This window comes from Hibiscus syriacus, unplaced genomic scaffold (assembly GCF_006381635.1).
Source record: "Hibiscus syriacus cultivar Baekdansim isolate YM2019G1 unplaced genomic scaffold, ASM638163v2 tig00110174_pilon, whole genome shotgun sequence".
Taxonomy (NCBI): domain Eukaryota; kingdom Viridiplantae; phylum Streptophyta; class Magnoliopsida; order Malvales; family Malvaceae; genus Hibiscus; species Hibiscus syriacus.
The window spans coordinates 3,862,566-4,006,744 of NW_024062612.1; the positions used below are offsets into that span (position 1 = coordinate 3,862,566).

General features: G+C 35.1%; 2 protein-coding genes, 1 long non-coding RNA gene and 4 pseudogenes across 3 annotated transcripts; 3 read left to right on the forward strand and 4 right to left on the reverse strand.

Moving 5' to 3' along the window:
- The first annotated feature begins 27,683 nt into the window (after window positions 1-27,683).
- LOC120216958 lies at window positions 27,684-28,910 on the forward strand. Its single transcript, XR_005525112.1, has 2 exons — window positions 27,684-28,516; window positions 28,652-28,910. It is a non-coding gene; the product is annotated as an uncharacterized LOC120216958 (long non-coding RNA).
- A 2,088-nt stretch (window positions 28,911-30,998) lies between these two features.
- Window positions 30,999-48,574, forward strand: LOC120216957 (annotated as a pseudogene).
- Window positions 48,575-68,358: 19,784 nt separating this feature from the next.
- On the forward strand, window positions 68,359-71,340 carry LOC120216959 (annotated as a pseudogene).
- A 1,502-nt stretch (window positions 71,341-72,842) lies between these two features.
- On the reverse strand, window positions 72,843-73,479 carry LOC120216828 (annotated as a pseudogene).
- Window positions 73,480-81,388: 7,909 nt separating this feature from the next.
- On the reverse strand, window positions 81,389-83,070 carry LOC120216849 (trichome differentiation protein GL1-like). The gene is made up of 2 exons (XM_039214140.1): window positions 82,748-83,070; window positions 81,389-82,343 (listed from the first exon to the last, which is right to left on the reverse strand). The coding sequence occupies exons 1-2, from the start codon at window positions 82,902-82,904 to the stop codon at window positions 81,553-81,555; spliced, it is 948 nt and encodes a 315-aa protein (XP_039070071.1). The 5' UTR covers window positions 82,905-83,070; the 3' UTR covers window positions 81,389-81,552.
- Window positions 83,071-125,139: 42,069 nt separating this feature from the next.
- LOC120216816 (thioredoxin-like) lies at window positions 125,140-125,866 on the reverse strand. Its single transcript, XM_039214125.1, has 2 exons — window positions 125,626-125,866; window positions 125,140-125,546 (listed from the first exon to the last, which is right to left on the reverse strand). The coding sequence occupies exons 1-2, from the start codon at window positions 125,849-125,851 to the stop codon at window positions 125,227-125,229; spliced, it is 546 nt and encodes a 181-aa protein (XP_039070056.1). The 5' UTR covers window positions 125,852-125,866; the 3' UTR covers window positions 125,140-125,226.
- Window positions 125,867-126,193: 327 nt separating this feature from the next.
- LOC120216960 lies at window positions 126,194-129,239 on the reverse strand (annotated as a pseudogene).
- Between the last annotated feature and the right edge of the window lie 14,940 nt (window positions 129,240-144,179).

The following is a 144,179-nucleotide window of genomic DNA, read 5'->3' on the forward strand; positions in this document are numbered from 1 at the left end:
CAAGCAAACCAAGATGAAGATGAAGACAACGACGATCAAGGCTGTCGACCACTCCTCGACATCGTCAATAACATATAAAATATAAATAAATTTTATTATGTACATATTAGTTTGTAAACATTTTTTAAATAAAAAAATTAATGTACATATTAGTTTGTAAACATTTTTTAAATAAAATTATTAATTTACTTTTTAATTATTTTTTTTAAATTTAATCCTACGAAACTTGTCATCTCGAGGTGACAGGTTCTATATTGCCCAATCCCATGTGGTCGTTGCTGTTGCCTGTAGACCAATGGCTATAAACGACTACTTTTTTTTAAGTTGAAGAGGTGGCGAGTTCCGTTACTTTTTAAATTTTAAGTTTTAAAATTAAAATTATTTGTACAATTGTTTTTTTAAATATTTTTTAAATGGATTCGTCACCTCTACGTGAGGAGTCACATTAATTACAATAAATTAATAGCCTACGTAGAGTTCACTCATCCAAATCCATTAAAATATTATATCTCATTAAATTCATCACTTTGAGGTGACGAGTTCCAATATCACTGTAATATTTGTCGTATTCTCCAAAATAAAAATCGGATGTACAAATGGGCTAAATAAAAATACCGGTGCCATATTCAGGAAAAAAAAACCAATTAAAGCTGCTTTTATTTGTGGTTCTTGTTTTCATATTTAAAAAATATTACTATTAATTGTAATAATAAATACATATGCCAACAAGATAAATAATAATGTAAATATTTAATGGTTTGGTCACCGGAAACAAAAAGCAGCAACCGTGGAACCATTCAATTAAAAGATTTTGTTTCGAAGGGTTTTTTTTCCACGTCATTTATGTTGAATTGATCTAAGAATCCTTAAGCTTAATCAATTAATATTTTTTATTGCAATCATGATAATCCTTCATCTTATATACATATATATTAAAATATTATTTATCATTATCCTTCTTTAATGTATTTAATTATTTTTTATATATATTATGGTAATAGAAAGATTTGTTATTTTGACTTTTATTTGGTAGGCGGAGGGAAATACTAGAATCAAGTCCCCAACAGTGTGAAATTGAAATATTGGTCCTAATTTTATAAATAAACCTAAAAAATATTTATTTTGAGAGTGAATCAAACAATTTAAATATATAAAACAAATCTTTTTATCTCTAAAAAAAAATTGAACTGTTGAAGTCGATAAATTACCTTTATTTAACGGTATATTAAAACTGCAGCACTTAGACTTTTATGTGTAAATTGGGATCTGAATTTCCTTAAGAGACAATTCAAAGTCAAGCCAACCCCAACTGTGGGACCCTGAGGCCTTTCACATCGGTTGACTTTCTAACCAATTTGAACGATCGTCCAAGTTTCCCAATCTTTCCTTCCACCCAAAGGTACTACAATATTTGCATCTTCCAAATTATAAAATTAAATCGAATATGTTTTGTATATTTGAACAAAATTTATTACATATAGGATTAGTTTGTAATGAGTCTAAAAATTAGGTAAAAAATTATTACCAATTGGATAAAATTTAAAGATAAACGTAAACGATGATTTTAAGTCAATAATAAAATTTAAATTTTTTAATTTTTTTAATTTTCCTAGTTCAAATTTATATTTAAAAGCAATGTTATATTTAAAGATAAATGTACGTTTAGAACGATGATTAAATATATATATTTGAAAGAATATTGAGGATGGATAAAAGAATCTTAAATTCTTTGTTGACGTTTTGTGAACGTCTGGAATGAGATTTAAAGATTCTAGAATGGGAGGAAGAGTTGAACAACTAATGGGGAAGTCAAATGTTTCATACAACCATCACTTGTATCCAAATAAATTCTTAATCTGGAGTTTCTTATATGTAACACAAAATCATAGCATAAAAATTTTATATCAAGAAAATAAATAATTAGAGAAATTTTATAACGTCTGGCGAACACCATTAAACGACGGGCACCATTAAATTCCCTTGTTAGTGTATGAAATAACAAAATAGCAACTTTGATAACATAGCAGTGCCTCTAGCTCAGTGAATATGACGTTTGTTTCATAAGCAGGAAGTGCTGGTCTTGATCCTTAGTCTTATTGGTGGGTGGTATTTTGATTTTAAATTCGAGAATGGCAGATTCTTTTTCGGATTAAACCATTCAATAGATAGGCATTATTTATAATGATGTCCGGTAAAATTTTGATTCTCACGTTCTGGTCCTACATCCTCGACATGAGGAAGATGATCCGATAATGGTTCTTTTATCTCATCTTGATTATTGTATATTTATTCATCATGTACCATATGATTTTATGTCTCGTTCTTTCATTTCATCTTGATTAACTTATATCATGATGTGTAACATGGTTTTATGTTCGAGAAAATTGTTAGATCTTTTAAATAAATATATGTTTATTAAATATGAAGTAGTTGTTTATTAATTTTTTGAAAGTTTAATATTAATTTTTAAAAATTTTGAAGGGACTGAATTGAATTTTTTTAAGAATCTATATTGTAATTTTATAAATTTTGGGGAGATCATGGCCCCCATGGGTCCCTCTTACGTTCTGCCACTGGGCGAGATAATTGACTAATTATTTTATTAGTCTGGGGTGATTACAACTAGTATTTGTTCTAACTTTTACATGTTTCAACGCTCAAAAACTTCTACAGATGACATGTTTAAACCCGAAACTTCTAGAAATAACAACTATTCGTCCTTCAAATTTAGCTGTCTAAGTTTTAGCAAATGTCATGTTGGCTGAAGGCAAAAGGAGTTTTAAAAAGAAAGTGATGTGGAACAACATCTAGTGAATTGAATAATGTGCATCTTGTGGACGGTCCTTATATGGGCCGAATAGTGGGTTTTATATCTTAATGGATATTGAAGGGAAGGATAGCCCAATCGAACGAATCCGAGTGAAATGAAGAACTTATCCATCTCATCAAGGTTAACAAGTGAAATGAACATCTCAAAGAAAAACATAACAAATTGGTAAGTTTTTTTTTTTTTTTTTTTACAAAATATGGATTGTTGATATGAAGTATCTGGGAAATTGATAAAATAAATTGGAATTGTTACAACACTTTTTCACTCATAGAGTCCTTGGTTTTAAAGGTGGAAGAATAAAATATTAAGACTAACATTTGATATACAAAATCTTAAACAAACAAATAAGAAATAAAGTTTCAAAAGTAAATCGATACATAAACACTTCTAGCTGTGTTTGGTATGGGAGAGGTTTTGGTTCCTTCCAAACAAAATTTAGTTGAATTAATTTTAGGTTCATTTTAAACTTAATTTTAGTTGAATAACTGTAGATAGGGGTGACAAGGGGTCAAGTTGGATTTTTACTTCTTCAGACTTTGACTTGACATTATAAAACATAATTCGACTTCGACTTCGATTTGATTTGATTTTAATATTATTTAATCTGATTAAAACCTGTCTCTGAAAATAAAATATAAATCCAACTCGACCTGATAAGGTATAATTTTAAAACTAAAACTAAAAATTTAAAAATACAGGAAAAAACTCTTAAAGATAACCGTAATTGTAGAGCACTAGGGTTCTTAAAGATAACCTGATCCAAACTTGAATTAAAAAAAAAAACTCCTATCAGGTTGGAATCTGTCAGAGTCGTAATGTTAAAAAAAATTTCTTTCATGACTAAAACGATTTCTTTTAAAAAAACTACAAGCGATTATTATATCTAATTATATGAGAACATCCTATTTTGTTATAATTTATCACAAAGAAAAGTTATTGAAAATTGCTAACCGATTATGTTATATTCAACGACAAATGATAATTACTTGTTTTCATTTTTATTCTCGAAGGATTTCATTTCCTTTTTTAAAAATTATTTTTTATAAGCCTAACCTTAATCTCATCAAATCAAGGTCCTAATAAATACTTAGTTAATCCATGTTGACATATTTTTCGTAGTTTTCTTTTTCTTTTTAAAAAAACTATTAATTGAACGTGTATAACGAGGACGACCATTTATGATAATAATTTATAAGTAATTTAGATATTTATTATTATTATTGACTAGGCAGAGAAATATTATATTTTTCAATAATTTATAATTATCATTTATGTTATATGAAATGTTATAACTTAGTTTATATATAGTCAGGACTTGGCGACTTAATTTCCTCCACATGTCACCTTGAAGGAATAAAGTATACCACATCTCTACAATGAAATTTCGATGACAATGCTGCCTTTATGTTTCATTAAACTGAACTTTGACGGTCCTAATTAATAATATAAATTTTAATCAGTGTTGAAATGAAAACTCACGCCTGCCTTGCCCACAACGCCTTCGACACGTACGTTTACTATTTTTCTTAATTTCCAGGTCTTTTTTAGTCTTTCCTGGAAATTCTGGGACACGTATGAATGTCTATTTCTTAATCAGTAAAAAAAAAATTATAAGTTAGTAACCAAAAAAGAATAAATAAGCTGGTAATATTCTGGTAGACTTTGCATGATTTAGGGTAGGGATTGCTTTTCTTTCGTGTTTTCAGCCGCATGTTTCGTTCTAATTTTTCTTCATTAACTCTATTTTTAAGGAAAATTCTAGAACGCCTGACGAGTAATTGATCGTGTGTAAATATGTGTGGTATGATATATAAATATGTGCAAATATATACAATCGATGCAAGTAATATAATAGTGAATGAGTATCGTCTCCACATGGATCAGAGGAATTATTTAAGGATTGCTACAACTATGAATATGTATCACTAATTAATTTTAAACGCCTAAATCTAATGATATAAACAAATGAGGAAAGAGCTATGACATATGGTATGAATAAATGGAAAAAAAAATTAATGAGGTAAGTGTCGTAACCGGTTTTCGTCCGGGCACGAAATATTAAATTTGGCGGGGAAATTGATGTTAATAAATAATTTTGAAAATAATTTGTGAGTCGCCATCGGCCTTTTGGATTAGGTAGGTCGAATACCTAAAAATTATCTTTTAAAAGAGTTTTTAAGAAAACCATATTTAAAAGATGAACTGATCTGCGTTTTATAACCAAAAATTCGTTCTTTTTAATAATAAAAAGGGATTCGTGGTCGGTTACGTTTAGGGAAGGATTAGCACCCCTACAACGCCCAAAATTGGTACTTTTTTAATTATAAATTGTCTCTATTATTAAAATTTAAAAATTCAAAAATATATTTAATTTATAATCCTATTATTTCAAAATTATATAAAAAATATTTATTTATTTAAAAATATCCGAAAAGAACTTCTAGGTGCCTTAAGCCAGCTCTTTTCTTTGATATTGATAAATATTAATTTAAATAATATTGTTTATTTTTTAATTTTAAAATATCAGAATAGGACATCCAGTTGTATTAAGACTGTCCTTTTCTTCGATATTAAAAATAAATATTTAAAAAATTACTATTGATTATATGTATATTTATGAATATATAAAAATATTTAACAATATAAAAAATATCACTAAAACAATATATTTTAAGCAGTAAAATAAAAACATATAAAATAAATAACTAAATTTTAATAAAAATAAAACTAAATCTAATTCCTAATTAATTGAAATTATAGGGATTAAATATTTTATTTTCTAATTTAATAATTTAGTGACCAAAATAAAATTATCTAAAATTCAAATTTTATAATAAAATTAATTAAAAATATGAACTAGGGATGAAAACTTTATTTATTAAAATTAAGGGATTAAATCTGTTATTTATCCTAAATATATTATTTTAATAAAAAGGACTAAAATGAATAAAATTAAAATTCAAAGACTGAATTAAAATTATTATAAATTCAGTTTAGTGACCAAAATGTAAAATTTACAAATACGAAGGACTGCGGACATGGTTTAACTATTTCATAATTACGCGCATAGTCCTTCCCGAAACGACGTCGTTCGGGAAGGACTATAAGAGTCCAAATCGGCTGGCCCGAAGGGCCAGCCATTTCATTTCTTCTTTCCCTTTTTTTTTTCTCTCAAACAGAGAGAAGAACTCTCTGTCTTCTCTCTAAACTGAGAGAAGCTCAGCCGACCGGCAGTCGTTAGCCGGCGTTCATCCGCCGTCAACCACCGCCGCCGGCCACCGTCTTCGGTGGCCGGAAAATTTTTTTTTACATCTAAATGTAGATCGGACCGTCCTAATGACGGTCCCGATCCTTTTTCCCGTTAAACGACTCCCAATCGGAGCAGATCTACAAATATACCTTCGGTTTTTGTTGTATCCGGCGACGGTTGGGGTTTTCCGATGATAGGGTAAGCTTCTTTCCTCTCTTCTTTTTTTCTTGCTGTGTTGATGCCTGACTGAGATCGTTGGTTTAGTTGTTGTTGTTTTTTTTTCTGCTTTTTTCTTTCTCTCCGGTTCTGTTTTGGTTTCTGTCTCTCCGGTTTCTGTCCTTTTTTTTTTCTTCGCAGGTGGGGTGGTGGCTTTTATAGCCACCACCGTTGTAGCTGTCGGACCGGTCCGAAGAAGGGCTCTCGGTGAGTCACCGGACTACCAGTGGTGACTCACTGAGTAGCCATGGCGTGGACGGCTGCCATTTTATCTTCTGGAGTCTTCGGTTGGGACGTGGCAGCGGCGGAGGCGGCGAGATGGCAACGGCGGCCGCGTGTCCCTAGGGTATCAGACCCTAGGGTTTCCCTCTGGCACCATCTGGACCGTTGGATCTTGCCAGATCCAACGGCTGTGAGCTGAGGCGGCTGGTCAAATTAGGGTTAGGAAACCCTAACTGGAAACCTAAATATTTAGGGTTTCTAGTTAGTTTTGGACCGGTTCTGGTTGGTTTGTAACTGGACCGGTCCAGTTGTAATTGGGCCTGTAAATATTATTATGTATTTAATATATTTAATATAAATTAATAATAATAATAATAATGATAATAATAATAATAATAATAATAATAATAATAATAATAATAATATAATAATAATAATATTAATAATAATAATATGGATAAAAAATTAATATCTTCAGCTGCCCCTCTTTGCTCATTATTGTGTTAACAAGAATAGGGCAAAGATGAAAAGATAATAAAATTTTTTATCCATTTGGCTTTACTTGATTATAATGGAGATATTGAATAAATTCTTCTCTTTCTTCAGATGAGTTCTTCTCATTATGAACTTTCTGCTGGGGATGATGATCCATCAAATGATGAATTCAAGCAAAAGATTGAACAAGTTCTTCTCATTATGAACTTCTTCTTCTTTCTTCAGATGACGAGTTCTTCTCATTATGAACTCTACCTGGCAAAGTTGATCCATCAAGTGATGAATTAGAAAAAAGGTTGAACAAATTCTTCTCATTATGAACTTCTTCTTCCTTCTTCAGATGAGTTCTTCTCATTATGAACCTTCTCTGGAAAAAATAATCCATCAAGTGATGAATTCAGAAAAAAAAGGTTGAACAAATTCTTCTCATTATGAACTTCTTCTTCCTTCTTCAGATGAGTTCTTCTCATTATGAACCTTCTCTGGAAAAGCTGATCCATCAAGTGATGGATTTGAGCAGAAGATTGAACAAGTTCTTCTCATTATGAACTTCTTCTTCCTTCTTCAGATGACGAGTTCTTCTCATTATGAACTCTACCTGGCAAAGTTGATCCATCAAATGATGAATTTAAACAAAAAGTTGAACAAGTTCTTCTCATTATGAACTTCTTCTTCCTTCTTCAGATGAGTTCTTCTCATTATGAACCTTCTCTGGAAAAAATAATCCATCAAGTGATGAATTCAGAAAAAAAAGGTTGAACAAATTCTTCTCATTATGAACTTCTTCTTCCTTCTTCAGATGAGTTCTTCTCATTATGAACCTTCTCTGGAAAGCTGATCCATCAAGTGATGGATTTGAGCAGAAGATTGAACAAGTTCTTCTCATTATGAACTTCTTCTTCCTTCTTCAGATGACGAGTTCTTCTCATTATGAACTCTACCTGGCAAAGTTGATCCATCAAGTGATGAATTAGAAAAAAGGTTGAACAAATTCTTCTCATTATGAACTTCTTCTTCCTTCTTCAGATGAGTTCTTCTCATTATGAACCTTCTCTGGAAAAAATAATCCATCAAGTGATGAATTCAGAAAAAAAAGGTTGAACAAATTCTTCTCATTATGAACTTCTTCTTCCTTCTTCAGATGAGTTCTTCTCATTATGAACCTTCTCTGGAAAAGCTGATCCATCAAGTGATGGATTTGAGCAGAAGATTGAACAAGTTCTTCTCATTATGAACTTCTTCTTCCTTCTTCAGATGACGAGTTCTTCTCATTATAAACTCTACCTGGCAAAGTTGATCCATCAAATGATGAATTTAAACAAAAAGTTGAACAAGTTCTTCTCATTATGAACTTCTTCTTTCTTCTTCAGATGAGTTCTTCTCATTATGAACCTTATCTGGCAATGAATGATCCATCAAGTGGATTTGAAATCTTTGCTAAAATCTTTGAAATTTCTGTTAACAATTCAACAAGAATAAAAATGAATGAAAATGCATCTATTTTTGCAAATGCCTAAATATGATGCATGAATATTAAGTTGTTTGATTTCAGACTGGTGAATTGAGTATTTCTTCAATTATAAAAACCCAATATATCTGTCTTCTTCAAATCAAAGAATCTATCATCTTTGACAAATGTAGATGTAGATATAATGTCACAAAGACTCTTGAGAATAAAACTCAAAATTATAAACTTTTGAAAAGCTTGCATTCAGGCAACATGTTGATTCTGATAACAACTCATCTGATTATGAAGTGACCTTTCAAGATGATTTCACCGATATCGATAGTTCTTCTAATACCGAAAAATCTTGAATTCTGATTTTGATGAGTAGAATAAACTGTTATACTTGACAAAAATGTGATTCTCATGGGCTGAAACTTCAATAGCTTTCTTCCGGTAAAAGATGGGAAGCCATTATGTGATGATCCCAGTTACAAGCAAAGGCGAAACTTGTGCTATGATTTTTGGGAAAGGAATAAGCAAAAGAAGCTTGAAAAGAAACTTCTTAATTAAGATGATCATGCAGTTCATCTTTTAATTCTAATGATTGGTTCTGTAATTCTTACCAAACCAGATCAGATAACTCAAAGAACACTTCCAGAAGATGCTATGAGCAAATTCATCTTCCAAATTCAATGATTGGTTTTGCTAAACCAGATCAGATAACTCAAAGAACACTTCCAGAAGATGCTATGAACATATTCTTCTTCCAAATTCAATGATTGTTCTGTCCAACCAGATCAGATAACTCAAAGAACACTTCCAGAAGATGCTATTAACACATTCTTCTTCCAAATTCAATGATTGTTATGTCCAACCAGATCAGATAACTCAAAGAACACTTCCAGAAGATGTTATTAACATATTCTTCTTCCAAATTCAATGATTGTTCTGTCCAACCAGATCAGATAACTCAAAGAACACTTCCAGAAGATGCTATTAACACATTCATTTGTTCTATTTAATGTTTTGACTGGGATATCACAGTACTTATTCGATGTAGAGCCAGAATTTGTAGATTCGAAGCATTTCCATGCTACTACACTGAAAAGGGCTATATTCATAATTCTGCCAATTAAGAACAGATTTTCTCTTATTCTGCTTCCTCCATGTGCTGATGCTTTTCCATTGACAAAGAAATGATGGCCTTCCTTCGAGTGTCCAGAAGTATGTTCTTGATGATTGCAGAAAATGGAATCTAGTATGGGTTGGAAGGAATAAAGTTACTCCACTTGAACCTGATGAGGTGGAAATGCTTCTAGGTTTCCTTAAAAATCATATACAAGGATCTGTATAGAGACATGTTTCCCAGTGATATCAATGTCTTGTTTCTTTTTGCTGGAATCAATGCTACAAAAGGTCGCCTTCTACTGTCTTAGTATATCTTTGAAAACAGATGTGCAAGAACTGAATGGTGATCGGTTGGAGTAATTGATGAGTAGATTTGGCGGATTCGACCTTGTTGTCGGTAGCACCACTTGTAACAATCTTGATGTTCATGACTTTAAGCTAGTGATGATTTGCTTACTTTGTATTCCATGTATTCAAAAATATTAACATAAAGTGATATTCAGAAATCTTTAAATTATTTCAAAATTATGTTAATTCAATAGAAAAGAATAAATTGAATTTCCAATAAATTGAACTTGAAATATATAGAATTGTATTCAAAGTTCTGGCAATCATAAGAATGATAAAAATTCAAATGTCTCAACAAATTATAAGCATAAGTATTTCTAAATTAATCAAGTTGACACAATTTAGAGTAATGATGGAAGCTTTTGTCTGGAAGATCTCAAACGTTGTCAAAATGCTTGTAGATGTGAAGTTTCTTCCAAACTGTCAAAATCTTAAGAGAGTTCAATTGCCAGATGCCTAATATCAACTTGCATTTGAGCCGCCTTTTCAGGTTTTCAACTCAAATCCTTCCTTTGGTTACAAGATGCCCTTTGCGGGTTTTCACCTTGACCCTTTTTTTTTTCTTTTCTTTTCTTTTTTCTTTTCTTTTCAAGCATAATATTTCTTGACAGAATCCGAGTTTATTGGATTTCTCAGAATTTTTCCATCCATTTCTGCCAAGATCAACGCTCCTCCGGAAAAGGCCTTTTTCACAACGTATGACCCTTCCCAATTAGGCATCCATTTCCCACGGAAATCTTTATGTATAGGCAAGATCTTTTTTAGTACTAGATCACCCTCTTGGAATTCTCTTGGATGTACTTTCTTATCATGAGACTTCATCATCCGTTTTTGATACATCTGCCCATGGCAAATAGCTTTCAATCTTTTATCCTCAATAAGGTTCAATTGATCAATTCTAGCTTGGATCCATTCAGATTCATCCAATTTTGTTTCTCTCAATATTCGGAGCGATGGAATCTCCACTTCAATTGGTAAGACTGCTTCCATCCCGTAGACTAAAGAAAAAGGCGTTGCCCCAGTAGATGTTCGAACAGTAGTTCGGTATGCATATAAAGCAAAAGGTAACTTCTCGTGCCAATCTTTGTAAGTTTCAGTAGTCTTTGTAATGATTCTCTTGATGTTCTTATTTGCTGCTTCAACTGCCTCATTCATCTTTGGACGATATGCCACTGAGTTTGCATGTTTGATCTTAAACTGTGCACAAAGTTCAGTCATCATTTTGTTGTTCAGGTTCAAAGCATTGTCTGTAATGATCCTTTCTGGTAAGCCATATCGGCAAACTATCTCTTTCTTTATGAACTTGCAGACTGTGGACCTCTTAATATTAGTGTATGAAGCAGCTTCAACCCATTTGGTAAAATAATCAATTGCCACAAGGATGAAACAATGTCCATTTGATGCTTTTGGTGTGATTGCTCCAATGACATCTATTCCCCACATAGAAAATGGCCAGGGTGCTGTCATTACATGTAAAGGAGATGGGGGTACATGAATTTTGTCTGCATATATCTGGCATTTATGACATTTCCTTGCATAATCAATGCAATCTGTGTGCATGGTAGCCCAATAGTATCCATATCTCATTATTTTTCTGGCCATGGAAAGACCATTTGCATGTGTTCCACATATTCCACTGTGTACTTCTTCCATGACATTTCGAGCTTCGCTGGTATTTAAACATCTCAATAGCATTTGATCACTGCTTCTTCTATACATAATCTCTCCATCAAGAAAATATCCAGCAGCCATTCTTCTCAAGGTTCTTTTATCAATTTCTGATGCATTTGGTGGATAACTTTGATTTTTGATATATTGCAGAATATCATAATACCATGGTTTACCATCTACCTCTTCTTCCACACTATAACAATGTGCAAGAATTTCATAAACTTGCATTTTGATTGGCATCATATCAACTTTCTTAGTTGCCTGAAACATAGCAGCTAATGTAGCCAAAGCATCTGCCATTTGATTTTCTTCTCGAGGGAGATAATTGAAGGTAACTCTCTCAAATTCTTTTACTAATTCGAGGGTAAAATTTCGGTATTCCAACAATTTGGGATCTTTTGTTTCCCATTCTCCTCGCAATTGATACACCACTAACGATGAATCTCCATATATTTTGAGAAATTTGATTTTTCTTTCTATAGCTGCTTTCAATCCCATGACACAAGCTTCATATTCCGCCATATTATTGGTGCAAAAGAACTCCAGTCTACTCGTAAAGGGATAATAAACATTTTCTGGAGAAATTAACACTGCCCCAATTCCTCGTCCCAAAGCATTAGATGCTCCATCAAAGTAAAGCTTCCAAGTTGCAAATTCATCATTTGTTCTGACTTCTTCATTCATGGATATGCATAACAGATCTTCATCGGGAAAATTGAAGTTCAAAGGATGATAATCATTTGATACACGACTGGCCAAAAAATCAGCTATGACACTTCCTTTTATCGCTTTTTGGTTGACATATACAATATCAAACTCAGATAATAACATCTGCCATCTAGCCATTCTGCCTGTCAAAGCTGGTGATTCCATTAAGAATTTCAAAGGATCAAGTTTTGATATCAACCAAGTAGTATGGTATAACATATATTGTCTGAGTCTTCGAGTAGTCCACACCAAAGCGCAACATAATTTTTGTATTGGTGGATATCGAACTTCACAATCGGTAAATTTCTTGCTCAGATAATAAATAGCTTTTTCTTTCCTTCCTGATTCATCATGCTGTCCTAGTACACATCCCATCGAATTTTTGAAGACCGTTAAGTAGAGAATTAATGGTCTATCAGGCATTGGTGATACTAAAATTGGGGCATTGGATAAATATTTCTTAATAATATCCAAAGTTTCTTGACATTCTTCATTCCAGACTTCAGGATTATTCTTTCGAAGTAATTTGAACACTGGATCACATTTGTCAGTTAATTGAGAAATGAACCGAGATATATAATTTAATCTCCCCAAAAAGCCTCGAACTTCTTTTTTTGTATTGGGTGGTGGAAGATCTTGAATTGCTTTGACTTTATCTGGATCAATCTCAATTCCTTTTTTACTGACCACAAATCCCAAGAGTTTTCCAGAAGTTACCCCAAAAGTGCATTTAGCGGGGTTAAGCTTTAATTGATACTTCCTCAATCTCTGGAAAAGTTTCCTCAAATTTTGAATATGTTCTTCTTCAGTTCGGGACTTGGCAATCATGTCATCTACATATACTTCAATCTCTTTGTGCATCATGTCATGAAACAAAGTTACCATGGCTCTTTGATATGTTGCCCCTGCATTTTTCAATCCAAATGGCATTACTTTATAACAGAATGTGCCCCACATGGTTATAAATGTTGTTTTTTCCATGTCTTCAGGATTCATTTTTATCTGATTATATCCTGAAAAGCCATCCATAAATGAAAACCATGCGTGTCCTGCAGTATTGTCCACCAATGTGTCTATGTGGGGTAATGGAAAGCTATCTTTTGGACTAGCTTTGTTGAGATCTCTGTAATCCACACACATTCGAACTTTCCCATTCTTCTTTGGTACGGGAACAATGTTGGCTACCCATTCTGGGTATTTAGATGCCTGTAGGAAACCTGCATTGATCTGTTTCATCACTTCTTCTTTGATTTGCAACAACATTTCTGGCCTCATTCGTCTGAGCTTTTGTTGGACTGGTTTATATTCTGGATTGATTGGAAGCTTGTGTATCACTATATCTGTGCTCAAACCAGGCATATCTTGATAAGACCATGCAAAGATATCTTTGAACTCTTGAAGGAGATTTATCAATTCTTGTTTTATCTGGACTGTCAGAGTGGTACCAATTTTCACCTCTTTTATTTCTTCATCTGTTCCCAAATTCACAGTCTCAACCTCTTCCTTGTGGGGTAGAATTTGTTTGTCCTCTTTTTCTACCAATCTTAATAGTTCAGTAGGAACATCACATTCCAGTTCATCTTCACAACCATTGATTTCTTCCAGACATATAGGCTGCTCTAAATTTATCACTGGATTAAATCTAGGAATAAACATGCTATTAACACTGTGACACCTGCAAATTTAAGTCGGACATATTTACGAAAGAATATAGTAAATTTATGAAAATAAATAAATGTAAAAATGTAAGAAAATGTAAAGAATGATTGCCATCAGAAAATTTTAAAAAAAATTTCTTATATTTAACATAATTTCCTTTACAAGATAACAAAAAGTTTTCATATTTTTGAGCTAAACATAAAGATTAGTTCTGAATATTACTCTGCATTAATATTAAAAACTATAGGAAGATCTTCAGTGGTCCAATTGGTGAGTGTTTCTCCAGGAAGACATGGTCGAATCCTATCCAAGTACTTGCCAGTCTTGTTGTTATTCGTGATCATGTTGATAAATAATCCATTCATAGCTTCTTCAACTATGTCTTGATCTTTCGTCAACTTTTCTTCTTTAAAGGCTTCAACAAGCTGCTGTTCCACATTAATTGTTCCCCCTGATCTGAATGTGGTCTTCAACTGTGGGAAAGACATGTGTTTCCAAAGGATTTCTCCCCCTTTCAATTTTGCCTTTCTGTCTTCACATCTTCTTTTCATCTCTTTGTTCCTTTGCTGAAGATTGGGCTTAAACCCTAGCCCAAAACGGTCTTTTTTCATCCTTATACTGATAGGAACTGAAATCCCTTGAAGATTCTTTCCTAGACCTCTCCCAGCTTTAGCTCCAATGCCCAAAGTTTGTTGTACCGTCATCTTGGTGCAATCAGACAATCTGGGATATGGAATTTTGCTTCCTTCTGCAATAAAAGTTGCATTTACAAATTCAAGAGCTCGAAAAGAGCATTCAAGAGCCTCATCATTGGTGTCGATATATGGAACATCGCTTGTTATAGACGCAATGATTTCTTCTTCAGCACTGACGCATATTAGTTGTCCATCAACAACAAATTTCAATTTCTGATGTAATGAAGAAGGAACGGCTCCTGCTGAATGAATCCATGGCCTCCCTAATAGACAATTATATGTGGGGTGGATGTCCATCACCACAAAGTCAATATTATACACGACTGGGCCAATTAATAACGGTATTTCCATTTTCCCAAGCACTTCTTTCTGAGTACCATCAAATGCTCGTACTACATTCTGATAACTCTTCATGTGTGATTGATCCAGAGGCATTCTTTGAAGTGTAACTAGGGGCATCAAGTTGAGAGCGGATCCGTTGTCAATCAATACTCCTGGTAACACATGACCATGACAATGTGTCGTGATGTTCAAAGCTTTTACTGACCCCATTCCGCCTTCCGGTATTTCATCATCTGTGAACGTTATGTAATTGTCAGCGGCTATATGTCCCACAATTCTGTCAAGTTTATTGAGGGATATATCTTCGGGGATAAATGTTTGATTGAGGATTTTCATCAAAGCATTTCTATGTGTTTCTGAATTCATCAAGAGATCAAGAATAGAAATTCTCGCTTGTTGCTTGTGTAGTTGTTCAACCACACTATACTCACTATGTTTCAGGAATTTCAAAAATTCTTGAGCTTGTTTTTCTGTCACAGGCTCATTGAATGCTGGAAGGGATTCATCCTCAAATACCTTCTGAGGTATTGCCACAACTTTTCCTTTTGCTTTCACTTGTTCTGAAGCATTGGATGTTTCGGGAGAGTAACATCTCCCACTTCTTGTAAAGAAACCGACCTCGCTCACTGCTTCAGACGTCAATGTAGTACTCAAACTCTGTATTTTCTCTTCTGTTTTATCTAGAGAATCAGATCCTCCTACCATTGAAACATTGGTCGTATAATTCCAAGGTACCCTGCGGGTATCTTCGTATGGAAATGGTAGAGGAGTGGTGATAACTACTTTTGGCCTTATTGGTGCAGGAATCGCCGTAGATGATTTCACATTAATGATCACAGGATTATTTATTCTTTGATTTGGTTTAGAATCCTCTGATGAGCAAACATCATCTTCTTTTTTCCCGGGTTCTTCTTCAAAGAATTCTATTTCTCTATTGTTCATCAATTTTTGCACCAAATCTCTAAACTCAGGACATAGTTGAATTTTATGCCCTTTCTCCTGATGATATTCACAATAATTCTTGCCTTCATTCTGCTCTGGCCTGAATTGTTGTGGAATTATACCGGCTAAAGAAAGTTGTTGGAATATCCAAACAAACGGAGATTTAATTTCAGAAATGTCAGTCTTTGCTTTCTTTCTGTTCTCTTCCTGAATTGCATTCACGTTTTTATCTCCATGATTTGGCAATGGATGATTTGATGCAGATGGTGTATTGAATTCCAACTTCCCGGTGTTGATCAAATTTTGAACCACCCTTTTGAATGCTAAACAGTTTTCAATAGAATGTCCTGTAATTCCTTCATGGTAAACACAGTGTGCCTTTGTATCATACCAAGGAGGGAATGGTGGTTGCATGGGAACCAAAGGATAAGGCCGTATAACATCTGCTTTTAACAGCGAATCATAGATCTCTGAATACGGTACTGGTAAAGGTGTAAAAGACAACCTTTCATTTTCTTTTCGAGATCCTCTGGACTCTGCTCGATTAGTGTTTGTTTCCTCTTTCTGAACCCTTGGCTGGGTTATTGTAACACTTTTCGATGAACCTTTGCTGTAAGAATTTGCATTGTTGACTTCATTCTCCTTTTTCCGGTACGTAGGTCTTTTGGAACTAGACCCATCATTCGATTCAATCTTGCCACTTTTCAAGACATTTTCAATTAATTCTCCAGAAATGACCAAATCTGCAAAATTTCTGGTTGCATTCCCCATTAGATGGTTTAAATAAGGAGCCTTCAATGTATGGACAAACATTACTGTGGCCTCTTTTTCTGACAAAGGTGGTTGAACTTGGGCCGCAGTGTCACGCCATCTCTGGGCATACTGTTTGAATGTTTCATTATTCTTTTTCTCCAAGTTTTGAAGAGTCCATCTATCAGGGACCATGTCTGTCACATGGCGGTACTGCTCTAAAAATGCTTTAGCCAAATCTTTCCAAGATCTAATGTTGGCTTTGGTCAATTGAGTATACCATTTTAAAGGCGGTCCTGTCAAACTATCCTGGAAGCAGTGAATTAACAATTTTTCGTCCTTCACATATCCTGCCATTCTTCGACAAAACATAGTAATGTGGGATGAAGGGCATGTAGTACCGTTATATTTATCAAATTCGGGAGCTTTGAACTTGATAGGGAGGATTAGGTCTGGAACCAAACTCAACTCACTAGCATCAAATCCATAGAATGATTCAGTTATTTCCACGGATTTCATTCGCTCTTCTAAGCTCTTGATCTGTCTGGTCAGTTCTTCATTTACTTTTTGTTTCTCATTCAGCTCATTCAAATCTGGGATCAAATGATCAGTATTAAGATCCCCTATTTTCACATCTGATATAAGCGGATTTTTGCTTGAAGATGCAGGATCCACTTGTTGATCTTCATGTGGTTTGGCTTCTTGTAATGCAGATGTACGAGAATTGATTTGTATAGGTGTAGCACCAGAATAATAAATTGGTTCTGGTGGAAAACCTAAAGGATACATAGATGCTTGATCAAAAGATACAGGATTTTCATGCATTTTTCCACTGATAGCTTGCCTTTTAAACATGTCCTCTATCTTCTTCATCATACTGTCTTGTGAATTTGCAATACTGGCTTCAATTTTTTCCAACTTCATTCTCATTTCTTCTTGTTCTTTATGATGCTGTTCCTCAATACGCTGTATTTTATCATCCATAATTCTCTTAGTAGCTTGTCTAGTACCGTAGTGATGTAGTATTTCTCTTTTGGCCAGAGTAACTGCGATTGAAAAATCTTCTAATATTATTTTTTCAAATTTTAATTAATGAATTTTAACTTAATAAATAAAATAATTCATAGCGAAAATTATGAAATGAATGATGAATGTATGCAAAATGCATGTATGTAAAAAAAACATTGATCCCAAAAAAGTTAACTGTCATAGAACAACTTTCATCGGCATACAAAAGTTTCTTTATAATAGTTCATAACTACAGATAAGGCATAGCTTTCCTATTAAGCTCTATAACTTCTTTCATTAACCATGAAACCTTCTTTCCACACTTAGAAACTGGATCAACTTGATGCTCAATTATTTTGGCTTCAACAGCTAGTTCCCCAACATATCTGGCAACTTCGCTCATTTGAACCATGGCCTCGAACACCATATTACTTCTTTCTTCACTTCTTTCGATATAGAACTCAGTTGACTTTTGCCATTGCTCATTTGTTCCTTCAAGAGTTTGCTCTAACTCAGTGATTCTGACTTGACAATTGTGCAGAATTTTTTCAAGATCTCTAATGCTTCTTCGCAGTGAAGCATTTTCCTCATTACTTTCCTTGAGATCATTAGGTCCTAGACGAACCTTTTCTTGAAATAATGACTCTTCTAGTTGCAAAATGTAAGCATTAAACTCTGAGTTTTTGTTTCTAGACTGATCCAGATCTTCTTCAAGTTTTGTTCGTGCTTCTTGTGTTCTTTGATTAAGCTTCTGGATTTGAACATCTTTATTTCTGCATCTTTGCATCCAATTGCTAGCCACCTCCTGCTCTACCTCAAGTCTGGTGTTGAAATTTTTCCTTTCCAGCTCCCATTTTTCCTTTTCAATATTGGATTCTTCCATCTTTTGGCCTCTGACTTCAAGCTCAGCAATCAACTGGTTCATTTCAGATTCAAATCCCTTGAACATGATATTTTTCTCGCCTTCAAATTTAACAAAGATGTCATTCTTCATCTCTTCTAAATTTTTGGCTCGATCCCTTTCTCTTTGTTTTTCATTCATGATCTCACGGTGTTCAGCCTTGTGTTTTATAATTCGCTCTCTTCTGTCGACCTCGAAATCTTCCATTTTTGCTTTCCTTTCTCAAGGCTTTTGAGTAAACGGCTGTTCTTTCCTTTCAGATCTTCAACTCGTCTTTTCTCAATGTTCAATTCTCTGGTTATCTGTACCGTCGATTGGCTGGGTCCTGATGCTTTTCGGGATTTATATAACTCCTGGTAATTTTTCTGTAAGGCTCTGTACTCATCCTCACCTTTTTCTTTATCTTTTCTCAACATTGCACATTGTGATGAATGAAAGTCAATGTCAACCCCCAACATAGCTTTATCTTGTCTCATTTGCTCTAATTCTTTCGACCAGCCATCTCTTTCTGCTTCAAACTCAGCTCTCAAGATTTCAATCTCTGATGGAACCTCCTTAATGCGATCTTCCATAGGAATATCCTCATTTTGATCTGGTAGAGGAATATTTTCGTTTTTTCTGACAGATCTCCATTCTTCATAATCAGGAGTTAGCATTTCCTTTGCTGCTTTAGCTCGAATACAAAAAGTTGTTTTCCAAGCTGTAACGACTTCCATGATGTGTCTTTTATAATTTTTGCAGTGGAATGCGAACTCAGATGACTGTAATCCAGCAGTGACAGGTACAAATTGACGACCTTCATATTGTCTTATAACCAGAAGTGGAGCATATCCAATTCCTCCCCATAATCCGAGCAGCATTATCCAGTTGTAATCACCACATCTGTAAAAGAACTCCCTTTGTATTTGCCACGGGGCTCGCCAAACAATGTCATTGCTTTGCAGATTTCTAAAGGCATTAATCCACATATCCTTCTTAATTTCTTTCGGCCATTCCTGCTCCAGAAATTCCTTTAATGGTGAATAATCCGTATTGAAGCGTCGGTATGAAACCTTTTCCGTCCTCCAGAAATGACTACGGATCCAAACATATAACAACTGGGTACACCCTGAGAATCGTCCACCTCCTAACCTTCTACAAGCATTTAACGAACTGAAGGTCTCTGCTAGGATTGCAGAAACAGGATTAATCTTCTTCGGTAGCTGTTCAAACAAGTCTACTACTGCAGCTTCAACATATCCCAATACTTTTGGGAAGATGACCATACCATATATTCCCAGAGCAAATAGATCGAATCGTACTTTAATATCTGGATGACTCTGAATAAGTTCTTTGATGTTGGTCCAAGCAATGCCTTCGCTTTCGCCTTTTTGTTTTGTACGAGATGCCACCCATTCTTCTCGTACCCCGGAAATCTTTGCTAATTTAACTCGAAAGGGTTGAGTTTTAATTGACTTTGAATATATTCGATTCTCCAGAACACCTTCAAGATGTAATAAAGTTGTATATTCTTCAATAGTAGGGACCAAGTCCTCCTTATTGAAAGTGAAGCAATTGTAACCTGGATTCCAGAATTGAACTAGGGCTCTGAGTAATTCATCATCAACTTCAACATAGAGCAAATATGGGATGTCTCCGTAAGTCTGATAAAACTGCAATTTTTTGTTTGAATCCCAACTTTCCCAAATACCTCGCAAATCTTGCAGATCATTTCTTTTTAGTGAAACTGAAGCATAACTGGCCAAGTCAGATACATAATCATCCTGCAGACTGTCTCCTTCTTGTCTTTGTAAATCCTCAGCCCACTGTCTTACTTCTGAGTTTAGAATTACTTGACTTGAACACTTTTTATCCATAGATGAAGGCTTTCCAATGAGACAATTAACACAAGGATCAATGTCTTTATCCTGTATGATGCAATGCAAACAGAAAATAAAGAACACAAAAAGAAAATAAATTAGTTTACATAATAAAGAAATTTAATAATAACATTTACATAAATATTCTTTATTTAAACATGCTTTTCTGAATTTAAATAATTTAAATAAACATGTAATTTAAACAATAAATAAATTAACAGAAAATACAGAATTCATTTCTCCTGTGTGTACACCTATTTTGGACAAAATTTCGGCATGACTTCGGATTGGAAGAGTTCTAAGGTTTTTATATGCAGGGTTTCAGATCTAAGAATAAAGGTACCCGAATTGTCCTTGTTAGTGCCCCCTTGGGTTGCTAACCCTCAATCCTAGTCCATTACAGACTAAAGTGGATCGAGTTCAATTCGAGGGGATACATTTCTCTATGCCTGACACGGAGAATAAATTCTCACGAAAACATAGAGTATATGAACCCGAAAGTTACTTGCTAGGTCTGACACGGAGAATAAATTCTCACGAAGACGTCGCTTTCACTCCCACTTAAAAGGGACAACTCAATTATAGAGCTTTATGTAATGCAATGCAAGTGTTGTGTGTGAGGAGAAATGTTCAAACCTTTGACAGAAAAATAATGAAATAAAATACTTGCAAATAAAATAAAACATATAAATATTATAATAATAAATAAATAAAAATTTTGAAAAGAAAGAATTAAAATTAAATATGAATTTTTAATTTTAATTAATAGAGACAATTTATAATTGATTTTTAAAAGTTTGACCAGTCCCCAGCGGAGTCGCCAAGCTGTCGTAACCGGTTTTCGTCCGGGCACGAAATATTAAATTTGGCGGGGAAATTGATGTTAATAAATAATTTTGAAAATAATTTGTGAGTCGCCATCGGCCTTTGGATTAGGTAGGTCGAATACCTAAAAATTATCTTTTAAAAGAGTTTTTAAGAAAACCATATTTAAAAGATGAACTGATCTGCGTTTTATAACCAAAAATTCGTTCTTTTTAATAATAAAAAGGGATTCGTGGTCGGTTACGTTTAGGGAAGGATTAGCACCCCTACAACGCCCAAAATTGGTACTTTTTTAATTATAAATTGTCTCTATTATTAAATTTAAAAATTCAAAATATATTTAATTTATAATCCTATTATTTCAAAATTATATAAAAAATATTTATTTATTTAAAAATATCCGAAAAGAACTTCTAGGTGCCTTAAGCCAGCTCTTTTCTTTGATATTGATAAATATTAATTTAAATAATATTGTTTATTTTAATTTTAAAATATCAGAATAGGACATCCAGTTGTATTAAGACTGTCCTTTTCTTCGATATTAAAAATAAATATTTAAAAAATTACTATGATTATATGTATATTTATGAATATAAAAATATTAACAATATAAAAATATCACTAAAACAATATATTTTAAGCAGTAAAATAAAACATATAAAATAAATAACTAAATTTTAATAAAAATAAAACTAAATCTAATTCCTAATTAATTGAAATTATAGGGATTAAATATTTTATTTTCTAATTTAATAATTTAGTGACCAAAATAAAATTATCTAAAATTCAAATTTTATAATAAAATTAAAAATATGAACTAGGGATGAAAACTTTATTTATTAAAATTAAGGGATTAAATCTGTTATTTATCCTAAATATATTATTTTAATAAAAGGACTAAAATGAATAAAATTAAAATTCAAAGACTGAATTAAAATTATTATAAATTCAGTTTAGTGACCAAAATGTAAATTTACAAATACGAAGGACTGCGGACAGGGTTTAACTATTTCATATTACGCGCATAGTCCTTCCCGAAACGACGTCGTTCGGGAAGGACTATAGAGTCCAAATCGGCTGGCCCGAAGGGCCAGCCATTTCATTCTTCTTTCCTTTTTTTTTCTCTCAAACAGAGAGAAGAACTCTCTGTCTTCTCTCTAAACTGAGAGAAGCTCAGCCGGCCGGCAGTCGTTAGCCGGCGTTCATCCGCCGTCAACCACCGCCGCCGGCCACCGTCTTCGGTGGTCGGAAAATTTTTTTTTTACTAAATAGATCGGACCGTCCTAATGACGGTCCGATCCTTTTTCCCGTTTAAACGACTCCAATCGGAGCAGATCTACAAATATACCTTCGGTTTTTGTTGTATCCGGCGACGGTTGGGGTTCTCCGATGATAGGGTAAGCTTCTTTCCTCTCTTCTTTTTTTCTTGCTGTGTGATGCCTGACTGAGATCGTTGGTTTAGTTGTGTTGTTTTTTTTTCTTTGCTTTTTCTTTCTCTCCGGTTCTGTTTTGGTTTCTGTCTCTCCGGTTTCTGTCCTTTTTTTTTCTTCGCAGGGGGGTGGTGGCTTTTATAGCCCACCGTTGTAGCTGTCGGACCGGTCCGAAGAAGGGCTCTCGGTGAGTCACCGGACTACCAGTGGTGACTCACTGAGTAGCCATGGCGTGGACGGTTGCCATTTTATCTTCTGGAGTCTTCGGTTGGGACGTGGCAGCGGCGGAGGCGGCGAGATGGCAACGGCGGCCGCGTGTCCCTAGGGTATCAGACCCTAGGGTTTCCCTCTGGCACCATCTGGACCGTTGGATCTTGCCAGATCCAACGGCTGTGAGCTGAGGCGGCTGGTCAAATTAGGGTTAGGAAACCCTAACTGGAAACCTAAATATTTAGGGTTTCTAGTTAGTTTTGGACCGGTTCTGGTTGGTTTGTAACTGGACCGGTCCAGTTGTAATTGGGCCTGTAAATATTATTATGTATTTAATATATTTAATATAAATTAATAATAATAATAATAATGATAATAATAATAATAATAATAATAATAATAATATTAATAATAATAATATTAATAATAATAATATGGATAAAAAATTAATATCTTCAGTAAGAATTGTGTGAAGTGGACAGATAATTTTTGTCGTGGTAATATTAGAACAATTGCTTTATAAAATCCGAACAACCAGCTATCATTACAGTCTCATATAACTCCTTCAATATTGTCGATAACAATTGATTATGCAATAACACCATCAATATTGAGACAACAACATTTTTGTGTCGATCTTTATTACTAGGTAGAACCTTATGTTAAAAAACCTGAAAAACAAATATGATTGAAAATGGTGAAATATGCCTTTTTTCTACTACAATCGTTTTTATCTGTGCCCAACAATTTCATCAATAAAAAAAGCAGAAAACACAAATTAAGAAAAGCATGCTTAAAGTAGAAGATAGGCTTTATAACTTTACCCCAAAAAAAATTCATAAACATGGTAAAGCTAAAGATTCCATCACTAGGCTAACCAACAAAACTCCACTAATCTAACTTTATAGAACAACTATTGCCCAACGATCTGAAATATATACGGTTAGGATCCAACTATATAACGTAAAACTAAAAAGTTTTATACGTTTTTAAGATCGTTGATGAGAGAAAATCAAAGGGTGAGATTAATAGAAATAAGAAGATATTTCTAAAAAAACGAGTTAGTCTCAGCCTTTATTTATATGTATATGGGCATGATCTGCTTACACTATATAAAACTAACAATTTTACACCAATTTATAGTCTTTAGATTTAAATAAATAAATGACTTAAATTTAATTAAAATTTACAACCCATACATAAATATATTTTAACTCACAGTAAAATAATATATCTTTTTATCTCAATCCCGATTCTTAAACCCAAAATCTTAAACCTCAAATCCTAAATTCTAAAACTCAAATCATAAACCCTAAGCCCTATACCATAAATCCTAAACATTATTTTACTGTAAGTTAAAATATATTTATTTATGAGTTATGAATTTAATTGAATCAGTGTCATTTATTTATTTAAATCTAATAAATTTTACTCCAATTTATAGCCATTAGATTTAAATAAATGAATGAATTAGGTTTACTTTAAATTCATGACCCACAAATAAATTTTTTAACTCATAGTAAAATATTTTTTTTTTAAGGTTAGGGTGTAGGCTTTAGGGTTTAAGATTTAAACTTAGGGTTTAAGTTTAAGAATTATGATTGAGGTTTAGGGTTTAAGATTTAGAGTTTGAGAGTTTATGTTAGAAGTTTATATTTTAGATTTTGTGTTAAAGTGTATGCTTTTGGGTTTAGGATTTTGAATTTAAGGGAAAAGAGATATTTGTTTACTGTGAGTTAAAAATATTTATTATAAGTAATTTTAATTAAAATCAAGTTATTTATTTATTTAAATCTAATAATTACAATTTAAGGTAAAATGTAACCCCTAGACCCGACCTGGATGTTTGACCCAAATCTAGGTGATCACATATCACATTTAGATTTTTTTTCATATTTAAAACAACGTTAAAATCCATAAGAAAGATTCAAATTATAAACATATGTATACATATGTCAAAAAACTGTATAAAATATATACATATCAAAAACAAAGAAAACCGTTATAAAACATTTACGGAACAAAATACCGGTAATACATATATATCAAGCGGTAGCAAAACACATGTCACCAAATATAACAGAAATGTATATAGAATATACAGTGGTACAAAATTAGGAAAAGTCGGTCCTCCGATGCTAAGTCTGCTATTATCTGAAAATGTTAAAATTAACTGAATGAGCTAAAGCTCAGTGTGCTCTTTACGGTATAAAAAACATATAGATAAAATATTTCAATAAAATCGGCTTATCAAACATGTTTTAAAAACATGAACACTACCCCATCCGATCACCAGAATGTGTAGGTTTCTCCAGAACCAACACCCACTTGTACACCGAATAAGGGGTTACCCTGTGCACGAAGCAGAGGAGCCTGGAGTAAGGTCTTTATCCTGTGCACAAAGCATAGGAGCCTACAGTAAGGACTTACCCTTAGAAAAAAACCAAGGAGCCTACAGTAAGGATTTACCCTGAGCACAAAGTCGAGGAGCCTGCAATAAGGACTTACCCTGAGCACAAAGCCGAGGAGCCTTCGGAAGGCGGTAAGGTCTTACAAGTCATAGACTAGGCCTGAGATACTTCCTCCAATAAAAACCCCAATGACAGAAATAACATGTATGTAGTCGAAGTAAATGGTAGTTTAATCCATTCAAACATGAAATATTTCATTTTCAAATCAGATACGAAAATACAGTAATCCAAAGATCATATAAAAATATACAATAAATCAAAATCAGATAAATTGTGTTAATAAAATCAAGTATTGTGTCATAAAAATATTCAATATTATCAGAAATCTCAAACAATTCAGACAAATAGTTGAAAACAGTAATGTAACACCAACAAAAAACACACCTGTATCAATCTAAGTTTTTTTTGAAAAAAAGGAGCCTACTATTGATTCTGTCGATCACGATCAGCGGTAGCGCTAGATCATACGAATCAGAAAATCCATATTGGAATCTTAATATGAATAATATTAACCTTTATTTAAATAATTTATGGAACCTACAGGTAACTCTTGTAGAACACGGATCGAGCGAGTTTGACAGACGGGAAACACCGGACGTAACTGACCTCGGTTAGGTGAAACACGAGTACCTTCATAAAAATATCTTCTTAGATCAATTCCATAACCAAATCTCAAATAAATAAGCAAAAATGTTAAAAATACTAACCATTTTCGGGTTAACGATCTCGATTCGGGGATTTCGAGTCAAAATTTGGTAAAACAAACTTCGAAATCAAACCCATGACGTCGAAAAACATAAAACATGACTTTTCGAAAATTTTGATTTTTCGGTCAAAGTCAACGGTCAACGATCAGTCAACAGTCAACGGTCGGTCAACGATCAATGGTCACTGTTGGATTGGGTCAGACCGAGTCGGGTCGGGTTGAGCAGGCGGATCGGATCAGCGCTCGGGTCGAACACGGGTCGGGTTGGGTCGACCCATTTCCAAGCAGTCCACCAGGCAATGGACTTTCCTCACGCGCAGAGGTGGCGCGTACGGGGCTGTAGGGGTTGGAAAAATCCTAAAAAAATTCTTAAGTGTGTTTTAAGGTGTTTTGAGACACTTACCCAGCTCAGTTCACAACATTGAATGATGAAGAACTCGATTTCAAAACGTCAGAAACTTGATATTCCTCACCCCCTCACACGTCGGCGACAACAGAGATAAGAAGGACATCGGTGGACTCAGGACGACACAAGGAACACGATGGTGTGAGAGATATAAAAAACGAAACAACGATTAACGACGAAACGACGATCAAAGATTTGTTTCTAAAAGAGGAAAATATTAAAGAGAGAGAAAATAAAAAAATTGAAACATTTCCTTATTTAGTGTTATATAAACCCTAAAAAAGAAAATGGCAAAATCATGCAATATATCCTCCATATTTAGTTTCTTTCTGGATTTGGATTTGATTTTATTCAAATTTTCACTTTGGTCCCCGAATTAAATCAAAATTCAATTTACTTCTAAAAAATTTTAAGAGAATTTTAGGCCCTATTTTGGGTGTGACATAAAACTTATTAATTTTACGTAATATAAGAGGATCCTACATCTCATATATATATATATATATATATATGTCTTCATTTATGATAATTTGGAACTCATATCTATACCTTGTGTTCAATCAACAGTTTACATCACAAGATTAAATCAACAATATATATATATATATAATTCCTTTATTGATGAGATGGAGTATACAACCTACATACAGATAATTTATTAGAATCTATCGCACACATTTCAATAATTACAAACATATTATTTAAATATAATATTATATAATTAAAAATGAATGTAAAGGATTTATATCTAGAGATGATTTATTATTAACACTCTTAAATTATTGTCTTTCACTGTTGTTTTGTTATTCGAAACACGTGTAACATTCATTTTAAATTTTTAATCTCATAATTCCAATATCTAACTCTAACCCAATAATCTTAATAATTAATCTCAATCACTATAATTTTCAATTTTCTGTGTTACTCCTTATAAAAAAAATCACTTTTACTACAAGTAATTTCATCATTTTACTCCAAATGTAGCACGCGTTAGTCAAAATATTGCTAAAAAAAAAGAATTAAAACATCAAAACATGAAGGGGACAAGTTGTATTTGTTTTTCTAAATTTCTACATGGAAAGAAAAGGATGGCCCTCTGGAATTGATTGACTTTATGATCCCATGAACCAACAATTTTGTCCGCATTAAAACCAATTTGTTAAAGGAAAATGATAAACGGACTAAACGAGTTGGTGAAGATAAAGGCTCAACACCCACCTTTCCTTGAAAGTAATCTTCAATCACCATTTGCCTTCAAAACAATTTTCATCCCCAGAAAACATGTTTGATCCTGCCAAGCTGCCCCAATCTATGTCGAAACACATGGGGAAGAAGTATGATTCCAGGGTGCAAAAGACGGCTCAAAAACAGGAGTTGGAACACCATGGGAGCTGATGAAACTTGCGTGATGGAAGTTGAGTCTGGAGTTTCTACTCCTTTATGGGACCTAATCCTTCAACGATGGAAAGAACATTAATTACCGATGTTTATCGCCGTCATCGCAAGCTCAAGCCATCGCTAGAGGCCAAAGGGAGCTTATGGAAATGGTTAGCAGAATGCCCGAGTCTTGTTTCGAACTCACCTTGAAAGATCTTGTGGAGCACCGGGATGCGGCTGTTGAAACGAAACAGGAGAGTTGTGCTGTAGGGAGAGGTGCCATCAATGAACATACATACAGCAAAGATAAGGGGAAGAAGAAGAATCAGAATCAGAAACCGCAAATCAATAGAAGTGGGAGCATAGATAATGGAGGGTTTTCTGAAAATGGTGTTTCCATTTTCCTCGGGGTCAAAGTCGAAGAACAAGAGGAATGGTTCAAATGGTGAATTACAATTCTAGAGTTTCACCGAAGCCAATAGTATCAGATGAAGCTAGTAAGAGAATATATAAGAGTCGTGGAAGAATAGATCGGGGTCGAGCGAGAGTGACGGCTTTGGATCCAATGTAACCAGTGGAAGCTCCGAAAGCAGCCGTAGCAGCAGCAGTACGGGCGGCAGGTAACAGAAATAATTTCCCTATTTTTGTGCCTTGTAAACATTACAGATAAGGATTTCAAATAAAAATAGTTGGATTGTATGGGAGATATAGGAATCATAAATTCATTTGAGTTTTTTTATGTTGAATGAATGCAGGCGTAAGGGGAACTGTTGCTGGTCTTTCATCTTCAATAGGAAAATCAAAGCATCGCGGTAAAACACCAGCCTTGGGGCATGTTTGAAAATGGAGTTCAATATGTAAATTTTTCCAGTAATGCGAAATGTTTACGTAAAATGGTACATGCTGCAAAGTCAGTGTATGTTCAGATTCAGAGATTGTAATTACAGAGTTCCCTGTTTCTTTTTTCCCATTAGAGTGAAGAAGAATTATGATTTTGCCTTCCATTAGTTTGAAGAGAGCAGAAAACATCGCTTACCCTACAACATTTGGAGCTGCATGGGATTATTGCATAGTTTCCTTGTAATTGTTACCTTGAGTGTGAATCCAGTTCATCATACGCGATCAAAATACATTGAACTAAATATTTATTTTATCTTAGAAAAAGTAACAAGTAAAACTGTTCAGGTAAATGTGTTCCTGCTGCTCACCAAGTAGCTGATGGGTTACTAAACCTTTGATTAAATCCTCTCATGTCTTGTTTCTCAAAATATTCAAGTGGTTGATCTTGAGATGACAAGACAGAGATGCAGAGAGGATGTTGAAGCATGAAATGCATAAAATGCTGAGCTGTGCAGTGACATGGCCAGTTGTTGGGAATTTTGTTAGAGTTGTTATACCTGGCTTTAATCTGTTACTATTCTTACATGGCAAGGATAATATATATATATGTGTGTGTAAAATAATTTATCGAGTCGGATCTTATGTGTATTGCTAAATAAACATAGAAGAGTCTTTTAAAAGATTGTGGTTATTGATATTAAACTTTTTAAAAGTTGGAATGTAAAGTTAATAATCAAATATAATTGATGAGATAAAAGTTTGTCCCATATTGATGAATGCTTTAGAGAAAGCTTAGTGCTCTAAAAGAAACAGAGAAAGTTGAGTTGGGGGGGGGGGGTGATGTGGAGGGTCACGAGCACAACAGAAAGTGGGATTACGTACACTTATTATCCTAACACAAAAGTAAGAGATCGAATCACCGCGTCATTTCTGAGTAATTAAGGAAGTTTATAAGAATTAAACCACGATTATTAGTACAATAATTGATAGTGGATATTTAAATCCAATCCCAACGCAACACCGCGCTCACTTCATATCTCAGTCTGTCACTTTTGCTTTCATACAAGACAAGAGGCTTCACTTTGCCCCAGACCACAACCAAACACAAATAGTTCGTCCATTTCTTTTTGTTACACATGAAGCCAAACCATGTTTTCATTCACCAAAAACAATAAAGCTTTCCCTTTTGTCTTCTTTTTTTCTTCTGTTTCTTACAAAAGAACGAAGAAGAAGCAAAGGTGTAAAAGTTTTTTTTTCTCTTTCCAAAGGTAAAAATTTACACACAAATATTAGCTTCTACGTCTCTCCCGACACGTGTAATCTGCATGTGTTTTCTTCTGGTTTTTTTCTGCATGGAGTTTTTGTTTGCATTACCATATATGTTCACCTACACATAAAATTGTTCTGTTTTCCAGCTCAGTTATTTTCTTTCAATTTCTACTTTCAAGATTTGTTTTTCCCCCCTTCTCACTTTCCATTTATTCTTTTATGGTTCCTATCTACACTATTCTCTTGAGAATTTGCAGGTTTCATTCAAGATCAGTGTCTCTCTCTTTTCTCATCTCCTTCGGATGAAGAAAGCAACCTCTCTTTGGTATGTTGCGGTATGAATTTTGATTGATTTTTTTTCTTTTTTGGGTTAATATAATGATTACTGAAGATTGACAAATTTTGGCCATTTACTAGTAGACTGTATTTTTTGTTGTTGTATTAGACGGTATGATTTACGTGTCCACTGAAACTCCAGTTGTCTATATATTTTTCAAGGTTTGAAATTGACGTTTTTGATAACATAGTTTGTATAAATACAAGATAAACCATCGAGAAGCCCTTTGTTGTTTACTTCAGAAACGGTAGTTCTCTTATCTTGGACAAAATTAACTATATTGTCTATCACTGTAATTAGAAGCTCCGTTTGATAATCTTTATGTATTTGTTTGTTCACAGTAATCAAAAGTTTGGAAACACTTCATTGCTCCAAAGTTATACTGTGAATGAAATGTCCCATATAACTTTGTTTACATGGCAGGTTAATATGCTTCTTGCCAAAAGCAGCTTGTCCATGCATGATGTTCTGCTTCACCATTGTTAGATGGCTTGCACTAGTAGAATTCTCCTTTGATCTTTTGATTTCAACATCTACAACATAATCTGCAGATAGAATAGTTTTAGTTTCTGGGGTTAATTAGGGCTATTTTATTGTTTCACAGGTTACTGGATGCTAGACAATTCGTACAATATTGTCTATATATTTAAGTTGAGATCAGTTCCGTTGGAGAGGTGAGCATCTGTCTGCCGTGACACAGAACAGAAAGCACATCCAGAGTGCTGTGAAGCTGTGGTTTAAATGGCCAAAACTTGTTGGCCATACTTTGATCCTGAGTTTGAGAACTTAAGTGTCAAAATTAATCCTCCCAGGTTCTGTTTCTTTCTCAAGAGAACTTGCATGCATTTTAGCAGTTCTCACTTTCTATAATTATAACTCTTTGTTTCTCTTACCTTTTCTTGTAGGGTGTCTGTGGACAAAATTAGTTGCAGACACTGTATTGTTGTAAAGGTAGATTTCATTGTAAATAAAAGTTTTTGCCTCATTGGCCTTCGAACTTACATGGGTGCCATCAATTACAAGTACACTACTGTTAATCAATTGCATATAGGTTGACAGCGTGAATAAACCTGGAATATTGCTGGAAGTTGTGTAAATACTATCAGACCTCGACCTCACTATTACCAAAGCTTACATCTCCTCTGATGGTGGATGGTTCATGGATGGTATGTGTCGTAACCGGTTTTCGTCCGGGCACGAAATTTTTACTCGGCGGGAAAAGTAATGTGAATAAATGATTTTAAAATATTTGGGAGTCGCCATCGGCCTTTTGGGTCAGGTAGGTCGAATACCTAAAAATTATCTTTTAAAAGAGTTTTTAAGAAAACATCAGTTAAAAGATAAACTGATCTGCTTTTTAACCAGAGATTCGTTCTTTTTAATAATAAAAAGGGGTTCGTGGTCGATTACGTTTGGGGAAGGATTAGCACCCACACAATGCCCAAAATTGGTACTTATTAATTATAAATTGTCTCTTATTATTGGAAATTTAAAAATTCAAAAAATATATTTAATTTATAATCCAATTATTTCAAAGTTATAATTATATAAAATATATATATATAAAATATAAATAAAATATTTATTTATTTAAAAATATCAGAAAATGACTTCTAGGTGCCTTAAGACAGCTCTTTCTTTGATATAAAAAAAATATATATATATATATATTAAAATAATTAATATGATTTAAAAAATAAAATATTTATTTATTTAAAATATCAGAAGATGGACATCCAGTTGTTTTAAGACTGCCCTTTCTTAATATTGAAAAATAAATAAATATTAAAACATGATTAAAATAGGTTAAAAATAATTAAATAAGTTTTTAATAAATAAAATAAATATTAGATAAATATATATATTATGACTAAATAATAATAATAATAATAGTAAATAATAAAATTAAAACTATATATAAAACTTGTAAAAAATTTAAATAGAAATTGAAATAATGACTAAATTAGAACTTAATAGAATTAAATACCTAATTCGTGATTAATTATTTAAAATTACAGGGATTAAACATGCTATTCTCCTTATTTATTAATTTGGTGACTAAAATAAAATTATATAAAATTCAAATATCAGATTAAAATAAATTAAAAATATGTACTCGGGATTAAAATATTAATTATTAAAATTAAAGGACTAAATATGATTTACCCTAAATATATTATTTAATATAAAGGATTAAAATAAATAAAATTAAAATTAAAGAACCGAATTATAAAGATCTAAAATTGGGTTCAGTGACTAAAATGTAAGGATTACAAATTAAGATGGCTGCGGAAATGGTTTAACCTTTATGAAATTACACAGATACCCCTCCCCAAAACGACGTCGTTTAGGAAGGGGTATAAATACCCTAAACGCCTGGCCCGAAGGGCCAAACTTTCTCATTTCTCTCTTTATCAGTTTCTCTCTAAAACAGAGAGAAGCATTTCTCTGGCTTCTCTCTAGGTTCCCTCGCCGGAGGGAAACCGGCAGCCATAGGCCACCGTACTCCGGTGCCGATCACCGTCGCCAGCCACCGTAAACGGTGGCCGAAATTTACAAAAATACCCCCAAAGCGTAGATCTAAACGTCCTAAGGTCCGATCTAAGGTTATTTTAACCTAAAACCCCATAATATATCGTAAATCTACGATTTTCACCTTCGACGTTTTGATTTTCCGGCGACGTTTAGGGCTCTCCGATGATGGTCAAGGCTCCAAGGGTAAGTTTCTTTTCTTTCTTTGTTTCTGTTTTGGTTCATGCTTGTAGTGGGTTCTCTCTTTGTTTGTTGCCGTCTGTGGCTGTGTGTGGTTACTGGTTTGCTTGCCTCTCTTTTTTCTGTCTCTCCTTTTTTGTTTTGCAGGATCGGTGGCTTTTATAGCCACCACCGAGCCATGCTCGGACCGGTCTAGAGGGGGAAGTTCGGTGAGTCACCGAGCTATGTGGTGACTCACCCCATAGCCGCGACATGTGGGGGGGCAGCTGGCCTTTTGGAAACTTCTGGTGAGGCGGCGGCTTCGTGGCTGTAACGCTGGCAGCTGGAACATCTGGAAACAACGGCGGCGACCGTGTGGTCCATAGGGTTATGATACCCTAGGGTTTCAAGCTGGAGAGCTTTGGACCGTTGGATCTTGCCAGATCCAACGGTGGAGATCATTGGCGGCTGGGGCATGAGATGAGAAACCTTAGTTGGGTTTAGGGTTACTGTTTGGGCTTTGTAAATGGGTTTAGGGTTATGGGCTTCTGATGTATTTGGGCTTGTAATAATTATTTAATAATAATATACTAATAATAATGTTTAATAATAATAATAATAATAAATTTAATAATAATAATAAATTTAAATGAAAAAAATGATGTCTACAGCTGCCCCTCTTTGCTCATCCTTGTGTTAACAAGAATAGAGTAAAGACGAAAAAGACAATAATTTTTTCATTTGGCTTCTTTTGAGTAGGATGGAAATGTTTGAAAACATCATGCACTGAAGGACTTACATATGACCCGAAGGTTTTGAAAACATCATGCACTGAAGGGCTTACAGATGACCCGAAGGCTTTGAAAACATCAAAAAGCTCCCGAAGGCTTTTTGGAAACATCATGCACTGAAGGGCTTACAGATGACCCGAAGGCTTTGAAAACATCAAAAAGCTCCCGAAGGCTTTTTGGAAACATCATGCACTGAAGGGCTTACAGATGACCCGAAGGTTTTGAAAACATCAAAAAGCTCCCGAAGGCTTTTTAGAAACATCATGCACTGAAGGGCTTACAGATGACCCGAAGGTTTTGAAAACATCATGCACTGAAGGGCTTACAGATGACCCGAAGGCTTTGAAAACATCAAAAAGCTCCCGAAGGCTTTTTGGAAACATCATGCACTGAAGGAGTTACAGATGACTCGAAGGCTTTGAAAACATCAAAAAGCTCCCGAAGGCTTTTTGGAAACATCATGCACTGAAGGGCTTACAGATGACCCGAAGGTTTTGAAAACATCAAAAAGCTCCCGAAGGCTTTTTAGAAACATCATGCACTGAAGGGCTTACAGATGACCCGAAGGTTTTGAAAACACCATGCACTGAAGGGCTTACAGATGTGGGAAATAGTTTACTAAGTAAAAAAAAACTAAGGAAATCGTTTTCTTACTTTTCATCAATTTCATTTTTAGAAAAGATTGAATGAGAAACTATGGAAATCGTTTTCTCATTATTTTTTTTCATTCAAAATAACATGTTGATTGGGTAACATGCCCCAATCTCAAGATAATGCTCATTTTTGTGGATTGCGTCCATCTCTTCTTCAGATGTTTGCATGATTCTTGTATTTATGGTTTTGAATACCTTCTTCGTGTAAGGTATTTTTTTACCCTAAATCTTCTTGTTCTTTAGAAGATCTGTAAAACTTCATGTTTGAATGCACTCATATGTATCAATGTAATGCATTGGCTATTGTGTAAATGATATTTTTATGAATGCATGAATGTTGATGCAATCTTCATTTGACTTCAAAGTGGTGAAAGTTCATCATTTATTGCCAGGATTGCATCTGGATGTCAGTGTAGAGCTTGCATTTCTGCAGAATCATCTGATCAACTTGTATCTTTATGTCTTCTTTTCTTCATGAAAGTCTCTGAAGAAATGTTTCATTTGTGGAACTCTTGCCGTAGTCAAATGACCTTGATGTCCCATTTTGTCTTGGATAAAACCAATTTTCTTTGCTTGGACTTGTGTAGAAATCCCATAAAGCTTTCATCTTTGAAAAGAGAATATGTCATCTTTTAAAAAGAGAATCTATCGTCTGACTCAGCAGGGATTAATTAGGAGAGTAGAGTCTATTCCCATTTAACTCTTGAAACATATCATAAGGAAGATTTATTCCAATTCCTTTCATGTCTCCACATATAATCAGATCTCGAATAAGGCAACTTGAACCATATCATGTCGAGATGCTTAACAAAACCTGTCGTTCAACCTTAGTTGGCTCCACTAGTTATTGTTGTCAAAATTTTTCAGCTCTCTTTCTGTGGAAAGAAATCTTCATTATATCTCATTTTGATCTTGAAGTTGAAGAAGACAAACTTCATTGTATCAATAAAGGAAAACCATGATCTACAGTATTGGTTCAGCATCATAATTACTGGTTCGTAAAACATTTGACAACACATTCTTCATCTCATGTGGTTTCTGCTCAGATGTAAAACATTTGAAAACACATTTATCCTTTCCTGTGGCTTCTGCCAAGGTTTCTCAATCATTGAAACTCATTGTCTAGTGTTCAAAGCTTTTGTATGATGTCACTAGACCATTTGAGAACAAAACTCCATGGGGATTCAAGTGTGATGTTGGTATGACCAAAAAATTAGTCAAATCCACAAGATATGATAGTGCTGAATTGAATAAGAGACACCAACTGATCTTGATATCATCTCGGGCAAAGGCAAAGTGTGATACAGATCACGTTTTCTTCCGTCATGAGCATGGTAGAAAATAGAAACACTTTAGTTATAGGATCCATGTACAGAACGATATCCGTAGAATTCTTGATGCTGGGGATGAAACGCACATGATAAACCAAATAGATGAAAACTCGGTTTAGTCTAGCTGGCAATGATAACCCCAGTAACAATCGGGAAAGAGCAATATACATGAGCTTCTCTCTTCAACATCATCAATTAAACAAAACTGATATGAAAAACAGCTTCATAACCTTAACAATATGGTTGAAACTAACTGACAGGAATCTCAAAGAAATGTTTTCAATTATCACCGACACACAAAAGGCCAAATTCAGATTTCGAGGTCTCGAGGAACTGATCCCTGGATCGAGTAGTCTGGGGATCATCTTTATTCATGCAATCATGATGCAGTTTATCAAAGAACATTGTCATGTGACACATGGTTTAAGAAGATTGGGTATTTGAAACCATACTTGCTGAATAAATATTTGTTCAACAATAGGACCCTAATGCAACTGCCTGATGAACGAACGAAGCAATTATGTATAGTCAACTTGACTGTTACTGTTTCACCATTTTCATTCTTCATATCTTTATGTCTCATTAGAAATATTTGTTCAAGTCAATGATCTCGACACATGATGATATGGGCCTTCAGCATGCCCAAACATTTGTTAATACAAATATTCAAAAATGCATCAACAATCCTAATTCTGATTGAAATGGGCTTTCAGCTTGCCCTATCATTTGCTCTTGCTGATCTGAGCCCTTAAAATGGCCCAACATTTGCTGATACGGATGTTAAAAGTGTGTTCACATTATTCTTGTTGAGATGAGCCTCCAAGAATGTCCCATTTTCATATTGCTGTGAGCCTTCAAAATGCCCCAATATTCTATTTCTGGTTGAAATGGGCCCTTAAGATGTCCTCTAGATCTGTCTGAATTGGGTTTTCGAGATGCCTCAATATTCTGCTTCTGATTCACTCTCAATGTATGTTTGACTGGAATATCATGATCTCATGAGATCCAATTTTACAATACACTGTTATGGGTACTTGTGGCTTTATTCGTGCCCCAAATCTATTTATCTTGAATGCTCTCATTATGGTTTCACTAAACAGCAGTGTTGTCAAGTAACTGGAGGAATCCTCTTCACGTTGTCACAGACTTAAGAAATAATCAATCATTTTGACAAAAACGTCTGAGATATGTGCCTCTTTTGAATGAAGTGACCATTTTCTGTATATAGAGGGATTTAATCAGACAGAGTAGTAAAAATAGCTTGGTAATCCGTTCCAGGCTGACACAGTGGTTTATCATCTTTCAGTGAAGCCCATCTCTGAAATATACTTTTCTGTGGGAGAAAAACCAATTTATGTGAATAGTAATCTGCTGCAATGTCAAGATTACATATACAACGGTACATGCTCTTGAAAAATCCACACCCATGCAACATGTTGATTCTGATAATAACTCGTCTGATTATGAAGTGATCTTTCAGGATGATTCCACAGATATTGATAGTTCTTCTGATATCGAGGAAATCATGAATTCTGATTCTGATGAGGAGAGTAAACTGTTATACTTGACAAAAATGAGATTCTCAGAGGCTAAGGCTTCAATAACTATGGAGAGATGTGATCTGGATTCATCAATTGCAGAGTTGACAGATTTCATATATGCTGCTCAAATGGCTAAGGCTACTAACGCTCTTATTTCAGAAGAATATAGGAATTCATTATGCAATGACCCCAATTACAAGAAAAGGCAAAACCCAGGTTATGATTTTTGGAAAAGGAAGCAGCAGAGGAAGCTTGAAAAGAAGCTTCCTAATGAAGACGATCATGCAGTTCATCTTCCTAATCCAATTATTGGTTTTAAGGTTCTTACCAAACCAGATCAGATAACTCAAAGAATACTTCCAGAAGATGCTATTGGGTCTTCTTATTTCTACTACGAGCAAATTTATCTTTCAAATCCAATGATTGGTTTTGAGGTTTATACCAAATCAGATCAGATAACTCAAAGAACACTTCCAGAAGATGCTATTGGGTCTCCTTATTTTTACTACGAGAACGTGGCACTTGCTCCAGTTAATGTTTGGACTGGGATATCACAGTACTTATTCGATGTAGAGCCAAAATTTGTAGATTCGAAGCATTTTCATGCTGTTACATTGAAAATGGGCTATATTCATAATCTGCCAATTGAGAACAGATTTCCTCTTATATTGTTTTCTCCACGCACTACATGATTTTTCCATTGACAAAGAAATGATGGCCTTCCTGAGATCCAAGAACAAAGTTGAACTATTTATAAACATGTACAGGAAGTGCCAAATTGACAGAAAGGATCCGTAAGGCTCTTGAAGCTTATGACGATGAGTCACCTTCGAGTGTCCAGAAGTATGTTCTTGATGAGTGCTGAAAATGGAATCTGGTATGAGTTGGAAGGAATAAAATTGTTCCACTTGAATCTGATGAGGTGTAAATGCTTCTAGGTTTCCTTAAAAACCATACATGAGGATCTGTATAGAGACATGTTCCATGGTGGTATCAATGCCCTGTCTCTTTTCTCTGGAATCAGTGATGCAGAGATTGCCTTCTATTGTCTTGGCATACTTTTAAAAACAGATGTGCAAGAACTGAATGATGATCGGTTGGAGCAATTGATGAGTAGATTTGGCAAATTCGACCTTGTTGTCAGTGGTATCCAGCGTAACAACTTTACTGGAAGAAATAAACATTATCAGGATGAAATAGAAGATTTTTGTTGGTGAATTTTCTTGCAATGACTGCTACGACAACTATCTCTTCTGCTGCTCCAATATATCCCACTCTTTTCAAATTATGGAATGATTTAGTTGACAGTAAAACTGGTCATCTTTAACTTTTGGAATCCTGTAACCAATGTTACCCTATATAAAAGGCCTATAAGGGTAGATTCTGTTCCAATGTCTTGTTCTGTGCCCTAAGTCCTCAAATTCAAATTCAGCAATCTTCTGAAGGACATAATGGATATCATCTTGACAAAGAAAATGATCGTCATAGAAAAAGTAGCAATGTATCAAGACTTGAGCCAACCAGAGTGCAGGTAGTGACTTGTTCATGGCTCTATGATGTAATCTTCTAGAGAACATGAATTGATGGTTGGGGAAAATAATCTGTCTGGTGATGCTTATTGCCCTCAGCATGAGATAAACGATAATCTTTCTTGATGAGCTGCTAATGTCACAGGGGAGTGTCACAAGTTCAATTCTCCAGTCTTTCTGACTTCTCAGACACTTGCTTTCAAAAATGTGAAGTGCTTCATTATTCTGGCCTCGTTCATTCTTTTTCTACAACAGAGGTAGAATAAACAACAATTGCTTCAAGGACCTTCCTCATTTGAGACTGTCCTGTTTGAAAATGTTTTTTCCTCCTTTGTTTATTGAAGAATGAAAGACTTTTACAAAGTATTGCCCTTAGGTTCACAATAGAATCAGATCATAAACAATGAGTTTAATAAATATCAAATAAATCAACTACACTTTTAAATCATTCAAAAATCATAGTCCTATGGCAAGTGTCAAAATTATTGACTGATTTGAGGTGTAGGTTGATTCTGATAAAGTAAGGTCTCTCAGGTTCTCAGGTTAGTCCAGCATATATGTCTCTTTGGGCTTCCATTAATTTGAAGAAATGGTTGTTATGCTCATCTTGTAAAGATGCTTCTCGTTTCCAGACTCATGAACGTCTTTGGGATGTGCGGTGTTTCATTAAGATCGTCTCTTATGTCATTGTTGCACCATTCATTATTCGAGCCGCCTTTTTTAGGTTTTCAACTCGAATCTCCTTTGGTTTCAAAATGTTATTTTAAAAAATTTACATCTTGAGCTCCCCCTTTATCATTTTCATATATGCATTAAAGATTTTAAAAACCAATTTTTGCAAATAAAATCAATCTTGGAAGGCGGAATGAATTCTAAAGATATCATTTTACTTAGAAATCCATGTATGATTAGAATGGACTTTTCAGGTACGTAACGTAGGCCATGGCTTATGGTTACGAAAGAAAGGGATAAAAAGGCCCAAATAAGTGGTTAAGGGTAAAAAAACCAAGGATCAATTCATTCTGATGCCATCAATCTTGCCTTGCTTAACTTGGATCTGCTTTGTTGGGGATTTTTCCATTTGGATCCCTCTAGACTGCCAAATTTTGGATTCATTTCCAATTTCATATCTTCAGCATTTCTTGCTCTTCTTGTTCGTACTTGATCAACCTTGTAACTTGAGGCTCAATAAGTCACCCATCTTGATTCAATTTTCCTTTTCTTCTTCTTTTTTTCGTTCTTATTGGATGAGTATAATACTTCAATTGCTTTGAGCACCTCCTTTTCCTTTGCATTTTGGAGGTTTTCCCTTATTCTTGAATGGATTGATCTTCAAGCACTCTGTATTTGACATACTTTGTAGTTCAAAACTTTCATGACTTCATGGAAACTTGTATTCGTAATAAAACTGTATTGACAATCTTTATTCTTGTGAGCCAATATCCTTTACCTTGCCCCCCAATGTAGAGGGTGATCCTTGGTTAGGGTTGAATTAGAAGAAACATTATTCAGACAAATAGGGACAACAAAGGATTATATATATATATATATAAAGGATAAATGAAACAATGCCGTTCATCATCTCATACACAGAAACCTTTGTAAAAAGAGGTATCCACAGGGATGAATATTCAAGATAACTTTATTTACATGAAAAAAATGTAATTAATGCATGATATTTATTTCAATCAATCTTTCCCCTTCTTTTTGAGTATGCCCTAATCACTCGAAATTATCATCAATGAGTTGGTCCCTGATGCCTCATCTCGTCTCTTTGTAGTAAGATTCACGGATAATTGAAAGTTTGGTTCTTTTGAGGTCTTTTGGTTTTATGATGGTTTTGTGTTCGAAAACACAAATGTGTGACTTTTGAAGTCATGTATATGGTGGAATGTAGTATCAATCAACTATACCCGAAAAGGTAAATCTGGAGTAGGTGTAAAACAGGTGGAGACATTTCTTAGAATCTTTGTAGTGTCAGGATTTGGTTTGAGTAATTGGCATTGGATGGGATATTGAAGATATAATTTTACCACTTGCCAATAGATCTATAACTCTTGAAAAATTAAAAGAACATTTAATCTACTTGATACTCAATAATCTCAAGATTAAAATTTGATTCCTTGCTCATAACCTTAATAAGCACACACATTTTATTGCACAAAAAGCGGAGAAAGGAACAAAAAACAAGTTCAAAAACAAGATGCTGAAAATAGAAAGGTACTACAGTGGTAGATAACACTTCCACTTGTTTATGCATCATCACTCCTTTAATGTCGGTTGTGTAATAAGATCAGAGTCATTGTCTTCATTTGCCCCCCATTTCTTGATCATTTTTTGTGTCAAGATTCTTTTGTCAACAAGCATATTTATTTCTTTTAACAGTTGCTTACAATTGCCCGTGGAATGCCCAAATACTCCCAAGTGAAAATCACAAACACTACTTTGATCATAGCTGAGCAGAAGGGTTTGGTGACATTTTCATTGGTCTTGGTGTGATGTACTGACCTTTAACCAAATGAGGGTATAAGTCTGAAATAGAAGTTTGGAACACTTCTAAAGTTTTTCTTGATCGCATGACTTTCTTTGGTCGATCCGAACAGTTACTTGCTCTTTCTTTGCAATTGCGGGGATTCTAGATGCGACATACATTACATCATCATCTTTCGCTTTTTGATCCGTTGGGCTCTTGGATGTGACTTTTGAGTTTTCTTCATTGATTACATTCTCAATTAAATCTCCACTTGTCACAAGATTCTCGAATCCTTTGTCGGATTTGCCTGCATTAACTCGAAGAAAGGCGCTGGAAGGGAATCACGAAACATACGTGATATCTTCTTCTAACTGGGAGGTTGAACTTGTGCTGCCACTCTTCTCCATCTTAAGGCATATTCTTGAAATCTTTCATTGGTTTTCCTTTTTACTCTTCGAAGATCCATAGTGTTGGAGCTAAGCCTTAACATACCAATATTGTCCCAAAAATGCATCAGCTAAATCTACCCATTCTTGATCTGTTCTTGGGTCAACTGATTGTACCAGACTATGCTGGGTTAACAAGGCTATCATGGAAAGAGTGAATTAAAAGGTCATCAGAATTAAATATCCTCCCATTTTTCTGCAAAACATTTTTAAGTGGATTAGGGGACAACTTGTGCCATCATATTTCTCAAAATCAGGCATTTTGAATTCATGGGGAATAATCAAATCTGGAACCAAGCTAAGCTCTCTTGCTTCTAATTATTGTGGTAGGCACTAACATCTTTCATGTTTCTGATTGCTTTCTGTCCTCTTAACTTTCTCCTCATATTGTGAATAATTAATGAGGCTATTCTTGGGTTTGAGTGGGATGCCCAGGGTATGTTGTCTTTCTCGACTCTTCAATCTGATAGCACGATTTCTCTTTAGCAGTTATCTCTTCTTTATCAATTCCATTCCCTGAATAATTTGATCTGATCCATCTGGTACTGAACTGACGTTCTTTCCTTGTATCCCGAGGTAACCATGTCAATTGTTCTGGCCACTGGTCTTGTAGTCCCTATAAGATTGCTCCATTGTTTTCATGATGATGGTAAAGTAAAATGAATGAATGACCTTGGTTTTACTGTTACAAAACCTTTCATTAATTACTACATGTTTTATATTTAATGTATATACAGTAATAAAAAATGTAATGTAAATGCGAAAATGCATAAATTCCAAAAATAAAAATGCAAACTGCAATTCAAAGGCAAACATAAAAGTATGAATGCAGAATGGAAATGCAAAGATGTAAAAAGTAAGAATAAGAATGTAAATGCATGTATGAAAATGTGTTACTCAAGAGTGATCATTTAGAACAGATTCATTGAACACAAAGTACATCAAACAAAACTTTTACATGCAGGGGACAACTTTTAGTCCTAACTTCAACAAAACTTTACATATAAGGAATAACTTTCCCATTTTCTCTCTAAAACCAAGTTAGTTATCAGCTTATGGACCATATTGCTTGTCTGGACTGCAGCTTCTTCCATGACGTTCTGGTGTTCTTTCCTCTCCTATGTCAATTCTCGGAGTTGCTCATTTTCCCTTGTGAGAGAACATTGTGGTTCAAAAAGTTTTGGACAAGATTCATGTATGTTGCAACTTTTTTCAGTTTGGTGACCCCTGCTATCCTCTTCTGGGGTGTTCCCTATGCCAGTATTTGAAAGGCTTGACTGACCTTTTGGAAATCTTCATGTATGGTTTCCATTTTGGTGCTTAATTATCGTTTTCAATCTTTAAATGACGTATTGAGCTTCAAACTCAGCAAATCTTCTTCTGGGTGCCCCTACTGATATCTTACCTTTGAAGACTTTTGGTATTAATCTAGCAGGACCTTTGGTTACCAAACTAGGTCGATCATCTACCATAAATTGTAAGGTTCCATGATCCAAAAGACTTTGGACTCGACGTTTGAAGGCAAGACAATTCTCGATGGTATGTCCTTGAGCTCCGGCATGATATTCACAATGAAACGTTGATGTCATACCAATTTGGATACGGAGGTTGGAATGGTTTTATGTAATATGGAGCTATTTCTCGTGCTTCAAGTAACTTTTCATACAAATTTATATGATATAGTATAGCATCAACATGAGAACCGCCTTTTGTCTTGAATTGAACCTGAGTTTTAGATATCGGGAGCATACTAAACTTCGATGATTTCAGGTTACATGATTCTTCTCTTCTCTGGGAGCTTGTACAGTCGTCACCATTTCTTTGGTATCTCCAGACGATTGGTGAATACGAATGATGACTGTCTGTAATTTCTCAAATTGGTTAAGATCCGAAGTCCCTTGCATATATGAAATTGCAGGATTATCTTCATTAAGCTTTCTCTCTTTCTGTGCAGGAATCTCTTCTCTTTTGGCCAAAACAGATATTCTATCCATCATTTTGGACATCTGCTCTTATTTCTGTATCTCCTTTTGCTCTTCAATGGGCATACAATCTTTGGGTGCATAGCTCTTCTCTATCTTCAGAGTTCCCTGAGGAGGTCTTTTCTTGGCCGCATCATTTGTTTGATCATAGAACTTTTGTCCATTTATGATTTCTTTCTAATTTGATGAACAGTCTTTTCAGTTAACACCTTTTGGTCATGATCATGCAATGCAAACAAAAGAAAATAATTTAAACAAATTAGAGCAAAAATAACATACATGGGAAAATAAGAAAATAAAATGGTTAATACAACTAATTGAAAGAAAAAATTTATTTATCATGGTATATAATAAATCCTAACCTCATGCTTTCTAGTTCCATGCTTTGTTTGGAAAAATTAACCTAACCGCATGATTTCTAGTTCGCATGCATTTATTCAGGGAGAAAAAATAATAATAAATTAAATCCTTTGTGTACACCTATGAACAGAGGTTCAGTACTGTCTTAGATTAGGTGAATTTCTAGGGTTTATTATATGCAGGTTTTTAGTTCTAGGAGTAAAGGTACTCGAACTGTCCCTGTTGATGCCCCTTGGGCTGTTAACCCTCAATCCTAGTCCATCACAGACTAAAGTGGATCGAGTTCAATTCGAGGGGATACATTTCTCTATGCCTGACACGGAGAATAAATTCTCACGAAGACATAGAGCATATGAACTCCGAAAGTTACTTGCTAGGTCTGACACGGAGAATAAATTATCACGAAGACGTCGCTTTCACTTCCACTTAAAAGGGACAAACTCAATTATAGAGCTTTATGTTATGCAAGTGTTGTGTGTGAGGAGAAATGTTCAAACCTCTAACAGAAAAATAAATAATAAAATACTTGCAAATAATGAAATATTAATAAGAAAATATATAAATACTATGAAAATAATAAGTATATAAAAAATTTGAAAAGAAAGAATTATAAATCAAATATATGAATTTTTTAATTTATAATTAATAGAGACAATTTATAATTGATTTTAAAAGTTTGACCGTCCCCAGCGGAGTCGCCAAGCTGTCGTAACCGGTTTCGTCGGGCACAAATTTTTACTCGCGGGAAAAGTGATGTGAATAAATGATTTTTAAAATATTTTGGGAGTCGCCATCGACCTTTTGGGTCAGGTAAGTCGAATACCTATAAATTATCTTTTAAAAGAGTTTTTAAGAAAACATCAGTTAAAAGATAAACTGATCTGCTTTTTAACCAGAGATTCGTTTTTTTAATAATAAAAAGGGGTTCGTGGTCGATTACGTTTGGGGAAGGATTAGCACCCCCACAACGCCCAAAATTGGTACTTATTAATTATAAATTGTCTCTTATTATTGGAAATTTAAAAATTCAAAAAATATATTTAATTTATAATCCAATTATTTCAAAGTTATAATTATATAAAATATATTTATATAAAATATAAATAAAATATTTATTTATTTAGAAATATCAGAAAAGGACTTCTAGGTGCCTTAAGACAGCTCTTTTCTTTGATATATATATATATATATAATTAAAATAATTAATATATGATTTAAAAAATATTTATTTATTTAAAAATATCAGAAGATGGACATCCAGTTGTTTTAAGACTGCCCTTTCTTAATATTGAAAAATAAATAAATATTAAAACATGATTAAAATAGGTTAAAAATAATTAAATAAGTTTTTAATAAATAAAATAAATATTAGATAAATATATATTTATGACTAAATAATAATAATAATAGTAATAATTAAGAGTAAATATAATAATAAAATTAAAAACTATATAAAACTTGTAAAAAATTAAATAGAAATTGAAATAATGACTAAATTTGAACTTAATAGAATTAAATACCTAATTCGTGATTAATTATTTAAAATTACAGGGATTAAACATGCTATTCTCCTATTTATTAATTTGGTGACTAAAATAAAATTATATAAAATTCAAAATATATTAAAAATAAATTAAAAATATGTACTCGGGATTAAAATATTAATTATTAAAATTAAAGGACTAAATATGATATTTAACCCTAAAATATTATTTAATATAAGGATTAAAATAAATAAAATTAAAATTAAAGAACCGAATTATAAAGATCTAAAATTGGGTTCAGTGACTAAAATGTAAGGATTACAAATTAAGATGGCTGCGGAAATGGTTTAACCTTTATGAAATTACACATATACCCCTCCCCAAAACGACGTCGTTTGGGAAGGGGTATAAATACCTAAACGCCTGGCCGAAGGGCCAAGCTTCCTCATTTCTCTCTTTCTCAGTTTCTCTCTAAAACAGAGAGAAGCATTTCTCTGGCTTCTCTCTAGGTTCCCTCGCCGGAGGGAAACCGACAGCCATAGGCCACCGTACTCCGGTGCCGATCACCGCCGTCGGCCACCGTAAACGGTGGCCGAAATTTACAAAAATACCCCAAAGCGTAGATCTAAACGTCCTAAGGTCCGATCTAAGGTTATTTTAACCTAAAACCCCATAATATATCGTAAATCTACGATTTTCACCTTCGGCGTTTTGATTTTCCGGCGACGTTTAGGGCTCTCCGATGATGGTCAAGGCTCCAAGGGTAAATTTCTTTCTTCTTTGTTTTCTGTTTGGTTCACTGCTTGTGTGGTTCTCTCTCTTTGTTTGTTGCCGTCTGTGGCTGTGTGTGGTTACTGGTTTGCTTGCCCTCTCTTTTTTCTGTCTCCTCCTTTTTTTGTTTTGCAGGATCCGGTGGCTTTTATAGCCACCACCGAGCCATGCTCGGACCGGTCTAGAGGGGGAAGTTCGGTGAGTCACCGAGCTATGTGGTGACTCACCCCATAGCCGCGACATGTGGGGGGAAGCTGGCCTTTTGGAAGCTTCTGGTGAGGCGGCGGCTTCGTGGCTGTAGCGCTGGCAGCTGGAACGTCTGGAAACAACGGCGGCGGCCGTGTGGTCCATAGGGTTATGATACCCTAGGGTTTCAAGCTGGAGAGCTTTGGACCGTTGGATCTTGCCAGATCCAACGGTGGAGATCATTGGCAGCTGGGGCATGAGATGAGAAACCCTAGTTGGGTTTAGGGTTACTGTTTGGGCTTTGTAAATGGGTTTAGGGTTATGGGCTTCTGATGTATTTGGGCTTGTAATAATTATTTAATAATATACTAATAATAATATTTAATAATAATAATAATAAATTTAATAATAATAATAAATTTAAATGAAAAAAATGATGTCTACATTATGCATATACTGATATTTACCAAGTTTGTTTATTTTAGGCCTAGAGATTTGTAGTATTTGACAATGTTTTGATTCCTTTCAAACAGTGTTTCACGTCACTGTTCAACAAGGAAAAAAGATACTGATGGAAGAACAATTGATTACATTGAGAAGGTACGGACTATCTTTTCCTCTAGAACTTTTATCTTCCTTGAACTGCCATTATTGCTCCAAAAAATTGGTCAACTAGTACTAGTGGTGTTTGAATTTTCATTAGGCTCTAGGACCCAAGGGCCACACGGCTGAATGGATGAAGAACTGCCCTGGTAAACGCATAGGGAGGCACTCTGTCGGTAATCACACCGCAATTGAACTTGTTGGAAGGGACAGACCTGGTCTCTTATTAGAGATCTCTGCTGTACTCGCCGACCTTCAATTCAATGTTGCTGCAGCGGAAGTGTGGACACATAATAGACGAATAGCTTGCGTGCTCTATGTCAACGACTCTTCAACAGATCATGCAGTGCATGATATGAACAGATTGTCTATTATGGAGGAGCAGCTTAAGCACATCCTGCGTGGCTGTGAGGAGGACGACAAAGTGGCTAGTACCAGCTTCTCCATGGGATTCACACACATAGATCGGAGGCTTCATCAGATGATGTTTGCTGAAAGGGATTATGAAGGTGGTGGAGTGACAAGTGAAGTTGACTATGCCTCATCCTTCAAACCAAAGATCACCGTTGACTGTTGCGAGGAGAAGGGGTATTCAATTGTCAGTGTCCGGTGCAAAGATCTAGCTAAGCTCATGTTTGACATTGTATACACGCTCACAGACATGCAATATGTAGTTTTCCAAGCCAATATCTGGTCCAATGGTCCCTATGCTTCACAGGTATGCATGGAAACCAAATTACCTACAAAGGTATGCAGAAATGATCTTAATTAATGACTTTCATGCAGGAATATTTTATTCGCTACATCGACGGGTGCACGCTCGATGCAGAAGGAGAGAAAGAAAGAGTCGTTAAATGTCTAGAAGCTGCAATTCATAGAAGAGCGAGCGAGGTGAGTAGTATGTCTAGCTGAAAATTCTCTGTTCGTGTTAGGCCATTGTTTTGTTTCTAAATGGTTCTGGTGCATCAAATTCTTCGAATTTGGAATCAAAATGATCTGTCTTAAATATTCTCTTGCTACTAAGAGACATCTACTTTGTTGCCATATAAGATTGGGAGTTAAACGAATGCAGGGTTTAAGTCCGGAGCTTAGTGCAAAGGATAGAGTTGGTTTGTGTCGGAAGTAACCAGGATTCTTCGAGAGAACGGATTGACGGTAAGAAGAGCAGAAATCTCAATTGTTGGGGAGCAAGAAGTGAATGTTTTCTACGTGAGAGATGCTTACGGGAATCCAGTGGACACAAAGGTGATCGAAGCACTCCGCCAAGAAATCAGTCAGTCAATGATGCTTAACGTAAAGAAGGATCCAAAAGCACCCCAGGCCGAGTCTAGTAGCGGATGGTTCAAAGCAAGTTTTTCTTTGGAAACTTACTGGAAAAGTGGTTGGCTTGATAGATCCCATGTTTGACTAACAAAAACTCAACTCTGATGAATAAATGCATGGTTTTGCTTACCCACTATTATGACGACTTTTTATCCCTTAAACATTAAGTGTTTTTTAAAAGATTATTTCCAAATAAAACTGTCTTCCGGCAATCTAATTATTCAAACTAAACTAAACTGTCTTCCGGAAAACTTGATTCGCGGACTTTATGACTTTGATGGTGTTTGGGAAGACCAGACTGATGATATTCATACCGAGGCTGTTCGATACTTCACGTCACTCTTTGGAGCTGCTTCGACGCATTCACTTGATACGGTGCTTTCATCTGTCGAACCGGTGGTAAGTCCGAAAATAAATGAGATTCTTACCGCCCCATACATAAGAGAAGAAGTGTACGCTGCTTTCCAGCAAATTCACCCCCACAAAGCTCCTGGTATAGATAGGTTACCAGGCAATTTTTATCGCTCCTTTTGTTCGCTTGTGGGTGATGAGGTGATCGCTTTTTGCATGGATATCTTGTCTGGTCGTCGTTTAACGCAATCAGTGAATCAAACTGTGCTCGTACTTTTTCCAAAGGTGCCTGAACCAACTAGGTTATAGCATTTCGGCCAATAGCAATATGTACGGTGTTACATAAAATTATCTCGGAAGTCATAGTTAACAGACTTCGGCCTTTATTATCATTGTGGATGAAACTCAGGGGGCTTTTATTCCTGACCGGTTGATCTCTGATAATGTCTTCATCGCTCAGGAGATCTTTCATCATATTAAGTCTGTTTCCACAACTTGCTCCAAAGGGTCAGCCTTGAAATTAGACATGGAGAAGAAGTATAATCGCGTAGATTGTCCTACCTCCGTGGCATCTTATCTCGACTTGGGTTTACTTTACAGTGGGTTGATCTAATTATGTCGTGTGTTACATCTGTTACTTATCAGATTCGTATTAATGGAAGTCTCACAGAAGCGTTTACTCTACATCGAAGCCTTCGTTAAAGCAATCCATTATCGCCATTCTTGTTTGTGCTCTGTGCTCAAGGTTTATCCTCCTTACTTCATGCGGAACAAACTGCTGTCTGTGTTTTGGGACTTCAAATCTGTAGGACTGTACCCCGTCTAACTCATCTCCTCTATGCTGATGACTGCTTATTTTTCTTTCGTCTCTCAGCTGATGAGTTTCGGCGTGTTCTCGAAGTTCTTGACATCTATGAAGCGGCTTCGGGACAGAAGGTAAACTATACGAAGTCTAGTCTTTATTTCAGCCCTTCAACGCAAGCCTTTGTCCGATCACAACTAAGTTCTTTGATAGGGCTGGTGTGTTTCGATCAGCCGGGGTTTTAATTGGGAATGCCTGTTGTTGGTCGTAATAAAAATGATGCGTTTGGTTTTATTCGAGACAAGATTGCTTCCCGTGTGCGAGGTTGGACGAAGAATACACTTTCTTTTGGAGGTCGTGAAGTCTACATAAAATCGGTTGGTCAAGCTATCCCTACATATATTATGGGATGTTTTCTTCTTCCAGATGGGATTATTCGGGATATTGACAATGTGTTACGTGCTTATTGGTGGTCGGGAGATCGTCGGACAGAGGTTGGCCTTTAGTTGCTTGGAGTACGGTTTGCCAGTCGAAAAGAGTTGGGGACCTTTTCTTTCACGATCTGCGTTTATTCAATTTAACAATGTTGGGAAGGAAAATCTGGCGATGTATTCAAAACCCATCCAGCTTGCTTTCTCGGATGTTGGGAGCTAAATATTTCCCCTCTGGTAATATTCTTACAGCCACAATAGGTGAACGACCTTCTTACGGTTGGCGAAGCATATTTCAGGCCATTCTTTGTTTCCGGGATGCTTTCTTCTGGAGAATTGGGATTAACAGTGCCATCCGACTACATGGTGATCGAGGGGGGAGGGGGTTCAATGCCAATCGAGTTTACAACTGTTTATGGGGATAATGCAGTTCAGCCGCTTCAGGTTGGTGAATTTATGATCCCAGATGAGCCATGTTGGAACTACTCTCTTGTTCGACAGGTGTTTTCGCATACAGATGCAGAAGTCATTTTGTGTTGCCCAATTTCTCCAGTGACACATGACACGTTGGTGTGGCAAGGGCATTCCATCGGTTCTTATTCTGTGCACTCTGGGTACCGTTGGCTTTGTAGGATGTTCAGGCAGCAAGTGACGCCATCCCGTCTATGGTTGTTCATCTCTCGCCTTCCTACTTTACCAAGGGTGCGTGTTTTCGGTTGGGGAGTTGCTCATGAAGCGTTACCAATCCGCCGTCGATAATTCATGGATGGAATTTCAAATGGGTCCTGCCCTTTGTGTGATTTGGCCGATGAAACTGTCCTTCATGCCTTTCGGGATTGTTTTGAGGTTTTACCAATTTTTGCTATGGCTGATTTACCATCCTTTGTCACCTCTAGAGTGTTTGAATCTTGTTGAAGTTGTTTGGAGAATTTGATGTCACTTCTAGATGCTAACGGATTTACATCTTTATTGATGCTGCTATCATAAGTGTGGTATCGACGTAATGTACTGATTCATGAATCAAAACTGATTCCTAACTAATATGTTTCGGCATCCTCAAAGGCTCTGCAATTGGCGTACGCTGGTGCTAGTTCATCACGACTAACCGGATGTGCTGCTGCAAGTAATATTTCCCACTCGGATAATTGGGGTAAGCCATTATCGGGTATCATCAAAATCAATGTCGATGGAGCTTGTCCATCCTCGGCTGACGCTCCTGTTGTTGGAATCATTGCAAGAGATTCGGATGGGTTTGTTCTTGGAGGTTTAACTACATGTATTGATGCTCCTAAAGATCCTGCTGTTATAGAGGCTTATGCTTTAAACATGGGACTTCAATTTGCAATAGAATCAGGTTACTCGTATGTGATCGTAGAGAGTGATGCGGCCAACGTTGTCTCAAATGTGCTTCATCCTGAATATGATCTTTCACTGCTCCATTTCTATTTAATTGAGGCTAGGGCTATTCTGGATTCTCGCCCAGATTTCAGTATTGCAGTGATCGCCAATCAGCAAATATGGCCGCTCATACATTGGCTCAGTTATGAGCAAATACATCCAAACGTAAATAAAAATAATCGAAATAATATTTAATTTATAGGGTATAAATTTAATATTTATAATATGAAACTAAAAATAATATTTAATTTTTTTATATATTTTTTTATTTCCAATTCAATGAATATAATAAAATTTATTTTAATTAAAATTAATAGTAAATAAAATTGAATTACAATTAAATGATGAAATGAGATATTTTTTATTATTAATTTAGCATACCACGTCACCTCTTTAATGATAGATAATAATATTGTATCCATTTTATAATAAAATTTAGAGTTTAATGCTCCTTATATAACATTTAAAAATTTAATGTTTAAGAAAATCATTTTAATATAATTTAATATCTATTTATAAATTTGATGTTATAAAATTAACGATGAATGTCAATCATTGACATCTATTCTAGAAATTTTCGAGAAGTTCTACCGTACGGTGACCTTAATATACGGCTAAAGAAATATGTAAAAATAACAAAACCGGTAAAAATTACCGGAAACATTATTATTTCTACCTAAAATATTATTGAGCGTTTTACAGAGCTTGGTAATATATCCGGTAAAGCGCTGCCTAAAACATTATTTTTTTCTATCGGATATATTATCAAACCCGGTAAAGCGTCCAATAATAACAAAACCGATAGAAATAATAATGTTTCTGATAATTTTTTACCGATTTTGTTAAAAAATAATAACAAATTCAATAATACATTTCCTTAACCGTATATTAAACTGTAACATATACACTTCCAAAAATTTCCAGGACGATAATATACAAATCAAGTACATCTAACAAGTTACGGAAGAATCACAACCTACTTTACTCTAATCAATAATGGACCCAATTTTTGCTCAATTTATTTGGAAATCAACGTCTATCAAACAATTTAATAATAAAAAAAGTAAAGTATTAGTTTATTTTTATAATACCTTACTATTGTTGGAGAATACAATCAAAAACTCCAATCAACCAATTATATAGGATAAAAACAAAATCATTATTCGACTATATTATTAGTAAAAAATATTATTTTAATTTTATTTGATATCAAATTATAAACAATTATGTTACTTAAAAAAATAAAATAATTGAAAAAAAATATTGAATGAAACTGATTCAACAATTTATAATGACAAAAGAGAAATTGAACTCGCATTACAACCAAATTATAAAACTTCGCCGCATTTTATTTCAAGTTATAATTTTAATTACAACTAATATATATTCATATAGCTACAATCAGCATTAACGACTACAATGCAAAGACAAAATTATAATTAATATGTTGATCAAATTCCATCACTAACTCCACTCCTATGAATGCAAAAGTGATCGTGATTAATTATAGATATAAGTAGTGGTGTCATGTCTTTTATAAACAAAAGCCCTACTTGCAAGGGAATGTAATAATGAATAATGTGGAGGTGCACAATCATGTTCCCCTATATATAGCTCTCAATTTATGCAAACCCTGTCGACCATGCATGTAAAAAGAATGATCCTACACTAATTTGCGAGTCCAATTCAAGCGGGAGGCTCAGATAAGACAAGCTTTCTGTTTTGGTGGAGGATTACATGGCACAGCAATGACACATTATAAAAACAAAAGAACAGCTAAGAACAGTAGTGGTTAGTAAGTGTTGAAAAAAAAGAAAAAGAGAGAGAGATCCGTAACGCATGATGCATCCACCACCACCACCCCTGATAAAAGCGTCATTTAGATTTTGGACTCCACTATGTGTATGTGATGCGACTGATTGGATGTGGTTATAATCTATATATTTCCATCCAATTTGAAAATACCACATTTAAAAAAAAAGGTAAATTACATTCTTAGTATATAAATTATCAAGTTTTTGTATATTTTGGTATCTAAATTTTTAACTTCAAAACCATCATTAACGTTTAATTTTTATTTCATTTTAGTACTCGTCGTTAAAAACTTAAGGACTGCATTTATTATGTGTAACATCATCCATTACCATGAAATTTGAATTGCTTTATATCAGTTATCTATTTTACTATTGCTACTCATCCTGAAACCTTATTTGTGCCCAACCTATACAAGATCAATAATTAATACTTGTGTCCGTACTAAAAAAATATTTCTAGATTTACCACTAAAATTTAACATAAAGATCAGATATACATATTGAACATAAACATACTTCATCAAATACATAGAATTATTTAGGTTTACATATCACACCGTCTTAAGTATTCAAAAATAAAAGAATTTACATTGATAAAAATAGAAAATAATTTGCAGATACTAAAATATGATCTAAATCACTCTTTCAAGATCAAACTTGTGACAGAAACAGTTAAAAAATGAGTGAACTTCGAGAAGAACAATGTGATAATTGAAACTTAAATGAAATGCATGATAACATACCTAATTAAAATTTAACTTAGTGTTAATTATAATAATGCATGACATTTCACATATTTTTTTAAACACAAAGTTACATAATACAAAAGCAAAGTATTTAGATGCATTTAATTAGATTTAGTCTCATGATTTATTAATATTTAGATTTCATCTTCTCTATATGTATCAATGATGATATAATAACAATAACCATTCTTTCCTTTGGACAATATCGAATCCCAAACATTAATATCCCTCTTCGTCGATAAGATCAAAATCTTTAAGTAATATGTCTCGAAAAATTATAAATCTTACACAGGGACGGAGCTCTTTTAGAGCCCAAGGGTTTCAGTTCCTGTTAAAATTTGTATATTAAATATAATTTTTATTTAATAGTATTTTAGTTCATATAAAAATAAATATTTAAATTTAAAAAATGTAAAAATTTATTAAATATTTAGTCAAGTAGTGGTTGAACTAAATAATGATAAGTATGTGTTCTCAAATTTTTAGTCTAATTATAATTTAGGCCATTGTAAGTTTAAATATTAAACATATTATAAGTTGTCTTGTGAATTTTAAGTTTTTATTATGAATTTAAAGTGAATACTGTTGAAAAATAAACAAGTGGCCAAGCCACTTTCGGTGGCAGCCACCAATTTTGTCAAAAAGGTTGGCTATTTGTTGAAAATCAACAATGGTAAAATCTCAATTTTAGTCATTGTAATTTAGAGTATTTACAAATTAGTCCTTAAGCTTCAACTATAAATACCCTAGCTCATTTATCTTCAAAACCATCCCAAAGCATTCTAGCTTTCTTCCAATACTAAAGAGATTTTAGAGAGTTTCTTGAGAGTTATTTTCTCCTTTTTATCTAGAGAGAATTATCATTGTTTTCTCCTTGGTAGATCGAGAGAGGTTGTAATTCCTATTTTCCATAGTGAAATTCTTCTACCGTTGCCCGTGATTTTTACCCTATATTATTCAGGGGTTTTCCACGTAAATTTTGTGTCTCTTTTATCTTCATTTTTATTTTCTCAAATTATCAGTTGCGATTTTGCTCTATCCGATAGCCGTCTTCCGCAACAATTGGTATCAGAGCTAGATTAGAGTGTGTAATATCTGCTTATTGTCTTTGTGGTTGCCACCAAAAGGTGGATCCTCCAACATAAGAAAGTAAGAAGTTATTACCCATTCTTTGAAGGTTCCAGAGAACTATTCACGATAGTGAAATAGTGGGAGCTATCCGTAAACGAAGCAATGGCAACGAAATTTGATATTGAAAAGTTCAATGGGAGAAATTTCTCATTGTGGAAATTGAAGATGAAGGCCATCCTACGGAAAGACGGGTGTCTAGCGACTATCAATGAAAGGCCGGTGGATTTCGCAGATGACATCAAATGGAACGAGATGGACGGGAATGCTATGGCAAACTTTCATCTAGCATTAGCAGATGAAGTATTATCAAGCATCGAGGAGAAGAAGACAGCTAAGGAGATATGGGATCATCTCATCAAATTGTACGAGGCCACATCGCTGCACAATAAAATTTTCCTTAAGAGGAAATTGTACACTCTCCGTATGTCAGAATCTACTTCAGTGACGGAGCACTTAAATACACTGAACACCTTATTTTCTCAGCTTAAATCCTTAAGCTGTAAAATAAGAGAACAAGAACGTGCTGAACTTCTACTTCAAAGTCTACCGGATTCGTATGATCAACTCATCATCAACTTGACAAACAGTAATGTCACCAGTCTAGTCTTCGATGACGTTGCAGCTGCTGTTCTACAAGAAGAAAATTGGCGCAAGAACAAGGAAGACAGACAAGTAAATCTGCAACAAGCAGAAGCATTGACAACGATGAGAGGGAGATCAACAGAACGTGGCCAAAGCAGCAGTCATAAACATGGTAGATCGAAGTCGAGGAGCAAGAAGAATTTAAAGTGCTACCACTGTGGAAAGAAGGGTCACTTGAAGAAGGATTGTTGGAGTCTAAATAAAAACTCCAATCCACAAGGCAATACCGCAAACACTTCAGATGATGGGGATGCTCTATGCTGTGAAGCGTCAACCACCGTGGAAGGCAGAAAAAGATTTGCAAATATATGGCTCATTGATTCGGGAGCGACATATCACATGACCTCAAGAAGAGAATGGTTCCATCATTATGAACCTGTCTCAGGAGGATCTGTGTATAGTTGCAATGATCATGCCTTAGAGATCGTTGGACCATTAAATTGAAGATGTATGATGGAACAATTAAAGTTGTTCGAGATGTGCGGCACGTGAAAGGTCTGAAGAAAAATTTATTATCTTACGGATTGTTGGATAATAATGCTAGCAAGATTGAAACACGGAAAGGAATCATGAAGGTGTTCCGTGGAGCGCTTGTGGTGCTGAAAGGTGAAAAGATAGCTGCAAACTTGTACATGCTGAAGGGAGAGACATTGCTAGAAGCAGAAGCCTCTGTTGCCTCATGTAGTTCAGATTCTGTAATGCTATGGCATAAGAAACTTGGACACATGTCAGAACAAGGAATGAAAGTCCTTGTGGAGCAAAAGCTACTTCCAGGCTTAACAAAGGTATCACTTCCTTTGTGTGAGCATCGTATAACATGTAAGCAGCACCGGTTGAAATTCAACACATCAAATTCTAGAGGCAAAAGTGTTCTAGAATTGGTTCACTCTAACGTATGGCAAGCACCAGTAACATCCCTAGGTGGAGCAAAATACTTTGTCTCATTTATTGATGACTACTCCAGGAGATGTTGGGTGCATCCTATTAAGAAGAAGTCAGATGTGTTTTCAACTTTCAAAAACTTCAAAGCGCGGGTGGAACTTGATTCTGGAAATAAGATCAAGTGTTTCAGAACAGATAATGGAGGAGAATACACAAGCGAAGAATTTGATGACTTTTGCAGGAAAGAAGGCATCAAAAGACAGTTCACAATGGCGAACACTCCTCAACAAAATGGAGTGGCAGAGCGGATGAACAGAACTTTGTTAGAAAGAACAAGAGCAATGTTGAGGGACGCAGCCCTAGAAAAATCATTCTGGGCAGAAGCAGTCAATACCGCCTGTTATTTGGTGAATCGAGCTCCATCAACTGCAATAGAGCTGAAGACACCAATGGAGATGTGGACTGGTAAACCAGTTGATTATTCAAACCTCCATGTATTTGGAAGTATTTTGTACGTGATGTACAACGCCCAAGAAATTTCAAAGCTGGATCCAAAATCCAGAAAATGCAAATTCTTGGGGTATGCTGATGGAGTAAAAGGGTATCGCTTGTGGGATCCCACTACCCGCAAAGTGATCATTAGTAGGGATGTTATCTTTGTAAAAGATAAGCTACAAAGAAAAGAAGACAATGAAAGCGCTGAAAAGTCAGAGACTACACATATACATATAGAAAAGGAGTTTGAACAAGGAGATTCTTCTGAAGCAGAACCAGCACATGATGAACAAGAACCAGAGAGTTCTGAAGCTCCAACAACTCGTCAATCAGATCGTGTGAGAAGACGTCCCAATTGGCACTCAGATTATGTTATAGAAGGAAATGTTGCATACTGTCTTTTAACAGAGGACGGCGAGCCATCAACATATCAGGAGGCAATAAACAGCTCAGATGCTTCATTGTGGATGATGGCGATGCAAGAAGAAATCGAAGCCCTTCATACATGGGACTTTGTGCCACTACCACAAGGAAGGAATCCAATTGGTAACAAATGGGTTTTCAAAATCAAGCGAAATGGTGACGATCAAGTGGAGAGGTATCGTGCAAGACTGGTGGTCAAAGGATATGCTCAGAAAGAAGGTATTGATTTCAATGAAATTTTTTCTCCTGTGGTTCGACTAACAACAGTTCGAGTAGTCTTGGCAATGTGTGCTACATTGAATTTACATCTGGAATAGCTAGATGTTAAAACAGCTTTTCTTCATGGAAATCTTGAAGAAGAGATTTATATGCTCTAGCCTGAAGGTTTTGAAGAAGACGAAAAGAAGAACTTGGTTTGCAGGTTGAACAAATCTCTGTACGGTCTAAAGCAGACGCCGAGGTGTTGGTATAAGAGATTTGATTCCTTCATTATGTTCCTTGGATACAACAGACTTAATGCAGACCATTTTGGTTATTTCAAGAGGTCTGGTGATAACGATTTTGTTATATTGCTGTTGTATGTGGATGACATGTTGGTTGCAGGACCCAACAAAGATCATATTGAAGAATTGAAGGCACAACTGGCTAGGGAATTTGAAATGAAGGACTTGGGATCAGTAAACAAGATTCTAGGGATGTAAATTCACCGAGACAGAAGTAATAGGAAGATTTGGCTTTCACAAAAGAATTACTTGAAGAAAATCTTGTCACGATTTAGCATGCAAGATTGTAAGCCAATTTCTACCCCTCTTCCTATTAACTTCAAATTATCCTCCAGTATGAGTCCTAGCAGTGAAGAAGAGAGGATGGAGATGTCTCGAGTACCATATGCATCAGCATTGGGAAGTTTAATGTTCCCTATGATATGTACAAGACCAGACATTGCACAAGCAGTGGGAGTGGTTAGTCGGTACATGGCGAATCCAGGCAAAGAGCATTGGAATACAGTAAAGAGGATCCTGAGATACATCAAAGGGACCTCAAATGTTACATTATGTTACGGAGGATCAAACTTACTAATCAATGGGTATGTAGATTCTGACTATGCAGGGGATTTGGATAAAAGCAAATCTACAACAGGATATGTGTTCAAAGTTGCTGATGGAGCTGTAAGCTGGGTTTCTAAGTTGCAGTCAGTTGTGGCTACATCCACAACAGAAGCAGAATATGTAGCAGCTACACAAGCCAGTAAAGAAGCAATTTGGTTGAAGATGTTTGAGGAGCTTGGGCACAATCAAGAGTATGTCTCTCTATTTTGACAGTCAAAGCGCCTTGCATCTAGCAAGGAATCCAACATTTCATTCAAGGACAAAACACATACGAGTTCAGTACCATTTCATTCGTGAAAAGGTGGAAGAAGGGACAGTAGATATGCAGAAGATCTATACCAAAGACAACATAGCAGATTTCATGACAAAGGCGATCAACGCTGATAAATTTACTTGGTGTCGATCCTCTTGTGGCCTATCAGAGACATAAGCAACATGATGGTACAAGGTAGAAAGAATTGTGTGATGATATGATTGTTCCAATCAAATCTTCAAGTGGGAGATTGTTGAAAAATAAACAAGTGGCCAAGCCACTTTCGGTGGCAGCCACCAATTTTGTCAAAAAGGGTTGGCTATTTGTTGAAAATCAACAATGGTAAAATCTCAATTTTAGTCATTGTAATTTAGGGTATTTACAAATTAGTCCTTAAGCTTCAACTATAAATACCCTAGCTCATTTAGTTTCAAAACCATTCCAAAGCATTCTAGCTTTCTTCCAATACTAAAGAGATTTTAGAGAGTTTCTTGAGAGTTGTTTTCTCCTTTTTATCTAGAGAGAATTATCATTGTTTTCTCCTTGGTAGATCGAGAGAGGTTGTAATTCCTATTTTCTCATAGTGAAATTCTTCTACCGTTGCCCGTGGTTTTTACCTTATATTATTCAGAGGTTTTTCACGTAAATTTTGTGTCTCTTTTATCTTCATTTTTATTTTCTCAAATTATCAGTTGCGATTTTGCTCTATCCGATAGCCGTCTTCCGCAACAAATACAAGGTACTATATGTATAAAGACTTTCAACTATTTGACAATGAACGCTCATACTCCTACATACGCCTCGGGACCTAAAGAATAACAACAATCCCCTTAATCACTAAGGTCAATTGTTCATGCTGAATTTCGAGTTTAAATACCTAATAAGTCTTTCTTAAATAGTCTAATATTTCGGTCACTAACAATATTTGATTTTAGCTCCGTTGCTAATCTTATATCACACGGATTGTACTCAACTAAACTACTAATTAAAGAGTTGTTTTATATCATTATCAAAGTTTGAAAATAACTATTTTTACTATTAAACATAACAAAAGTTGAAATTTCATTTTATATATAACGATTAGCTCACTTTACATGACAATAAAAATATTTTCACGTAGACATTATTTCTATACATAATAAACACATGCGATAACATGTTTATACATATCAAAACAATCAATAATCTACTTTATTCATCAACACTGCCTGAACACTCAATTAAAGTTAAAATAAAAAGTTATATGTTTTACACAATATATTTACACAAATCAAAATTAAATACTATAAAAAGTTAACTTTAACTATACTAATCTGATTAAAACTTATAATATTTTCTAAATTAATGAATTATTCAATTATTTTGAATACCTCTCATTTCCTTTGAAGTTACTGTCGACAGTCATTTTTGTCCGAGATTATCATATTATTATTATTATTATTATTATTATTATTTATAAAACCCGAAGGCCCAAATATAAAAAAACCCAGATCCAGACTCGGCCCAAGACTCGATTCAGATCCAGAACTCCTCATTACGTAGGAGCCGAGTCATTCTCAGATAACCAGACATCCTCATCACGAAAGAACCATGTTATCTCAAATATCTTCAAAGATGGTCAGACGTCCTCATCACGAAGGAACAATGTCATAAACCAGTTGGATCTCTCCCATGAAGAATGGAACGGATTTCCCATCAAAACATGAAGTCAACTAGACGAAAATTCATTGTCTTTTTATCTTTGCTCTATTCTTGTTAACACAAAAATAAGCAAAGAGGGGCAGCTGTCGTCAGCCATTTTCGTCAGAGACTATCATATTACTATTATTATTATTATTTATAAAACCCGAAGGCCCAAATATAAAAAAACCCAGATCTATACCTGACCTAAGACCCGATTCAGATATTTCTAGGGTTTTCACATTTTCTCCAACTGCTCCCTCCAACTTGTCGCAGCCATGACGTCACCGCCGCACAGAAGACTCCAGAAGCCGCAGGAGAGCCGCACAAAAGACTCCAGAAGCCGCAGGAGAGCCGTACACCTCGTCCTATGGTGAGTCACCATTGTAGATCCGGTGACTAACCAAACTCAACGGTTGTTTGAAGCTTCCCGAGGCCTATAAAAAGCCTTGAAAACCTGTAAGAAAAGAAAAAGAAGATACAAACGAAGAGATAGAGGGGAAGAACGACAAGAACTGAAAGAGAGCAAGCAACACCAACGAGCAACAAATAAACCGAAATGAGAAGAAAGGAGAGGAGACTTACAGAGGAGCTCAAACGTTATCGGAAACCGTCGTTAATTGAAGGTAAAATCTCAGATCTAGGCCGATTGAAAAGCTTTTAGGAAAAAATGAGGGTGATTTCGACTTTAGGGTGTTTCGATCTACATTTTGAGTTATTTTGATTTTTTTTTCCGGTCGTGAATAGTATCCGGAATAGTAACCGATGACTATGAATAGTAACCGGCGGTGGCCAGAATAGTGGTCGGTCGGTGGTCGGAGCTCACCTCCGATGGGAGGACTTTAGAGAGAAGGAGGAGAAAATCTCTCTTTTAGAGAGAGAGTCAAATGAAAAAAATGAGAGGAAAATGATTTTTTAGGCCTAATAAAGGGTATTTATACCATCACCAAAACGACGTAGTTTTGGTGAGGGGTTGGTCTGTAATTTCTAAATGGCAAAATTATGTCCGCAATTCTTCGGGGTTTTGTTATTTTCCATTTTAGTCACTAAATCGCGTTTCAATTTATTTTAAATTGGTTTTCACATTTTATTTTATTTTAGTCCTATCCCATATATTCACATATAATTAGGGTAAATAATATATTTAGTCCTTATTGTTTTAATATTTTATATTTTGCTCCCGAATATTAATTATGGTTAAATTACAATCCTAATGTCTATATTGCATGATGATTCGAATTAAGGCCTTTAATTTATATATTTTACATTTTAATCTTATTATTTTAATTTTATTTGTTTCAGCCATTATTTAATTGCAATTTAATTTAATTTTTATTATTACCCTTTCAATTTCAATATGTTTAAATTATTAATTTAATTATTTTATTTTTATTTTCATTTTAGTCATATAAATATAAATATTTGATTAAATAACATTGATTTATTTTTAAATATTAAGAAAGGGCTGTCTTAAATTAACTAGAGGTCTTATTCCAATATTTTAAAATAAATAAATACCTTACTTATAAAAACAAAATTATATATATATATATATATATATATATATATATAGTTGTTTTAGTTTTATTCAAATATTTTTTTATTAATATTTATTCATTTTTTAATATTGAAGAAAGGGGATGTCTTAAAGTAACTAGATGTCATTTTCTGATATTTTTAAATAAATAAATACTCTATTTAAAAATCCTAAATATATATATATATATATATATATATATTAGTTTTTATAAAAAATATTTTAATATATCTTTCTTTAAGAATTATTCAACTGAATATGAAATAACATGATCATAAATTAAATTGATATTCGAATTCTTAGATTTTCACTACTAGAGACAATTTTACAATCAATGCGTACCAATTTTGGGCGTTGTGGGGGTGCTAATCATTCCCCAAAAGTAACCGACCACGAATCCCTTTTTTTTTACTAAAAAAATGAATTTTTGGTTATACACAGACCGATTTATCTTTTAAATAGTGTTTTCTTAAAAACACTTTTAAATAGTATTTTCTTAAAAACTCTTTTAAAAGATGATTTTTAGGTATTCGACCTACATAACCCAAAAGGTTCGATGACGACTCCAAAACATTTCATAAAAAAATCCATTTATTTCATTCACATATTTTTCCGCCTAGGAAATTCGTGCCCGGGTGAAAACCGGTTATGACAGCTTGGAGACTCCGCTGGGGACTCTGGTCAAGCCTTAAATTGATTATATATTCTCTCTATAAGTTAGAAATTGAGAATTCATATTTATTTAATTTACGCTGGGGACTCCGGTTATGTCGATGATATGATTGTCAAAGCCAAGTCAAAACATATCAAGAATTTGAGAAAGCTTTTCCAAAGATTAAAGAAATACCAGTTGAAGCATAACCCAAATAAGTGTACATTTGGGGTGATATCTAGAAAGCTCTTGAGGTTTGTCGTGAACAAGAAATGAATTGAAATAGATCCAAATAAAGTCAAAGCTATTCAAGATTTTCCATCCCCACAAACATAAAAAGAGGTTCGAGGATTCTTGGGAAGATTGAATTATATAGCTCGATTCATTTCACAGTTAATTGAGAAATGTGATCCCATTTTTCGTCTCCTTGTAAGAATAATTCTGGGGCATGGAGTGAAGTTTGTCAGAAAGCTTTTGAAGCAGTTAAGAGATATTTGTCAAATACTCCAATCTTAGTACCACTTATCCTAGGAAAACCATTAATTCTTTATTTATCGGTTTGGGAAAATTCAATGGGTGTGTATTAGGACAATATGATCAAACTGAGAAAAAGAGAGAGCAATTTACTATCTCAGCAAAAGTTCACTGATTGTGAAACCAGATACTCACTAATTGAAAAATTGTGTTGTGCTTTGGTATGAGCTACTTGAAGGTTTAAGCAGTATATGTTATATCACACCACATGGCTCATATCAGATTTGATCCTTTGAAGTATATGATGAATGTACCTGCATTATCCGGAAGGTTAGCTCGTTGGCAGATCTTGTTGTCAAAATTTGATATCCAATATATAAATCAAAAAGCAGTAAAACGAAGTGTCATAGCTGAATTTATTGCAAGTAGAGCTTCTCAAGAATAGTCAATTAATTTGATTTCCCAGATAAAGATTTAATGGCAATCTCAGTGGAAGACTCAACTACATCCACTAATAAATATTGGAAGTTGAATTTTGATGGTGCTTCGAATGCTTTAGGGTATGAAATTGGGGCAATTTTGGTTTCACCAAATGGAGAACATTATCCTTTGACTAGCCGACTCAATTTTGATTGCACGAACAATATGACTGAATATGAGGCATGTGTTCTGGGTCTTAAAGCTGCCATTGAACGGAAGATAAAAATGCATAAGGTATATGGGGATTCAGCCCTAGTAATTTACCAAATCAGGGGAATGAGAGACAAAAGATCCCAATCTTATAATATCGTAAATTGATTGTGGGAACTCATCAAAGAATTTGAAGAAGTAACATTCAATTACCTCCATAGAGAGATAACCAAATGGCAGATGCCTTGGCCACTTTGGCGGCCGCATTCAAGGTAGATGAGCATTCGAGCATGATCTATTGAAATGCAAGCTTATGAGTACCCAACCCATTGTTTTAACGTTGAAGAAAAAGAATATGAGAACCCCTGGTACTATGATATTTTGTAATACATCAGATATCAAAATTATCCTGAACAGGCAACCGAGAATGATAAAAGAACTATCAGAAGAATGGCATCAGGGTTTGTACTCGATGGTGAAATACTATACAAGAAAAGCTTGGATCAAGTCTTATGGATGTGTGGACACCAAAGAGGCCAAAAATTCTTGAAGAGGTGCATTAAGGAATATGTGGTACTCATGCCAATGGGCATACAATGGCTAGACAAATTATGAGATTTGGGCACTATTGGTCAACTATGGAAACTGATTGTATCAATTATGCCCGAAAATGTCACAAGTGTCAAATTTATGGAGACAGGATGCATACCCCTCCTCATCCATTGCATTGATGATAACTCCATGGCCATTTTCTATGTGGGCATATATGTTATTGGACAATTTTTTTCCAAAAGCTTCAAATAGTCATCTCTTCATTTTGGTAGCAATAGACTATTTTACCAAATGGGTATAAGAGGCTTCTTATGCAAATGTCACTCGGACCACAGTCTGTAAATTCTTGAAAAAGAAAATCATTTGTCGATATGGTCTACCAGAAAGGATTATTTCGGACAATGCTTTGAATTTAAACACAAGATGATGAAATCAGTTTGTGAGCAATTCAAAATAAAGTATCATAATTCCACTACCTATCGCCCAAAGATGAATAGAGCAGTTGAGGCAGCTAATAAGAATATCAAGAGGCTTATAGAGAAGATGACTGAAACTTATAAAGATTGGCATGAGAAACTATCATTTGCTTTGTTGGCTTATAGAACGTCAGTACGAACATCGAATGGGGCAACTTCGTTTTTGTATGGAATAGAAGCTGTCCTACCTATTGAGGTAGAAATTCCTTCACTTTGAGTTTTATCAGAGATAAAACTAAATGAAGCATAATGGGTACAAGCCAGATATGACCAGTTAAATTTGATTGAAGAAAAGACTGAAAGCTATTGGTCATGGTCAGATGTACCAAAAGTGGATGATATGAGCACATGATAAGAAGTTCACCTCCGAGAATTTTACGAAGAAGGTCTCGTACTTAGAAAGATCTTACCTATTCAAAAGGATTCCCGAGGAAAATGGATGCTGAATTGGGAATGACCTTATATTGTAAAGAAAGCCTTTTCTGGAGAAGCTCTAGTTCTCACTGAGATGGACGGGCCAGAATTACCCCACCCAGTGAATTCCAATGCGGTTAAAAAGTATTTTGCCTAATTGAAAAAAGGATGGTTCAAGATGAAAATCTGAAAAGGATATCTTGAAACCAAATGAGGTCTCAAGTTGAAAACCCGTAAAGGGCGGCTTGAGTGTTATAATTCAAGATTCATGCTTGAAATCTTGGATTCTTTGTTAAGGATGCATAACACCTAGAGATTTGATAGTCACGAAGGAGCAACATCATCCTTAGATAGCCAGATGTCCTTATCACGAAGGAACAATGTCATCTACCGATCAGAACTCCTCATCACGAAGAATCAACATCATCCTTAGATAACCATGTCCTCATCACAAAAAACTGTGTTATCTCAAATATCTTTAAAGATGACTAGACGTCCTCATCACGAAGGAACAATGTCATCCACTGACTAGAACTCCTCATCACGTAGGAGTCGAATCCTCAGATAACCAGACGTCCTCATCACGAAAGAACCATGTTATCTCAAATCTTCAAAGATGGTTAGATCCTCATCACGAAGGAACAATGTCATACACCAGTTGGATCTCTCCCATGAAGAATGGAACGATTTCCCATCAAAACATAAAGTCAACTAGACGAAAATTCATTGTCTTTTTATCTTTGCTCTATTCTTGTTAACACAAAATAAACAAAGAGGGGCAGCTGTCATCAGTTATTTTCGTCCGAGACTATCATATTACTATTATTATTATTATTTATAAAACCCGAAGGCCCAAATAAAAAAAACCCAGATCCAGACCCGACCCAATACCTAATTCAGATACTTCTAGGGTTTTCCATTTCTCTAATTGCTCCCTCCAACTTGCCGCAGCCATGACGACACCGCCGCACAAAAGACTCCAGAAGCCGCAGGAGAGTCGCACACCTCGCCCTATGGTGAGTCACCATTGTAGATCCGGTGACTCACCAAACTAAACAGTTGTTTGAAGCTTCCGAGGCCTATAAAAGCCTTGAAAAACTACAAGAAAAGAAAAAGAAGATACAATGAAGAGATAGAGGGGAAGAACGACAAGAACTGGAAGAGAGCAAGCACCAACAAGCAACAAATAAACCGAAATGAGAAGAAAGGAGAAGAGACTTACCGAGGAGCTCAAACGTCATCGGAAACCGTCGTTAACTGAAGGTAAAATCTCATATCTAGTCCGATTGAAAAGCTTTTAGGGAAAAAAAGGGTGGTTTCGGCTTTAGGGTGTTTCGATATATATTTTGAGCTATTTTGATTTTTTTTCCAGCAGTGAATAGTATCCGGAATAGTAACTGGTGGCAATGAATAGTGACTGACGGTGACCGAAATAGTGACCGACCGGTGGTCGGAGCTCACCTATGATGGAAGGACTTTAGAGAGAAGGAGGAGAAAATCTCTCTTTTAGAGAGAGAGTCAAATGAAAAAAATGAGAGGAAAATGATTTTGTAGGCTTATTAAAGGGTATTTATACCCTCATGAAAACGACGTGTTTTGGTGAGGGGTTGGTCTGTAATTTCTAAATGGTAAAATTATGTTCGCAATTCTTGGGGTTTTATTATTTTCCATTTTAGTCACTAAATCGCATTTTAGTTTATTTTAAATTGGTTTTCACATTTTATTTTATTTTAGTCCTAGCCCATATATTCACATATAATTAGGGTAAATAATATATTTAGTCCTTATTGTTTTAATATTTTATATTTTGCTCCCGAATATTAATTATGGTTAAATTACAATCCTAATGTCTATATTGCATGATGATTCGAATTAAGGCCTTTAATTTATATATTTTACATTTTAATCTTATTATTTTAATTTTATTTGTTTCAGTCATTATTTAATTACAATTTAATTTAATTTTTATTATTAACCTTTTAATTTCAATATGTTTAAATTATTAATTTAATTTAATTATTTTATTTTTATTTTCATTTTAGTCATATAAATATATATATTTGATTAAATAATATTTATTTATTTTTAAATATTAAAAAAGATCTGTCTTAAATTAACTAGAGGTCTTATTCCGATATTTTAAAATAAATAAATACCTTACTTAAAAAAACAAAATTATATATATATATATATATATTATTAATATTTATTCATTTTTTAATATTGAAGAAAGGAATTGTCTTAAAGTAACTAGATGTTCTTTTCTGATATTTTTAAATAAATAAATACCCTATTTAAAAATCATATATATATATATATATATATATATATATTAGTTTTTATAAAAAATATTTTAATATATCTTTCTTTAAGAATTATTCAACTGAATCTGAAATAACAGGATCATAAATTAAATTGATATTCAAATTTTTAGATTTTCACTACTAGAGACAATTTTACAAACAATGGGTACCAATTTTGGACGTTGTGGGGTGCTAATTCTTCCCCAAACGTAATCGACCACGAATCTCTTTTTATTACTAAAAAATAAAATTTTGGTTATACGCATACCGATTTATCTTTTAAATAGTATTTTCTTAAAAACTCTTTTAAAAGATGATTTTTCAAGTATTTGACCTACATAACCCAAAAAATTCGATGGTGACTCTAAAACATTTCATAAAAAAATCATTTATTTCATTCACATAATTTTACCAAAAAAATTCGTGTCCGAATAAAAACCGATTACGACAATTTCAACAATAAATTGATCTTCAAAGAATATCTTGCCGAGGATTATATTCAGGGATTGGAGGCATGTGGGTCCCATGACGTTGTCACCGATATATCATGACGCGTGTCACCTCGGTGGTCTCTAATTATCTCCCGTACGTTTCTCTCTCTCTCTCTCTCTCTCTCTCTCTCATGTCTTAATAAATAATTAATAACTCGAGCCTTCCTTTGCTTCTTCATATTTTCTCTTTCGAGAAGACCAAAACAACACACAAGTGAATTGGTCATAGGACAAAGCGGAGAACCAGATAAAACACAGAGAAGGTATGATCATAACCTCTATCTTCCATTTTCATTCTCTTTTCCTTTTAAATTGAGTTTTTTTTTCCTGGGATTGCCTCTTGTTTTAGTTTTTGTTTCATCCATTCCTTTTTGTTGCATAAATTTGAGCTCAAGCTGATTCAATTTTAATCCTTTTGCTGAAAAACCATAATTCTAAACTTGTGAAGTTATTTTTCGCTAGAAATGTTATGTCCAATCAATTATCAGTGTCTGGTTAAATTTCCTTTTTCGTTCACTGATCATTTCTACAATTCTTTTTATGGCTATCCTCATTGCTCTGATATCCAATTTGTTGAAACGGGTTTCTTTCTTGTGAACAACCTGTTTTGTTATGTCCTCAGAAGATTTAAAACTAGAAAGAAAGGTAAAGTTTTTAGTTTGGGCCAAGGCACCTTAGAATACCCAAAAGTTTTGTAAATTTGATTTTATGAGAAATGGTCCTCTGTCACATTTCTGCAGTTTATCTAAGGTTTTGACATATGCAGTTTATCTAATCTAGACGCCTGTCGTTCTTTCTTGCTTTGTTGACTAAATTTAGGGCATCTCTTTTTTGTTATAGGAATATGGTGATCATTATCTATTTTTAAACATTTACATATAAGTTGGTGTAAACATTTACTCGAGCTTTGAGAAGCTGATGATGGTTGCTGCTGGAAGTAGTGGTGTGGAAGTTAAGATGGAGGGATCTGTAATCACTGAGTGGAAAGATATTCCTATGGAGCTGCTGTTGAGATAGTGTCTCTTGTCGATGATCGGACTGCTATTGTTGCTTCCGGTGTTTGTTGTGGGTGGAGGGATGCCATTTGTTTGGGCCTCACACAACTCAATCTCTCATGGTATATGCTCTTTTTTAACTATCAGTATTTTCTTACATATATATGATGAATTCTGGCACGAGCAAACACATTAGTTTTCATGTGAAACGTTTTTGGTGCGAAGACTTTGGATGATATACAAGTTTTGTTGTTTTTGATAATTTGATATACAAGTTCTAAGTAAAACCTTTTAGTAGTTTTGCTCAAGTTACAGCCTATACCTGTGAGATATTTGATTGCTATTTTCTGATTCTTTTATAGCTTTAAGGTCCGTGGACCGTACCTTCTTCTTAATGCTATGTTCTTGAAGTCGATTCTAGATGTTGTTCATATACATCAACCCCAAGTCCCCAACTCGAGGAATTGTGAATTTTCTTAATTGCTACTGTTGGAGGTACAAGAGGCCTAAGCCATTCTCTCTTAAAGTTCTCCATATACTAATTGGTCTGCACTGCTAATCATCAAAAGGAACCAACAAGCTTCAGTCAGTCTCAGTCTGTTTTTTTAGCGTTTTCAGGGATTTCAATCTTCCTAAAAACGTGCTTAGTCAATCTCATAAATTTCCATTTTCAGTGTGGCTTTGATCCAGGCTTTTCTATTCACACTGCTTTATTTGTGTGTTACTTTTCGTTTGAATTATGATAACTGCAAACTTGCATGATTTGGAACGCTGTAGCAGTGTGTCTTTGTTTCTGGATACACAACTTGCTATAACTTGATTGTGTGAAATCTGCATCAGGTGCAAAAAGAACATGAACAACTTGGTTCTATATCTTGCTCCTAAATTCACCAAATTGCAAACTCTGATACTGCGTCAAGAGAATCCCCAGCTTGAAGACAATGCTGTCGAGACTATTGCAAACTTTTGTCATGATCTGCAGGAGCTGGACTTGAGCAAAAGTTTCAAGCTTACTGACTGCTCATTGAATGCGTTGGCCCATGGTTGTCCTAACCTTACAAAGCTTAATATCAGTGGCTGCACGTCTTTCAGTGATGAAGCTCTTGCATATTGACTAACTTTTGTCGAAAACTTAAAATATTAAATCTCTGTGGATGTGTTAAAGCCGCGACTGACAGGGCATTGCAGGTATGAACAGTACCCTGCCTAGTTATTTTCCTGGTTAAAACGAATTGCTTTAACGATTAAATGCACAGGCTATTGGACGAAACTGTAATATGTTGCAATCTTTAAATCTGGGATGGTGTGATAATGTTGGTGATATAGGAGTGATGAGTCTAGCTTATGGATGCCCTGATCTCAGATGCGTGGACTTGTGTGGCTGTGTTCGCATAACAGGTATTCCCTGATCCCACATTTTTTGTTTCATAAGTTTTACAGACATCTGATAGAATTTTCCTTACCTAGAAAAGATTATTCATGACCTTGTAGCTTTACTGGATCGAGTCATTATTTGTTGATTTAAGAACCGAACATGTTTATTAGTTTTCAATTTCAAGCATGGAAGTTAAGCATGGCATGTTTGAAGATGAAAGACTCATGACCTCTTAAAATCTTTATTGCAGACGATAGTGTGATTGCTTTGGCAAATAAATGCCTCCATTTGAGGTCACTCGATCTGTACTATTGTCGTAATATCACAGACCGGGCAATGTACTCGCTGGCCCACAGCCGAGTGAAGAACAAGCCTTTGTTGTGGCAGTCTATGAAGATAGATATGATGAGGAAGGTCTAAAAAGTCTCAATATAAGCCAATGTACAGCACTGACTCCTCCAGCAGTTCAGACATTATGTGATATGTTCCCGGCTCTTCACACCTGCTCCGGAAGGCACACCCTTGTCATGAGTGGCTGTTGAGCTTGACATCAGTGCACTGTGCTTGTGCGGTTCAAGCACATCGGACGCTGAACAGGATCCCCCATACGGCCCATTGAAGGGAATTTCTGTGTCGATATTGAAAGTAAACGTACTCATCCGAGGGTTTAGGCAAAGGGAAAAAGGAGAAGAGAGATATCCTGTAAGTAGGGTGGTGTTGATATTTATCAGCTTGTTCGACAGTATGGACTTAATTAACTGTGGCTTGTTTATTAGGAGTTGGGTTTTCTTCCATTAACATGAATAAACCCAGATTTAGCACTCTAAAAGAATACAAGTAACAAACATCATGAGATTCTACATATTATTATAAGCACATCATAAACAAAGTGAAATAGCAAACGTTAGTTCCCAAGCTGTATATATGCAGGCGAAAAGGTGAAAGACAAAGTAGGCAGAGTTAAAATGCCGAAGTAAAGCCATTCATGGGAGATAAGGTCGGAAGGTCGTAGTTGGCAGTGTTGTATTTCACCGAGAAGATCCTCAAACTTCGGCATGAAGATGAAAGAGAGAGGGAGGAGTAAAGCAACACTGATTGCTTCATGAAAAGATGAGTTCGTAGGGTCCTCAATATGCCAAAAAACCCTAGAGATTGTACCTCTTCTTGTGCTCTATACATGGTATTAAAGTTTCAACAATTTTTTTCAATGGCTTGAGTTGCAAAGTGATATGTGTATAAATGCGATGAGACCAGAGAAAATTATAGAGAGTCGCGGTGTGATATATTTTCGGGTAAAGTACACTACATGTCATTGACTATACTAAAATGACTTTTAGTCTTCAACTTTTAAAAATTATCAAATTATCATTAAATTTATAAAATAATCCATACTATGCACAAAATGATCATAAAAAATATTAAATTGTTACAAAATTATTATTAGATTTATTTAACTTTACCTTGTTTACTTTACCTTATATTTTTCCCATTTAAGGTGAGCTTATTATCTTCTAACTTTTTATGTTGATATTTTGATAAGTATTCAGATGTCTCAAAATCTTCCTATTTTTAAAATAGGAAGATTTTTTTTATACCAAACTAAAATAAGAAAATATTAAAATCTTAAACATAGTTGATTTTACATCTTTTAATATGTTATATCAACAATAATATCAACTAAACTAAACTCAATCCACATTATTTGTGCTTATTTTTATGTATATTATTAAAGTATTATGTTTTACGCATTAATGGTGTATAATTTCATGTAATGTAAGTAAATAAAATTATGACATATCATTAAAAATAAGTTAAACAAATTTGATTCGATATATGAAATTTGATGGAATACTTTTACATTAACAATTTATTTCGTATAAATTTCCAGTTTTATAAATATATATGTTGTCTTATTCACATCACTCTCATGTTTTAACTCTTTTAGCTGCATTGAGATGCATCCCATCCGGCTTTTATTATGTATCTACTAATTTTCTCCATCATGATGGCACGCCCAGTGGATGTCAAATACATGAGACTGCCAACTATTTGCTTAAAATTAGTGATGTCTACTTGTCTTCATCATCTTTGTGTAGCTTCAAACTAGGTTCAGTATATGTAGCAAATGGCATACAATCACTAATTTTAAACTAGTTTCATCATCATCACGTACTATATTTGTTCTTGTTGTTCCAATACATGTTAAACACATATGTCGTCGAACAGAACGACGCTTAGCACAAACATACATGTTAAACCAAATCTTGGGGGGACATATAAAGCTGCTGTAATCTGCATTACACTACATTTACGGCAATCTTCATTCCAGATTCACAGTGACCAGCAGTGTTGCATATAAAGAAGTTGAGTCCCTTGGCCAGTTTTTACCTTATCTTTCCCTGAACTGTATACTTTTGCACCGGCCAGCGTGGTGCAACCAGTGTAGCCTCCTCTGTTCACTACCATCACATTGTGGATAGTCGCATCGTAATTGAGCCCCATAACATCATTGCACAAGTTTGAGTGACTTCAGATACAGATTATGAGATATTTTCCCATGTTTTAGGTATTTATAGTTCCTGAGCACATCGTCGGCCCTGAACCGCTTCCCCTTAGGCCAAGCAGCCGTGTTAAACGTCCTCCCATTGGAGCCTCCGACAATGTAAGTTGCAGAATCAATCCACTAAGCACAGTAGCAATGTTATTATAGACATGGTGGTTTGACTTGCACTGCCACTTCCCTGCACCGTCTCCGAGGAATGATGTGGGTTTTAGGAGAGGAAAAAATATAGAGAGATTGAACAAAGCAAGAGTTTTGGGGCTATATATGCTGCTTCAAAACTGGGACTAGATAATTGCAAAAGTGGTGTGAGCATTCAAGATTATCATTGATTACAGTTGCAGCCAACAACAGCATTAGCAAGTACCTGTTGGGAAATAAACGAGTAAACAAGTAATTTCCCTATAATCAAATTAGTAAGAATGCAAAATAAAAGCGGAAAAATAATACCCGAAAATTGATAACGGAGTTCAGCCAATTGTGCTTACGTCTCCAGACTGCTGCAGATCTTTTACTAAGAGAGAAAATTTACAGGTGTTTACAAAACACTCACTACTCACAAGAAACTCTCTAGTATTAGGAGAAAAATGATTTGGGATTTGGGATGATTTTGAAGCTAAATGAGCTAGGGTATGTATAGTTGAAACTTAGGGGACTAATCTTTGAAAATACCCTAAAGTGCAATGACTAAAGTGAATTTACCCATCCTATTTTCAACAAACATCTACCAAACTTTGAAAAACATTTTTCAAAGAAACATTTACCAAACTTTGAAAAACATTTTTCAAAGTTGGTTGCCAAACTTTGAACTAACTTTTAACAATCTCCCACTTGAAGACTGATTTTAATCTGTCTTCACACCTCGATCAATGCAACAGTATTTCTGGTCTTGTTATTCTAGCATGCCAACTGAAGCTGAACACAACTTTAGTTTGTCCGTAGTCACCGTCTTTGTCAACATGTCTGCCTGATTTTGAGATCCACTAATCTTTCCAAGTTTCAAAATCCCATCTTCTAGAAGAGATCGGATAAAATGATATCTCAATTGTATGTGCTTCGTCCTGGAATGAAAAGACGGATTCTTTGCTAGATGGATAGCACTTTGACTGTCGCAATACAAGACATTGTTTTCTTGTTTCTTGCCTAACTCTTCCAAGAAACTTTGGAGCCAAACCATCTCCTTGCTAGCTTCCGTAACAACGACATATTTTGCTTCAGTTGTGGAGAGAGCAACTATCTTCTGTAGTTGAGAAACCCAACTCACTGCAGTTCCTCCTAGAGTATAGGCATACCATGTAGTGCTCCTTCTGATGTCAATATTTCCGGCTAAGTCAGCATCTACATAGCCTGTCAGTATCGTATCTCCACCTTTGAAACAAAGTTCTTTGTTTGTAGTACCCCGCAGATATCTGAGGATCCATTTGACTGCTTCCCAGTGTACCTTGCCCGGATTATTCATGTACCTGCTAACAGCTCCCGCTGCTTGAGCAATATCTGGTCTGGTACAAACCATGGCATACATTAGACTTTCAATTACTGAGGCATACGGCACCTTCACCATGTGTGCACGTTCTTCCTCCGTCTTTGGTGACTATTATTTGGAGAGTCTAAAATGAACACCTAAAGGTGTACTTACTGGTTTAGCATCTTGCATGTTGAACCTGGAGAGTACTTTGTTGATGTACTCAGCCTGTGATAACATCAAAGTCCCCGACTTTGTGTCTCTCTTGATCCTCATCCCAAGAATCTTCTTTACAGTGCCCATATCCTTCATAGCAAACTGCTTCGACAATTTTTGCTTCAAGTGTATAATCTCTTGTATGTTTGAGCCTACAACGAGCATGTCATCAACGTACAACAATAAAATAATGAAGCTATTGTCGAACCTCTTGATGTAGCAACAATGATCTTCTTGGCATATGGTAAAACCACTGCTACCCATGAAGCTATCGAACTTCTTGTACCACTGTCTAGGAGCTTGTTTTAAACCATACAAGCTCTTCTTCAACCTACATACCAGGTTTTTCTTGCCTGCCTCTATGAAGCCTTCTGGCTGCCTCATATATATTTATTCCTCCAAATCATCATGAAGGAAAGCTGTCTTTACATCTAACTGCTCAAGATGTAAATTCTCTGCAACTACAATTTTCAATACCAGTCTGATTGTAGACAACTTCACGACTGGAGAGAAAATTTCATTGTAGTCAATACCTTCTTTTTGTTGAAAACCTTTGACAATCAATCTCACTTTGTAGCGTTTTCTCCCATCGTGCTCTTCCTTGATCCTGTAAATCCACTTGTTGTGGAGAGCTTTCTTGCCTGGTGGTAATTCAACTAATTCCCACGTCTGATTTGACATAAGCGAGTCCATCTCATCTTTCATGGAAGACTCCCACTTGACTGAATCCTCCACTTGCATTGCTTCATCATAGCACTCTGGTTCACCATTGTCAGTCAGCAATAAGTAGTGCAAAGAAGGAGAATACCGTTGGGTTGGTTTAGGAATTCTGGAGGAGCGTCTCAGTTCTGGTGTGCCTGGTTCTTCTTGAACTACTTCAGGATTGATCTGAACATCATTTCTAGAAATCTCCTCGAACTCAGAAAATTCCTTTGTTTCAGCTTCGGTATTGGAGCTACTTGATTCTACAGTTGACCTGTCTTTGTACATCACATTCTCATTGAAAATGACATCTCTGTTTCTGATGATCTTTCAATTTTCGTAGTCCCAAAACCGGTAACTGAACTCATCACCGCCATAACCAACAAAGGCATATTTGTTGGACTTAGCATCAAGTTTACTTCTTTCAGCAGAGTCTATGTATACATAAGAAATACAACTAAACACTCTTAAGTGTGAAAGGTTTATTTCTTTCTTGCTCCAAACTTCCTATGGTATTCTGCCATCCAAAGGAACTGAGGGCTCACGGTTGATCAGGTAAGCTGCAGTGTTGATAGCTTCAACCCATAGAAATTTGGGCAATCCGGCATGTATCCTCATGCTTCTGGCACGTTCATTCAGAGTTCTGTTCATGCGCTCTGCTACGCCATTCTGTTGCGGTGTCATGGAAACTGTTGTCTCCATCTTGATCCCATTGTTTACACAAAATTCTCTGAATCTACGATTTCTGTACTCTCCTCCATTATCAGACCTCAACCGCTTGACTTTCAGACCAATCTCATTTTCCACCATGACCTTCCATTTTCTGAAGGTATCAAAGACTTCTGATTTTTTCTTCAGAAAATAAACCCACACCTTCCGTGTAGAATCATCGATGAAGGTGACATAATATAATGAGCATGCAAGAGATGGAATTAGAGATGGTCCCCACACGTCAGTATGAACCAACTCTAACTTTTATGCCTTGGGTGTCTTGCCAATCTTTGCAAAATTGACTTTATTTTGTTTGCCAAAGATGAAATCATCGCATAGTCCGACATCTATACTCTTTAGATCCGACAGCTTCCCTTTTGACAAAAGTGTCTTCATCCCTTTCTCGCTCATATGGCCAAGCCTTTGGTGCCATAGGTTTGATTTTCCATCAGCATATGCTACTGCAATGATATTCTCTAAATTTGAGGTTACACAGAGAGTACCAGTCTTCTTACCACGAGCAATGACGAGTGCTCCTTTGGTAATCTTCTATTCACAGCCTGAAAAGGTTGTGCTATATCTCTCTCCATCAAGCTGTCCTACAGAAATCGAATTTCTTTTGAGGCTAGGAATATATCTTACTCCTTTCAGCGTCCAGGTGGTCTGGTTTGGCAACTTTAATCGGATGTCTCATTTTCCGACGATCTTCAAGGTTTCATCATCAGCTAGATGAACCTTCTCAAAATCACCACTGACATAGTTCTCCATGATTTCTCGGCATGGGGTGGAGTGGAAAGATGTTCCTAAATCCAAGATCCATAATTCAATCGGACTGTTGACGCTTAGAATCATGGAATCACCTGTATCCTCTGTCATGTTGGCAGATTCCTGTGCGCCGATATTTTTCTTCGGTGCTCGGCAATCCTTTTTAAAGTGGCCATTCTTGCCGCAATTATAACAGGTAAAATCTTTCTTTCCCGTTCTGGATTTTCCCGTTCTGGATTTGGATCTGCCACGATTTGAATTTATTTCTGAAGTTCTCCCTCTGGACTTTGTGTGCAAGGCTGAGGAGGTTGATGCTTCACCCGATTCTCTCCGTTGAATTTCTTCACTCAATACCAGATCCCAAACATCGTCGAATTTTAATTTGCTGTTTCCCGACAAGCTGCTGACTACTGTAACAGTAGCATTCCAACTGTCTGGTAGAGACGATAAGAGAATTAAAGCTCGAACTTCATCATCGAATTCAATTTCCACGGAACTCAACTGGGTTGTGATTGTGTTGAGTTTATTTAGGTGTTGAGCCACCGATGCTCCTTCCGCTATCCGCAAATTGAATAATCGCCTCATCAAATGAACTTTGTTTAAGGCTGATGGCTTCTCATACATACTGGAGAGAGCCGCCATAAGACCCGTCGTGGTCTTTTCCTTTGCTATGTTGAAGCAACATTGCGGGATAACGTCAGTCGGATAACTCCGAGGGCTTGTCTGTCGAGAAGAGCTCAGTCTTCATTCTTCATGCCCTCTAGTTGCTTTCCTAAGAGAGGTTGATATAGATTTTTCTGGTACAGAAAATCTTTAATCTGCATCTTCCAAAAGCCAAAGTCCGCACCATCGAACTTTTCAATTTTCACCTTCCCTTCGTCTGCAGCCATCGCTCCCACTCGAATATGGCTTCTTTGGATCGTTCTGACAATTTTCGAGAACCGCCGTATATTAGAACACCTCCGTCGACAAATTTGTATCGCCGACAAAAATTCACTATTCATGTGAATAGTAATAAATAATAACCCCGCAAAAATTGACAAAATTCACAACCAAAAGCTCTGATTACCAGTTGTTGGGAAATAAACGAGTAAACAAGTAATTTCCCTATAACCAGATTAGTAAGAATGTGAAATAAAAGCGGAAAAATAATACCCGAAAATTGATAACGGAGTTCAGCCAATTGTGCTTACGTCTCCGGACTACTGCAGATCTTTTACAAAGAGAGAAAATTTACAGGTGTTTACAAAACACTCATTACTCATAAGAAACTCTCTAGTATTGAGAGAAAGAAATGATTTGGGATTTGGGATGATTTTGAAGCTAAATGAGCTAGGGTATTTATAGTTGAAACTTAGGGACTAATCTTTGAAAATACCCTAAAGTGCAATGACTAAAGTGAATTTACCCATTCCTATTTTCAACAAACATCTACCAAATTTTACCAAACTTTGAAAAACATTTTTCAAAGAAACATTTACTAAACTTTGAACTAACTTTTAACAGTACCAACTTTCGGTGTTGAAATTTGATTGTAAAGATTTGGAAAAAAAATTACAAGTTAATGATGTCATTAAATGGCTCAAAGGAAAGATTGTTTAGTACCCTGTGAAGGGTTAGTCAGGGCCTACTTAAATAATCGAGTTTAAAATATATTTTTTTATTAAGGATTTAAAACATTATAGGTAGTTTAATGAAAATGTAAAATATATCTTTGATCTTTCTAAACTACACATTTTATTGTTTAAAAGAATCTACACATTATTGCTACAGAATTATATTTCTTGTGTCAATCTTCTCAAGAATTATAACCCCACAACATTAAATGATAGGTTGTTACATGATAGAAAGCATCATTAATTGCACTAATTAATAATTAGGAGATATAAACAATATTAAACATAAAAACCTTCAAAAATACATTGTAAGATTTTTGTTCAAGACAATAATATTTATGAGTGTGTATGTATTCTTAAGCAATATCACAAGTACAGGGACAGAATGAGGATTTCAATTGAAGGGGACAAAGTATAATTGATTGTAGAAAATATAAAGTAAAGTATAATTAATCATAGAAAATCAATAAATAAAATTAAAATAAACTAAAATTTGGAACTTTAATCTAATATTTGTCCATATTTTTTTTAATAAAAAAATAGTGGGTTGGGGGCAGTGGCCCCTGGGACAAGGAATAGCTCCGTCCCTATATAAGTGAACCCATCAAATTGTGTTGTTTCATTAGAAATCTTAGGGTCGAATAATTGTGTTTGTAAGGGTGTATGCGTTGTTAATAGATTAAGAAATTTTACATATATCTTATTATTACCTCATACTATCCAAGAAAAGAGTAATACCATAAGCAATCTAAGTCTTTTTTATTCTAGGGTAAGTACAAGACATTATCTATTCAAATATAAATCTCAACCATATGACATTGAACACTCACACTCCTGACATTCCTAGTGCACTCACACCCCTGACATTCCTGGTGCTCGAACCTGAAACTTTAAAGAATAACAACAATTTATTTACCACCGAAATTGCTAGGTTCATGCCTAAGCAATCCAAATTGAAAAAAAAAAGAGTTAATTGTATAAAATGTCCCTAAAAAGTAATTCCTAATCTTTTAAACATTCTTTATGAGTCCTCAAACTATCGTATTATTCTATTAACTCATGGTTAACTCCATTAATTTTTAAAGGTCTTGAGAATTGAACAAATGACATAAGAATAACTTATTTTTTATTGTCTTGGGAATTGAACTCATAACCTTCCAAAATTTTATAATTTTGTTTATGAAGATCATGAAAAAAAAATTCAGTGTTACAAATTCTTGAAATTTTAAGAAACATATTAATTTATTAACTAATAACGTGTCAAAATGAAATGATATTGATAGTTTGATAATTGATATAAAATATTTTAAAGTTTATGAATCAATTTAGCATGTGATTATAATATAATGATTAATTTAAAATAAGAGACATAATTAGATATAGGGATGGGCATGGGTCGGGTTGGGTCGGGTCGGGTTTTTAGTCCACTCGACCCGACCCGAGAACAAGGAGTCCTCCACCTGAAACCCGACCCGATCTGACCAAAACAAGTTTTCACCTGACCCGAACCCAACCCGATATATAACATAAAAATCCAACCCGACCTGACCCGAAATAATAAAAAAATATTTTTATTCAATAAAAACAATGACTTAATTGAAAAAAATTAATATATATAGGGATATTATTATAATTATTCATAAATATATAATGTAAAATTATATATTTTTTCGGGTCGGGTCGGGTCGGGTTTTTTTCACCCTAAACCCGAACCCAATTTTTTTTTAAATAAAATCTAATTCGATCGGTTCGAGTCGGAACCCGCCGAGTTCATGTCCCATGCCCATCCTAATTATATAACATTATGTACAATTATTTCAAACAAAAAATAACACAAAGGCAGTTACAAGGTAGACTAGAAAGGAAGCATCAGGATGTCTGGATGAATTTAAGTAGATTTACACAATTTTACCATAAGCCTATCGATACTTGAGAACTGAGAATTGCAAATCTACTTGCTATAAATCTATTTATGTAGATTTACTATCCCATATCATAGCGAGAATTAGGAATAGGGATTTGTGTTGAAGCATTTGGGTCCTTCTTGACCAAATGTACAAGCCAGAAACATCATCTACTGTTATCCCATTGTACAAGGAAACCTTTTTACACGTGACATCGATCTGCCAATATATCAACATTCTTCTATGGTAAATACTCTACAAGTTTCATATTTCTAATAGCTGGTGATGCATGTCTCATTCAATCGCCCCCAGCTACATGCAAAACAAAGAAAACCCTTTTCTTTAGCTATTATCATCAACCCATTGCTTGAAACTGCCATGGGTGTTCATTAGATCAAGCAGTGTAGGTATATATTGAAAGGAACCTCCAACAGAAATGATTTTTGACCCTTGTCTAATGTCTACTACTAACAACAATATTGAAAAGCTGATGATTTTCCTTTTCAGTTCACATTAATTTTAGGATGCATCTGCAACCAGATGTTTACGTTAGAATTTAGAAAAATTATATGTATATAGCTGGAGTTACATATGTATCTATTGACATATTCCCACCACCACATTTCCACTTTAAGGAATACCTATACTATACTGTAATTTTTTTCCTTGAAATACTGCATACATGTCAATTGTGGGGAAAATATGGTAACCAATATTGTTTTTTTGGCACTTTAATGCATTAAATTGAATGAAGCAACATAAGATAAACTGAATCTGTGAAGGATTCCAAAGGAGGGGGGGAATGGGTTCTAGCTATCCTAGTGTATGTCTCTATACGAATTAAAATTCATAATATCTGAAAACATATGGAAACTGAAGGAAAATGTGTTTTTTCTTCTCTAACTGCTAAAAAGCTATCATCGTCTTTTCTGCTAACTTTTGCATGTTACTTTTGAACATATATGATCATAATGATGAGCTGGAAAACCAAAGCTAGAACTGTTACGTATACTAGGAGGAAAAATAGTTAAAAAAGATGGGTTTTTTTTTATGATTAAGAAGAAATACCGACACCAAGAAAATCTATGAAAGTAACATCCTTTGTGTTGTCTGGTTCATCTTCTTTCTCCTGCCGAGAATTACTGGCTCTGGCATTTGCAGACTTGGGTGCATTATCGTTTATGCTCAACAACTCCTTCACCATCGCACCAGCGTTGCTTTCATGTTTGAGGTATAAAGAACTTGGAAAGACCCTTCTGTAATTTTGGATTCCAAATGCAGTTGAATTTCTGAAGCTGCTACAATATGCTGAAGCATTTGAATGGTAATAATAACTAGAAGCAGAAGGCAGCAAATGACTCTTTCCATCTCGTATCCACAACTGTGCGACTGAAGATGAATTGTTTGAAGCCACCATTGTTGGTGAAGCGAAATTCCAAGATGGTGAAGAAGTAGTTGATGTGGATGAGACTAAGAAAGCCCTCTCTTTACCTTGGTTTTGAAACTCAAAAACCCTACTGTCTCCAAACCCAATTCTCGAGCTGAATGCCTCTTGGCATCTCGTTAATTTCCTTGAAGTACTAAAAACGGTAGAGCTAAAGGCATCTCGAAAACTTCTCTTCCCGCTCAGCTTGGATTGTTCTCTTTGTTTCCTAGCCATTATAACATGCCAGTGATTCTTTACTGCATTATCGGTTCTACCAGGAAATAATCTAGCTATTAATGCCCATTTGTTCCCATGGATACGATGAGCAGCAAACAGCCTCTCTTCTTCTTCTTCTGTAAATGGCCTTCTATTGATTCTAGGATCAAGTTGATTAAACCACCTCAATCTGCAGCTCTTCCCTGGAAAAAAAATAAAGATGCATAGAAATTAGACCATATATTAAAATTAAAGGGCATGATTGAAGATCACAAAGATCTCCTGTGCTATTGAAATTTGAGACGCTATTATTAATTAAAAACTTTGCTTAAGTAGGTAGAGGAGAAATATATGACTTATGTGAAGAAAAATGAAATCCGAAAATAAACTAATCAACAACCTATATATGACCTCACCAACTCTATCATGGAGGAAGAAACATCTTTTTCTGATTTAATCTTAAGTTTTGAATCAGCTTATGTTATGATCAACACTTTGCATTCTTGATCATCATACTTTTAACAACTCACCAAAGATTAGATTCAAAATTTAAACCAAGTTTATTATATATATTCCAATTTCCAACAGTAATGATCAATTGAATCACCTGATCTTCCTTGAAGCTTTTCTGCAATAGAGTTCCAGTTCTGTGCACCATACTGTTCAACAAGCTGCCTAAGCTTTTCGTCCTCTGCAGGTCTCCAGTGTCCTCGAGGACAAGTCTTGTTGACGTCATCACTAGAGGCAGCTCCCGAATCCTCCATTGATAAATTAAGATGGATATGTTAATGATCACAAGAGCTAGCTAGGGGGAGATCAGCCGAGCTGCACAACTTGTCATGAAGCACGGCAAAATAGAAGCCCCCAAAGAAGATATATAAAGGAGCAAAGAGGGAAAACAATGAAACAAGGAAGTGCGGTTGGTTTAGGGTTGTGGATGGGAAGTCACTTTTGTTGGTTTTACACGACACATTAAGCCTATATGTATCTGTAGAACCACTTGCTGACTAACCCTTTCTTTCAACTGATATGCTATTGGCCCATGAACCACTCTCTTATATTATCAACATTTTCTCAACCATATATATATATATATATATTATATTCTTCATTAATTGCTTGCTTCTATCTTTTCTCATACAAGTTTAAGCCATGATTACGTTAAATCAAACCTGGTGATTAGGGCAGCTGGTAGTTTTTATTAAAGGGACAGCTCTCCTGGTGCAAATTCATTAACAAGGGATCATGATTTACAATCATGATTTATCATCTTTAATATACTTTTATTTCGTTTTCGAAGGGTGATTTGTCATGCTTATAGTGCATGGATGATCCTTCACATTACTAATCAACACTGATCTTTTTTTTTTAATAATTAGTCGATTAGTACGAAATTTGCAAAGTATATTGATTACTTAATATGAGGTAAACGTTTCAAGCTGTGAATTACATCAATTTCAAACTTAGTTAAGATTCAAACCCTCTAATTATCAAGAATGTTTGTATAAAAAACTCAAATTAAAGATAATGCAATTTATTAGTTGATAACTAAGAAAATTTAAAGATGTTTTGGACACTTTTGTCGTGCTAACTGGTGATGTTATGAACACAAAGATCCCAATGAAATGGTTCATTAAAAGTACATAATAAGTATTAAAAATTTAAAACAGAAAAGGCATTAAAATTTATGGTTTCTTTAAAAAAATGTAATAATGTTGAATTTATGAAAGTTTTATCTTCTGGGCACATCATGGTTCAGATTTGAAGCACTTTAATGTATAATATTGCAGTTGGAATCAGTGGCCAAAATTTTGGCAAAACTGGAAGCCGTCATATGCCAGAATCACGAACAAGATAATGTTATGATTAGCAAGCGTTTTAAAGCATGCACATGCACCCATTATCTAAATCAATTTGATCATTCTTAGTTTAGGATTTGATTAGTATTTGATACATGCATTTAATTTTAGGCGTCATTAGTGAATTAGACGGTAATATATCACTATAAAAGTTTAAAATTATTTTTTTATAAAATTTATTTTTATTCATGTATCTTATTTACTGATGATACATAAAATTACATACTTTTACTAAATTAAATATTTATCCTTAAAATTTTTTAATTTATTTATTTTAAATAGAATTTTGATGATTGTTTTTAGTTAATTCTGATTTGCAAAAAGAAAAATTACACCCTTACTATCCAATTTGTTCATTCCAGGAGGAAAAAAATGAAAAAGAAAATCTTTCGTATGCAGGTCAAGGTGTGTCTAGCTATACGCATTCTGGGACCAAACACCTGTTATTTTGTTCAACATTCCTAATATTTTCATGATGATAACAAATTTCAGACAAAAGAAGCTAACTTCCTGGTTTGTTTTCCTATATTATATTATTTTCCCCGACGGTAAAAATAGTACGTAAATTCCTTCCTCCGTTTCGTAAACAACGATGGCTGCCATTGCACGTTTGTCCTTCTTGTTATAGCAAATAACAAATCAAACCGAGCATAATTAAATATTTTAATATAGGAACTGTAATATCAATAAGTTACGTAAACATTATTATTTTATGATTTAAATCTTCTTATATCGATATTTATTTGAGTTATCCACTACTAGAAAAAACTCCTTTAATGACGCGTATTGCTCGTCTATCTATGGGTGCAGATGATACACAAATACGCGTCATTGAAGCCACCGTCATAAATCTCATATGACACACAATTGTGTGTCATAAATCTAAGATGCGCATTTATAACACGCATTTATGACGCGCATTGCGCGTCATTGAAGCCCCATCATAAATGAAGATGGCACACATTTGTGTGTCATAAATTTATGACACGCATTTATGACTTACATTTACGATTTACATTGCGTGTCATTGAAGCACACGTCATTAAAAAAAGATGACACATATTCGTGTGTTGTGATTGTATGTCGTAAATTATATATATATATATATATATATATATATATATATATATATATTTGCATACAATAAATTAACATTAAGTTATCAAAAATATTGTAATCATATGTTGATACAAAATATCATGGCATAATAAAGTTTGCCACATAAGATACCCATTCTTTGCGAATATCATATATGTCATCATCCGTGTATTCTTCCTTCTCATCGCCAACCTAAGTAAAAAATATGATATAAGTATATAATTTTATACTTATTTAAAGTGAAGTATATAACTATCAAAGAGTACTAAAATGACCAATTTTACATATGCATTCTTTGAAACATATGTAAAAATAAATTTTACACATTTAATTAGTAAAACTTCCCATATAAATTATATACATTATCACGGCTCGAATTCACAGTTTTCAGTCTTGCTAACAAGTACTTGCATTAATTTGTTTAGAATAGCATCCTACTTCAAGTCCATATGATAGTTGTATGACTAATGTGTATGTTTGATATGACAGATGTGTATCAGAAAAGTTTGCTTACATTCTTATTGACCAACACTTCAAGTCCGTTCTCGACTATCTCTTTCATGAACTTACAAACATAATATCCACAATCGGTACCTCCCGACTGACGGGGACACTACAAAGAGTTTACAATAAACGATTAGTCAAAATGAAAGCTACAATTTAAACAAGGAATGATCGAAGTCCTCACCAAAACATTGATCCAATTGAGGCTAACCCTTTTGTTAGATCCACTTTGAGCAGTGTATAATATCATTGCCCTATAAAAATTGATGAAATATATCAAAGAACATACTATAATGTTTCGATAATTTATGTTACTTTCGCATCAATAATCTGTTTCAACTGCTGATGGACATTGATGGGCCCCAAGGAATCAAGATAATAACAATTTGTTGCTTTCATATCTATCATCGCCAACATCCAATGTCTTCTATAAAAACCAAAAACCAAATTAAGTTACTAAAATATATTGATAATCAAATGAAAAAACAAACATGGGATTATATGGCACTAGGACGATGTCATTGTCCTTTCTTAGAGACAATCGATCTGCAACGCTTCGAATTGCCTCATTGCTATTTTTGAATTTTTCCTTACGTCCTGATGGCAAGATTGCAGACAGGCTCACAAAGCAAATTCCATGATCTCTTTTTATCCCATTCTTGATTTCCTCAAACAAGTACCTATATATTAACATACAAAAACTAAAATGATTAAATATATTGTGTTTTACTAAAATTAAAATTAAGCACTTACATCATATAACAAGTAATCGCAGAATCGGTCATCTCATCCACAGTAAAAACCACTTCAAAATCTTCCCAAGTTATGTACGTGAAACTCTCGTACCCAAACATATCGTCCTCACATTGCACTTTCACGGACTCTACATTTTTAAGTTGTATATCAACCATACGTGCAAACACTTTCAAAACACGGTTGCTTTCAACTCTTAGCCTTGTCCTCATTTATGCTCTCTTCCTCATCCTTTGCGGTGTTCCCTCCTCCTTTCCCCCCCCTCTTCAGTGTCCCTTCTCCCTTCTCCTTTCCCCTCTTCATTTTCTTTCTTTTTTTCCGTCTTCGGTGTCCCTTTTCCTTTCTCCTCTTCTTTTTCAACAAGTTCTCTTTGTCGTTTTTTTCTTTCTTACTATCTACTTCATCTCTGTTCACACGTTTTTTTTCCATCAAAGCCAACACTTTTTCCTACAAAAAAAATATAAAGAAATTATTTAAATTAGGCCTATATAATTTCTTTAAATAAATGAAAATATTACCAAATCAGAGCATCGAATGACTAGATGTCTAGGCCACTTCACTAGGTACCCCACTGCATCTTTAACCTTGTAAATGAACTCCTCATCTAGTGGAAACAATAGTAAAGCGTCTCCTTGCATACTCATTTCCATCATTACTTCAATGTTTTCACCTGTTATATAAAGGTAAAGCTAAGATCCAATATTCTAAAAATGAAAAAAGAAAATTGATATTTTTTGTAATACCTGATATATTGTGCTTCACTATCGTTCATTTGGCAACTATATTGGAGGCAATATCAATCGCAAGATAATAGGATGTATCCTACAAATATATAATATTAGTTGTAGTCAAGACTTACATTTAATTCATACTATAATTTAAAAAGACTTGCAAGTAATTCCTTGGGTGGGTTGTCTTCAAAATCTGCTTTGTCCCACCCTTGGCAACTTGCGCCTTCAGAAGCATGATTTATCCCTTTTTGTAGTTTCTCTATTGCACCTTCAATTTTGTTGAACCTTTGTTCATTCTTTTTCTTCTCACCATCTAAGTAGTTCTTCACGGTCTTGGGTAAGTAAAAGTATTGGTGTGGCCTTACAAATTTGCTCATCCCTTGTACATGCCCACGTTGTTCCTGGGTACCTAGGGCTTGGGTAAGCATGTCATTTGTTCCACATGTGACCTCTCCTAAAGTTTCTGAGTTCTGCATCTCTTCCTGTAGTGAAAGAAAATATTCATATTCAAAAAAGTCAAATGATTAAAGCTCATAATATCAAACCAGATGATCCTATCATTTTTGAAAGTTTGATGTTTGTTTATTCAGCTTGCATTGAATGACGCTGAGCAGTTTATGAACTTAAAAAATAATTATAATGGCATATATCCTGAAGGCTAATGCACTGATTTTGGTGAGTATTTCAACTTATTCTGCACTGTTTGCTTAAAATTACTCTATGAACCAATCACAACTCCATGCAGCCATACTTTGGGTGATTTTGACCCGTTTGCTTTTTAACTAAAGATATTGAATCAGGAGATGTTGCAAATGAGAGTTCTGGTTCTGAGAAAGAGTGGTCTTTGGTGTTTGAGGAGCAAAGAAAGAAAATAATACAACTATGGAATGAATGCAACATTACATTGCATTACATGACCTATTTTTTCTTACTTATCACAGGTGATCCATCAAATTCTGTGTATATTGAGGTAGAGCTATTGTTCATAATATTTTATAGTAATTGATGTCATGATGAAGACGTTTTATTATTTTCTCTTTTTCATTGTTCATAATACTTTATAGTAATTGATGGCATGATGAAGACTTATTAGTAGTTGACTGTTTTTTTTGTTGTTACATCTACTTACTTATGGGTGAAGAATCCAGTTTACTGAATTATTTGCCAGAATTGATGCAGTTGATGCTGCCACCATCAAACGTGTAGCCAACAGATTCATATTTGACCAGGTTTGTTAGAACTAATCTGATTCTTGTTATTGATTCAACAAGGGAGTACCCAAGGGTTTTTAATATTTACTTGATTTTATTTTTCGTGGAGTTTTATTTTAATCATAATAATAACATTATTGCAAGTATGGAAATAAATAAAGTAGTTTGAAATAAGCAGACATATATATACTAACTTGGTGCTATACAATAAGTAGAAAATAAATAAAGTAGGAATGTTCACAGGAACTTACCATTTTATCAACAACAATCTGGATATTCGGATCATAACCTCCTTTTTTCATTTGTCTTGCCTTTTTCCACAACAATGCTCTATCAATCTCGTCTTCCTCCTTTCCCGTTTCTTGTATCTAAATTAAAAAGAATAAAAACAATGAATTAACATAAACATATGCATATCTAAACTATTCAATTAATTTACTAGATACAATCTCAAGAGTTAGTCCAACATATCCTTTTCTACTCAACCAATGATTGTATCTATGATGTCCACGCATTTTTTTACCTTTCTTACTTGTTTCCTGCATTAGAAACATTAAAACAGTCAAGACTGGTTTCTAAAACTAATATATATAACAAATACATACACGAAAAGTTTAACTAACCTCCCACTTCTTTGAAAGTCTTTGTGATACAAAAACCTTCCAGTCATCTTTCTTCAAATAAGGATATATATCTGGAGGGTTGAGCAGATTTGTATTAGGGCCATTCTTAAACTTCTCAATGAATTTCTTATACAGATGATGCTTAAAGTTCTTCCACTTTGTCCTAATAGATTGAAGGGTGTTCTTCCGACTCCTTGGATCAAGTTCAAAATTCATCTAAAACATAAAACATTAATTAATAAATATTATTTTTAACAAAAAAATATAATTGGAAGTTAAGATCAGATGTTAGACTTACCAAAATATATTGCCATAAGTCTTTTTTTTCCTGTTCAATATCTCTCCAAGTGGCATAAGTGATAGGCACCATTGATCTTGCTACCATGCCCTCAAAGGAAGCAAGTTTTGTTGCTTTAACGCCAATTAGAATACCCTATTTATTGTAAGAAACGATAACTTTTCCTTTAGTAGTTTTTCCCTTTATTGTCGGACCTCTTTGTTTAGAGTCTTCATCATGACTCGAAGACTGATCCGATTCCATGGTACCAAGTAGAACCTGTTTCAACATGATTCAAATAAAAAAAGTTAGCACATTGCTATTTCTTGCAGTTGGGACAAAATTAATAACATATAGATATTGAAATAAAAACATACCAAAAATTAAAGATTTTATTTTGCACACAATATTTTAAACTAATATGCCCTCGCCATCCGGGCATGTACACAAGAAATCATCATCAAGTTATACTAAAGGGGAGTCTTGTGAAAAATAAAAAGTAGCATGGTATTCCAAATATCATCAGTTTCACCATTTTCTCCATACTTGTACATCTAATATGGTGTGAAGCCAACAACAGACAAATTCACATCTTATTGATCTTGAACATAAAAAACTTGTTTGGCTTGACTAGCTAATATAAAGCATTCAAATTGGTGATCAAGCCTAGCAAAGTTAACCACTGTGAATCCAAAATCATCTTTTTTAATTCCACGACTATCAACCTAATCACACATGAAAACAAGAATAGTGAATATGCGATAATCAAGATCCCATATCTCCTGTATACGACCTTAGTAAGTAACAGTGCCATACACGAGATTGAAGTCTTTTGCACTAGAAATCTGCATAGCATGTGCAATTAGAGATACTCCACTACATTGAGTTGTTCTTGATTCATCTCAAGATGTTGTATGGAACCGATACTCATTTATGGCAAAACCATTATATTTCTTCACAACAAAACTTGGCCCTTTGGCCAACCAACGAACACTCTCACAAATGTCTTCCCCGTTAGCCAAATGTGTATCAACCTTGGTCTTAAGCCAACTAATAAATGTCCGACTGTGCTGAGTATGCAACCATTTACTATTTGGAGAGGCACGGGGGTTATGATCCTTAAATTCCAACATATGTTGCCTAAATCATATTAGAAGTTAGAATTATATTAGAAGTTAGAAAAAGTCTAATGCATTACATAGAGTAAAAAGAAGACATAGTGGTTCTTACTCTATATACAACTCTACATCAACAGTGTTTCGTAATACAAAAAGATGAGCTTCATCAAGTATCTTAGCATCTACAACCTCGACTATAGCCCGTGATAAAGGTTTACCGGTACGAATTCTTTCATCAGCACGTTCATGAGGATTGCCAATTGATTTCATATTTTTTATGTAGTCTGAGCAAAATTCCAAGGCTTCCTCTGCCACATAACATTCTATAATGCAACCTTCGGGTCGATGATGATTTCGTACATAGCCTTTGAGTGATTTCATGTATCTCTCAAATGGATACATCAACCTAAAATGAACCGGGTCATATAACCTCACCTCTCTAACTAAATGCACCATCAAGTGAATCATGACATCGAAAAACGAAGGAGAAAAATACTTCTCTAACAAACACAAAGTTAGTACGATGTCACTTTGCAACTTGCCTAGCTTATTAAAATCAACAACTTTACTACACAACACGTTGAAAAAATGACACAAACCTATTATTATTTTCCTTACTTTCACATGCAACACCCTCTTTATTGCAAAAGGGAGAAGTTGTTGCATCAGTACATGACAATCATTAGACTTCAAACCATTCATCTTTGATACATCATCAGACACGAGATTCTTGAAATTTGAACAATACCATCAGGAACTTTTATGGTAGACAGGGTCTCATAAAACCAGTGTTTCTCCGTGGTATTCAATGTGTAGCACGCAGGCGGAAGCCAAGTACGATTCCCTCTTAGTTGAGTTTGTAATTCAAGCTTAATGCCCATCGTCTCAAGTTCTTGTTGTGCTCTTAACCCATCATTCGTATTGCCATGAAATTTCAACAATGTCCCATAAACACTCTCACACACATTTTTCTCTATGTGCATAACATCTAACTGATGACGAACAAGCAACTTCTTCCAATATTCAAGTTCAAAAAAATTAATTTATTGTGCCAAAATTTAGCTCTCTCATCGATGCTTTCTTTTTCCTTCTTTGACGTTTATTCTTTGACGTTTTCTTCTTAGACGTTGTCTTCTTACCCCATGAAGTCTCAAACCCCGTCAGATAGTCGTAAATCTCTTCACCTGATAATGGTTGTTTTATAACATCATCCTCTTGTTGATTGTTGAAATCTTTTTTTCTTTTACTAAGAGGATGTTGAAGTGGCAAGAATCTTCTATGACCAAGAAAGCATACTTTTTTCGAATTTGGCAGCCATTGTGAACAAGTATTCTCTGAATATATTGGACACACATAATAACCTTTGGTAACACACCCCGAAAGATTACCATATGCGGGAAAGTAATTTATAGTCCAAAGTAATATTGCTCTTAGATTGAAGTATTCTTTCTTATAAGCATCATATGTCTTCACGTCAGTTTCCCACAAGAGTTTTAGATATGCTATCAATGCTGCCAAGTAGACATCAATATTGTTACCAGGTTGTTTTGGACCTGATATCAATAGAGTTAACATCATGAATTTTCTTGTCATGTACAAATAAGAGGGTAGATTATAAGTTATTAAGATAACCGACCAACAACTATGCTTGGAACTTAATGACTGTGAGGATTGATACCATCAGTGGACAAGGCTAATCTAAGATTCCGTTTTTCTTCTCTGAATTCTTTCCACGTTATATCAAAAAGCTTCCAAGAGGGGGAATCGCGAGGATGACTTAGCATACCATTATTAGCCCGACCTTGTGCATGCCAAGTTAAGTTATGTGTCATTTCTGGTGACAAAAACATTCTTCTAAATCTGGGGATGGAAGGAAAATACCACAAAACTTTCGAATGTACATTTTTGGTATTCTCATTCCAACGAGATGTGCCACAAGTTGGACATTGAGAAGCATCATTATGTTCTTTCCAAAATAGAACACAATCGTTTTCACATGCATGAATTTTTTCATATTGTAGACCTACTCCTTTTAGCAATTTCTTGGCATCATATAGGGAGTTAGATATTATATTGTTTACTGGTAAGACATCTTTTAGGGCACCTAACAATACTTCAAAACTAGCCTCAGACCACCCAAATTGACCCTTGATATATTGGAATTTCAATAATCCACTAAGTGCATTATACTTTGACCCTACGTAAAGTGGCTTATCACATTCTTCAAGAAGTGACTTTAATGAATCGGGTTCTTTTTCTACATCTCTGAAGGCATCATGTACCATATCTCTTGTATAATCAAAGTTGGGAGGAATATATTTGTTAGGGCATCTAGAATCAAGCTCAGGCTGTCTTTCTCCATGGAAAGACCAAACCTTATAACTTTCATCGAAGACAAAGGCAAACATATGATAACGCACGGTCTGAATTGAGTGGTGCCACAAATTGATACAATGTATACAAAGACATCGAATAAGATCTAAATTTGGATCATTACTTTGTGAAAACTCTAGAAAAGTGTTTACACCCACTTCATATGCATCATATAACCTATCAGACGAAATCTATGATTTATCCATCGACCATTACTTACCAACCTACATAATTATAAATTACTAGCAAAACTACAACTTTGTAACTGATGATTGATGATATATTTATGTAAGATATGAAGAACAAAATGTTTACCCAAAATTTATCTTCTTTACCCTTATGATACTTGGGAAGAAGGGAAAGATCTTCTGTCGACTGTCAAATACTTGTTTTCTGCAAAAAAAATGATTAAAATAACTAAATAATTATATTATTCACTCTTGTGGTTGCAAATATTCCACCAAATTTTAGCATTCTTGGTGTTGTGATGGTTTCTGGTGTTGTGATTGGTTCTGGTGTTTTAATCATGGATTAATTCCTTGGGAATTTTCAAGAAGCTATCTTTACCATGAATCCCGATACAACGCATGTGAGTTGCATGTGACTTGATCTGTTTTCGGTAAGTGAATAGAGCAATTGGTCAAAAAATATGACTTTTTTATGTATGGTATAATCTTGGCTTTCTTTATGCTGGTGTATTTTTTAAGACCTATTTGGACTGCTCACTAAGTTGACTAAAATACTTGAAATAAGTTAATTACTTCCGGTGGTGTACCTTTCGAAAACACACCTCATATTATAAAAACTCACACATTTCATATTAACAACACACACACCCTTTATATTATAAAATTAACTCACACACATTTCATCTTAAAAGAGCACATACCCTTTATATTATAATAAGTCACACACACATTTCATATATACATTAAACACACACACGTATTGCAAAATAAAAAGCACACACACATACATATATATTAAACACACACACGTACTGCATAATAAAAAAAGCATACACACATAAATATATATTAAATACACACACACTTACTGCATAATAAAAACACACACACATGAATATATATTAAATACACACACTTACTGCATAATAAAAAAGCACACACATGAATATATATTAAATACACACACTTACTGCATAATAAAAAAACACACACATGAATATATATTAAATACACACACTTACTGCATAATAAAAAAAAATACACACACACTTACTGCATAATAAAAAATCTTTTATATCTACATTATTGTTATCAACATATATACACAAATATGTTTTAACTAGTAAGTTTAGTTGTATTATTATGGTACATTCGGTTTGACACCATTTGTTTTGTACCTTATTTTTTTAATTCCTTTTTTTTACCTTTAGTTTATATATCTTAAACTTAAAAATAAAGTTTTCACTTTCCTAGCCTAACTCACGATTCGTAACCCAGGAAAGATTCAGATCGATGAAATCATAATCTTTATGAATATATTTCTTTTGAAGTGTGTTTGTAATATTTTTAACATCCATAATTAGAGTTTATTTTAAACATAGTTATACTTACATATTTTTTTTCATAATAAAGAAATATTCGGGTCAAAAGGTCAAAATTGGTCGAATCAAACCGGTTTTGATCGGGTTAATCATATCGCATTGGGACACTACTTGGCTAGTTATATTTGGAGGAATGTCAAACTGAGGTTAGTGGTTTGGCCAAGATTTTTAGGCCCAAGTACCAAATGGACATCTCTTACATATCAAAACCGGAAATTCCTTTAAGCTAGAGAAATGAAGTGTACGGGTCCACTGAAGCTCACTAGGAAGAAGTACAGTATGGGGAGAGAAACAAGCTTGATCTTGCAGTACCAAAAAGACCTTTAGCCAATATTTTGAAAGGCCTACATCAAGTAAAGAATATTAAGTCTAAATAAAAACGATTTGTAATATAAATAACTTGTAGGTCTTATAAAGACAATTACAGGACAATCAAACGAATATAAAACAAAAGCCCTAATAATCATGTTCTTTTTCCACGTATAATTATGGTAATTGCTTATAATGACTTTAGAAGAATGAAGAATAAAGGTGTGGATAGATGATCATCGAAATTTAGAAAGATCCTAAATTGCATACTTTCATCTTCACTGGCAGTGGTTAGTTGGAGTCAGTTCGTATGTGGTGATCAGATGGTGAAGATAGAAATTTGGTAGATGGGTTCACAAATTGACTAGTTTGACACATAATAATGCTAGAAATTAGAGGATTACAATGCAAATTTGTTGAAAGATAAGAAAATTTTATTAACAATTGACGAATTAGAACACTGGTTAGCTAAATAAAAGTAAAACACATAACTACAAACCATATCTAGAGCAGAGGAGTAAGAAATACTATTTTGAGGACAAGGGGAAAAACAAATACGTACCGTTTTTCAAGTCCTTAGCGATGTACTATAAGCGCATAAATCAAATAAACTGGAAGATAAATAGTTACTGCTCTTTTGTATGCTTCGAAAAAGAATGAAAATGCATGCCAACTACATTATTGGTTTTATGTATGATCTAAAAAATCCACCTCTTATGCTGAGTTATCAAAGATTACCTTTCCACATAAACCTTTATGCAACGATAAACAACTTTTTAGAGAGAAATCAGATAACCATAAGCCAAGGTTCCTGAACTACGCAAATAATATAAATTATTCATTTTTAACTTCGCGTATTCTATATGATTCAATCAATATAGTTGACCAACAATCACAATGCTATATTACTTTACTTCTCTCAATCGTCTCTTCTTTTCCTTAATTGAGGTGCTTAGTAGCAATCAAGAGCTAATACCGAGTCAAGAATTGTTCCAATTATAAATAAAATTCAAAATTTATGACCTTCCCTACCTAAATAGATCATTGTTTATATGATTTACCAAAATTCCATTTTTCTACCAATCTTGTTATATTGACAAGAAATCTCTCTCTTTTAGCAGCATCACTAAAAACATGAACTTTACAAATACTAAACTCCACCCACTTATTGCAAATTGGTAGTTAGAATTTTCTACGTAAATAAATGCAAGTATATTCGTTAAATTTCTTCAAATAGAATTGAAGCTCAAACTACATGATGATAAAAGATCCAAATTTAAGTGATTGTTTATAAGACCCTGAAAAAAATCAAGAAGAAAGATTAATCAACTTTCTAGAGGTCAATCAGCTCTCCTGCAGTTTACATCCAAGTGGATCCAAATAAATGAGTATTTATACTTCTTAAAATGTTGTAAAATGTCTATTTAAAGGGGTGTTTGGTTTTAGTGATTATGTGATATGGAAAATCATAAATAAATAAACAGCTGTAAATCAAATCAATCCTCCATGCCCTTAAATTATTGATGACCGAATCTCGTGTTCTAGCATATCTCCACTTCCACATTCTCTAATTCACCCAATGATTCTTTATAAAGCCTAATTCACTAGTAAATTAACCATACCCAAAAGTTGGAATTCCGTAGAAGTTTAAGTTTCATGATTATTTGGTAGACAAGAAAGAAGAACAGATAACTAGAAAACAAACTCCATGTCTTCACATATGCCTAACACTATGGCACTAGTGGAAAAGAAAGTAAGAGTTGCTTGGTTTGCTGCTCATATTACGGAAAATCATGTCAACCACCGAAGATAACACACCACTTTGAGTTTCAGTTAAAATAAACATTAACAAACACATATTGTTTCTCCCGTTGCAACAGAGAAAGGGTTTTACATACAAATTCAAAGGAATATAACATAAGTAATTCGTAAGACCAGAAATCCAAATTGAATGGTGGAATAGAGAACAGGGAATACCTGTGAAAATCCTTGAATTTTGACTCCCTTCGTCTGCGTTGTGGTGAATGGAGAAACCAGTGGATCAAGAGGCCTTCTGAGAGTGTAGATTGTTTGACTTGAATATTTGAACTGTTGCTATATTTCGTCTGTGTTGTGGTGAATGGCGAAACCAATGGATCGACCGAGATGCCTTGTGAGAGTGCAGATTCAGCTGTACTAATCTGAATGCAAAGAGAAAAAGGGGGAATCATGCATGCGTGAACTGATGTAAAGAGAAAAAGGGAAACATAAGTTTAGTGTGAACTGATGATCGAGGAGGACTAGAAGCGGGAAAGTATATATATGCGCGCATACATGATGAAAATTATGGGGAGAATTAAAAGACGACTTTTAGAGATGACACACAATGAAAGTGTACTCCGTGTGTTTGCTAAATTTTTTGGATTATGACTATTAAATATGACACACATTATTGTAAGTCATAAATCATTCAGATTTTAAGAAACATAACATTTTTTTATGACACACATTTTTTGTAAGTCATAAATTAGCGTGTGTCATCGTTCGTGTGTCATTAAAGGTATATTTTCTTGTAGTGAATGTCAGGGACGGAGCCAAAATTAAATATTGGTATGGGCCAAAATATTAGACTATTTAAGAAAAATATAAAGACTTATTAGCTATTTAAACTCGAAATTAAGCATGAACCAAGCGACATTAGTGATTATGGGATTGTTGTTATCATTGAGGTCCCGAGTTCAAGCACATATGTAGGGGTATGAGCGTTCATTGTCAAAAAGCTGAAAGTCTTTGTACAAATATTACCTTGTATTCACCCTAAATTAAAAAAACTCAAAATTCAAAAGACAACTTCTAATTTGTCTATTATTTAAATTTACATTAATGACTTAAATTAAACAAAAAATTTGAGAACACAGACTTATCATTCTTTAGTTTGACCCCTACTTGATTAAATATTTTAATAATTTTTTTAATTTAAATATTTATTTTTACATAAACCAAAATATTATTAAACTAAAATTATATCGAATATATAAATTTTAACAGGGGTCGAGGCACCTTAGGCCCTAAGAGAGCTCTGTCTCTGGTTATTGTAGTAATATTCATTACATCAATAATTACGATCACCGTAATATGATTAATGGTTACGAAAGCAATGAATGTTGAGGAATAGTAGGAAGAAATCGACAGAAATAACCATTGGAAAAGATTATATAATGATGAGGAAAATGGATATTACTTAAGGGGTAAACCAAATATTATTGTGCAACGACGACATCGAGAAAAGTATGGGTAAATCATCTGCCTGTGTTTCATACTTCCATCGTAACACACACAGACTAATATGGGTGACCTGATCCGATCTGAGGTGTCACAATAAGACCACCAGAGCGACCCATAATATAAATCCTGGAAAAATTAAAATTTCTGTTAAAACGCGTAAAATCATAAAACAATTTATAAATAATACAAGTTTAGAAAACCATTTATATATATTATAAACAGTATTAAAATCATACAAGTTTCAAACTCTGGTCTAAAAACATAATACAACCTACATGCCCCCTAATCACATGCACCGTACTCCGCAAACAACACCAGTGGAACTTTTCTGATGTCGATAGTTGCATTGATTTGAATCTTTTAACCTGAAATAGTGAGTAAAAGAGTGATCTTTGGGAAGCTCAGTAATACAGAACTACCAAGTGATGCTGAAGGACATACAAATAAATAGAAAAGCATAAAATTTCCTAGTTGATTCAAAAGTTTACAGATTTTTGTGATGAGCTAAAGTTCCATTGATATTTCTTCAAGTAAAATACAGGAAAATTTCAGTTCAGAAGAAATATTCAGAGTACCAAGTTTTCAGGAGATCGGAATAGCATGTCTAGTGTGCTTAAACCAAAACCAATGAAAAGATACAGATCTTTTTAAAATAGTAACAGTTTAAAACATATTTTTAAAACCATAGTAGAACACTCCAACCAAACACCTTTATGCAGTTCCCAAAACTGCATCCATAAGGACTTACCCTAAGCACACATCAAATGAGCCACCCTAAGGGAATGCCTTGGGGCCTAACCAAGGGCCTCCTTAGTTCCGTAAGGATTTACCAGCTTGATCAGAGCTGAACCTTTAAACTCCAGAATCCTACCCATACAATATCCAATGAAAATCAGATTTAACAGTAAACAATAATATCAAAATCGTGATCTAGTAAAATCTAGTAAGTGTGACAATAAAATAAACCATATAACCGCCTTCCACCTGTACACCATATGCAGTCCCATGATTTACCCAAAGAAGTGCCTTGGGGCCTAAGAGACTACCCAAGAAAGTTTCTCGGAGCCTACCCAAGGGTCACCTTAGGTCTGTAAGGATTTACCAACTTGATCAGAGTTGAACCTCCATACTCCAGCATACCCAGATAATGTCCCAATAAAAGAGTTCAAGTAGTAACCAGTAGGTTCCACATTCCATAAATCAGGAACAATCATATTTTCCAATGAAAACAGGAAACCAAATGACACATTTCAGATAACCATAGTTCATAAACCAGTAGATTCCATGATCCATAAATCATGAACTATTATATTTTCTAGTGAAAACAGGTAACTAGAGAACATATACCATGTAGCCATAGTTTATAAGCTAGTAAATAAGTAAATCAGTGCTTTTAGAAAATCACATTTAAAATAGGTAAAACATTTACATATCACATAAGGAACACACTAGAGGATCCATATATTCTTCAGAGCTACTTGGTAATCAGGAAGGTATTCATAATCTTGTGCATTAGAGTTACTTAAGATTTCAAATATGACAGGAGTGATTCCATTACTTAAAAAAACATGATTATTTCAGACATTTTGATTATTAGAGAATTCTCATTAATTTAGCTCAATAAGGATAGAGCGGTGATTTGTGTTATTCAATATTATGTATCGAATTATCAGGATTTCGAGTCTGATTGAACTTGTCAATCATTAGGATCGTGCTACTTCATTATTATTCACTTCTTATTACTGACTGCACCAGCTGATCTGATCAATATCAAAATCATCCTTGATCAGTTCTTGGGGAGATGATTAGATATTCTGTTGGTATTTATTTCATTTCCATGTTGTAATAGTAGCCCAAAATGTACGAGGACTTGGGTCGTGCTCCATAACCTTTAGAGGCAATACAACATTTAGGTTCATCGATGTTCTTATAGTCTATCCAATGACATTCACTTAATCCAAGTCATAAAGGTATTTAAGTCATCTCGGTATTCGGGGTTATTTTAGTCATTTTGGGGCCCAGACACATTAGTTATTTCAAAACTTGAGAATAATCCATCATTTAAATACTTCAATGACGCGTCGCACTTCCAGTAATCTAATCTTCAAATGATCATCCAAAAACAAGGGGATCACTGTATTAAGAATTTCTAAAAGTAAAAGTTTATTTTTGGGTTTTTTCAAATAGATCAGGAATTTAATCGATGATTTCAAGGTTCAAGCGAATCAAAATTTGAATTCTCAGGTCATCTCCATTATCATAGTCATTCATAGTCTTTTTTACATTTTAAGCGTATTATCGTCATTCTATTCAATTCTGTCAATGATATTACTTCGGATAAATTAGGCTTCAAAGTATTATAGTTTCTTTAGAGTTTAGTGTATTTTGGTCATTTGAACATCGAAGGTTATTTTAGTTATTTCGTAGCTCGAGGACATTTAGGTAATTCCTTTTAATCCAAACATATGCACTTTTTCTGATAATTTGTCAGTATGTCCTTTCAGGGTTATTTTCACCATCAGGAGAAGTCTTGGTTTTTTACAGTACAAAGGCTTTTTCATAATTTTACCCCAAAGGGCTATTTTTGGTAATGTCTTATCAAAATATTCTCGTTATTTAACCCTCAAAGAAATTAATCAAAATTTACGGATCTTGAAGTCAATTCATTTATTAATGAATCACTAAAATTATAATTATTTCTGATCGATCTTGCAGTTTTTTATGCGAGCCATCTGAGTCTTATACAATTTACTGTCTTTTTACCAAAATTATGTTCGAGTCCAAAAATAATTAATTTTACCCAGAGGACCAATCATTACATCGATGCAGTTACCAATTATCAACAAGTTCCGGAAAGTATACAAAAGGTAGTAAAGTATTACCTCGATCTTCATGTTCCACGGATCGAACATTTAAACTACATTCGATCACTCTAGAACTTAAATTCAACGTCCAAGAATTTCTTGGATACAAAGCAAACGAATTTACGTCAGAAACTGAATTTTCGAAATTTGGAAACAAAGCATCAAAAAAGGCTTATTAAGTGCAAATTTGGCAAAACAGACTTCAGAACGTCGAAAAACATAAAATATGACTTTTCAAAAATTTCGAATTTTCGGTCAAAGTCCACAGTCAACGGGTTGACTCAGACGAGTTGACTCGGGTGAGTTGACTTGGTAGGGTCAAACAGACCCCATTCAGACTGGTTTGACTAGATCTGTTCTAGAAGCTTCCTAGACTAGCGGACGAATCCCACACGCACTACCGGCGTGTGTGGGTGCGAAAGGGACCGTTGAGGCGGCTCGATTACTCCAAAAGCATCCATACATCCAAAGCAACCAAATTATTTCCAAACCAAGTCAAAATCATGATTGAAATGACCATAAAAGTGATCGACGACTTACCCACAGTGGCCGAACAGAGTAGCGACGATCCTTACCGGGTTTTGATTGGACTCACCTATGGAAAACAACGGTAAGGGTGGTGAGGTGAGACGGCCAACGGATCGACCAAAATACGTGAAACATCGAGGCGAATGAGGTGAGATTCGGCGAAGCTTTGCGATGAACTTCCCCGATGAACGGCATCAAAGTTTGGTGTGAAGAGGCTTGAGTTTTGATCGTTGGTCGACGGCGAGTTGGATGACGGTAATGGTGCGCTCAACAGCAGTTGGACGACGATGGATTTGGTGGAGACGGGAGCGGCTAGTTGAAGCTAGGGTTTGGGAAATTTGGGATTTTTCTTGTTCGACCGGGGGCATATTTTTCACTAACTAGTAAAAAATGTATAATTCCAAGTTTAGCCCCTAAACTCCCTAAAAGTTTAAATCTAGACTGCAAGGTTCTGAATCTTTCATTTTAGTCCCTAATTTCATTAAAAGTGGGGTGTTACATCCATGCAGATGACAAATCAAATGCAAACGTTGAAACATTATGTTGAAAACTAATCAATTAGCTTATTTTATATTTATTGTTTTTTTCCCTTAACTGATAGAGATTTTATACCATCAAAAATTAAAACATCTGAAATCCCATGAAAAAATGTGCTTAAACTACTCTACCCATTAACACCGTTGCTTGTATTCGTCGATAACGTTGACTACTTTAACCTATCATTCATGTCATGATACATATGTGATTTAAACCCCCCAAAAAGAAAATGAATATTCAGTTCATCAGTTAGAAGAAACCCCAAATAGCATATGAGATTTCAAAACCATCGGTGCATCTAAACGATGTTGTTAATGCCTTTTGGAGGACTATGGGGGATGATGATGATTTTTCTTGACTGGTTTACTATGAGTTCGTTTTTGGGGAGGTAGGTGAGGGTTGGTCGAACAGGTTACATGTACAAATCAGTATAATAAACCCCGAGAAGTTTGTTTTTGGAGTGTAATGCAATTTTAGAATTTTTCTTCTGCTCTTGTGCTTGATTGCAAACACGTGTACATAAAATATGGCACAAATCGCCATTTCGGTGATGGTTTTTGCCGCCACGGGATAGCTTGAATGGGGCATATCTCAAACTCAAAGCAACTTTAAATGACTTGAAGTGGCAATGATTGCAAAATGATGTGTATGAATGGAGTTCTCTCCTTTGTTAATGATATTTTATATGTCGCCAAAGTCTAACTAATTGCATCAAATTTATAAGGTTTAATAGTAAAATAAGCATAAATTAAAAAATGATTAATTGAATTTTCAAAATCAAAGAAAATAATCAATTAAGACTTCACTGATGGCATATATCATTATAGAAGTATGTTAATCATGTATGCTGATAAAATGGTAATAAAAAGAAGTCGTTTGTATCCCACATTGGTGGGATACAAATTTAGCGAAAGTTTTATACATTAACGTTTGTCTTTACTTATAATTAACTATAACGAATGAAACTTTCGCATGCGTGTCTCGGTCGTTGTTATTGTTTGATTTGTATTCGTATAAATATGTATCTTTCTGGAGCCAAATTGCATTAATATTTTTTAAGTAAAATATCAGAATTAATTTTATTTGATCAAATATTTTTTTTATTTAATGAGAATATTTTCTGAATATTTTTCTCCAACATTTTTACCGAAAACATGTGTTCTCGACACATTTGTGCGTATTCTTTTTAGGATTGTATGGGGCTACAAGAGGCCCCCTCTAGTCACCTGTTCTTTTTTGTTCTGCCAAAATTTTCTTTTCACAAGCAATTTATCTTCTTCGACGTTTTTCTTTCGACAATATTTGCTCCTATTAAAAGCTTTATTTTTTTTCTTTCATTTAAAAGAGCAATGACAATATTTACCCCTCTAGCAACATTATTTAGAATTTCACTTCTTTATTTCGTGAACGATGTTAGAAAGAATGTGTTCATTTTGGAGGACAACGTCCAATTTCAGATATTACACCGACTCTGATAAAATTATTTATAAGAGAACGACTATATGACATAATAAAATTACCCAATTTTTATTTATTTAATAGTATGTTGTTTTGTTGTAAGTTTTTTTCCAACAATATCAAAAAAAATAATCAATGTTAACAAAAAGGACATATATCAATTAAATGTTCAAGTATTAAGACTCGGTTAAATAGAAAAATACATAAAACATGTGTTTTCGACCCATCTGTGTGCGTATCTTTTTTGGATTTTATGCGATTATAAAAGGAGGTCCCTCCTTCACTTTTAAATCACTTATTATCTTCTGTTCTTCCAAATTTCTCTTTTCACATGCAATTTATCTTCGAGCAAAGGTTTCGACGTTTGTTTCGGTAATATTTACTCTTGTTAAAAGTTTTTTTTTTCTTCATTCAGAAAAAAAGAACATTATTCATAGTGCTACTTTCTTATTTCGTGTACGAAATTGAGAAGAATATGATAATCTTGAGGGGTAATGTTGTTAGAAATCAAACTTGATTTCTAGAATGTTGAAATTGTGTAGAATCTTAACGTAGCAAAGTTTTAGCTGTAACACCCCAATTTAGGGGTTAAAATTAAGAAATTATAAAGTGGTGGATTTAATTGGTATTTTGAAAGAAATAGTGGATTAAATTGTAAAATTTCAAAGTTTGCAGACCGTTTTAAGAAGTGCAGAAAGTTCAGTGACTAAACTCTTGGTTTACCCAATTTCTATATAGGTTGAGTTATAAAACTCTTCCCCCGTGCGCAGTTCAGTATAATTTTCCAGTTTTGTCTTCTCCAACTACCCTCCTTCCAACTCCAATCTACTCGTCGTCCGACCTCCGATCGACAAGCCGAAACCACCATCGTGTACATTGTCAACCGAGGAACAAAACCCCTCAAACCTTTCGTCGTTAATCGTCTCCGTTCGTCGTTAATTTCAGTCAGAAGTATCGTCGGTAATAATTCGGTTTTAGTTGGTATGTATCTGAGGAATTATTGGAAGTTGAATTGAAGATCAAAGGCGTTCGAATGAAATTTTTATGGTCGATCAGTATTGCACGAAAATCGAGGTAATACTTTACTACCTCTTTATACTTTATGGAACATGTTGATATTGGTAAATGCATGAATAAGATAATGTTGGTCACTTTGGTGGAGTTAAATAATTTATACACTCGATATGAATGTGGTAGAAATTCTGTAACTGATTACGGATCGAATGACTAATATAAGAGATTGAGGAATTGTTAGATTAAATTACAAGTTTGTGATTGGTGATAAAGAAATCAGTCATGTATCTGCAACTTATAATTTATTTCATCAAAGGTTAAATGTTAAAGGTACTTGGATGAGAAATTATGAGAATACTCCGGTAGGGTAAAATTACGAAAATACCCTTATGTTATAAAAAGACAAGATTTGAATATGGAAGTTAGGTAAGAGGATTTTACAGACATATTGATCTGATAAAAATATTGATGTGCATAAGAAATGTTAGTTTTATTTGGAAATTATGGATAACCGATTTTAATCCTAGGAGAGTTTGTGAAGGATATTAGAAGTCTGTTAAGAGAACCGTTTCAACATCAGAGAGTGTTCAAGAAAGCAATTAATCATAGGATCTCTAAATTATATTATTTTCGTTAAGAGCTAATATCGAACTTATCTGGTTAAGAAATTACGAAAATGCCCTTAAGAGGTAGAATAGTCTGAGATGACTCTGAATGAGAAAATACTTAGAGGATTCGTACTTAACTCGATTAAGTACGGATTTAATTGTTAAGATCCCGACTTAGTGCAGGAAAATTCCTGATATTCCGTTTGTAAAGTCTGAGAAGACTCTTGACCTGAAAATATTCGAATAATGAGTAAATACTTGAAGAGTAATTTATCGGGGGTATTCTGCTGTCAGAATTGTTCGAAAGGACTAAAGTAAATGATAAGATTGAATTAAATAATAAGATCGGATGGAAGGAAAAGATTGAAATACCGTAGATCTGTAAAATGACCAAAATACCCCTGTAATGGAAATGACCCAAGAATATCACCAAGCTCAGAAATGATTGGATATCCTCGAGCTCTGAAATGAATGGAATAAAACTGAATACCAAAATTTACAAAATAACCTTATGGTCTAAACTAAGTAAATGTCTTGGATTAATTAAGGAATCCAAGTAAGCATATGTATTGGACTACCTTTAAAGGTAATGAAAAATAATTTAAGTGAGTAGATCAACCCTAAAGCTATGTCAATACCTGAATGACATAGATATTACTGGAACATGTGTTCGTCTTCTCAAGTTTGGCTCGATGACAAATTTTGGAAGTATTCAGTTCAGCTCAGATCTAGATCGTATTTAGTACTAGGAATTGGACGTTTGTTCGACAAATCAACCACGAAGACCAAATTGAATGGAACAGAAGTGCAACATGTGTCTGAAATTTAGGAACGTTTGAATTACTCTGAAAAAAAATCCGAAAGTAACTGGAATGGATATGACTGTTAAATAAACTAGGTAACCTCAATGACTGAGGATTAAGTAAGTGGATTGGATAAGTCTGGAAATTATGATGATTTTATAAGATGTAATGTCCTTATGGAACATGAACTACAAATCAAGCATGTCAGTATATCATGATATCGTGGAAGCTTGGAAACGAAATAAAGACCATTGGAAGATCTATTCAGCGATGATTCTGAAGATGATCTATGGACAAGAATTTGTGGTATTAACGAGTAAATACCCTGAAAGGAAAATGAATTGACCAGTCGACATAGATTATTAAGATTCTGAATCTTCGTTCTCAAGATTGTTCGATTATCCGATCAATTGACATGGATGTAAAGGATTCGGAATACCCTTCTGATTACATACAACTTCTGAAAACTGTCCAAATAAGATATGATCCTGATAATTCACATTCTGAATAACTGATGATTCTGCCAGTTATTGAACTTTTTCAATAGTATTTCTAACGTCCGATATTTTATCGGTATACTGAAAATCCGTGTTTCTCTGTCTGCTAAGATTATTTAGCATCTCTGAATAATATCTGTAAACTCTGGTATGTTCCCTAATCATATAAATATTTTATCTGATTTCCGACTTGAATTCTGTTCTGATAAATGACCTGAATTCTGATCTGATATCTGTTCTGAATTCTGTTTTGATTTCTGATATCTTCGTTTAATGACGGAAAATTGTTTTAATTGGGGGGTATTGTTGAAGGAAGAATTTCCGCAGGTACCTCGACTTTGTGCTCAGGGCCTTATATGTTGTGTTGGGTTGGGTGTATGGTTCTGGGGAACCTACACATTATGTTGTGATGGGATGGGGGTATATATATATATGTGTGTTTTAAAAAAGATCTGAAAAGTTACATGGTTTTTTTGGGAACACAATAGGAAACCTATTATGATCTCCTCAACTCAGACATCCGAAATATTTCTCTGAACTGAAAGCTCATTGTCCGTTACCACCCGAAATATCAATAGAATCTCTGCTCAGCATAAAAATATGTAAATGCTCAGAAGCAATAAGGAAATAAATATTTATATGTATCTGCACGTTTATCAGCATCATCTGGTAGTTCTGTATTACTGAGCTTTCCAAAGCTCACTCTATTACTCACCTTTTCAAGTTGAAAGAATTGTACCAGTGCATCTATCGACTTCAGTAAGGGAGTTCGTCCGGCGTTGTTGTAGAGTAGGGTATATGTGATTAGGGGCCATGTAATTGTATTTTGATTTATATACGAGTCTGGAAATATGTTTTATTTAAAAATAGTGAAAACTGATTTTATAAGTTACACGTTTCAATAAAAGTTTTAAATTTTCCGCTATTTTTACAGTGGGTCGCTCTGATGGCCCTAATGTGACTTCCCGGATCGGATCGGTATACCCGCATTGGTCTGGGGGGGTTACATTAGCAGTATACAAATGCTTAATTATTAAGCATATCAAGGTGACAAACAAAATGTGGGGACAAAAGAAAAGAACCTTGTAGAAAAAACACATGGGAAATTACTTGCAGCAGCAAAATGATGAAGTTACAACAAAGTCAAAAAAGGCAGCAATAAAGTGATGAGGTGGCAGCAAATTGATGCTATACAAGCTTGGGAATTGGCAGCACAAATTCATTCATGGCAAGCAAGTATTAAGGCGACAATAATGGAGAGAAATTGAGAAGCATCCAGAGCTGAAAATTTGTTGGTTTATTAAGCTTATAAATATGCAATGTACGAAAGGTATATAAAAATACAAGTGAGAAAAATAAGAAAGAGTGAAAGCTTAGAAAAGCTAGAGATTATTGAGTAAAGCTTAGCAAAGCTAGAGAGAATTGAGTAAAGCTTAGCAAAGCTTAGAATAGCAAGGTTGTGTTTGCAAACTAGCCGTAGCTAGTGTTGTAGTGTTGGAATATTGAGGTGACGTCGTTGTAACGTCTTTTGCCTCGTATCAATAATAGTTCGAGTTATAAAATTACCAAGCGCCCACTACGTTTCCAAAAAATGGGATCAGAGCTTGGTTCGAGTTTAACGTGGCGGAGAAGATGGCCAACATGATTCAACCTCAAATCCTAAAATTGACAGACAAATTATGGCAATTGGAGTATTCAAATGAATATGTTACTAGGCTCCCAATATTATTGGGATATCATCGAGGATGGTTACATCGAGCCTGAAAATGCAGTAGCAGAAGCAACCCTGACTAATTAAGAAAAGAAGATATTGAAGAAATCCCCGAAAAAAATAAAAGAGTGTTGTTCTTTATTTTTCAAGGAGTAGACGAATCTACCTTTGAAAAAATTTCTGATGCGAAGACCGCAAAACAAGCATGGGAGATTTTGGAAAAATCTCTCCAAGGTGTTGAAAAAGCCAAAAATGTATGTTTACAAACTCTTAGAGCTGAGTTTGAGATGTTAAAAATGAAAAATACGGAAAACATCGATGATTACATTAGTCGTGTAAAAGTTGTAGTGAATGAAATGAAAAGAAATGGTGAATCACTCGACGAGGTTAGAGTGATGGAAAAAATTTTGCAGTCATTGACAAAGAAATTCAATTACGTGGTTGTGGCAATCGAAGAATCGAAGATTTATCCCAAATATCGATCGATGAGCTTGTGGGTTCACTTCAAGCCCATGAGTAGAAAATGAAACAAAATGAAGATTCTAAAAATTTGGAGCAAGCTCTATAAAGCAAGATGAATGTCAATGAAGTAAAAGCTAGCAGCAGCTACACACGAGGCCGAGGAAATCGTGGTGGTTATCATGGAAGATATAGAGGTGGAAGAGGAACTCGTGCACGTGGTGGTTGGTCATATGACACCAATCAAATAAGTGAAAACAATCCAACATCAGGTCATGGACAAGGATTCAGAGGCCGAGGTAGAGGCAGATATCAACAAGGAAATAAATCACAGGTACAATGTTATAATTTCAATAAGCATGGTCATTATAGTTATGAGTGTAGATCCGCTCCTAAATAAGAAGAAAGAAATAACGTAGCAGCAGCTGATGAAGAAAAAATTGAAAAATCTCATGTATTCCTCACTTATAAAGGAAATGAAGAATTCAAGAAAAATATTTGGTATCTTGATAATTATGTCAGCAACCATATGTGTGGTCAAAAGGAACTGTTTGTGAAATTGGATGAAACAATCCATGGGCGAGTAACTTTCGGAGATGACTCACACGCAGAACTAAAAGGAAAAGGCGAAGTCATGATTACTCGGAGAAATAGAGAAAAGAAATACATTTCAGTTGTTTATTATGTACCTACTTTGAAAAGCAATATCATCAGTTTTGGCCAACTCCTGGAGAAAGGATATAAAGTGCAGATGAAGAATCACTTGTTTGCCATAAAAATAAAGAAGGAGAATTGGTAGCCCAAGTTGACATGACTCGAAATCGTCTCTTTACAATTGATATCGAGTCGGGAGAAGTCAAGTGCATGAAGATCGCGATCAAAGATGATTCATGGTTATGGCATCTATGATATGAACATCTTGGTTTTTCGAGTTTGAAGTTATTATAAAAAATAAGTATGGTGAAAGGGCTGCCAAATATCAACCCTCAAAATCAGTTATGTGAGGCTTACATTAAAGGAAAGCAACATAGAAAAAGCTTTGAAGTTGGTATATCCTGGCGTGCCCGAAGATCGCTGGAGATAGTACACACATATATAGTCGGTCTTTTTTATATACCATCACTTGGCGGTAACAGGTACTACCTTACTTTTATTGATGATTCTAGTAGAAAATGTTAGATTTACATCTTGAAAGAAAAATCAGAAGCGCTAAAAAATTGAAAGAATTTAAAGTAATGGCGAAAAAGAAAAGTGGTCAATATATGAAGATAATCAGATCAGATAGATGAGGTGAATATACATCAAATTTATTTGAAGAATTCTGTAAAGAACATGGCATCATCCATCAGCTGACAGTTAGATACATGCCACAACAAAATGGAGTAGTAGAAAGAAATAACCGCACAATTCTGGACATGGTAAGAAGCATGATAAAAGGTAAACATCTACCAAGAAATTTCTGGGCAGAAGCAATTCGATGTGCATTTTACCTATTGAACCGACGTCCAACAAAAAATGTGAAGTATATGACGCCAAACGAAGCATAGAATCATCAGAAACCAGGAGTAGGCCATCTCAAGATTTTTAGGTGCATCACATATGCCCACGTTCCTGAACAGATTATAAAGAAGCTTGATGAAAGAGGAGAAAAATGTATTTTCATTGGCTATGATGAAAGAAGTAAAGCCTACAGGTTATATAATCCTCTTACCAAGAAGGTAATAATTTCAAGAGATGTCGAGTTTGATGAAGCAGAATATTGGAGATGGAGCAAAGAGGAAAAGAAAGTTGAATGACTATTTTTAATGAAGATAAAGATAAAGATAACGATCTTATCAATCAAGATGAACAAACTGATATCAAGGTCCTCAACAAAATGTACAATCGTCATCAAGCAGCAGCAGCGATGCTAACAACATAATTGAAAATTCTGAACCACCTCATACTGAAGTTCGAAGATCTACAAGAGAGAGAAGAATACCAGAAAGGTACAACGATTATGAATTAAATAATGTTTCACTATTTAGTCTCTTTGCAAAGAGTGATCTCATAACAAATGAAGAATCGATTGGAGATAACAAACGGAGAAAAGATTGGAACGAAAAAAATAAAATTTGAGGGGGAGTGTTAGAAATCAAACTTGATTTCTAGAATGTTGAAATTGTGTAGAATCTTAACGTTGCAAAGTTTTGGAAGTATACAGATGCTTAATTATTAAGCATACAAGGTGACAAACAAAATATGGGGACAAAAGAAAAGAACCTTGTAGAAAAAACACATGGGAAATGACTTGCAGCATTAAAATGATGAAGTTACAACAAAGTCAAAAAAAGGCAGCAATAAAGTGATGAGGTGGCAACAAATTGATGTTATAAAAGCTCGGGAATTGGCATCACAAATTCATTCACGGCAAGCAAGTATTAAGGCGGTAATAATGGAGATAAATTGAGAAGCATCCATAGCTGAAAATTAGTCGGTTTATTATGCTTATAAATATGCAATGTAAGAAAGGTATATAAAAATACAAGTGAGAAACAAGAATGAGTCAAAGCTTAGAAAAGCTAGAGAAAATTGAGTAAAGCTTAGCAAAGCTTAGAATAGCGAGGTTGTGTTTGTAAACTAGCCGCAACTAGTGTTGTAGTGTTGTAATATTGAGGTAACGTATTTTGTCTCGTATCAATAATAGTTCGAGTTATAAAATTACCAAAAGTCCATCTATGCTTCCAACAAACGTCCTTTCAGATATTATACCAATCCTGACAAAATTATTTATAAAATAATAATTATATGACACAATAAAATTACTCGGTCTTTATTTATTCATTCATTTATTTGTCTCATTCCGTGATAATATGTCGTTTTTGTAGTAAGTTGTTTCTAACAATATCAATAAAAGAAATAAAGATGAATACTAACAAAAGGACATAAATCAAATTAATGTTCAAGTACAAATACTCAGTTAAATAGAAAAGGTCGTAAAGATTTAATTAAATATTTACTGATTTTTTTATAATTAAACCAATTAGGGTCCCTTACTTTATGAACCTTTATAGTTAAAGAATGGAATATTATATGATTTATCTTAGATTAAAATCATTTAAAACAACTAAGTGACATCTTTGGTAAATGAATTGTTAGTATTTCCAATCGAACCTGGGTTCGAGCACAATGGATGTGAGCGTTAAAACTAATTTTAATTTTACCATCTCAATTTAAATCACAATTTAATATACCATCAGCAAAAAAAATTATTAATTTTACAAGAGATGAAGTGTCCCATAAGGATTTCTTTGATGAAGTGTCCATTGACTAAACAAGTTAATTTTTAACAAGGGTCAAGTACAAATTAGTTGGGTTTTCTTTAGCATAATTGAAAGTTTTTTTTTTTTAAATAAAAGCATCTCCATTCTTTCAATTTTGAGTGCCTAAATATAATTAGGGGTGAGTGATACTGACATTTCAGCAACCTTTATGCTTCTCTTTAGAAAGGGTCGTCATCGTTTTTACAAACTTTATCAAAATTGGCCTTATACAAAATAAGAAGGAAAAAAATTAAAAATTAAGGAATAGATTGGTGATCGAATCATAGAGCGATACATATTTAACATTCCAAATCAAAGTAGGTGAAGAATGTACAATCAAGCCGCATTTAAGGTGAGGAATGGTGTGCTGGAAAAAAAAAAAGAGAATGAGGTGAGCAATGGTTGCTTGGCAGATGGAACAGCCATCGTATGCTTTTCAGGCTAATTATTATTATAAGTGGGAAGTTGGAACGGTTATTAGTATATAATATACTGTTATTTGACATTCTACCTACCATTTTCATATGAACTCAAGTCATGTTTATAGTTATACCTTATTCTGATTAAATCATCATTATATATGTATCTCCAATCTTAATTTGTAATATAGTAAATTTAAATTAGGATTCGCTTAATAATATCATTGGTAAAATGAAATATTATTCTTTCTTGAGATCTTAATCTAAACAATTATATTTATAGGATGTGTGTGAATTGTCAATAGATTGCCTTACAATCACATCATGTTATTTAGAATTAAAAACAAACTAATATAAACTAAATCAAACAGAAAAAATACTGATATTCCATTGTCATTTCTATTCATTTCTAATTATTTTTAAATAAATATAATTTAATATTTTATTAACTACTAATCTTATTTGATTATTGATATCTGATTTATTTATCGATTAATTTGAATTGAATATTATAAGTGTTTATCATGATGATGATCACCCTGATCTAGTTTGCTACATTCAAAATGTAAGGATTTAAACTGATACTCTTATCCTATTTCACTATACCAACTAATTATTGGTGATACTAAATCACATTTTAATACTTTATTAGAATCTTTGAAAAGTTAATAAATAAAATTATTTTAAAATTTTGAAGAAAAAATTATATTTTTAAATTATTTAATTAATTTCTTCAACAAATGAGTTAACATAATTGATTACTATTAATCTATAAATATGATAATACATTGGATGTTAATAATTTAACTATATATTTTAACTTTACACAATTTGGTTCTTCAAAGCTACTTAGAAGACTGTTAAGGTTGATTTCATGACTGCAGTAGGTTCTTTTTTCAATCCTCTTCTCTTTTACCTACTTTTAATGCTACTGCTATAATCCTTGTTCCTAAAATTCTTGGAGCTTGTATGGAAAAAGAGTTTAAGATAATCTCTTGCTGCTTAGTTGTTTATAAAACTATTACAAAGATTTTGGTTGATAAGTTAAATGCTTATATTCTGGATATTATAACTCTTAATCAGTATGCATTTATTAGGGGTAAAGTATCATTGATAACACTTTGTTAGCCCAAGAGCTGGTTAGGGGTTATTTTAGGAAATCTATGTCTCCTAGATGCACTATTAAGGTTGAGTTGATGAAGGCATTTGATTATGTTGATTGGAGGTTTATTCTTTATGTTCTTGATGCTCTTGTTGGAAAATAAAACGAGAACAAGTAATTTCCCTATAACCAGATTAGTGAGAACGCGAAATAAAAGCGGAAAAATAATACCCGAAATTGATAACGGAGTTCAGCCAATTATTCCTACGTCTCCAGACTGCTGCATATCTTTTAATAAAGGGAGAAAATTTACATGTGTTTACAAAAAACACTTGAGAGGGAGCTAGAATGATTTGGGGATGATTTTGAAGCTAAATGAGTTAGGGTATTTATAGTTGAAGCTTAGGGACCAATCTTGTAATTAACCCTATTTATATTTCAATAAAAAATTGGGGCACCGAATTCGGTGCCCCCTTTGTTGAAAACGCAGCCCTTTGCCCAACTTCAGCCCCTTTGTTTGAATTTACAATCTCCCACTTGAAGACTGATTTTAATATGTCTTCACACCTCGATCGATGCAACAATATTTATGGTTTTGTTATTATAGTATGCCAACTGAAGCTGAACACAACTTCACTTTGTCTGTAGTCACTGCCCTGTAAAACTACTTGTTATTTGGCAGTTTCTACGTGGTTGCCTTGTCCCTCAACGTCTTGGCTTCCTTCGACTCTTGTCCACTAGTCTTTGAAGGATTGTTCCTTACTTAAACATCCTCGGCAAGCCCCTGTTTCGACCCTTCTCTTAAGATGGTCTCTGAAGCCATGTTCTCTACATGAACATGCTCGACAAACTCCTTGGACACGGACAACTCCTCCTGCACTTGGCTTCTACTCGCATTGGCAAAAATGAACCTTATTGAGTCAACTCTTAACGGCTCTTCAATCCTGGGTTCTTCCTCTTCTCTGGACAACTCGTTCCCGGGCTCATCCATCACCTTAGATAACTCGGCTCCCCTCGGGTAATTTTGCAACACTTCTGGCATCTTAAGTCTGAGCCCCCTTGTTTGCTCGACTCTTACCCTTGGCTTAGCATATTTGACACTCGAACTTGTGCCAAGACTGCACACATCTTCCCCAGACTCACCATCTGGTTCATCATTGAGTGGACCTTCCTTGCCACTCGAGGAACAACATTCCTCATTATCTAACTTACCTTCATCTCAGAATCTTTTGCCGCTACCCTCGGCTTTTGGCTTTTCTTTGGAAGTCTTGTTCTTCTTGACTCCAAATTCCTTGATGAACTCAGCGGTTTTCAAGGCTTTAGACAGCTCCTTGACTTCCCTTCACTCCAACACTTTCTTCGTTCATGGCTTCAATCCGACATGAAGGTGAAGAACCCATCTTCTTCTGTCAAACTTGTGACTTTGAGCATGATTCCTTTGAATCAGCTCATATACACCTTAAGTGTCCCTTTATGCCTGAGACGACTCAACTTGGACCACACCTCTATCCTGGCATATTGTGAGCGGACTTGCTCACTTTGAACCCTCGACTTGACGACTTTATCTCTTGCTATCGCATCGGGTCCTTTCCTATGTTCGACTGCTTTGACACCTGCAGTCTCGTCATGCCTCGCTCCTTGATTTACTACTTGTGAACTTGTAGTCACACCATCCTTGCCCCTTGATTCAGCTACTTTGGAACATGTAGCCTCATCAAATCTTGCCCTTGCCTTGATTGCTTGAACACTCGTAATCGCATCGGGCTTTCTTCTGGGTTCGACTGCCTCAACATTAACAGCTTTGCCTTGTCTCGATCCTTGCTTGGCCGCATTGACACCCTCAATCGAACCAAGTCTTTTCCCTGGCTTGGCAGCTTTAACACTTGCAACCACGCAATTCCCGCTACTTCTCCTTCTTCCATCATCTTCATGATGGTTGTAAGGTGACGCTTCTCCGGATATTCTCTAATCAAATGAGGACCATCATAGAAGTAGCACTTTAACTTTTCTTTGCTCACCTTCTTCTTTGCACCGGACTTAGCCTTGTCATTCTTTCCCGATTGCTTTCCTTGGCTATTAACATTCGATGGTTCACATTGGTCATTCGAAGAGCTTCCTCTACCATCTCCCCGCTGCACCTTTTCCCAGTCTCCCCCATTATTACCACTATCTCTGCATGGGCCTGGATGACATATCGCTACTTGGCTTGACACCTACAAGCTCAGTCAACTTTCTGGCTACAGCTATGGCCTCTGAAAGTCTCTGGGCATCACCTTGCTCTCCCCCGAGCATTGCCCCTGGTCTAAGTCCTTCCAAGAAGGTCTTGAGTGCACCATCCAACTTCTTAATTTTCACATTCCCTTAGTCTGCAGCCATGGCTCCCACTCGAATCTGGCTTCGTTTGGATCGTTTCTGACAATTTCTGTGAACCACCATGTATTAGAACAACTCCATCGACAAACTCGTATCGTCGACCAAATTTCTCTATTCATAAAATTTACTATTTATGTGAATAGTAACCTCACAGAAAAATTGACAAAATTCACAACCAAAAGCTCTGATACCAGTTGTTAGGAAATAAAACGAGAACGAGTTATTTTTCTATAATCAGATTAGTGAGAATACAAAATAAAAACGGAGAAATAATACCCGAAATTAATAACGGAGTTTAACCAATTATGCCTACGTCTCCGGACTGCTGCAGATCTTTTAATAAAGGGAGAAAATTTACAGGTGTTTACAAAAATACTTGAGAGAGAGCTATAATGATTTGGGGATGATTTTGAAGCTAAATGGGTTAGGATATTTATAGTTGAAGCTTAGGGACTAATCTTGTAATTAACCCTATTTTTATTTCAATAAAAAAATTAGGGCATTGAATTTGTTGAAAACTTCAACCCCTACCCAACTTCAGCCCCTTTGTTTAACTTTACAGCTCTAGGCTTGCCTGTTGAGTTTAGAAACTAGATCAAAGTGTGCATTACTACATCTAGGATTTCAGTCTCTTTCAATAGTCTCCTTACCTCTTTGTAATCTATTTTATTTTGTGTTCTTGATGTCAATGCTATGGATTGACTGCCTTAAATAGTCTAAATCTCATTTACATTATGGACTAATTGCATCTCAATTATTAGAGTATGGAGCAAAATAAAAACTTGGGGCAATGTAACCGTAGGAACAAATAATGGAGGAAATGTACTCAGAAGCATCAGAACCTTGCAAGAACTTAGCTAACCCAAAATCGACTACACGAGCTTCATAGTCTTCATCAAGGAATATGTTGTTTGACTTCACATCCCCATATACAATCAATGGCGAGCAATCATGCTGAAGATAACAAAATCCCTTGGTAGCTTCTATGACAATCGTATACTTTCATTCCTATTGCAAATGTGCACCATTTGTCTTATGCAACATTTCTCCTAAGCTTCCATTAGGCATGTATTCATACAACAACAGATTGTATCTTTATTTGAAATATAACCAGAAATTTCATCAGTTAGTTACTTTCTTGAGAAAGAGAATGGTTAAATCTTTAAGCTTGTCAACTCTTGTCTTATGTGGTCAAATATACTACTTCAATCATCTAAATATGTCATATTATTCTTCTGTTCCTGGGGTAATGACCGTTCAAAATCAAGTGACTGGTAGTTTGGGCATGTCCTTAGGCGACAATCGTCGGATGCAGTCAGGAGGGTAGAGTCGATTACAGTTGATGATGCTAGAAGGAGAGGACGACCAAGGCGGAAGTGGGAAGACTGCTTGAGATCTGATTTGAAGGATTTAGCACTTACCGAGGACATGACCTCTGATAGGAAAGTATGAAGACTTAAGACCATGGTAGCCGAGTAGTGCGGGTTACATCCATAGGGTGTATCATCTCTGTCTTCTTTTAATGCCTTTGTAGTAATTTCCATGGCTTCTACTTTCTATACGTTTATGTCATTGAAATATATGAAAGCTTAGAACTAGGGTAGCGGAGTAGTGTTGTCTTAGTTTAGGTTTTAACCCATTTTACTTTTTTCCTTCTCGTAGCTTGCTGTCGTTAACTATTGTGTATCATTCTCTTCATGTTTCCCCATTTTAAATTTAGTCGGGTCTTACTTTTATGTATATATACAGAGATTTTTACGCAAGGATATATTTGCAGGGATTATTTCCCATTACAGATCGCGCATATGAATAATGTATATGACGACTATTTCAACTATGTATTTATGTATTGATTTATACATACATTGCATTTTATCTTTATTTTTAATTTTCTGACTACCGAAGGTCTTCCACGAAAGCTGTTCTCAACCTGGCGTTGGGGGCAGCCTACTACCCTACCTCCCCTTTATCCCATTGTATATGGAAATAGGGTTTTATTATTGTTGTTGTTGTCAACACTAAAAATAAAAACTTACTTATACTTTAATAATCATTTGTGTAGTTTACCCAACTAAATACTTACCTCTAAATTAAATGTTTAAATTATCCCCATACCATAGTCATCCAATATACCCATATATTTTTCCCTAGACAGATTGGTGTCGTCCTTAGTTAATTTCTCTTAATCCTTTTCCCTAGCACTTTTATGGAATGTCGGGATCATCTTTGAATAGCACTAATTATGGGAAACCTCTTCATCCTCTCGATGAAGAGACGAGGAACATGTTGGCCGAGGAAAATTATACTATTCCGGTGAATTCTGATTCCGACGATAGAGAATACATTACTGATGAACAACTTGAGCACTACGAAGTTGCTGTGGGGGGCTGCGATGTAAGCTTAGACACTTGAATTTTATCTTTTTATATATGTAACTTTTATTATTTTATTTAACAGTTTTATTTATCTTAGGGGTTTGATGTTCCCAAATTTACTGGAGTTTTTGTTTGCTGTATAATCTAACCCATTACCATGAATGATTATTACCGTAAAAAACTCGAGAACTATTGGAAAACTGAAACAAACATAAAATAAATAGAAGAGTAATTATTTTCTTTCTTCACTTTTCTGAACTACAAGTACACTGGTTTTATAACAGCTTCACATCTAATCTAGTTATATACCTAACTCTAATTACTCAGCTAACCACCTTAACAGCACCTCTACCAGCTTAACAACTCGCGTGCATCTAACTATTCCAATATTTCCTCTACTTATTCTTCCTTCTGCATCAACAAGTTAAGACGCATACCTTGTTCCTGAATACTTCAAACGTAAATTTAGTTAGAGGCTTTGTGAGATCATCTACAACCTAACAGCTGGTCGAAACATAGCTGACACGTAACACTTTAGCAACAACCTTTTCTCTAATAAAGTGAACATCCATATCCACGTGTTTAGATTGAGTATGGCAAACCGGATTCACGCTCATAGAAATGGCATTGGTATTATCACACCATTTAACATGCTCTTCACGTTGCTTTACACCAAATTAGCTAGCAATGCACTAACCCAAATTACTTCAGCTGTTGCATCTGTGACACTTCGATATTCTACCTCTATGGTCGACCTCGAAACAGTCTTCTACTTCCTCGATCTCTAGATCACAAGACACTTTCCAATGAACACTGTATGACTAGAAATCGACCTACGATCATTTGTGTCGCCCACCAGTCTGCATCAGCAAAAGCCACAATCTTTAGTCCTGCTTCATCAGCCAAGAACGTGAGACCGTAGTCCAAGGTACCAACCAAATATCGAAGTATACGATTGACTGCTGCCATATGAGACTCATGAGGTAATGCATGTGTTGGGTGACCTTATTCACACTGAACGTAACGTAAGGTCGAGTGTGGCATATATACAAAAGTGCTCTAACTATACTTCGATACTCACGAGCGTCGGACAACAATTGCCCTACTTCATGATTCAATTTCAATGACCCCACCATTGGAGTAGCAGCTGGATTGGCATTAATCTTATTTGTCCATTCCAGCAACTCAAGAATATACTTCCTTTGAGAGAGAAAAAGCTTGCCACTACTCATTTTAACCTTAATGCCAAGGAAAAAATTCAGTTCACCCAAATCCTTGAGTGAGAAATCACCTTTCAAGAGTTGAATCACTCTTTTAATATCATCTCTAGATTCACCAGTAACTATTATGTCGTCAACATAAACAAAAACAAACGTATAGCTACTATCCACACACTTCACAAAGAGTGACACATTTTCTCGTGATTCAGTAAATCTAATTTGCTCAAGATTGGCATAAAGTTTATCATGACAATTCATTGGTGCCTGACGAAGACCATACAGGGCTTTGTGAAGCTTGCACATCAGGGGAGAAACATCAACATCACATTCTTTAAACCCTGAAGGTTGTTGCATGAACACATCTTCAGACAGATCTCCATTCAAGAATGTGTTGTTCACATCTACTTGACGCGGAGACCAGTTATTAGTAATAACAAGCGGAAAAATAACATTCAGCGTGGCAAACTTTATAACCGGACTGAATGTATCTTTAAAGTCATATCCAGGAACATGTGAGTAACCTTTGGCAATCTTTATACCTTTGAATAGAACCATTTGGATTCTTATTTACTTTGAAGAGTCATTTGTACCCAATAACATCGTGCTTTTTGGGTAAAGGAACAAGTGACCAAGTCTTGTTTTTTTTTGTAATGCATCAAACTCCGTGTAGACATCAACCTTCCAACTAGAAAAATGTAATGTCTCTCGAACACTGGTTGATACTGTATCATCAACTAAATTTGTATACACCTTGGGCTTAAAGATACCACACTTACTTCGCGTAAGCATCGGGTGCCTATTCATAGTACTTTTTTATTATCATGATGTTCATCAAGCCACTAAACTAGCTTTGTAGTACTAGCTATGTTCTTATTAGGGCTATTCTGTATAGGACTAGACGAGTGGGAAGTAGGAATTCTACTATTATCATCCAAACTTGCTACCCTAGATGTTTCCTCATGCACAACAGGTAAACCAGTTTCAACAGGAACTTAAATACCATCACTATATCCACGATCCACATCCAATGAGGTAGAACCATCACATCTTCTAAACTTTTCTACATCCATAAAAACTTCTAGGGACTACGGTTGTTGGCCAACTTTGCTAGATGAAGTTCCTGCATAAGCAACATCTGCAAAAGGAAAATTCATCTCATCAAACACCACATGTCGTGATACATATATATGACCATCAGGAGCGAGTCACTGAAACCCTTGGTGATGAGGATTGTATCCAAGAAAAGTACATGACTGTGATTGAAACTCAAGCTTGTGCTTCAAAAATGGTCATAGATGTGGAAAACACCGACATCCAAACACCTTCAACAACCCATATTTTGGTCTCTTGCTGAAGAACTTCTCAAATGGTGACACTCCTTGCAACACCTTTGTTGGCAATCGGTTAATTAGATGAACTGCAGTTACAACTGCATATGACCAAAAGCGAAGTGGCATGGATGCTTGAGCAAGAAGAACAAGTGCAAGCTCAATGATATGTCGATGATTACGCTCTGCTACACCGTTTTGCTCCGAAGTGTGAGGGTAAGTGATGCGATGAGAAATACCTTCTTTGATAAAACAATTGGATAAACGCTTATATTCTCATCCCTAGTCACTTTGGATTGCTTTGACGGGTAAGTTAAACTGATTCTTGACCATTTGCTGAAACAACCCAAACGCTGTAATGGCTTCTGCCTATCCTTCAAAAGATAAAGCCACGTATTCCTGGTGCAAGCATCAACAAAGGTAACGTAATACTTAAAACCATTCGAAACAATTAATGCATGTCCCCATAGATCTGTAAACACAAGATGGAAATGAGTATCATACACAATACTTGACTCTGAAAAGGCAATTTGTGACTTTTTCTCATGTGACAAGCAACACACATTTTATTCATAGCATTTGAAACATTTACATTCATTTCTTTAAAAAATTTTGATTAAACTATCATGTGAGGGTGCCCCAACTGTCGATGCCAAAGCTCATAGGTGCCAAGAGATTCAGTCATAGAGTTAGCTTCTACGATCGTAAGAGCTTTCATTTTAGGGTCATCAGCAAAAGTGTACAGGCCACCTTCATCTCTCCCACGAAGAAGAACAACATCAGAGTCTTCACCACGAACACAACATTCATGCACATGAAACTCAAAGAAAGCATTGTTATCCCTAGCAAGCTTTTGAAACAGATAGAAAATTCTTGGTTATTCTTGGCACATGTAATAAATCATTTAATAATAAAGCTCGAGAGGAGGAGCACAAAGTGGCATTACCAACTGACTTAATATCTAAAACAACCTCATCACCAACAACAAGTTTACCTAGGCTATTATAGTCAACCTTATGACCAAGATTTGCTCCATCTGGTGTAACATGATGCGTGGCACTAGAATCTACCACCCACCATTCATGAGCTGATGTTGAAACAAGTGCTTGAGGACATGAGTTTACCTGAGACCCACTGCTCTGAGCATAACAACATTCACAATCAATACTTTTGATTTCGCACATGGAATAATACATATTCTTGGATTGACTTTAGAATACGATTTACTACCAGCTGTAACACCAGGAAAATCTTCATCAAACTTATACCAACAACTATCTACAAGATGCCATTTTTACCACAAAGTTGACACTACATTAGCCGACCACTATCTCGGTCTCTTCCACCAGACCACCCACCAGAATTAGCCGATGATCAAGAAGACTTATGATCATAGTGGTAACTAGAGTTAGTGGATTTACCTGAGCCCATACCTAGGGTAACATTTGCACTCATCGACAATGAATCAAGTTGATCACCAAAGCCAGCTAAATGCGTTTCTGCATCCATTAGCATGGTGTATACTGCATCAAGAGTAAGAGATTCTCGTGTGGTAGTTATAACTGCCACAAACGGTTGATACTCACGAGGAAGACCCTTCAATATACTCGCAACATGCTCAGTCTGTGAAACCACGCTGCCACACGATGCCAAAGCATCACAAGCCTATTTTACACTAGTGAGATACACCCTCATCGAATCATCACCTTTCTTGAGAGACTGCATCTTATAGTGAAAGCTAATAACAGTCGTCTTGGACCGATTTCCAAAGAATTGGATCACCGTACTCCAAACCGCCGATGTTGTTTCTTCACCCACAAACTGAGGCAGGAGTTGAGGATTGATTTTGGAAAGTAACTAGGATGCAATAGCACTGTCTTGAGCCATAAAATCTTCATACAAATCATTCGGTATGACTTCACTATCGTCACTGACCACGATTTCAGGCAGAGTCCTCATCGTACCCATCAAAAACCTCTCAAGATGATGACTGCGCACCGTTAGCAGAACTTGCTGCATGCAAAGAAGAACATTTGTCATTTATTGCAGAGAATCACATTCTCCTTTTTATTAGAGAATGCTTTGGCATTTCTTGCAGAGAATTCCACCAACGGAGCAGAACCACCACCATTCAACATGGAAAACAACAAAAGAAAAAACACTTTAGGCGGAGGAGAAACTCTGCGCAACGAAAGAAAAGAAAACTTCCCCAAGAGTTTTAACGAAAGATATCATATTGGAAAACTGGAACAAACATAAAAGAAATGGAAGAGTAATGATTTTCTTTCTTCACTTTTCTGAACTACAAGTACATTGGTTTTATAGTAGCTTCACAACTAATCTAACTGTATACCTAACTCTAACTGCTCAGCTAACCACCTTAACAGCACCTCTAACAGCTTAACAACTCACGTGCATCTAACTATTCCAATAAGCACTATTGTCTTGCTGCCATGTATCACTACAACTAGGATAAGGTTAGTATGTGTTTTGTTTTCTTGTATTTTTTATATTTTGAACGATTATGATAACAATGATGGTCGAATGCTTTTTTTTACAGAAAACAAATTATGAATTTTTGAGACTGTATAAAGCAAATAACCAATGTTGTAGAGGTATTTTATATTATTTAACCTTTGAGGGGAGGACACATGAAAATAATACCAAGATTTTTGAAGCAAAAGTTTTAGATGGGATTCCTACAAACAAAGGCGATGATGCGACAGAGGTTTACTTTTGTAGGGAAAAGAGTCCTACAGAAACGAGTATTGATCTTGTAGCTCTTATCAAAATGATAGATAGATGCTTGACATCATTGATATGTGTCATTTTAAGGATTCTTCTTTGATTCTTAACACAGCTATTTGATTATTGAAGGATGGGTCTTTGTTCTTTGTTCATAAACTCTAATTGCTTGCTATTAATAAAATAGTATTGGTTCAGAAATAAACAAAATCGGCTTGGATATCTTTGAATTAAGAGACAGGGTGTCTTCGGAATTCTATCTTGTAGTCTTTGGTTTTTATTAAATTTATATGGGTATGCAATGTCAAATTCTTGTGAGATTGTTTTCCTGATAGTATGGATGGAATTGCAAATGGGATAGTTGAATTTCTTGTTTATGTGAGTGTTAATAGAACTGATAATTCCATCACATGATGTTAATTCATGTTTCCTTTCGATCAATTATAGATGATATCATGTTTTATACTTGAGAGAGGGTTCTGTAATCTGTATAGTTTTTTTTCCCATCTCTATTTTTGAATTTCATTCACTCCTTTTCTTTTGTTATCAGTTTATTATCCTACATTTTGATTTCTGCTTTGATTTTTAAAAGTTTCAGGGGAGAACACTTTTCTATGGTTATTTTGAATATATATATATATGTATACATGTTTATATGTATGTGTGTGCGTATATATATAGAGAGAGAGACAGATAGACAACATTGATTTGAATTGATTGAGATTATAGAAAAGAAAGGATGGCGTTGGCTTTTACTTCACATATGAGAAAGCTTCGAATGAGGGAAGAATGTTTCAACCTTTGTGGAAGTTAGAGCTTGTTCAACTCAATAGTTTGGTTGTATCTAAGTTAATGAAGCTCTAGAAATTGTTAGCTAAATCTTATACATTTTACATATAGCAAATTAGCACTACTATATTCGGCGTTGCATTAGTAGACTAATGTTTGAAATTTTTTAAATAGTATCATTTATGGGGGGAATTTTCTTGTTTGGTTAGTTTACAGTTGTTGATAGAATGATTTTTCTTTGGTACCATTGTTTTCTGATATATTGGATGCTGAATATCTGTCTCTGAGTTCAGCTGAAATTGTTCAATTTATTTAAGCTGGCTATAAGTTAATGTGTTGTGCTAATTTTCTGGAGAAAAAATATCATTTTTGTACTTATGCATATTAGTCATAGTGGATTTTTTTTTATAGGAATGGTAGGCCTCGTTAAAACCCCCTTCATGATTAAAGGATCACAAGGTGCTCCTTAATCAGCGGAAGGAGGAAAAGAGTGCGGAAGGAGAAAAAGAGTGCCTGAAACTTCATAGTGGAAAATTTGGGGAGAGTTGAATTGGTTTTTACTAGTATTTTGTTTGGAATTGGGTTCATTTATTTTAAACAAATTCAATCCTTGTATTTCAGAAAATGCTGAAGGAAGCAGTGATAACTAGAACAGATCAAACGTTATTTGGCAGAATAAGATTCTATTCTATGAGGTAAGAATAAGTTTCAAGTAGGTGCCACAGCGTCAACCTCAGAATTAATAACCCATTGCCTACTCATTAAGATCATGGGGGTTCCTAAAACTTTTTTGAGATAATCTTCGTTACCTATTTCATGTGCCGACCACTTCTCTTTCAATGGCAACTGACGGGGATTTCGATGAAGCGACATTCGCATCATAGGAAGATGAGTGATGCTTCTGAAGAAGAAAAAGGATTTCCGTAAAGACATGATAGATGCCCAAAGTGATGTTAGATTAGAAAAATGCCACTATATAATCGTTTTTTTTTTATTTATACCATATAAACGTTTTAAAAAGGCTAGTTTCCAGACAATATAAGATACTTTGCATGACCTAGACCCATTCTTTATATATTACAGATTATAGATAGGTATGTTATAGAGCATTGGCATTGTGGATGATAAAGTGAAAGGATATTTGTTACACCAGTAATATTTACATCATAACTAAAAAAGAAAATGCTCGTAGGTAGGTAAGTTGAATGAATCAAATGTAAAAACTAGCAGTGCATGAACATAGTTCCCTTACCATTTATCTGTTTCAAGTATCAATATATTTGTCAATGCTAGCAGCCAAGGTAGACTTGGGCACTGCACCGATGATGCTCTCTTTCTTCTCCCCATTCTTGAAAAACAGCATGGTGGGAATGCTCCTGATCCCAAACTGTGTGGCAATGTTGGGGCTTTCATCGGTGTTGAGCTTGTAACAAGCTATCTTCCCAGTGTACTCTTTTGCTAAGTCGGCAATCACCGGCTCGATCATGCGGCAGGGTCCACACCATGGTGCCCAAAACTCCACCAGAACTGGAGCTTCACTCCCCAACACAAGCTCTTTCCAGTTTGCTTCTGTCACCGCTTCAACTGCAGGCAAAACAAATCTTCTTTGCATAAACTTATATCAGACCATGCACAGCTTTAATTAAGAAAAATAGCCTCATACCTTGATCAACAGCTTCACGAGCTTTGCAGATGAGCCTGGATTTTTGGCATCTGCCATTGAATGATTGAGCAAAAGATGAGGAGAATGAGAGATTGTGTTTGTTCAACCCTCGAAATGTCGGCAAATGAGACTTCTCAACAGATGAAAAAAGACAATGGTTGCTCTGTATCACAGTAGCTCTGGTATTGCAAACTGACCTCAACTGGAAACGGTTTTCCAGGGCCATCTTTAGCTCTTCACTTTTGAGTCTTGGGGTGTGACTTTTTCCCCTTGGGGTCGTTTTAGAAAACTTGTGACTTAGTGATTGTGAGGTGCAGGGAAGAGTAGAAGAAATTGAAGTGGATAACATTTAATATTTAGTGAATTTTTACATGGTTGGTTGACCACAAATTTCTCATCCATTGAGCATTAACTTAGGCTTAGGTGCATATGTTGGCATTTTTGGCCCTTTACTGGGCAGCGGCAGATTAAACCGTAACATAAACCATAGAAACCATAAAACGGACATGAATCAACTGTAACATAAACCATAGAATGGACATGAATCAACTGTAAAATAGACCGTGGAACGGACTTGTATCGTATTAAAAAAAAAGTTCCTTAAACGGGAGTAAATATCATGTGTTCGTGTTGGACGTAGTCCCTACTAGTCCCTGATATTTTACATCAGCAAAAAATAAGTGCATCTGGATCCTACACAATTATAGTTACAACGTCATACAGAACTGAATCAAAAGGCCAGGTACGGAAAAACGGTAACATTAACCAGATAATTTTACCTCCATGCTGAAGCAACAATCAAGCTTTTGCCTTCCCAACCAAAATGAAGTGCACCTAAATCCTCCTCCAGCTTGTACCTGTCACAGTACTTACTGATAAGCTTCCGGATCATGTCGATCACATTTGAACTCATCGGATAAGATGTGAAGCCGGCCATCGTCATCCTCGCCCTCCACTTTCCTGCAACCTCATACCGCTCTATTCTTTCCTCTCCCTCACACGCAACAATGTTTACTATATCGCGTGCCAAGCACTGCCTTTCAACATTCATCCTGTCCTGACTCTCCCTTGGAAGTGTAGCATCCAGGGACTCGAAGACGGTGGAGTAATAACTATAGGCTTCAATAAACCTCGGGAAAAAGGGAGATGTGTTTGTGTTCACATCTTGCTCAACAACAGTAACAAGTTTCGGATTTAAGCTCTTAACCATCTGAAGAAGCTGGTCTCGCTGATTTATGGTTGAAACACTCTCATCAGGCATGTGGTGGAGCTGAAATGCAAAGTTCACTAAAAGTGCTTCTCCGGGTCGGCAATCCAGCATAGATGGAGTAACAAGTGAAGTCCTAGAGGCAACCGCATGAAACTCGAATGACACACCAAGTACTTCAGCTAGTTTCTCAAGTCTTAGTCCAATAATTTCAAGACCTCCATTGAGACGTTGAACTGACTCAGGATCATCAACCCCAGTTAACCTCAAGTGAGGTGGTTTACCAGGCAACTTAGCAACTGATTGAATTAGAGTAATATATTGGCTACCTTGACTTATATCAAAGTCTATTATATGTACTCTCTTTTCATCTTTAAATGCCTCTATAATTGCACCATTTGCAGCCATAAATCCGAATTTAAAACAAGGGCACACCTCAAAGAGAATTGCATGGCTGCAAGCCTATCATCAGAAGGAGGCTCTTTGCATTTTAAAGCTTTATAAAGATATTTTCCAGATGCAGCCACGCGAGCAGCAAGACCTTCAACCATGTATGCTGCTATTCTCTGAGGAGGATCTCCTTGAATCGACACCAGCTGGCGAAGTTCATTTATTATGGCTGAAGCTAATTCAATGTTGCCTTCTGCAAGTATAGCAGCACACTCGATAAGCATTTGCTTAGGAGTTCTAGAAGAAACATGTGATGCCTCTATGTGGCTGCTGATGCGATTGAGATTAGAATCCAAGGATGATGATTCCTTGGGCGGCTCATGAATCGATTCTGTCCTGATAGGACCGGACCATTCACCATCTATTTCCATGTTCAGACCAGCGCCAAGCATATCTTCTACATCAACATCATTATCAGCAACCAGATCCCTCTCCAGTTCTTGAAGCATCAGTTTCATCTTATCTGTATCGGCATCAAATGTATCTGCACTTTGGACTTCCAAGTAATCTGATAAAAGAAATAGAAATAAGAAAACAGAAGCATTCAATGGTTTTTGAGCAGTTATGGAGAAAACTGACGTACCTCTTAGCCGGTCAGAAGAGACATCCTGCAGGGGAAACGAACTTCTCGAAACCTCAGAACTAGATGGATGCGTCAGATCTTCCAAAGGAGAGTCATCAAAGTACTTTTCATCCCTCTCCCTGCTGTAAGAATCAGTAAGGTATACAGGCCTATGCTTATCAGTACCAAACATTTGAGTGGACAAGCCAAAACCATCACCGCTACCCTGAACTGAACAGAGCTTTGTATTTCTACATGCCGTGATAGCCGGTTCTGCTGAACTTACTAAAGACATGGTTTTGACTCTCGGGGTGGTCGTATTACGAATTGAATCCTGACGAATAATGCAAGTACAACTTAAACAGTAGATTATCTCATATTTCATAGTGGTAGGAGGAACTGATATGCATACTGATGCAAGACGTGAAATAAAGTAATGCCTCTCTAAGTAAAACTGGCTATTAACTTAAATAGCTTATGAGTAACATGATATAAACCGTGCGATCTAACTAATAACCGGCATCAAGGTAAGTCAGGTTAACAACAAACAAGTTCCCCCTATGTAATAGTTGGACCACATCATCTGTTATTTGTTGTAAGGTAATATATAAGATTTCAAATAACTAGGAACTCAGAATTCCTTAACTGTTTAGTTCTTTCTGACCATCCACTTATTGAAGTTCAACCCAGAAGATCACAAATGAGGATGGTGAAAGGTGAACCAATATGATCTAAACGAAGATCATACTTGACAATGGAATTTCTGCACTCCGACTTGAAACATCTTAACAACGATGGCGAGAAGCGAGATAACAGATTTAATACAACAATTTTGCCCATGATTTGGTAACAACATTAATGCATAAATAACAGAGAAAGGCAGATAATCTATGAAGCTGCAGACATAGCAATAGAACACACTGTTGATAAAAAAATCATAAACCCCAAGAGGAACAGAACCCAAAATGAAATTATCAAACAAATATACAAACTAGTTTCTTACAATGACCAAATTTCAAGATAAAACTGTTAAGTTGGGTACAACAGGCATCAAACAGGATCATGAGAAACAAGCAAATCAAGAGGATCATAACATAATTAATTTTAAGAGAAGTTGTCGAACTATATCATTTGAAGAATCATCTAATAGAGAAAAAGAAAATCAATGAATATGAAAAGCTTCCAAGGCTTTCCACTGTACCTGATACATGAGAACGACATCAAGAGGAAACGGCAAAGATCAATATTTCTAAAATCAAATCCACCAATTGAGCAGATAACCCCATATAAAGATGAACCTCAGAATTGTGTTCCAAGGGAGAAGAAGAAAAATAAAGGTTTTGACCTTGTATCGAAATGATTAAATACCAGCCCAAAAGCAAATATACCTCATTATATTATTCTTTAATCATATATTAAAATTTAAAAAAGGGGAAACTTTAGATTATGAGGTTAGGTATGAATGAGATAAGAAACCCCACCAACGAAGAAGAAACAAAACCAAACTTGTAATGAAATAAATAAATAAAATAAAGAAACAAGACCCAGATAAGGAAATGTTCAATTAAATATAAGAGAAAATCGCCTCAGTGACCAAAAAAAAGTTATAATATACGATTTTAACCAATTTTTTTTGGATTTGCCAAAATGACCAACAAAATCGCAACGCGAAATAAAAATCGCAACGCGATCCCCAGAATCGCAAATCAGTTTCCAAAATCGCAACGCGATTATTGAAAATCGCAATGCGATAGTACAAATTCGCATTGCGATTTTCCAAAATCGCAACGCGAATATGAAAATCGCAACGCGAACACATAAATCGCAACGCGTATCCGTAAATCGTAACGTGTATCCGTAAATCGCAACGCGTATGGGTAAATCGCAATGCGTATCCGTATATCGCAACGCGTATCCGTAAATCGCAACGAGAATCTGTAAATCGCAACGATAATCCGTAAATCGCAACGCGATATTTAAAGCGCCATTATAATCGCTACGCGTATTTTATTTTCAAATTACAAAAAGAATATTAAGACAAAATCCCGTAATCGCAACTCATAACCTAAAACCTAAAATCACAACTCAGTCCCATCTCCATCTCTCACTCTCTACGGCGAAGAAATCCGTCCCCATCTCCGAAGATTTCCGTCCCCATCTCCGGCGAAATCCCTCACAACCATTCACGGTCAGAAATCCCTCACAATATTCAGAAATGGAAAATCAACCTCCGAGGGTTAGTTTTTTTAATTATTTTATTTTGAAATGTTTGCATTATTGTAGGTTTTTCATATTGAAACTGATGATAAGTTTACTGGTCATTTCAATAATAGATTAACCATTTCACTTAGATTTCATTTCGCGTTACGATTCTGTCGTTGCGATTTTCATTTCGCGTTGCTATTCTCTCGTTCCGATTTTCAAGTTAGTATTTGTCTTTGTCTTTGTTCTGTCTTTTGGTTGAAGTAATGCAATCCATTCAAGTTTCAATTTGCAGAAGAGTCGCAACGAGATAAATGAAAATCGCAACGAGAGAATGACTGTCGCAACGAGAGAAATGACAATCGCAACGAGAGAATCGCAACGCGAAATGAAAATCGCAACGAGAGAATCGCAACGCGAAACCAAAATCGCATTGCGATTTTCATTTCGCGTTGCGATTCTCTCGTTGCGATTGTCATTTCGCGTTGCGATTCTCTCGTTGCGATTGTCATCTCGCGTTGCGATTCTCTCGTTGCGATTTTCATTTCAACCAAAAGACAAAACAGTGTTGCAAATTTTAGTTTCAAGAATAAACTACTACTTTTTATGTTTATTGTTTTGGTATATCTTCACAGTGTAGTTTTTGGTATATCTAACTTGGTATGTTTATTGTTTTTGTAGAAATTTTTTTCGGCTCAATTGACCTTGAGAAATAAAGTCAGCCTGGCCACTACAATTGCAAAGAAGCTTTCACCTGCTCAAAGATAATTGTTTGAGGAAACCTGCTTCGGGCCATGGCTGAGAGTACAGCATCCGGGTGGAGATGCTAATTTGACCCATTTGTGGCTTCAGACCATGACATCAAATCTACCCGACAGTATACAACGTGGTGAGGAAGATATGGTTTCATTTTCCACCAGCGTATACTTGTTTTGGGCGGAAGGAGTTCTGCTTAATCACTGGTCTACGATTCGGACACGATGATGTAGGCCGGTACACTCGTCATATCGCCCGCCCATCATGGTTATCCGGGTTTTTCCGGATGAGTCAATGGAGAAGCCGAACCTACATGTCGACGACCTGAAGAAATTGTTTAATAAGAAAGCTGGTTTCACTCGGATGGATGGCGTCGATGTTGTCCGAGTATGCCTTCTACTACTTGTGTATGCCGGCTTTTTAGGCAGAGAGGCCAGACAAACCTATTCATCGGGAGCTAATAATATTGGTAGAGGACCTGAATGCATGGAATCTGTTTCCGTGGGGTTCGTATATATGGAAAGCTACCTGGACTAAGTTGTCGTCTGCCTTTGATGACCGCAAAAGTTTGCGGGGTGGGTCCAAATACACTTTGTCAGGCTTTGTTTGGGCCTTTAAGGTAAGAATTTCTATATAATGTTTCTAAAATTATAATTAATTATTTAACAATTACTAATTTTGTTATTATATTGTTTGTAGATTTGGATATTCGAGGCTTTCCCCAGCATGCGTACATATGCAATAAAAACGTCAAATGATATTCCCAGGGCTATTTCCTGGAAGAGGAAAACTCTGTTGGATTGGGAAGACTTAATACCATATGCCACAATAAATAATGTAAGTTAACACAAATACTTTCATATAATATATAAACAAGTTATTAATAGTAGACGTTTAACTTTGTTTGAGTTTTTATATTTTAGGAGGCTAACATTCCATTACAAAGACTGACACCCACGGAGGAAGAGCTTGCCACTGATTGGTGGCAAGCTAGTCTGAATTTTTTTGATGGCACGGATGATGAGCAGCATCCACTTCCTCCAATTCGAGAGCCATCACCTCACCTAGAGCCATCACCCGATCGACCCGACTATACACCTCTAGAACGAGAGCCATCACCTATCCCGTCACATCATCGAGCCTCTTCTCCACCATCACCTCATGATAGGCGACCGGCAAAGATGCCACGACTCCTATCTCCCTGTTCTCCACCTCCACCTCAACGGGATGAGTCAAGGGAGTTACGTGATGAGGTCAATGCCTTGCGTGAGGAGATCGGTACTCTACGCGATAACGATGGTGCATGGCGTGTGGAGGTGTCAACTTTACGTGGTGAGGTTGACGCTCTACGTGAGATGATAGTCGTTGCAGAATGAGGTTCATACTCTACGCAACGAGGTAAGTTTAAGATTTTCCATATTTAACTTAATGATAAATTTACTCGTAATTTCACTTAGATTAGCCATTTCACTTAGATTGCTTAGTAAATTATTCGGTTGCTGCCAATTCTGCTAAACTGTGTATTCTTTAACACTGTGAAATATTTGTCTTTGTTTTGTCTTTTGGTTGAAAGTAAATTTGTTCGGTTGCTGCCAATTCTGCTAAACTGTATTCTTTAACACTGTGAAATAGTATTTGTCTTTGTTTGTCTTTTGGTTGAAAGTAAATTTGTTCGGTTGCTGCCAATTCTGCTAAACTGTGTATTCTTAACACTGTGAAATAGTATTTGTCTTTGTTTTGTCTTTTGGTTGAAAGTAAATTTGTTCGGTTGCTGCCAATTCTGCTAAACTGTGTATTCTATAACACTGTGAAATAGTATTTGTCTTTGTTTTGTCTTTTGGTTGAAAGTAAATTTGTTCTGTTGCTGCCAATTCTGCTAAACTGTGTATTCTTAACACTGTGAAATAGTATTTGTCTTTGTTTTGTCTTTTGGTTGAAAGTAAATTTATCCATTCAAGTTTCAATTTGCAGAAGAAGAAATAGTTTACTTTCGCAACACGAAACTTAAAATCGCAACGCGAAACCAAAATCGCAACGCGAAATGAAAATCGCAACGACAGAATCGCAACGCGAAACCAAAATCGCAACGACAAGATCGCAACGCGAAACCAAAATCGCATTGCGATTTTCATTTCGCGTTGCGATTCTTTCGTTGCGATTTTCATTTCGCATTGCGATTCTGTCGTTGCGATTTTCATTTCGCGTTGCGATTTTGGTTTCGCGTTGCGATTTTAAGTTTCGTGTTGCGAAAGTAAACTATTTCTTCTTCTGCAAATTGAAACTTGAATGGATAAATTTACTTTCAACCAAAAGACAAAACAAAGACAAATACTAACTTCAGGGTATTAGTTTGAAACATATTTTTCTTTGTTATCTGATGCATTTTGTGAACTATGATAGAATAATGACTTGGGTGAATACAATGCAAGTTTGAAACATATTTGTCTTTGTTTTCACTGTTTAAATCATGTCTGTTATTTACTGATTTTGTATTTAATTATTTAGCGGCCCGATAGAGTGGATGCTTTACGTCGGGTTATGCTTGCACGACGGAGTTCACGCATCAGACAGCGTGCACGTGCTATTAAGTCTCCGTACACCCCAATAGTGCGAAGACACCGCAAGAAGAAGCCCGACTCGCCTGTCATCCCTCAAGAGTCCACTCCTATCGTTGAAGAGGCCCCCCCTATCATTCCTCGAGAGTCCCCTCCCACCGTTCAAGAGGCCACTGTCATCATTGAAGAGGTCCCTCCCACCATTCAAGAGCCCGATTCACATGGCGTCATATGTAGGCTTCTTGAGAAACCCTCTGACGTGCCGGACATGATGGATTCAAGTTGGCTCTTGTATGAGTTACCGGCCAGTACCATACCGGTATCTGAAGAGGAGAGGGAACAACTACCGGACACAATTCTGGATAACACCCTTTGGGCTAAGACCGCTGTTGATTTTATCTACATGAGCGGAGCCAGGGGGTTTCACTGACATATGCAAGCTCACCGATGTATCTATTTGTTGCTTGATCGGTCTTGGTGGGGCGTATATTAGGGGTCGAAGACAATGGCTATTTCGATGGGGGGTAAGTCTTATATTTTTCTTATATTTCAATTTGATTAATTTTTTTTTAAATTTATGTAAGTCACTAATATATGTCTTTTTTTGTAAAACAGCATATCGATGCGTGGGTGACACGTCTTCTAATAATAAGAAAACTTAAGAAAAATAAAAATATACGATATACAATTATGCCGACGTCTTTTCACGCCGTTCACTTGAAGAATGCACGAAATGAATCATTTGATTTGGGCAATGGACAAGCTAAACTTTATCTTGCATGGTGGGAGGTCGATAAGGTTAGTATTTATTTAGATTGAGTTTAAAGGTTTTATGAAATAAGTGCGCAAATGAATGAATTATTACTTATGATTGCAGGTGTTATCCCTGTTTTGGAACGTAAACATTGGATTCTCGTCGAGCTTCAGCTCCCATCCCTTAAGACAATAGTGTATGACAGCATGATAAATTACATATCATTGGCTGATTTAAGAGATGTTATTAAGGGATGGAGCTCTCATTGGCTAAATTCTTGGATGCGATCAATTATTGGACTCGTTCTGGAAACAAGAAGCCAAAGAAGCTCAATATTACAGTTATTAGAGACGAGACCGCGCCACAAAAACGAGCGGAGCCAGAGGAGATTGTGGTCCTCTCGTATGCTTGGCGTTGGAGCGTTTGACGACGGGAAGCATCAAGTATCTACCTCCCACCGATAGAGATAAAGCTGCAGTAGGCTTGTGGTTTCGGCATTATATGGCTAAATCGATATACGAGACGCTGCCTACCTGCATCCGCGTTATAAAAATGTCCATAAACAATTGGTAAGTTTATATACTTTGGTTTGAAAATGTTTGGTTAAGTACCTAGAATTCAATAATTTGCTGTTTGTAGGTTTAGATGTGTAGAAAGTGTTGTTTGAACAAATGTTTGGTTTCTGCAGGTTAATCTCAGAAGTGAACTGCGTGAAAATGATGTCGAGCTGCAAAAGTTGATTCAATAGTTTAATGATTGTTTTTTGATTGTTTAATTGATTTGTAAAAGTTGATTCAATAGTAGATGATCGGAAATAAGAATTATTGCTTATTTTTTGATTGTTTAATTGATTTGTAAAAGATGATTTGTAAAAGTTGATTTGTGTAATTGATGCGAATATAATTTATTTGTGCTTGTTTAATTGATTGAAATGTAATGGTTGATTTTGTTGATTTCAATCTGCATTATGTTGAAGGCAAAATTGACTATCGCAATGCGAAATGAAATCGCAATGCGAAATGAAAATCGCAACGAGAGAATCGCAATGCGAAATGAAAATCGCAATGCGGAAATGAAATCGCAATGGGAGAATCGCAATGCGATTTTAATTCGCATTGCGATTATCTCGTTGCGATTTTCATTTCGCATTGCGATTTTCATTTCGCATTGCGATTCTCTCGTTGCGATTTTCATTTCGCATTGCGATTCTCTCGTTGCGATTTTCATTTCCGCATTGCGAAATGTAATGGTTGATTTTGTTGATTTCAATCTGCATTATGTTGAAGGCAAAATTGACTATCGCAATGCGAAATGAAAATCGCAATGCGAAATGAAAATCGCAACGAGAGAATCGCAATGCGAAATGAAAATCGCAATGCGGAAATGAAAATCGCAACGAGAGAATCGCAATGCGATTTTCATTTCGCATTGCGATTCTCTCGTTGCGATTGTAATTTCCGTGTTGCGATAGTCAAATGCATGCCTAATAGTGATAACAACTGAATAACAAGAGTTGGTTAAGTCAAAATGGTTGGCCTGAGTCATTATTCAACTGAAAATGTTAAAAGTTCACACATAAAATCCACATAATACAACGTTTGCATTTAAAAATCACCTAAGTTAACAGTCCCAAAAGGTGAAGCCAATTGTGATTGGGATTTAAAGATGGTTGCCTTTTGCTTGACACCATATGAGGTTTGGATTTTGATGAGGATCCATATTTTGGTAGAGGAAAAGATGATTTTGATGGCACTGGTGATCCACATGTCAACCTTGTATGACCACTTTCCTTGCACCGACTACATGTCGATCTCTTCTTCTCTTCACCCTTAGACGGTATACGATCGTGACTTTTTGGTCGGCCAGGTAGCCTTCTGTCCATGGCTGGTGGCAAAACTGTTTGTAAGTCATCTGGTATGTCCCACTCAGAAGGATGTGGAATAGGGTAGACAATCTCGGCATAAGTCTGTCGATAAACTTCTGTAGTGTAGCAATCCATAGCGTATGCGCTTGAATCATCTTGGTTTAAATGAAGAGCAACTTTTATAACATGGCACACGGATAACCAGATGTTTGCCATTTCATACAACTACACGTCTTTGCATTTAGATCGACTAGCCCATTTAAGTTATTATCCAGTACTTGAAACAAAGTGTTTGAACATGGTTCAACTCTCCATGACGTTGACTTCACAACACGTTTCGTTATCTTTTTTTCAGTCCATGGTAACACGATGTTCCAATGTTCCTGTAAATTTAAATAAACAATACTTAGTAAAATATATAATATGTAAGTTACGAATTCAAAGAAATAATACCTGCATGGTTTCTTTTCTTGTAGTACCACTGTTGAATAGAGGCTCGAAAAAACTCCATTAACATAGTAATGGGTAATTTCCGGGAATGACGACTTAGAGCGTTGATTGATTCTGCACTATAGACGTCATGAAACCATATCTTGCTCCAAGTTGATGTACTCTTGACCATCTTTCAAACCCGACATCTTCTAGTGTTTGAGCACACTGAGGCAAACACGTCTTAAACAATTTATATGCTTATTGAAATCCACTTCCCGATAAGCTTTTACAGCCTTCCAGTATGTCCATTGTGCTTTTTATACCAGCAGACCTTGATTTTAGATTTCTATACAAAGAACACCACAAGTCCATGAAAAGCATCTGGGAAACACCTTCTAACAGCGTTGTCAATTGAGTTGCCTATCGGATATGATTGTCAGATTGCTAATAGGACCTATGCAATCCCTAAGATGCCCCATAAACCATGTCCATGAATCAGAGGTTTCAGATTTGCCAACCCCGTAAGCTATTGGCAATATCCCATTGTTAGCATCCATGGCTACTGCTAATAAGTTTACTCCAAGGTATCGACCTTTCAAATGTGCTCCGTCAACTATAATAACTGGGCGCATGCAAGTAATAAACGAACGAATCTACAAAATAATATACACAAGAAATATAATCATTTAAATGTGAAATGCATGTAACTAACAAAATGAGTCAACAAAATTATATTGATTTACTAACCGTAGCACCAATGGCGATAAACAGCAACTCAAAGCGTCCATCTCTATCTGTTTTGATATGAGTTACCGACCCAGTTTTTCAGCTTTAAATTGTGACAATAAGCCGGCAGTTGGGCAAACGATGCTTCTGGCGACCCCCTCAACAATTCCAAGGCATAACATTTGGCTCTCCAAGCTTGAGAATATGATATACTAATCTTGAACCGAGCATTCATGTCAGTCATAATTTCATGTCCCCGATAACCCTGCCATTCAAAAACATTAACTCAGCCAGAAAACCACCAACACCTTTTTGTTTGCCTGTCTATGGTGAGGAAAAACTTGGGTTCTTGAACATGTATGTTTATCAATAAAAGTCCTAACTTGAAACATTTTGCAATCTTTTATTCTCTTTGCAATCATACGCCACGTACAGTTTTTGTCAATCATACACCTTGTTTCGAACCGATCTTTGCTTGATTTGTTAACTTTTAGTTGATAGCCATCTTCCACACATTCGTATACAAAGCTATCTTCAAGTCTTCTTTGTATCAAAACAATCATCTTTCTTGACACGAAACTTTTGTGTAACATCAACTGCTTTCTTTGCCAACTCTTCTTCCGGTAACTGAAGTAATTCTGGCATATTCCAGTTATACTCCCGTGGCATTTTTTTCTTCGGGGACTTTTCTTCTTCTTTTTCTTCTTCAGGATTATATGAATTAAAGAATGGATGTTCAATGTTCTCACAGTCGTAACTTCCTCCTCATTATCATCAACAACATCTTCCTCGGCAACGGGTGTTTCATCATCAAAATTCGGGTATTGACCAATATGAAAATCATTACACACATGGTCTGTTTCTTCTTCTGAAACATCATCAAAATCCGTGTATTGACCAATATCAAAGTCCGGATATTGACCAAGACCAATTTCGAATACTGACTAGTACTCACAATTTTTCTGTTGGCTCATCATCGTCTAACTGGTCAATACGAAAACCGGAATTTGGTGCTAAAAGTTGATTGGGATTTGGATTAGAGAAAGGTTGTGGGTTTTGAAAAAACTTAGTTGATTACTACCCGCTACTGACCCAACAATACTACTTCTAGGTTCAACAACATACAATGTAACATCATCTTGTGAAACACTAATGTAAGCAATGAATCGTTCAACATCTTCATTGTCGGTAACAAATAAACTTTACCATTTCTCTGATAAGATAGCCTAAATCCACTTAGGGCTCTAAATTCAATTTATTTGAAACACGTAGCATTAGAGTTTCATAAGTTAACTTTGTAAAGACATTTTAGTTGAAGATTCATGGGTAAAGGCATATATTGTAAAACACCATGAACATTATCCCATGACCCTCCAAAACACAAATCTATCCAAACATGATCAACATTAGATGATTTCATGGTTGTAAATTAATTTACTAACAGACGAGCTGCGAAACTAAAACCTGTTGCCGGATTGGGAAGGATCGTTGGATATAGGAACGGATGTCGCCGGAGAGAGTGATAGATGGAGATGGAATGAGTTGCGATTTAGGGATTTAGTTTATGATTTCAGTGTTATATACCCAAAATTTCAGTGTTGTGATTTACAGATTCTCGTTGCGATTTACGGATTATCGTTGCGATTTACAGATTCTCATTGCGATTTACGGATTATCGTTGCGATTTACAGATTCTCGTTGCGATTTACGGATACGCGTTGCGATATACGGATACGCATTGCGATTTACCCATATGCGTTGCGATTTACGGATACGCGTTGCGATTTACGGATACGCGTTGCGATTTATGTGTTCGCGTTGCGATTTTCATATTCGCGTTGCGATTTTGGAAAATCGCAATGCGAATTTGTACTATCGCATTGCGATTTTCAAGAATCGCGTTGCGATTTTGGAAACTGATTTGCGATTCTGGGGATCGCGTTGCGATTTTTATTTCGCGTTGCGATTTTGTTGGTCATTTTGGCAAATCCAAAAAAAGTTGGTTAAAATCGTATATTATAACTTTTTTTTGGTCACTGAGGCGATTTTCTCTAAATATAATGGTGGATTGAAAAGGGGTTTAAAGCTAAAATATACAAGAATTTGAACAAATCAACGTTCCATGACTTCATATTCAAGAACAAAATGAAAGAAAATCAAATCTTCCGGAATCTAAAGTAAACGCATGGGAAAAGAAGAAGAAAAGTAGTGAGAAACTCACCTTGAACTCAGGAAGCTTTTCTTTTTTGGGTGTTCTTAGTTCTTACTTTCTATAAACAGAGAAACTTCTGACTTTCATCACAAGACTTTCGCCATCTTTAGTTTTGCGGGGTTTTTTTTTCTTTCATTGATCTTTAGTTTGCATGTTTATACCAACTTGTCTGACTTATTGGAACTCTTTGTCTGAATAATTTAATATATAATTCTAATATTTAAACTTTAAAAATTAAAACCCTAACTTCTATATTTAAATATTAAATTTTAAACTTTATATATTTCTAATTTTAAATATACAAATTTATATAAATTAAAATTTATACAATATATTTTTTCTATATAATATATATTTGTGCTCCTTCTCTCTTCTATCTATGGTGTGGTCCAATAGCACGTCACTGGGACTTCTTTTCTAATCTCCCAATCCTCACCGTTTAATCCATTTCAAAATTTTATATGGGATTATACTAGGGTTGGTAACGGGGCGGTTTCAAGCTGGGGATTGGTTCTCGTCTCCATTTAAAAAATTCGTACCCGTCCCTTCTTAGAAAATCGCGGGGATTTAAACGGGGATCTCCATCGGGTAATCGGGGAAAACCGTGGGGAAACGGGTATCCCGTTTAGCATAAACGGTTATTTAAACGGATAATTTTCACCGTGGGGATAACCGCGGTGAAAATTACCCGTTTAAATAACTGTTTATCTTAGATGGTTATTTTTCACCGCGGGGATCCTCGTTACCGTTTAAATTTCACACGATGACACGAGTTATTTAAAAACTAATGTCATTATCGGATCTAAACTTACTTGAAATGCCAAACACCACCAAATGCATCCAAAATATAAAAACAAAATAATTTAAATAGACAAATATAATGACAACGACTAATAATATAATATTTCAACTTTCATAAACAAAAGCATTCTTCCAAAGTTCCAACTTTCAAGTCACGTCAACGACACCACCACCATCATCAAACAGTTGTGACCCCCGATTGCTACAATTACACAAAAAAATTATAAGCCACCAAAATTTATATAAAAAAATTAATGATATCACGTATAACTTGTATATCAATTTAGTACCTCATCACCATCATCACGATCATATTCGATGCTTTTACAATATGCTTCGGACTCTTGTGAACAAGTTACTGTATTTATTAATTTATATAACATATCATATCAACAATACAATTGAAAAAATAACTTATAAGTAAAAGAAATGATTGATTACCTCTTATTTCGTTTATTAACCAACTTTGGGCACACATTAGCGCTTCTAACGTCTTTGGATGAAGACGACTTCAATGAGGACTCACCAATCTACCATTTGTACTAAAGGTAGACTCAGACGCAACAGTGGATATTGGAATTGCTAATATGTCTCGGGCAATTTTTTGTAATGTTGGATACTTGAAACCATTTGTTTTCCACCAAGACAAAATATCAAGCTCCGAATTTTGTGTCCTTACTTTCTCTTGAAGATAATGATTAAGCTCCGACGTGATACCTACAATAATAATTTTATACATTTAAAAGATAAATAAAATGAACTCATATAGTGATCTATATGATTATCCTCTTCAATGAATGTAAAATAGTCGTTGAAAAACCCCCTCCACCTCTATGTCACTAGTGTTGCGACTTGAATCAATATCTCGATTCCGTGAACTTTCATAACTACAAGTTTCATAATCTTGAAACAAACGAGACACAGCTCCTTTAGTTTTACAATTTCAACATCAGACTTTTCAAAACCATAAATCTTCGAGAAATCATACTCCATCATTTTGAACTTGTATCTTGGTTTAATACAACTGCAACTCCCATAACTCCATGTATAACTGACCAGTATTTATCAAACTTAACAAGCATCCTCTCCCCCGCTGCTTTTATCACTTCATCTAGATCTTCACTCCACTTACTTAATGCAATTCTTATCCATATGGATGGGAAAATACATTTGCCGTAGGATACTTGGTACCTGAAAACATCAAGTCACCTTAAAAACAGTTGCAATTTTCCACAAATACTTGAAGCTAACTCCCAATCTTTATCTATAGGTCTTCTATATTGTGCTTCTCATTGCTTTAAACGTTTGAAAACATCCTTGTACGCTATAGCAACAATCAACATCAATATGTCGAGTTCCAACGTGTTTTACAATCAAGACAATTTTTTAGCAATCAATTGCCAAGTGACAAGCCGCTTTTTCAAACTTTTCTATTCTTTTTTGTGTTGTGCTCCAAAAATAAATACTATCCCTAATTCTCTCAATTTCATCCCCAATAACAGATAAACCATCTTGAACTATCAAGTTTCAAGATGTGCACAACATCTCATAAAATAACTCTCCTCCTAAAATCAACGAGTTCAAAGACAACTTGTCTAATAATAAATGAAATCATATCATTTGTGCTACAATTATCAACTGTAACTGTTGATATTTTCTATCAATGTTCCAATCACATAGAGATTGAGTCAACACATCAACAAGAACTTCAGCAGTATGAGGACAAGGCACTTATATAAAACCTAGTAAATAAGTAATTAGAATCAATTTAGTTCTTATTTTAGTACCTAGCTAGCAAAGGTAAGTTTAAAGTACCTCATTATTCGGCTTTGCATCTCCTAGTTATCATCGATCAAATGCGATTGATTGACATGAAACCTTTTTTTTATTACTTGATGTCCACATATCTGTCGTAATGGCAATCTTGCTTCGATTCTTATCCAATAGACTGAAATAAATACAACATACAAATTAGAAACCAAATAAATACATTACAAATTAGAAACCGATTAAACAAATAAACATATTGCATTGTTTTTTCTTTCTTGAAGTCATAAATCTTGAGAATATCATTTTTAAGGTATTCCTAGATGGAACCTTAAATAAAGGTTGAAGACCAACCACTAACTTTCGAAACCCATGATATTCCACCATTACAAGTGGATATTCATGCACTATTAACATCTCTGCAAGATCTTTTCTTGATTTTTCGAGGTCAAAATTTAAGCATGATAGATTTGTTTGTCCATCCGTTGTTTTTTCCCCATCCCAATCACTTGTTGACGTATATCTCTACAAGTTCACCTTGGACAACTCTGAAATGATCATGCAAGTTTCGTCCCAATCTTACTATTTGCTCCTAATTTTTTCTTGCAATAACGACACTCTGCCTTATCCTCACCGTTAACATTCACCTTCTCAAAGTGATTCCATACAACTGAAGTAAGTTTTCGCTTTCTACTATTTGTACCAACATTGCTATCATCGATTTGTGTTTGTTCTTCTTCTATGGGTAAAATGGATGGGCCTTGGTTATTTGGCATCAGAGATGATTGAGTCATGTTATTGCATTCAGCTTGTGATTGTGCTTGTGTCCGTCATTAGAATTATCATTATGGATCGTTGACCTTCTATTATTGCTATGAAACAACCTTCATTAAGAAAAGTAGCTATTAATGATCAAAATGGTATTAGCATTTAGTAGGTGATTTCTATGGTTTGAAGTAGTAATAATTAGATAATTAATGTTCTCAGCTATCATACAAAAATGGACTTAAGAATGGACTTGCACCACCTCGATTCTAAGAATAATAACTTAATACTTGATAGTAACAATAATAGTAGATCCATAATTCTAGATATTAACCAAGTCACATTTTCAAACACTAATTTCACATTTATCAAACTTGAAACAAGATTGAAGACCATTTATCAAACTTTAAACACTAATTTCACATTTATCATTCAGGTACATCCTATCCAGAAGTAGAAATATAAAAGCAACTAAAATTACCCACTACCAATTAACTGAAAAACAAAACAATACTGAGGAATTAAAAAAAACGGATAGATAGCAGCACATATAAAGTGCAGGTTGCATGGACTTGCACGCAGATGGGTGTTGTACTGCAAGCATAAGATGTTGTACTCCATGTATACACATTGAACTAGATGCATAGGAGAGTTGTACCACAACTATAAGGTGTTGTACTTCAGATTTTCAAAATCCACTGCTGCCCAACAATTTTTATACACAGGAAGAAGATGCTAGTAAACATAAAGATGCAAGACCATTAAAATTGATTACAAAAGCTACTACCATGAGTAAAAGAACAAGATTGCAACCGTAAAATTGATTAAATGTCATTAAAATTGGTTTACATAAGCTACTACCATCACATGCTAGTAAACATAAAGATGCAAGACTAACCTCAAATACAATCGGATGGGAAGTGACGAGGGAAGGCCGGAACTCAGAAGGGGAAGATCGGCCGTAGAAGTCATTAGGGAAGGGGAAGATCGGCCGACGAAGTGGCGAGGGAAAGGAAGATCGACCGGCGAAGTGAAGTCACCAACAGCATAGTAGGGAAGGTGAAGATCGGTGAAGCAAGACTTGAGAGCAACCGCAGGGAAAGTGACGAGTAGGTCAAGATGTGTTCTCCTAAATCATAAACTCCTTTATATATATTTTTAATTTAAATTAAATTTATTAATATTATATATATATTTATAAATAAAATAATTATTTTTAATATTTATCGGGCCGAGTATTCGGGTAATCGGGGCGGGGATTACCAAACCCATCCCTGTCCCCGTTTAAAAAATTTGAATTTTCCCCATCCTCGTCCCCATCCCCGTCCCCATTTATCATCCCTGAACCCGACCCGTTTAATTCGGTTTTCAATTTTCCCCGACGGGTTCTGTTTTTTTTTTTCATCCCTAGATTATACGTAAATCTAGTTAAAATAAATGAAAATTTACAATTTTCATCCTCAACTCTACTATCACTCCTAATTTAATTACTAAAATTAAA

Excerpts from the sequence above, each read along its gene's own strand:
- LOC120216849 (XM_039214140.1), bottom strand. The coding sequence starts at position 82,904 with ATGGAGGATTCGGGAGCTGCCTCTAGTGATGACGTCAACAAGACTTGT. Across the intron at positions 82,344-82,747 it reads AAAGCTTCAAGGAAGATCAG|GGAAGAGCTGCAGATTGAGG; the intron begins GTGATTCAATTG and ends TTTTTTTTCCAG.
- LOC120216816 (XM_039214125.1), bottom strand. The coding sequence starts at position 125,851 with ATGGCCCTGGAAAACCGTTTCCAGTTGAGGTCAGTTTGCAATACCAGA. Across the intron at positions 125,547-125,625 it reads TCGTGAAGCTGTTGATCAAG|TTGAAGCGGTGACAGAAGCA; the intron begins GTATGAGGCTAT and ends TTTTGCCTGCAG.